Source organism: Eptatretus burgeri, chromosome 13 (assembly GCF_056783735.1).
Source record: "Eptatretus burgeri isolate ZD-2024b chromosome 13, Ebu_testis_v1, whole genome shotgun sequence".
Lineage (NCBI taxonomy): Eukaryota > Metazoa > Chordata > Myxini > Myxiniformes > Myxinidae > Eptatretus > Eptatretus burgeri.
The window spans coordinates 4643088-4755587 of record NC_140973.1 but is presented as its reverse complement, the minus strand read 5'-3'; the positions used below and the strand labels follow the sequence as shown (position 1 = coordinate 4755587).

Sequence of the window (112500 nt, the reverse complement as noted above, 5' to 3'; positions counted from 1 at the left end):
TGCGTTCGTCTTTGATTGTCGAGGAAAGGGGTTAATACAGCAATTTCTCGCACGTGTTTGTTTTCCCGCCATTTTTTTTTTGACGTGGATATTCGCCAAAGGATGCAGATTGTCAACGACCTGTACAAAGATATCCTCACAGCCGTTTACCTGCATCGAAACGATCACATTTTAGGATGAATGCAGCTGGGGCATCTCCTGAGGTCGTGTCGCCTGGACCTTTTCAGATGTGGGCCTCCACTCCAGCTGATGACATCCTAACACGATTGCTGTCCAGCATCGAAAGACAGTTTCAGCAACAATGTTATAGGTTTGTCCTTATTGGATCAATTAGAATGCTTGGGATGATGCATGCCGCACCATGACGAGAGAGAGAGACAAACACAGAGACAAAGATAAAGGAGAGAAACAGGCCATAGGTATGTGTACTCACCCCCGAGAACTCATGTCTTGATTTGAATATAAACTGCCATCCTGGTGTTTCACATGCAAGGCGATTCATCGAAGTATGTGTGCCGTCCCTCGGATGGACGTTAAACTAGGGGTTTAGCCCACCAGCATTAGTCTGGAGACGTTCAAGATCCCACGGTGTCCTTCGTGAAGAGCATGTCTGAGAGTGGGTGATCTCTCACCAGCATCCCGAAGAAATTACAAATTCCAGCCTGCTAGTGAGTGTTTGGTCTGCTCTTCTTGGAAGTTCCTCAACATGAGGTTACACTCACTGCTTGCAGTTTTATGCAATGTGTGGTTCCTGTCTGGGCAGCGGCTTCTGCACTGCAAGGTAATTCACCAGGTGGTTCACAAGTCCAAAGTCAACGGCCTTCTTCAGATACTAAGGATAACCTATACAGTATGTCCACACCAAACAAAGGCTCCTGTGCCAGGAAACTAACGAGTCAGTGGATCTCTGTACCAATTGGTCCATGCAACGTGACATGGTTAGCATACCTGAAACACGTGTGAGTGATCTTGTTCCGAAAGCAGAAACCGACACCTGGAAGCACGGCCTCAGTGTTCTCCATGCAGGACACCGAGGAGATAGGTAAGAGGAGTATTCAAAAGGTTTTGGGAATGAGGTCCAAGAAGGACACCAACGTTTAATATTTTTCGTTTTCCTGCGCGTTAGTAAGGAAATATCTTCTTACGTACACTTGTACATTGAAAAATAAATATCGTCCACATGTCAGACTCTTGAGAGTATCTCGTTCAGAGGACGTTTGACCACCCCGCGTCATTGTATCGAAACACGCAACTATCGACCAATTCTGAACGAACACGGCCCAAAACCACCGTGCACCTGTTTTGGCCACACACACACCTTGATAAACACCAATATTTACACACACACACACACACACACACACACACACACACACACACACACACACACACACACACACACACACACACACACACACACACACACACACACACACACACACACACACACTCGATCCCATCCCTGTACACCAAATTTCATCAGTTTGGGTTATAGTTCTTTCGCAGCATGACACTTACATTCTAATCAACCGAGCAAGTGCGGGGAGACTAATTATCGTACACGAAGGGATGGGATCTTGTGCGGCCTCACAGCTGCATCAGCGCATACACGACTGCCCGGACAACGTGCCTCCGTGCCACATGGCAAGAGTGTGCCCACTTTCATGCGTTTTGCAGCACATGGCCATTGGTTTACTTCGGAACCTTGCCTGGACAGGCCTGAGCTTTTAAATAGCTTTTCCTGTGCAATAAAATCTTGGTTTCAATCAGAGCCCCTGCGGCCACAAACATGCAATTATTTTGGCTGTAATATAATCATGACACGAGCCCTCGGCGAACTCCCTGATTTTGAGTCACTTTCCGCAATAAGAGCAGACAAGCGAGTGGATAAGAAAGAGTGAATTGACAGGTAAGTCAGGTACCTGGTGTAAAAGTCATGGAGGGAAGATAATTACCCAATAATATCAATTCTAATAATTAAAGACAAATCTTCGAGGACAAATAGAAGACAAAACAAATGTCCTCCTCACCCAAGAAGGTAGAGAAAGTTCTGCGTAACTTTAACTCTGGTTCGGTGATGGGACCTTGAGATGGTATCGACGTCCATGTCCGCAAATCCTGCTTTGCTGCCATTGCTTCTCTTGTGCCTGCACTCTTCAGCCTGTGTTTCTCATTTGAGTGTCTCCCATCTGCCCCGAAGGCAGCAAATATTTATCTCGTCCACAAGATGGGTTGGAAAACAGATCCTATTAACTACAGGCCAGTAAACAGTAAGCTTACTTCCAACTATAAACAACGTCATGGTTTGTCGCTGCTGTTGTCCAGTCAAATCTTTCCTGCTTTCAAACAACTTGATATCTGACACTTGGTTTTGATTGCGTCATTGTTCCTTAATTCTGCAGGGACATCCTGCTGCTCCTCTCTCAGCATGGTTGGAGGATCAATTTCAAACAACTGCTCAGGACCGTCTCCCTGCTCAGACTGTCGATCTCTCTTGTGATGACGTTGAGTCTATGAGCCCATCACTTCGCCATCACTGATAGCTCGGTGGTCTCTGTCTTCTTCTGCTTCATTTCTGGTCTTGCACACTCTGCCCTCTCCATGCTTTGTCCCCTCCCTCTCCCAGGTATCTGCAGGATGCATGCGGTCCACCAGCAACCCCCTCCGAGTGAAACTGCCAAATCCAAAACTACTGCTCACCTCCACTCAATTATCCCTCTTTCCCCCCCCCCCCCCCACTTGTGGAACCACCTTCCACATCTTCTTCAATCTCATTCTTCCCTCCAGGTCTTCAAGACAGATGTTCACCACCATCTCAAGTCATCCCCCATCCAAAACCATGATCTTTTCTACACCCGTTAAACCACCCCAACCCCTCCCAAAATTTTATGTATCCATCTTGTCCACCCCTTGCGTTTACCCCTAACCCTCATTGTTACCAGCATCCCTTGTTTGTCCATTTCTGTCTACCTTCCTCCTCCGCCCTGCTGTTGTCGTTTCCCCTTTTTCATGCCATCTTTGTTATATTGTGTCCTGGTCTGTTCTGCGTTCTTCCACAAGCCTTGAGACCATGACGAAAAAAAATAGAAAAGAAAAGCTCTGTCAAGTACACAAGGCGGGCTACTTTTCTGGATGGATTTCGGCCTTCTTTCACTCACGAGGTCAACCAGCATGTTGCTCTCAAATTAACCTAATCCTCTCCTTTCCCAGTTGAGGCTGGAGTGCCCTAAGACAGTGTATTAGGCCTAGTCTTGTTCCTCATCTACAAAAACATCCTCTATTTTGCTGTGGAGAATCCTCACTTTCTTTTTGCAGATGACTCCACATTGTGTCACGCGGAACGCCGTCCCACTGACAGACAGGCAGCAGCTTCATCACTCTCTGCTGATCTGGAGTTGACGAGATGCTGGTATATTAAATCTAACATGCCCTTCAATCCTGGAAATTTTCACAGCCTTACGCTGTCACTCCGGAAGGATTGTCAAATGAACCCACCAACCTAATTCCATGACAGGCCACTCACTGCAAGAGGTTCCATCGGTTGAAGGCCAAGGCCTCACCATCAGTCATGACCTCTCCTGGGCTGGCGATAGAGCAAAGTATACCTCCAACATCAGCTGCCAATTTGGCATGCGATGTCGTTCCAAGCCTTTCCTTGGAAAATCAGTACTACTCAGCCGACAAGACCTTTGTCCAAAGCTCATGGAGTACAGCCCTTTCTCAGTCCTCCAACTCTCACGAACAATTTGAAGTTATATCCACTCTTCTAGTTACCTTGTCCAGGTTAAACTCCCAAAATCCAGGCTGACTGCACATCTCAACTCTTGTTCCTCACTTCTCCTATATATGAAGCCAGTTACTGACACCATTCTATTAAACTGTTCCCTCAAGGTCTTCCAGAAGGCGGTGCACCCTCAATCACACAAGTCACCCCTTTTCCTTACCCACCGTCACAGAACCCTGAGGTTGTTTCCTCGATTGATCCGTATCAGCAGGCAAATGTTACTAAAACTTTGGGTTGTTCTAAAACCAAAATACAAAACCCAACGTGGCATGGTAAGACATGATGCATAGTAACACAACGTTACTTGGCCTATAATATAAACATAACAATATAATACGATGTATTATGCTTTCTCCCCTTCTCCCTCCATTTTCAGCTTTGTTGATACATTCTTGGAGAGAGATCATTGAAAAAAGTCCTTCACCATAAAAAAACGTTTCTAATTGCTGAATTATTCCAAATCTGGGAGCAACTGTAAATCTCTCGTACAGTGGCGATCTTTTAGTACAAACTAAAGATTAACTTCACTACAGGCAGGGGTGAAGCTACAGAGAGTGCAGGCATGGGTGAAGCTGCAGAGAGTGCAGGCAGGGGTGAAGCTGCAGAGAGTGCAGGCAGGGGTGAAGCTGAAGAGAGTGCAGGCAGGGGTGAAGCTGCAGAGAGTGCAGGCAGGGGTGAAGCTGCAGAGAGTGCAGGCAGGGGTGAAGCTACAGAGAGTGCAGGCAGGGGTGAAGCTGAAGAGAGTGCAGGCAGGGGTGAAGCTGCAGAGAGTGCAGGCAGGGGTGAAGCTACAGAGAGTGCAGGCAGGGGTGAAGCTGAAGAGAGTGCGGGCAGGGGTGAAGCTGCAGAGAGAGTGCAGGCAGGGGTGAATCTGCAGAGAGTGCAGGTAGGGGTGAAGCTGCAGAGAGTGCAGGTAGGGGTGAATCTGCAGAGAGAGTGCAGGCAGGGGTGAAGCTGCAGAGAGTGCAGGAAAGGGTGAATCTGCAGAGAGTGCAGGCAGGGGTGAAGCTGCAGAGAGTGCAGGCAGGGGTGAAGCTGCAGAGAGTGCAGGTAGGGGTGAAGCTGCAGAGAGAGTGCAGGCAGGGGTGAAGCTGCAGAGAGAGTGCAGGCAGGGGTGAAGCTGCAGAGAGTGCAGGCGGGGGTGAAGCTGCAGAGTGCAGGAAAGGGTGAATCTGCAGAGTGCAGGCAGGGGTGAGGCTGTGGAGAGTGTAGGCAGGGGTGAGGCTGGGGAGAGTGCAGGCAGGGGTGAAGCTGCAGAGTGCAGGCAGGGGTGAGGCTGTGGAGAGTGTAGGCAGGGGTGAGGCTGGGGAGAGTGCAGGCAGGGGTGAGGCTGGGGAGAGTGCAGTCAGGGGTGAAGCTGGGGTGAGTGCAGTCAGGGGTGAAGCTGGGGTGAGTGCAGGCAGGGGTGAGGCTAGGGAGAGTGCAGGCAGGGGTGAGGCTGGGGAGAGTGCAGGCAGGGGTGAGGCTGGGGAGAGTGTTGGCAGGGGTGAGGCTGGGGAGAGTGTTGGCAGGGGTGAGGCTGGGGAGAGTGTGGGCAGGGGTGCGGCTGGGGAGAGTGTTGGCAGGGGTGAGGCTGGGGAGAGTGTTGGCAGGGGTGAAGCTGGGGTGAGTGCAGGCAGGGGTGAAGCTGGGGTGAGTGCAGGCAGGGTTGAAGCTGGGGTGAGTGCAGGCAGGGGTGAAGCTGGGGTGAGTGCACGCAGGGGTGAAGCTGGGGTGAGTGAAGCTGGGGGAGTGCAGGCAGGGTTGAAGCTGGGGTGAGTGCAGGCGGTGTGAGGCCAGGGAGAAGGTTTTTATTGGTGATAAATCTCTTAAATATTTATATTCTTTCTTCTGTATGAAGGATCGCAGACAGACTTACATGTTGTTTTGAAGGAGTGGGAGTTCAGGATATTGAAGGAATCTTAAATGATGTAGTTTCAGGTAATGGCAGGAAGACGTTTGAGCTGTGATATATGTGGAAGCAAATGATATAGGGGAAGTTTACTCAGAGGATTTAAAAAAAATATGTACAGGAGATTGGGTGGCCGAGTGAAAGCAAAGGGCTGTGAGGGACTGTTTACCGGTATGCTTCTGAGAATGGGAAAGGGAATATAATTCATAATTACAGTGATAGAAGCGAACCTATGATTGGAAAAATTGTGAAGGGAGCAGGGTTTGGGAAGTCGAAATCAATGGGAATCATTTCAGGGACAAAGGGTATGTTTCCAAAATGATGACTGGAAGGTGAACATAAAGGTGGTTTGGAGTGGGATTTGAAGGGAATGAAGGCTTTTTTTTGGGTGTTGCAAGACTATAAATGAAGGAAGTGCAAATGATAACATTGGAAACACTAGGCAGCAAAATATAATTTCAGGAAGGGAAAAGTAAGAGAAAAGTTCAATGCCAATGCCAGGAGTTTAAATAACAAGATGGAAGAACTTGAGGGTAAAGTAAATAATGAGGAATACAATGACGAGTCAAATTGAAGCAGAGTCAAATTTGAAGGCCACTATATGTATCGGTGTGATAGGGAAGGGAATATAGGAGGAGATGTAGCAATCTGGGCAAATTGCAATATTGTATCAAGAGAAAGGGATGACATTAAGGAGGGAATTGATGGAGAGGATTGTGTATGGATTGAGATTGGAGAGTGTAAGAATGGTAAGACACTGGAAAAGATACTTTTATAAGGGCACCATGTGTGAGGGAAGAGGAAGAAAGCAAAGTTCATGAATAATTCATAATGGCATGTGGTAAGGAAAGTGTAATGGGGCTTCAATTTACCAGAGATAGATTGGGTCCAGGAGCAGGGAAAGAGCAGAGTGGAAGAGGATTTCCTAGATCTAGTCCAGGATTGCTTTTTAACTGTTTGTCGATATATTAAGCCCATGATTGGGAGTGTCGTGTTCGACCTCCTTTTCAGTAATGCTCCCAATAGGGTAGAGGAAGTGGTAGTCAGGAGGCCCAATGCAGAATAGTGTACGACCCTGCTGATTCCGTGTTAGAATAGTGCAACAGGTGTAAATTGACTGTCCAGACACACAGAAACGTGAATCAACTTGTTGCCAACTCTGGATATGGATAGTATGGCCGCCATGACAGTTTACAAAATGGTCGCCATTAAATACACTTTTCGTCATATTTCAGCCGCAAATTGACATGAAATTACAAAATTAGGGTCGATTTCGATGTTTTTGAGCATGCCTGAGCTGATGGGAGTATAGAAAAAAACATTGCTCCATCCATTTTCTAAAAATAATATGACTTGTTTTTCACTATATTATTTTTAAAGAAATGTTCAGGCTCGAATTAGAATGTCTGATTATACAAACCACAATCAATGAATTTTACAACTTTGCTATAAAATGAACCTAAACTACATAACTGTGTGTTTTTCTGTTACCCAGGACTAACTGAAAAATGAAAGCCGCAAGAATTATCACAGGGGTTCAAGGGATCGAGAAGAAGAAGAGCATGTAGACTGGAATAAATGCTTTATTTGCCAGGACAGTTCAAAAACTAGCAAGTCAACGCCACTTCGAAAGACTACAATCGTTGGTGTGAAAACTGTAGCTGAATGTTGCAAAGAAAGAGAGAAATATAATGACGCTAAATATGTTGACTCATTCTCAAGAATCAGAAAATATTCTGTACCGGAGCACGTCGAAAAGATTCAATGGCACAAATTCTGCTATAGTGACTTTACTCACGCACAAAAAATAGACAGACTGAAGTCAAGGATTCAGCCACAATCTGTGACTTACGCAGAAGAGATACCCACAACATCAGGTTCCTCAGAGAAATACCATGTCCCAAAGTCACTAAGATCCGCGCACAGCGCTATGGATTGGTCAAAATGCGCTTTCTGCCAGACTGACATTCCTGGAAAAGCTGGTGTCCTGACAAATGTTGAATTTGATCACACATCATCCAGGATGCTTAGTTTGGCCCAATTTGACCCCACCATGCGTCACAGGTTTGCAGGTGTTTCAGACTTGATGGCAGCTCGACGGTGCAAATGTACACGGAATGGACTGCCTTGCACGAAAGCATGTGGATGCAAAGCCCTTTGTAGGAACCCGTTCAGTGTACAAGCCGATCAATAGCTCTGAAAATTGTACTTGGGTGTTCTCACAACACTTTTCTCTTCTGCAAAGCAACGTAATTTTGTGTTAGAAAGAATCTGACAGCTGTTGAAATAACCTTTGACTGACTGTAAACCCATCTCCATCAATAGTGCTAAACATTTTCTTTTTCACATTTGTTGCTCGTATGTGCATTTTCAATTTCGTCTTTAAGTTGTCAATTATGTGAAAAGTTGTTATCCAGTACAAAAATAAAGCACAAAATAGTGTTCCTCGTGTCAGATTACATAGTATTTCACAATCATGACAAATTTCTGGCTAGTACAATTTGCAGTAAGAAAAAGACTAAATCTGATGGCGGCCATTTTGATTACTGTCATGGCGGCCATAATATTCAGATGCAGACTTGGCAACAAGTGGAACTAGACTTGGTCATGCCTAGACTCTTCAAAAACACCAGTTGCACCATTCTAACATGAAATCAGCAGCGAACCTATTTTCTAGGCTAGCTACAGATTTTGGCTTCTAGACTATGGGGGTAAGAGAGCATTTTGGGACAAATTAAGTTAAACCAACAGTGACCATAACATAGTAGAGTGTGTGCAAGTATATTCCATTAAGAGTTAGGAGTATATTCCAAAATACTACCTTTCTCCTTGCACACTCACAGGTCTCGATTATTCTTATTCTTCTTTTTCATTCTCCTCTTCTTCCTCCTGCCAGCACACCATCTTTATTCCACTGAGCTGACCCTCTCTCGCCATTACCTTCACGATTTCTTCCTACAACCTTCCTTTCCCGAATCTTACCTCTTCTTCAAAAATACATCAAAAAATAATAATCTTCCTTGTCTCCTTTCGATCTCCACACCTCCTGTAACCACCTGTCTCTCTTTCTCTTCCTGGCATTTTTCATCGACCCAGCAGCTTCACACTGTGTTTACCGTCCAAATTCACCACACACTTCCACGATTTCACTTCAACCTTCCCTTTTCCGAATGTTACGCAATCCTTATTTAAAATAAATAATTTCACTTTTGACTATACACCTCCCAAAGCCACGTGATCTGTTTACACCCCCTGTGTTTACCAATCCTATTTCACCATTCACCTCACGATTTTTTCTACAACACTTCCATGACCTAATCTGATAAACTCTCTCAAACAATAATAATAATATTAATAATAATAAAAACGATCTCTTATAATGCTTCATCTTCCTCTTTCACACGTGTGGTACTTTTTACTGTATCATAATTTACTACTCTTCGACTATTTAAACAGACTGCTCTCAATTCGACCTTTCCTTCATACCTTGCCTAAAATATCCAACTGTTACAACGTTTCTTCTCTCCATTCTCTGAATTCGCCTTTATTACATCGATCAACAAACGTGTTTAATCGCATCTCTGACCTAAAACTTTAAAACCCAGTTTGCGATGAATGTTCACTTTCCATCAACCATTCTTTTTTCCCATTTTCAGTACCAACTCACTCCTCACTCTCAAAGCCACCATCACACTCTTCTCCCTCCAAGCCTCCCTCTCACCTTTCTCAAAAACTCCCCCTCACCTTTCTCCCTCCTCACCTTTCTCCCACCATTCACTCCCCTCACTTATCCTTCTCAAAGTTGCTCCCCCTCTCATCCACAAAGCTGCCTCCTTCCACTGCCCTCTCACCTCCATCTCATCACGAGACCTCCTCAAATCCTCAACCGCCTTCTTCCCCCTCTCTTGTCCCCCCTCTCCCCCAGCACCACAGAGCCTTTTCTCCTCCTCATCCGGCCCCTCCCCTAGCTATTCTGCAATCCTCCACACTTTCAACAACCCTCCTTACCCCCCCCCCACGTCCCTTGTCCTACCCTCACCCTACCCTCCCCCTCCCACCCCTGCACCCAGAGCCCCTCCGCTCCTGCTTCATTAACAGTGTGGACCTCAAATATCCGGGGCCTTCGCTCAAACCTTTCAGATCTTTCCATGCAGGTTGCCACTGACAAACCAGACATAATCTGCCTAACAGAAACTTTCCTCCCCCAAGACGTGTCTGACTCCCAAGGATCTCTCCCTGGTTACTCCCTCCTCCGGTATGACAGACCTGAGCCTCGTCCTAGTGGAGGAGTTGCTCTCTTCATCAAAGACTCTATTCCTCACTCTCCATGCACTGCTCTCACTCCCCCACACCCCCAGGAATACCTCTGGCTACGGCTTCCACTCCACTCCCACCTCATGTTTATATGTGTACTGTAGCATCCACCAAACAGTGATGACTCCATCTACACCTCACTATCTGAAAACATGGACCAACTTCTATCTTCTCATCCAAACTCTCTCTTCCTCATATGTAGCGACTTCAATTGTCATCATGCCAGTTGGCTCGGTGTGGGTACCTCTCTCACCTGTCATGGCACTTCAGCAAAAGCTTTCTGCGACTCATTGGGACTGACTCAATCGGTCAACTTCCCGACCCGGATCTCAACCAATGGTACTCCATCTCTTCTGGATCAGATTTTGACAAATTTCCCTGACAATATCTGCTGCTCTTCATTCGCTCCAATCAGTTCTTCTGACCACGTCCTTGTCAAAGTGGACATCTCTCTGGCTGTTATCAGAGAACCACCTCACCGCCGTCGAGTCTGGCATTTCACTCAAGCCTACTGGCAGGGTCTCCAAGCAGACATCAAACTTATAGAGTGGTCTCCTATCACTACTTTCTCCAACATCAACTCATCCTGGGAATTCTTTCCAAGAAACTTGCTCTCCCTCATGCACAGATTTATCCCCTCTCGTCTTCAGTTGTCCTACCCTCCCTCCCGCCCTAGGTTCACTGAAATTTGTGGTGAGGCAATTATCCTGAAACAACTTGCCTTTTGTCTCATGGAAAGCAAACCCAAATGAGGGTAACCTGAGTTCCTTCCATAAAGCTCAGAACAAGTGTGTATCTACCCTCAGGAGAGCAGGAAAACAACATCTTTCTAAGCTCAAGTCTGAACTTTCAAACCTCTCTCCCTCCTCAAAATCCTGGTGGCATCTAATCAAATCTGTTTCTGGTGTATGTTCCCCTCCATCCCCTCCCTTACCTCAAATGGCCACACTGCAGATACGGCACGTGAAAAGGCTGAATGCCTAAAATCGGTGTTTGCAGCTAAATCTTGTGTCCAAAACCCATTACTTACTCTACCCACCTTACCCAGTCGCACCCAACTGTCCCTGGGCTCTGTGTCCTTTTCTCCTAGCAAGGTGGAGAGTTTGCTGTCAAACGTCGACTCAGATTCTGCAACTGGTCCAGCCGGCATCAGCCCACATGTCATAAAAACCTGCTCTTCTGCTCTTGCTCACCCTCTCTCTATTCTATTCACCCTCTCATTTGCCCAAGGTCATCTGCCATCTGCTTGGAAATCAGCAAACATCACTGCCCTGCATAAAAAATGTGCAAAAACAGATCCCTGCAATGACAGACCAATCAGCCTTCTGCCAATCATCAGCAAGGTTATGGAATCCATCATCGCTTCAGACATTAAATCCTTCCTCTTCTCCAATGGCTTGATTTCCGATCATCAATTTGGTTTCAGACCAGGTCACTCTACCATGGATATGTTGCTTCTGCTCTCCCATCAATGGATGGAGGTCCTCAAAGCCAGACATGAAATCAGAGCCGTATCCCTCGACATATCGCGTGCTTTTGATATGGTCTGGCACCCTGCCCTGCTCACCAAACTCTCTTCCTGTGGTATCCAAGGCCATCTCCACTCATGGCTCGCTGACTTCCTCTCCTGTCATAGTCAACGTGTGGCCCTAAATTGAGTTCCTTCATCCCCTCTTCCAGTCCAGGCAGGAGTTCATCAAGGTAGCGTTCTGGGCCGTTCTTTTTCTGGTTTTCATCAATGATCTCTCCGACTCTCTGGAAAATCCTCTATATCTCTTTGCTGATGACATGGAAAACAATGCCATTCAAAACGCTAAACTTCAATTACAAATTGAACACACTCACCCCTCACAGGTCAAACACTAATTGCCTTCATTTTTCAATCAGCAATCAGAGCTTTAGCACAAATAAAATGGCTACAGGTGAGCTCTCCAGTGCTGGAGAACAATGACTGAACATTGTAGCAAGAGGGAGAGGAAGGGTAAGAACGAGAGGAGGAGGAAGACGAGTACAAGTACGAGGCATAGCAAGGAGGGCAAACATCTGAGTTGAGATCCGGGTGGCTTTGGTTGACCATGTGATCAACCATGGTTTGACCCTGAGGGAGGTCTGGCAGAGAGTTAAGCCGAATCTGAGCCGCTTCACTGTTGCCTCTGTCATCCGGACATTCAGAAATGAGAATAGGTTATTCAAAAATAGGACCACTGGAGCTGTAGCTTATCTGGGCTCTGGCCTAATGCTGTAACCAAAATTTGGTAGAATTCTCACAGGTGGGTCTGGAGAAGATTTTGAAAGAAATTAATGCGATTTTTCCCAAAAGTTGACTAAGTTGGCCATGTGACACACTTCCGGTCACATGATCCGCATGACTGCCACAAGATATTTCACATCCCTACCCTACCATAATGTGACAACCCAAATTTGTTAGCATTCTGACAGGTGGGTCCGAGAGAAGAAGATTTTGGAACTAATTTTCACGACTGCCATTTTGACACACTTCCGGTCACTTGATCACCATGGCCTCCACAATTTAAAACTAGGACCGTGTCCTAATGTTGTGACCCAAATTTGGGAAGTTGTGACCCAAATCCCAAATTTGGGATTCTGACTGGTGGGTCTGGAGAAGAAAATTTTGAAGGAATTTATACGATTTTCACAAAGATCGAATAAGTCGGCCATTTTGACACACTTCCGGTCGTGTGATCAGCATGGCCTCCACAACTTAACATCAGGACCCTATCCTAATTTGGGAACCCAAGTTTGGTAGCAGTCTGACCGGTGAGTCTGGAGAAGAAGATTTTTGAAGGAATTCACGCGATTTTCCCGAAAAGTGATTGTCGGCCATTTTGACACACTTTTGGTCACGTGATCAGATTAACTGGCAATTTAACATCACCACCCTAGCCTAATGGTGGAACCCAAATTTGGAAGCATTCTGACTTGTGGATCAGGAGAAGAAGATTTTGGACGGAATTTGCAGGACCGCCATTTTGACACACTTCCGTTCATGTGATCAGCATGGCCTGCAATTTAAGATCAGGACCCTATCCTGATGTGGCAACCCAAATTTGGGTGCATTCTGACTCGTTGCGTCTGGAGAAAAAGATTTTTTAATAAATTTACTGTCGGCCATTTTGACATACTTAAGTCATGTGACCGGAACGAGCTTTGCAATTCCTGTTACCAGACAGGAGAGGAACGTTGCTGCCAAATTTCAGCCGGATGGGCCCGGCGGTTTCGCCAAAGTCGAAAAAGGAGATGGACGGACGGACGGACGGTGCACGGTGACAAGACCGTATCTGGAACGTAAATTCCAGATAAGCTAAAAATTGGAGTAATCTATTGTACACTCTGCTGTTATTTACTGTAACATATCAATACGACTCAGTGATGACTGTCTTGCAGAATACCTCGTGTGTACTACTGCAAGCGGACCATAGTGCCAATGTTTCATGTATCGTGTAAAAAATTAGAAGTTGTGTCTATACCATGTCAACAGTGTATTTATTTATTTATTTTGCAGAATTGAAAGACAACAAGCTGGTGGTGGTAGACGACGACTATTCACTCCAGAGGACCAAACTGCTATTGTCAAGATGGTTCGGGCAAACGACGCAATTCGACTGCGTGAGATCCATCGTCGCATGATTGATGACAATGCCGTGTTTCCAGGCATTGACAGAGTGGGCCTGACAACAATTGACCACATCCTGAAAGAAAACCGAGTTCGGATGGAGCAACTGCACCGCCTACATTCGAACAGGAACTCAGAAAGAGTGAAAGAACTGTGCTGACAATATGTGTAAGTAAGTACTCTAACTGTAATTTACTACATTATTTTGAGCACCATATGCCGTAATTCTCACCAATGTATGGTGGAAAAGGAAAGGACCTGCAAACCCATAAATCTTGCAAGGCTTATTGGAGCAATGGTTTGTGCAGTTGCTTATAGAATAGGACTTGGAGGGTGTAACCCTCATCAAAGACATATCCTTTGCGGTCATTTTCAAATGTAACTGTTCTTCACTATATTGACTGCTGGAGATCTATTTCTGATACTGTTATGTCGTTTTCGTTTTCAGAGAATATTTGAACTCGATGCAAGCACCATGACACTTGAGTATATTTTTGTTGATGAGGCTGGGTTCGATTGGACAAAGCGGAGGAGGCGCAGAAGGAACATCATTGGCCACCGTGCAGCCATCAGCAACTCATGGGGTCCTCCATCGCCACGTCACACTTGGTCCATACATTATCGCACATCTCCTCACTTTCCTTGACTCTCTCCACAATGTCCTCATCCCACCTGATCAGAAAGATCAAGACCGGTCAGAGCAGCACATGTACCTTATCATTTGGGACAACCTCAGCAGATTTCAGTGGAGGTAGATCATAGTAGAATCCCGCAGCAGATTTCAGTCAAAAAAGCGACTATGACACGAAAATCGAAATCTCGTGCTCTGCAGCGAGTGGGGCCCCTGGTCCATCAGGACAAATTGCGGCGGGCAAAAGGCAGCGGGTAGTTGATTTTGGTTAACTGTGCACATTTTGAATATTAGATAAGGATAGATAGTCAAAAAGATGGGAGAAGAGATAGAAGAAGAGAAGGAAGAAAACAGCCCTCACACCTCCTCCTCCCAAACATTATCAATCTTTGATACCATTGGTCCCCAACCTGCGGCCCGCGGAGCCCTATACTGCGGCCCGTGAGGACTTTCCAATGAAAACACATTTCCATGCAGCAATTTTAAAGCGGTTTACACAATGCCGCTGCCGGCCACTGCCGCTTACCGCCGGGAGGAATCAAATCAATTTGATTTTACCTTCCGGCATCTTGCGACAGTATTTAAAATTAATTACACCCCGAACGGAAATTTGTTCAGAATTACAGTGCGTGAACAATCGATCGATCGAATACATATAAAATTTATTAATTAAAAAAACAATATTCCAATAATCCCCAAACGTTGTATCGATTTCTCAATACAAACGTTGTGTGACAGTATCAAGATTCTCAATAAAATGCATCAATTTTTTTTCTGGCTCCCAACATCCTTGGGAGTAGTGAATGCGGCCCATGGGATCAAAAGGTTGGGGACCACTGTTCTATACCATTGGTTCTTAACCTGGGGGGCGCGAGTAATTACCAGAGGGGGCGCGAGCCCGGAGTAAAAAGTTGGAATTTCTCCAATTATTTTTTGAATTATCTTAACAAGTGTTTGTATAATATGGTGATGAACAGAAAAAACAAACAAAAGTATCGCCTTTAATAATTTTCGTTTTCTATTCTCGACTATGCCGACCATTTTCTGGATTAAAATTAATTTTAAAATTTAAAATTTAATATTAAAGTTTATATTTTATCTTAATTTTAATATAAATTTTTTTTTTCACGGGTTTGCAGTAATCATTTCAAACTAAATCATTCGCAATGAGTACAAAAAAGCGGAAGTATCTTGACGAATATATTCGATTTGGATTTGTGTCCCTCCAAAAGGGTGACACACAGGTACCCCAGTGCGTTAGGGTTATGCTACAAGACTCTGAGCAATGATGGCATGTGGCCCACATGATTGGAACGCCACTTGAAGACGGTGCATCCTGCTCTAGCTGCCAAACCAAAGGCATTCTTCGCAACAAAAAGGCAGTCCTTGAAGCAAGCTAAGATGGACAGCAGTGGAGCATTTCAGCAACAGACTTCAAAGGTTGTTGAGGCTTCCTATGAGATCGCCATGTTGATTGCAAAGAGCAAAAAGAGCCGTAACATCAGAGAAACTCTCATCAAACCAAGTGTACTGCGTGCAGCAGAGCTCGTTCTGGGGAAGGATAGTGAAAACAAGCTTTCACAAATCTCTATCAAACGATACCGTCAAGGGAAGGATCGATGAAATGTCTCAAGACATCAAAGATCAAGTTCTCGACCAAGTAAGAGCTTTTCCTGTATTTGCTATCCAGTTGGACGAAATGTTGCTCAGTGTTCTCAGCTACTGATGTATTGCTCATTTCGTGTCAAGCAATAGTGTAAAAGAGGAAATGCTCTTCTGCCATCCCTATACTGTTGTGGTGCCGGGTATCGGTGGCGAGCACAACCGCAAGAGGGAGCAGTAGAGTCGGCTCCACCGAACGCCCGGAATTTATAGGTTGTCACCCCGGATAACTCCGAAGCCGACGGGTCACTTAAAGGACCGTGGTCGCCAAAACTTCGACGGCGTGGAGTAGGGTTAATTGCCAATTTCAATATACCTAATAGTTAGGGAATTTTAGCAAATTGTATTGACCATCTGTGAAAAAATTGCTTACCAAAAAATTTCTTCACCAACGTATTCTTCTTGGTGTCGACAAACACCCATCAATTAGTGCAAACCCAAATCCTTGTGGAAAATTCTGGGGAACCAATCAAAGTTTGGGTGCTCAGAAGGCCTGCGCGAAAAAAAAATCGGAAAAATTAACTTTTGCCAATATCTAACTTGGGGGTTTTTGGGGTGCTGAATTGATTCCAACCATTAGATTTGAGAAAAAAAAACACTCCTTGATCATATAAAATATATTTCATTGACTTTTTTTAACAGAACTGTGCTCAATGGAAATGTTGCTTCGTCAGTTTTTACAACCTTATTCATCAAACTCCCCAGTATCTTCCTCACTCCTCTTGTCATCCAGCTGGTTTATGTTCAGGCAAGAGTTACCATGACAGATGCCGCAAGCAGAAGTACACTTGACTCCTTGCTTTTCACAGCAGCACCTGAGTGAGCTGCAGCCCCCGCACAGTTGCAGCTGGCAAACGTCAGGAGGTAGTCTGGTGCAATGGGGTCTGTAGAAGGGACTGTTGCATATCCTTGCTTAGTGAGTTGCCATCCATAGTCCCAGGCATCCAACGATGGACTTTGCAGCATCAGCCAGTCTTTAGTCTGGGGGTAAGCTCGAATAGGGTCCTGCACCGAAGATGAAAAAGCGCCTCTTCTGCTACCAAGTCTATGATCCCAGACAGACGACCGGCAACCTCACGTCCCCAGGCATCTCCTCGTTTCACAGCTGTCTCCATCAAATTCCTTTTCAGTCGGTCCTGGTAGCGATTGTCAGGCGCACAATACAACTTCCGGGCTCTGCCTGGATGATGCCACATATATGCATGATTAAAGTATTTGACTTTGAGTGGTAGAGTGAAGAGAAAAAAATTGAAAAATATACATTTGAACTTGTGCAGGGCTCAGTAAACGCGCAACTTACCAGGGTTTCGTTCCAATGTTCCAACGTTGATGCCTTCATCACAGAGTATGCAGATATCATGGTAGATAAGATGCGCTGATGGTGTTTGGGAAGTAGAGCTGGAGCCAGGTGAGGTACTTTGCCCAGATGACATCCAGCGTTTTTTCGTCCTGTCTGAGCATCGGCCCTCCTCATCTTGTTCTATGGAAATAAAATTATTGTTTAGAAAGCAAATTTGACATTATTATTGTCGTTTTTATTTGCAATGCTACTTCCTTTGAATGATGAATCAAAAAAAAACTTACAATTAGCCGTTTCAGTTGCAGTGGATATACTTCTCGCACGACTGTACAACTCTGTTTTACAATCCACATGGTATCTCGACTTGCTGTCTTCTCCGTTGTTCCAGTCCTCATTTAGTCTCCCGATCAACGCCGCATCGCCCACAAGCTCAGAATGTGATAAGATCCGTGGGTGCCCTTTATTGGAGACTTTTGAGAGCGTATGCTTTTCAATCCCGGAACCACCACAGATGAAACACCTCAAGTCAGGTTCAGTCACATCCTTGTCCATACTGTCCTAAAAAAATAAGACATTTTTTTTTGTAAACAACAGACAGGACATGAAAGTTTGACACAAAACAGACAGAACACACATACAGTGATGCGTTTTAACATTAATAGGTCCACTCTATGTTGAATATATTCAACTTCTATAGAGTCCGGTACACAATAATTTTTATAGCTAAAAGCTCTTAGCTAACACAGAGAATTCTACTGAGCATGAGCACAAGTATAACCACCAATATAGCAGTGGTTTCAAAAATGTTGTATGGTTTCAGCACAATTTGAACAATCTGAATCAATTGAGCCAAATTACCGCAAAACACAGTCTGAGATATCTAAAAATGTATCATATCAATATTTTACGGCCAGGGATTCATTTTTCCTTAAATCTAATGGTTGGAATCAATTCAGCACCGCAAAAAACCCCTAGTTAAACATCCCACAAGTCAATATTGGCAAAAGTTAATTTTTCCGATTTTTTCGCGCAGGCCCTCTGAGCACCCGAACTTTGATTGGCTCCCCAGAATTTTCCACAAGGATTTGGGTTTGCACTAATTGATAGGTGTTCGTAGACACCGAGATGAATACGTTAGTGAAGAAATTTTTTGGTAAGCAATTTTTTTCACAGATGGTCAATACAATTTGCTAAAATTCCCTAACTATAAATACCCACGCAGTCTAACTACCAGGGAACCACACCCTCGGCCGACTCTGTCCGATCCAAGTCGCAGGTAACGACTCGGATCTGGCATGACCGAGCCACGCCGGACCAAATGAACAATTTACCCTCACTATCTCTCAATACACAGCGTGCTAAGCCAATGAAAGAAACACAGAAACGAGCTGGTACATTCAACAAGAGGGATATTTATTTATAACAATAATCAGGAAGGGGAACACAGAGCAGAGTTATCATGAATAAAAGCAATGCAACCAATGTACAGCAAAAAAGCACTTAACAATTCTACTTATCAGATGGAGCCCACAGACACACACACACACACACAAATACCCAGAAGAAATGATGGCTGCGGCCTTTATTGATACCCCCAGGTTGGAAGGAAGGTGAGCTGGAGGTAAGGAGAACGTGCTGGCTACCTGGCCGCATTCACGTGGCTCAATGTCCGCACCTTCCTGGAGCACCAGTCGCCAAAGGACGGACCAGAGCAGCCGAATCCAGAGGAGGCGAGACGAGGTGATCTCCTGTGATGGGATGGTCGACCGCTCGTCGTAATGCGCCAGACGAGACCCTTGGATGCAGTCCGCCGCAGACCCAGACAGAAGCGCGCGATGCAGTCAGTACAGACCAGACAGAAGCACTTCGAGCTGACAGGAAGCAATCATTCATTCCTTCTTCCGTCCTTCGGGGCGCAGTCTGCTCGTCCGTGGCCTGCTCTCATTGGGTGGACCGCGTGTCGCGGCTCTGGTCTGCTCGTCGCCCATTGGCCGGAAAATGACGCATACCCTTATTTGGCGCGCAGCCAAAGCGAGATGCTTCGTGACCATATTTGGAATGGAATTCCGCACACGCCTACATACCAGCGAGCGCGCGGAGAATGCCGAGAGCAGTGTTGTTGGGAAAACGAAGATGGGCATTGTTGTTGGTGAAATGTAAAAGAAAACCCTGACTATCAAAATAACTCTGCAGCACACATACAATTAATTCCCATTAGACTAGGGATGGGACCCTAACTAGAAACACGCACTTACCGATATAACAGATCTATAAGGACTCTGGCTGTTGTGTGCTCATGGCTGCCAGATTTGTAACAACACAACAGCAACAGATATTTTTCAAGTGGTATCAAACTTCTTCCAGGAAAATCAACTTTCGTGGGACTCGCTGGTAGGGGTGTGTACTGATGGAGCTCCGGCCATGGTCAGTTTGCAATCTGGTTTCATAACAAGAGTGAAAGAAAAAAGTCCATCTGCTATAGGTACGCACTGCATCCTTCATCGTGAAGCCTTAGCATCCAGAACTCTTCCTGCTGAAATGAGGGATGTCATGAACCTGGCTATCAAGGTCGTCAACTTCATCAAAGCTGGAGCCTTAAACAGTCGTCTCTTCAAACAGCTGTGTGTGGATATGGATTCTGAACCTCAAGCCTTGCTTTTCCACACAAACGTACGATGGCTTTCGAAGGGAAACATGCTTGGACGGCTTTATGAAGTACGACAAGAAGTGGCAACATTTCTAGATTCGCAGCAGAAAGCAGATCTCCATGACAAGTTCCAGTCTGAAGGAGTTTTGCTATCTCTAGCTTACTTGGTGGAAATCTTTGAAGTGCTGAATGCCATCAACATCAAACTCCAAGGGAAAAACATCAACATAATCATGTACCATGACGGGGGGGGGGGGGGGGGGTGGAGACAGACCAATGTTTGGGTTAATTAAAAGAGCCCTTTTAAAGAAAATTAACGGCCTTATTTAATATCCTTCATCAAGCGATCTTCGGCCACCTCGCTCTCTGGAGTCTTAAAGCGTTTCCTGGGTAACCTCGCTGGGGTCTGAAGCCGCCATGTGCTTTTTTTTGGCCTGCTCAACCATGCCTTGACTTGGAACAGGCCGCACGGATTTCTTTACGATAAAGTTTTTTTTTTTCCACTTTCCTCACTCATATCGAATGCCTATCATCATAGCTATGAATCGTTGTGTACATCGCTTTTGTAAGTACGACAAGTTTTCAAATTAGGAGCTTGGAGCGATTTCATGCATCGTTTGATACGATTTTCCATGATGTACTCTCACGGACTAATTAAAGCACATCATCGAAATATTATTTCGGTTTGGACAATCGGATATCGTCCGGACGAAATAAGTGTCAAAATCTGTTTGGAAATATGATGATTTAAAGAAATAAGGAGTCTTATAGCTAAGTCAATATACCTATTTACTTTAAGCAAGCAAGGCTATGTTCCCTGCTTCTCCACACATACACAAGAAAATGTGAAATTTCCAAACCATTAAACTTATCTTTTTCTCCTGTTTGAAGAATTATATTGCGTGAACAAAAAATTTAGGAACGTAACAAAATTAACCAGCTTCATTGAGCTCTCCGATTTAATGGATTCACTGCAAGACCTCTCGCCCTGTCCCCGAGACTGCCTATCCACAGCATCTGTGTCTATATTTTCGGAGGTTTTGCGGTGGTCTACGGGGAATCAAGAAAATCTGGTGAAAAACGGGTGTTTAAAAAAGAAAGAAAAGTCATCACGTTTGTGTGGACCTCAAACTGATGTACCACGCAACACGTGTACATATGAGCAGGCAAAATGGGGGATTTTCTGCAACATTTATTTCAGGGAACCAACTTCTTTGAGCTATATGATTTAATGCATTCACTGCAATTCCTCACACCCTGTCCCCCAGATGGACCGCCTATCCATCGCGTATGCCATATCCGTGTATATTTTCTGAGGTTTCGCGATGTGCTCTACAGGGAATCAAAGCAAATCTGGTTTAAAAACAAAAAAAAAACGGACGTTTTAAAATAAAGCTATAATGTTTGCGCAGACCCCGAACCGATGTACCACGTGACACGCACAGACGAGCAGGCAAAATGGTGGATTTTCTGCAATGTTTATTTCACGGGTGATAGAACTTTGTTCTGTATAAAGCTGTAACTCTTTTGTGGATGAAGTCATTTTATTTCATTAACCGCTGCACGTGTGGTGAAGACAGGCTTTAAAGTTAAAGGGATAATTTATGGAATGCAGTGACAGCCTGGCCAACCGTTCCTTATCAACGATTTAATTAGAGTGCTTAAGCCACTTGCCGAGCGCCTATTCCCAACAGCAATACCACGCTACGTCGTTACTCTTTGCGGACGCTTTTGCCATGCTACGTCACCCTGAGCGAGTGGTTGTGAACTACCACCCGATTTCAGAGCAGTTTTCCGTATTAACGTGTTTTCTAAATTACCAAGCCTATTTTTTTCCCCATCACATGCACTTGTTTATAAGAAAAATGTTTGTGATCATCTCCCTGCAACGTCGATGTAAATGTAACGTTGTTTTTCAGTGAAAGCTCCTCAAGGTTTCTGGATTGCATACAGTACATACGGGAGTTGGGAATCATACGGACTCCAACCTACCAATTCCCAAAATTGGCCAAGCACGTGTGTGTGTGTGTGTGTGGGTGTGTGTGTGTGTGTGTGTGTGTGGTTCATAAAGCATAACATATTCTTTCTGCTAACTCCACTACCACCACCCCTCTCTCTTTGCCCCATACTTGCTCTACCCCCTCCCAATACAGTGCAGTACTCTCCTCCTGCATCTCTTCTCTCACTCTCCCCTCTCTGTCTGTCTCTGGACATATTCGGACGGTGATTATGTCTGGATGGTGTTTGTCTCCGGGCCATGTATATTGTGACAGGCAGAAAATGTATTTCAGACATCATTTTTTTTTTCAATCTTTATTGTTATTCTCTGCAGAATCATTATGATGAGACGATCTGAATCGTAGTTAAAGCTCCACCGCACCTCTGTCTTCCCTTCCTCTCACATCACAGTCTTCCCTTCCCCCATCTCTCCCCCCTCCAACCTTTAGTATTACCGTCAGCGAAGTGACGGGTGGTATTTGCTCGGAGTAAATAATCATATGAAAACTTACTCTTTGCCATGACAAGTCCCAAATATGACCTTCCTACCCATGTTAAGAAGCAACTGAACCCGATATGGTGTCTCCCTCTGAGAAGTCTGCCTAAATGTTGGTAATAACATCAGCTTTTCAATTAAAGACGTCCATTAACTAAATGACCAAGCCTTCCATGTACACACAAGGTAATCCTGCAAGTCAAAGTCCACTCACTGGCACAATGGTCCAAGGTTTGGGTGCAACGCCTTCGGTCTACAAACCTTCAGGCCTTGCACCAATCCATGTCCTTGGGAGTTTGCACTAGAAGAAGCTTTCAGCTTTTTGGGCAAGTTCAGAAAGTTCTCCAACTTTTTTGTTGTGCCGAGGCAACACCCTTTCTTATAGGTGTGTTTCCAAGTATTTTCGGCTTCTTGTAAAAGTTGTGTATGCGATTTTAGGGAACAATCCCTATCCAGCATACATCCATCCTTCTATTGGGACCATAGTCTGTGCAGAGCGTCGATGCTGCAAAGCAGTCTCCTGGGCTATTGGGCACAATCCTGGACAGGTCGCCACTCTGGCGCGAACAGCTCGATCATCCCAGCATGGTACTCATTTTGCCGACCTCAGACGGATGACAGGCCGAGTCAACCCCGCCAGGTATTAATTCAATGGGCCAGCAGAATTTGAACTCAGGACCCAAGGATCCCAAGCCCAGCACCTTAACCATTAAGCCAATACATTATGACCACTGACAGGTGAAGTGAATAACATTGATTAATTAATAACATTGAATGGCACCCACCTGTCAAGGGGTGGGATATATTTGGCAACAAGTGAACAGTCAGTTCTTGAAGTTGATGTGTTGGATACAGGAGAAATGGGCAGGAGTAAAGCCCTGAGTGACTTTGACAAGAGCCAAATTATGACCAGACAACTGGGTCAGAGAATCTCTGAAACGGCGAGGCTTGTGGGGTGCTCCCGGTCAGCAGTGGTGAGTACCTCCCGACAGTGGTCCGAAGAGGGACAAACCACAAACCGGCGACAGGGTGTTGGGCACACAAGGCTCATCGATGCACGAGGGCAACGAAGGCCATCCCGTCTGGTCCGAACCGACAAAAGGCTTACTGTGGCACGTCACAGAAAATTTTAGTGGTGGTCACGGGAGGAATGCGTCACAATCCAGTGCATCGCACCCTGCTGCATCGCCACAGACCGGTCAGAGTGCCCATGATGACCCCTGTCCACCATCGAAAGTGCCTACAATAGGCACACGAGCGTCGGAACTGGACCTTGGAGCAGTGGAAGAAGGTCGCCTGGTCTGATGAGTCCAGGTTTCTTTTACATCATGTGGATGGCCGTGTACCTGAGGAAGTGATGGCACCAGGATGCACTGTGGGAAGACGACAAGCCAGTGGAGGGAGTATGATGCTCTGGGCAATGTTCTGCTGGGAAATCCTGGGTCCGGCCATTCATGTGGATGCCAATTTGACACGTGTCACCGACCTAAACATCGTTGCAGACCAGGTACACCCCTTCATGGCAATGGTATTCCCTGATGGCAGTGGCCTCTTTCAGCAGGATAATGCATCCTGCCACACTGCACACATTGTTCAGGAACGGTTTGAGGAACATGATGAAGTGTTCACGGTGTTGCCCTGGGCTCCAGATCTCAATCCGATTGAGCATCTGTGGGATGTGCTGGACCGACAAGTCCGATCCATGCCGGCTCCACCTCGCAACTTACATTACTTGAAGGATCTGCTGCTAATGTTTTGGTGCCAGATACCACAGGACACCTTCAGAGGTCTTGTAGAGTCCATGCCTCGGCGGGTTGGCACTGTTTTGATGGCACACGGAGGACCAATAGCATATTAAGCAGGTGGTCATAATGTTTTGGCTCATCAGTGTATATTTACTCGCAACTCAAAGCATGAGCATGATTGAAGCAAAGCCTATTTGGTTCCATCTTTATTTATTTATTGCATGCCTGCTATAGTTACAAAGCGACAAATAAAGCAAGCAGAGCAGATGTAATAAATTGACTGCCTTGCCAGCAAACATTAATAAGCAATACAATGCAGATAAAGTCATTCAAACCCTCCCCCCCCCCCCACAACTACCATCACCCAAAACCCCAGGGCTGTCACGTGCGACCTCCTCGGGACGTCACAACATAACACACCCACCTTCATATACACAAATAGCATTACAAAGTTCTACAACGGCATTTTGTGTTCCAAGACTAAAGTCGGTGTTCACCCAACAAAACAAAAAACAAACAAACAAAAAAAAAATCCACCAAATCATGCAACAGTCAACAAATGAAACATTCATTACATGTTATTGCTGAAAATGCTTTAATACACCTATATATAAATATGCCGGTGGTTCCATTGGTAAAGACTGATGGAAAAACAAACAAACTGATTTTACAATCAATATTGCAATGAAACGTCACGTGGAAGTCCAGTCGAGTTAAAAATATAAAACTGAACGTGTTCAAAATGCAGGTAAATGTAAGATTTCTTTTTTGTTTGTTTCTATCATCTTCAGAATCTTTTGTTCTTCATTCATGTACAAATCACAGCAGAACAAATAAAGCACCCCGACCCACCCGTCCCCCAAAAAGAAGGATTAAAAATAAAAATAAAATAAAAACCAACAAAAAAAATTCCATTTGCACAACTGGGAAAAATAAATTTGTAAACCGGTTCCACAAGTAACACCCTTCGGAAAAGTTATAAGAAACACCCTTTCCAACCACCCACCTTCCCAAACGTCCCCCTTACTGAGTCAGATGGATTGGGGGTTAATGATTCTGACACGGTACTTGGTTTTGAATGAGATGCAGTTCACACTTTACGGAAAATAGACTGGGAAAATTTACGTTAAGCTTCAATCTGGCGAGAGAGGGGGGCCCGTGGGGGGGCGCGGTGACCATATTTGAAGCAACTGTCAGAGCAAGCCTAAAAGTTATACGAATAAACTAAAATACAGTGAAAGTTGATGATAAATAGACACCGGAGAACCACGAGTGCAGTGCAAGGCTTCCTCGTGGCAAATCAAAAACAGGAACACAAATCTCACATGCTTGCCCTTCACTGCAATCCGAGAAATCCTGGTGCTTCGGTATTTTATACAACGAGTTCGGGTGATGGACGAGATCTGAGAGGACAATTCGACTTCAAGACCCAAACCAGTAGCCTTCAAGGGCATATTTTCACTGCGTCCTCCACTGCATATTGCCTTCAAGGGTATGGAACCACCTTCATCCACACGTATTCAGTGGAGAGTACCCTGTAGCATCCTTTCAATGGAAAACCAGGATGTTGAAAATCTGCATGGCCACCATTAACCGCTGCCCTCTCCGTTGGACGAATGACGTAAAAGAAGTAGGGAGTGGGGTAGATAAAGGAAGCGATGCTGTACTCAATGAAACAAATATTAAACAGCACACAAATAGTCTTTGCAGGAAGATGGATCAATCATTATTGCAAAACTTGACAAATATATATTACTGCATTGCAAGCTACAGTAAAGGCAGGTAAATAAAGTAAAATGGAAGGCGAACATGTGCTCTCGTTGGCAAATCGAAAAATCATCAGCCAAAGTGGAAGTAGAAGTTTCCAGGGCCCGAGGCTGCAGCAGAGCAAGGAAGGAGTGTGGGGAGAACGGGGTTTGAACATGTATGAAGTGAAGAAATACATAAAGAAAGTAAATAATGAAAATGCAGACAAATCTGCTCGAGAATCAGACTTGGTGGCGTAATGGTTAGAGCGTCCGATCCAAGCCTGGTCGACGGTGGCTCAAACCTTGGCCGAGTCACACCGAATACTTTAAAACTAGGATGTGCTGCTTCCTTGCTCGATGGATAGCATTTAAAGGATAGAGAGATCATGGAGAAACAAGAAGAGGTTAGCATCCATGGGGAAGAGGAAATTCATCAATTGCCACGCTGAGTGCGGCGAGAAAAGACAGCCATAAAAGACCCATACCCAGAATGCCCTGGGAAATGAAGTCCCTTCCCCCAAGTTTGATGGCTGCTGTGTTTGTCTCATGCATGTATTTGTCTGTGTGTACGTCTTTGTGTGTGCAGTTCCGACGTGCCGAAGACCCAATAAAAATAAATAAATAAAATCAAGTCAATGTATTGCTTTAGTCGTATGTCATGCGCTATGTATGGCCTATGTGATGCAATTTGACCGACTATACACGTGATGGAATTTTTCAGAGAAAAACAATCGATTTCAAAGATGAGAGTTATAGACATGAACAATGATAAGGGGGTGATAAAACGAAAAGGAGAAGGGGCAAGGAAGGAGATGGGCAGATAACACAAGATGCTGGAGAAGAATAATGAGCTTGTTAAAGAATAATAATTTTTTTTTTCTCTTTTGGTTGGTGTATGCCCAAAATAAATCATAGAAAACCATCAGGTTTTAAAATCCCATAATGCTCTCCATCACATTGCTATGACTGGAAGCACTCGCTCCCTACGGGAGCCGTCAATGGGGTCATGTTATTATATTTATGCTGATTTTACTGCAAGGGGTCCCAGGATGACACACCCCAAAAATGGTTGCGATCGGTTCAGCCGTTTTTTGCGGTACCTGGGAACGGACAGACGGACAGGCGGTGAATTATAGAAAGATACTGCCATGGCCAAAAATATTGGCACCCTTGCACTTTTTCAAAATAACTCAATTTTCTCTAAAAATAAAACTTGAAATTGACAAAAGTATTTGGTCTCCACAATTATTTATTTCACTGTTAATATTACAGAACCTTTGTTTTTCATTCAGAACTTAATATATCCTTTTAAATCATAAAATAAAAAGAAATGGCATTGACAAAATTATTGACACCCTTGACTTAATATTTGGTATCACAGCCTTAGGACAAAATAACTGCAGTCAAGCACTTCCTGTATCCATGAATAAGCTTCGTACATCTCTCGACTGGTCGTTTGTCCCACTCTTCTTGTGCAAACTGCTCCAGTTCTCCCAGATTTGAAGGGTGTCTTCTCTCAACTGCTATTTTTAGATCTCCCCACAGGTGTTCAATTGGATTTAGACCGATTCATTGCTGGCTACTTCAGAACAGTCCAGCATTTTGTTTTGAACCATTCCTGGGTGCTTTTTAAAGTGTGTTTGGGGTCATCGTCCTGCTGCAAGACCCATGACCTTCGACTGAAAACCAGCTTTCTGACACTGGGTTGAACATTGTGCTCCAAAATGCCTCTTTGGTAATCTGATTTCATGATGCAGTGCACACATTCAAGGCAGCCAGTGGCAGAGGCAGCACAGCAACCCCAAAACATCACTGAACCTCCTCCATGTTTGACTGTAGGGTAGGTGTTCTTTTCTTTAAAGGCTTCATTTTGTTTTTTGTAAACATAGAGATGATGTGCTTTATCAAAAAGCTCTAATTTGGTCTCATCTGTCCAAAGGACATTTTCCCAGAAGGATTTTGGCTTGTTCAGGTGTGTTTTGGCAAACTCCAGTCAGGCTTTCTTATGTCTCTCTCTCAGCAGTGGGGTCCTCCTGGTCTCTTACCATAGAACCCCTTTTCATTGAGTTGGCGACGGATGGTGCGAGTTGAAACTGCCGTACCTTGTGTTTGAAGGTCAGCTTGAAACTGTTTGGCAGTTGATCGAGGTGCTTTCTCCACCATTCGAACAATCCTTTGTGACAATCTTCGATCAAGTTTTCTCTTGCAGCCACGTCCAGGGAGGTTGGCTACAGTGCCATGGGCCTTAAACTTCCTGATAACATTGCGTACGGTGGACACAGGAACACCAAGGTCTCTGGAGATGAGCTTGTAGTGTTGAGATTGTCCATGCTTGGCTACAATGTTATGTCTTACCTCCTCAGACAATTCTCTGGTTTTCTTTCTTTTCTCCAAGGTCATTATGGTACACACAGTGACACAAAACAGCAGAATGACTCCTTTTCTCCATTCAAACTGGTTAAATGAGTGATTTTTATATTGTAGGCACCTACAACTCACCATAGGTGAGTTCAATTCCAAAGTAAAGGAGAATCGCCTGCTTGAAATCTAATTATTTCTAACAACTTCTAAAAAAGGTGCCAATAATATTGTCCGGGCCATTTTCGGAATTTCTGTGTGGAATAAGCGAAGATCTCGTAATTTTTTTTCCAGCTTTTTGTTTTGTTCCACTGCAAACCAAAGAAATACATATGTGGATACCAAAGGATTATTTAATTTCAACAATTTCCTCGAAGAAATGGTGTATTATTTGAAAAAAGTGCAAAGGTGCCAATATTTTTGGCCACGACAGTAAATGCCCGCAGTCTTTGGATGACTCAATCGCTCATCTCCTGGCATGCACAGAGCCGTAGTTACAGTAGTTACAGTTGTAACTCGTATGGCATTCGGTGGAACACATACCTCTGCCAGGCTGAACAGTTTACATTTTGTATCCCAACGATCGGCCGGATCTGCATCCGGACCTTAACCAGAATCGAATAGACTTGTTCTTGTCACCTCCCCAACTCATCCACAAAGTTTCGTCCAAATCAATCCCCCAACCTTTTGAGATATCTTGCTATATATCGTTTTTGGCCCCATCTCTCAACTGTGAAGAATCACTTAAAAACATTCCAGTATCCAGATCCGGATCTTCCCCAAAATGTAATTGATCCTCGTCTCACACCCAACCTGTCCACCAAGTTTCATCCGAATCCGTCCATAACTTTTTGAGATATCCTGCTCACAGACAAATAAACAAACAGGGATGAAAACAACCTCCATCCACCTTCAGTGGTGGAGATGATAACTAGAAAAGTGTCCATATGGAGGGCTGCTTACTTTCAAAACTGAAGTTGCCACCAGAAGCTGAAGGCCCAAAGAACGTGCGAAAGATGGTGTTTGCATCAAAGTCTGCAAAAGAAGCATTCCGTAAAACTGGCACATAAACAACACGTTCAGTGGATATTTATCGTCACATCGGCAGCGACCATTTTGTTTGATTCTTATTCACAACCGCGCGGATCAATTCAGTAGCATTTTGCAAATTACAGACAAGTGTTTGTGTGTGCGCGCACGCGCGCGAGTGCTCATGTTCCATTCAAAACCAATTGCAATATTTATTTTGTCGTGATCCTAAATAAACATCCCTTGTGATGCCATCACAAGGCATGTCATTGTGCAAGGAGTTGTTTTCCCACAAAAGCACACTCTTGTTACATCGAATATCTTATTGTGAATGTGTTTTTGATTATACAAGCAGAGTACAGTAATTCAAAGTTTAAGCATTTGTGGACTGGAATGGCTTGGGTGTAAAGAGGGAGGGGGGTGAGGATAAGGGGAAGGGGGGGGGGGTAATGAATAAAGTTATGTTTATACAGGAAATGTATGCAGTGCGTATTACAATTCGTGTTCACACTTGTATTTTGAAAAAACAACAATCACTTCAAACAATAAAGTGAATTTTTAGAATAGGAGAGTTGTTTGGAGGCTGGGGTAAAACGACGGAGTGATAAGCTGCTCACGAGATCATTTATGATTGTTTTTGGACAGTCCATTGAGTCTTCGTCGTCTCCTTCAATTTGGTTTTTATTTTGCCATTTGTACCTCGTTATTATGCATTTGCACACAAAGATGTTAAATTATATTTATTGCTCAACAAAAAGCTTGCTTTAATTCACTTTAACTTTTATGTATATATATATATATATATATATATATATATATATATATATATATATATATATATATATATATATATATATATATATATATATATATATATATACATATACACATATACATATATATACACACACATGTTCCAGTGCAGAGAGTGCAACTGGAATCATCAGGCCACATAACGACGAGATATTATACATGTACGTAAGCAGTATGCATATTTTTGCTTCAACGTATATACATAACCCAGGTAATTTTTTTTGATTTGAGAGTGATTGAGGCAGCAGTCTGTTGCCTATACACCGCCCAAAAGGGATGTGTCAGAATAACACGTTGCACGTTGGGCAGGTACTCTGCGAGTCAGCTGAATTGTGCCATCCATGATGGAGAAATAAACAAAACCATAAGGCTGGCTGCAGAACTTCCATTTATGATCTTGACCATTATTTGTGCATCAACAATAAAAACAGCAAAGTAAAACCATAGAATGAAACATTATACATCAAAGCACTTTCAAGTCATCAATATACCACAGGGATGAAGAGGAATTAGGGGTGGGAAGAAGAAGTGCTCTTGCAACAATAAGGTCTGATGTCAACACTACCTTTAAGGCCGACCTCATCATCGAGATCCTGCCCGTTGTCGAAGCGCTCCCGCTTTTTGGGGTCGGCGAGAACACTGAACGCTTCACCCACCTCCTTGAATTTCTTCTCCTCTGCTTTTTGAAACTCTGGAGACGCACTGCTGTGCCTGTCTGCACATGACACACACACACAGAAATGTGGAAACAAACTCGAACAAGGTCACACAATCAAACCTGAAAAAGGTCGATTATAAATTTGGTCGAAATGCGCGGTTTTGAATTCATTCTTCACATTCACACGAGTGCTCAATTTACCCATGCTAATGGTATGCAAACAATGTGAAGCATTAATCCATCCTGGTCTTTCTTATTTTGTTGATCTATCTTGAACTCTTGTCAATTATATTTCAACTTACATCTTTGCACTTACCAGCAAATAATACATATACAGGCAGCCCAGCCCCCGACTTCCGAACGGGTGACATTCCTGAACTTCGTTTGGAAGTCGAATTGTTCGCAACTCGAAAATTGCCTTTTTCACGAGAACATAGCATTTAATCATCTCCACCCATGCTGAATGGACGAATCTTGACGACTTTTCACCGTGCCGAGATCACAGCTTTTGGCCATTCTTCCTGCGTGCTGTGCTGGACACAGGGTCCTGCAACTTTCTTCGCCGCATGAGACCGTGAGTGGATGTTCAAGACATGAAAGCAGATATCGAACTGCTGTTCCACTTCACCAGTAGGTACTCCGTCTCATCTTCCCCTGTGGTGTTTTTATGTGAAATGAATGGGCTTAAACCTTAAATAATTTGATTCCCCACTGATCTTTCCTGTTCGTTTTTTTTTTCTTCCCTTCTTCGTTATCATGGTATATCCAATGGGTGCTGATCCTTTCATATACTCGAGAATTTGCTGCTTATCCTTCACCATGGTCTCAATCGTTGATCGACTGAGGTCTAAATATCAACGACACCCTGAGTTATTGGAAATTTAAAAGACCTCTGACTGCATTTATTTTAAAGGCATTTCATTCATAAGTACGGGTGTTCGTAAGTAAAGGGCTGCCTGTATATACAGGTAGTGGACAAAAAAAGTGGAAACACCTGGGTAAATGAGGGACAGCAAGCAAAAGCTTCCATACAGGTGTGGACTGCAAGATAATTAAGCAAATAACATCCCAGCATGCTTCGGGTCATGAATAAATATGCTGCATAGGCCTGGTTGCCCATAACTATGGTCGCATGGCTGCAAGATGAGACCCCAATGCCCCCATCCACAGAGCATGTGTGGTTGCCCAATGGTTTGATGAGCATGACACTGATCTTATCTACATGTCACGGCCTTCTCAATCAACAGACCTGAACCCAATTGTGCATTTATGTGGTATTCTGGAACGACACCGGAGACAGCGTTTTCCACCTCTATCAAACAGGTGTGAGTCAATCGACTTTCTCATGGAAGGATGGTGCCGAACCCTCCTGTAGAATTCCAGACGCTGGTGGATTCTTTGCCATTGCGCATACAGACCGAACTGGCAGCATTTGGTGGCCCAATGCTCAATGTAGTGACTTTATATTGACACTTCTATTTTTCTGTTCACAACCTGTGTAGGTGTCAATATATACATATATGTGCAGTGCCTGCACTGTCACTGAACAACTGACTCCCACAAACTTTTGTTAAATCATACCAAACTTCCAGGCTGCACCAAGGGTTTTAATTTAATTCTATTTTTTATTCTAACTTAAATCTTCAACTTCAATTGCTTATGAAAATGTAATTAATCATTAATATTACAATTTCATTTGCAAAATAAATGTTTGAATTATGCTTCATACAAATCATGACAACACGGCAACTCGCTTACTTATCCTCAGTTAAAACAAGCCTGTCTCTCTCGTGATGTGTGTTGAATTGTGTGGAGGTGCGGTGTTCTATAAAGCATGGCGGTTACATTTTAAAAACGTGGAGAGGCGTTTTGAATTACATGGTGGTGTTTGTTCCAATGCAGAGATGTGTGGTGAGGCAAGCGTAGCGAGCTGATCCACGCTTATACCGTGCCTATAGAAAGTATACACCCCCTTTCAAAATCTTCACCTTTTGTTGGCCAAAAGCCTTGAATTAAATTGCATCAAATCAAACTATTTCCACCTATATTTACACATCATAACCCACGACTTCTAAGTGAAAAACAAATTCTAAAAATTTCAGAAAATAAATTAAAAATACCAAACTAGAATATCTTGATTGGCTAAGTGTTCATCCCCCTTATAATAGCAACTGTAAATTAGCTCAGGTGTAACCAATCACCTTAAAAATCACACACCAGTGTTAAATTGTCATGATTCTGATTATTTCAGAATAAAATCAGCTGTTCCTGTAAGTTTCCTCTGCTGGGTTGTGCATTTCACAGCAAAGACTCAACCATGAGCACCAAGGAGCTTTCAAAAGACCTCTGGGATAAAGTTGTGGAAAGGCACAGATCAGAGGATGGGTATAAAATATTTCAAAGGCCTTAAATATCCCTTGGAGCACAGTCAAGACAATAATTAAGAAGTGGAAGACATATGGTACCACCAAGACCCTGCCTAGATCAGGCCATCCATCTAAACTGGGTGACAAAGCAAGGAGACTGATCAGAGAAGCCACCAAGAGGCCAATGGCAACGTTGAAAGAACTACATGTCTTTATGGCAAAGACTGGTCACTGTGTGCATGTGACAACAATATCCCAAACACTCCACAAGTCTGGCCTCCATGGTAGAGAAGGAAGCCATTAATCAGAAAAGCCCACCTTGAGTCCCGTTTGAGGATGGAAAAAACCACTCCAGAGATAATGAAGCAATGTGGCAAAAAGTTTTGTGGTCTGACAAAATCAAGATGGAACTTTTTGGCGTAAATTCAAAACGTTACGTTTGGTGCAAACCCAACAGAGCACACAGAGCATATGTGGAAACCAAAAGATTGTTTAATTTCAACAATTTTCTGGAAGAAATGGTCCATCATTTGAAAAAGGTGCAAGGATGCCAATATATTAGCAAAGTAACCCAGCGCTGCCAAGCAATGCCGGGTCCCTTCTCTAACCCCTCCCCCCTCATCCCCCCCTTCTGCTGACTTGAACCACACCCCTTCTCCCACGCCTTCTGCTGACCTACACCTTTCCCTCTGGGTCCCACCCCGCTCCCTTTCTCCACGATGGAATTTTTGCAGGGTGTATATTTGGAGAAGTTAGCTCAGGTAGTAATCGTTTTTCTGCAAACTTTACTTTAACCCTTGAGTTATGTCATGAGATGAGCAGTACAATTATCTTTAAATCTTTGTATAGATTGTGTTTGCACTATTTTCAGTTTTTGAGTAATTAGCAATTAACACATTTGATAGGTCAAGTGACTCCTTCGCCAAACTTACTGATTGGTCTCATGTCTTAAGTTATTTTTCACAGCTGATACCATATTTGTGTCACCGACAGTGACAAAATAAAATCCGCTTTCGAATCCTACCAACCTCTAACTTTGAGCAATACGTGGATGGTTCCGAATGGGAGAAATCATTGCAGATTTACCAACGTCTGCACGAAGCAGCCGAAGGCTCCAGTTCAACTATGGCTACCCACATGTTCCATGGCAGCATGAGCTCGTTTGAGAAATTCAAAAGGGGATTCAGCCTCCATAATGTAAAATTAGTCGGGGAAGTAACATCGACCGACCATGATGCTGTGAAAAAATTACACACCGCAGCTCATGGCACCAATTGAGGTGAAGGGATTTATGCCGCAGCAGGTTTTTAATGCCGAGACGGGATTATTCTGGAAGAGGATACCATCTCGTACCTACCTCTCCAAGCGGAAAAGATCTCCTCCGGGGTTAACGGATCGTCTTACCCTTCTTCGATGTGGTATTGCTGCAGGAGACATCGTGGTAAAGCTAATGCTGCTCTTCCGATTGCTGAATCCCTCTCCTCCTTCTCCCCCCCATCCAACAACATCATCATCCCGAGCTAAATCTTGTGTTTTCTATTTACGGCAGAGTACAGTACGAGTACAAACTGTAATGTTCTTACCCTCACCCATCTCGCTCGTTTTGTAAAAATCACCTCGCTGTATTGGAATAAATTTAAAATCTAAAAGTCTTGTTTTATTAATCCGCCCATGCTGGACTTAGTCCGAAACAGGGGCTTATGGATTTGGTCTCGATTTTCGTGTGCATGCGTGCATCCACATTATCTCAGACAAGTATGGACTGATTTTATTTGTATTGGCACAAGGACAACACATGATGGCATACATATGCACATCATTTTGTTTTGGGATGTGATCAAAGATGACCGACTGGTGGCCATTTTAGTTGAAAAAATAAATGAAAAATAAATAAATAAATAATAATAAAAAAAAAACTTGTGTCAAACTCGTCCTCAACCATTTCTCAGACATGCATGCACCGATGTGGTTCAAACTTGGCACACAGACAATGAATGATGGCTTACATGTGCACGTCATTTTATTTTTTGGTGGCAATTTTAGTTGCACACAAGTCTGGAGACGGCAATGGTTCATGAGCGGTATTTGACGTTGTAGATTGTTGCAGAAGTCAAGGATGAGACAATGTGATAATGCTTGACCAAATTATAAAAATGATCAACATGATGTGGTACGGGTGATGGGTTATTAGCTGCAAAATGTCGAAAACCCGGTTTTGTTCAACAACTTAAAAAATTTTACCTTTGCATAACCTTTAAAGGTCACAAAACAATGTTGTGGACATTAAAATAAGGAAACAGGATACGTGCTATAGCTTAATGGAGTTAGTTCGTCGAAGGTCAAAAACCCGGTTCGATTCCCACAACTTTGAAAATTTGACCTTTGTGAACTTTAAAGGTCAAAGGTCAAGGATTATGACCTTTGGTGCAAAACTTTCTCTGGAAGATTCCAGGAACAATATAACGTCATATAGGCTATATAGCATTTCACACTCCTTAGATTACACTGAACAACAAATTTAAAAATTTTTTTTTTACTGGAGATGTGTAAAGTGATTAAGACTAATTTGGGTACGCTGATTTCAAAAATCATAACCGTTTTGCTGTATCACGTCAGGATTTTCAGGAACAGAAATATTCCCATTGCCTAGAAGTCAGGATTTCAATGAAATTTACATATGTCTTTAACATGTCTATTTCGTACAATTGTTGTTAACTTGTGTTATATTTCTTTCTTTCAGATAAAGATGAGTAGGCGTTCCTGTACCAATCATCCTGACAACTTCTGTTATGTCTGTGGTCGGTATACCAAAAAAGATCAACAGCGAAGTATATCTACAGCAGTGAAAATGAAGGCCACCTACTTTCACTACCTCGGGTGTAAGGTGGGGGACCAAGAACAGAGCTGGGCACCACACATCTGCTGCACAAGCTGTCACACAACCTTGACTCAGTGGTTGGTGGGCAAGCGCGCGAGCATGCCATTTGCGGTGCCCATGATATGGCGTGAGCCGCAGAATCATCATGATGATTGTTATTTCTGCTGCACAAGCATCGCCGGCTTCAACAAGAAGAATAAAGGTCACATCAAGTACGCTGACTGCGTCTCTGCTCGTAAACCTGTGCCTCATGATGACGAGAACCCCGTTCCAACACCTCCAGCTGATCAGAACATAGCTGTAAGCAGTGGTGAAGAGGATGGTGATGATGAACCTTTTGAACCCGACACTCAAGAATCACACCTTCTGAACCAGGGAGACTTAAATGATCTTGTAAGAGATCTCTCGCTGTCAAAGGCGAAGGCAGAGCTGCTTGGATCAAGGCTGCAGCAGTGGAATCTACTTGAACCTAACACCAAGATATCCTTGTTCAGAGCACGTCACAGAGACATGGCTGAGTTCTTTGAGATGGAAGACACGATGACATTCTGCAGTGACATCAACGGTCTGTTGAAAGAACTTGGGTGTGATCACGATCCTGCAGACTGGCGCCTCTTCATCGACTCGGGAAGAACAGCTTGAAGGCTGTTTTGCTCCACAATGGCAACGAGAAACCATCAGTCCCACTGGCTCACGCGTTCGGCATGACAGAGACCTATGAGACTATGCGGCAGCTGCTTGATTCCATCAAGTACAATGACTTCAACTGGCACATCTGCGGAGACTTGAAAGTGGTGGCGCTGTTGTTAGGGCTGCAGTCAGGCTACACGAAATACATGTGCTTCCTTTGTCTCTGGGATAGCAGAGACGACAAGAATCACTGGACGAAGAAAGATTGGGAAGAGCGAAAAGAGCATGTACCTGGTCGACACAACGTGAAACATGTCGCCCTTGTCGACCCAGCCAAGGTTTTCCTTCCACCACACCACATAAAGCTCGGCTTGATGAAAAGTTTTGTACGGGCAATGGATCTGAATGTGCGTGGGTTTTTATACCTCAAGGAAAAGTTTGGCAACACCTTGTCGGAGGCCAAGATCAAGGCTGGTGTCTTTGTTGGACCGCAAATCCGACAGATTATGAAGGACGAAACTTTTCCGACAACTCTAAACCCCAAAGAGCTGGCAGCGTGGAGGAGCTTCAAAGCTGTGACGGACAACTTCTTGGGGAACGAGCGCGCGGACAACTATGAAGAAATAGTGCAGCAGCTTCTGGAGTCCTTCAGGAAACTTGGCTCCAGGATGTCCCTGAAAATCCATTTCCTACACCAGCACCTGAACTTCTTCCCTGACAACTTGGGAGCAGTCTCGGACGAGCACGGCGAGCGATTCCACCAAGAGATTTCACTCATGGAGACGCGTTACCAAGGGCGGCACAACCCGAACATGATGGGCGATTTCTGCTGGTTCCTGCATCGTGAAACTGACACAGAGCAGCACAAACGCAAAGCCAAATGCCTAAAGCATTTTTAATTACATTCTAGTGGAGTTTTTCTGTAATTTCTATAATTTTGAAGCATTCATGATGAAATAAATGAATTTTTGTAAATTTCATTGAAATCCTGACTTCTAAGCAATGGGAATATTTCTGTTACTGAAAATCCTGACGTGATACAGCAAAACGGTTATGATTTTTGAAATCAGCGTACCCAAATTAGTCTAAATCACTTTACACATCTCCAGTAAAAAAATTTTGTTGTTCAGTGTTATCCATACTTTGATGAAATCAGCGTAAAAACAAACTTGAAGGGGGCGCCACGGGCAAGGTGTTCGAGATAGAGCAAAATGGTTTCAAGACTTGAGGTGGGGAATGACCAAGATTGTGCATAAAAAATATTGTCATCCGAGCTCTCAATACAAAGTTTGGGTGGTCATATGATTTTTATGTCAAAATTCGCAATTTTCTAAGTTTGTGACCTTGTGACCTTGACCTTGGGACGAAAATGAAAATAAATAAATAAATAAATAAATAAATAAAATCAAGCTCCGTGGGGCTATGCAGGTGCCATTGGGCTGACCAAATACCGAAACCCCTGCCAGATTCGACAAACCCCTCGGAGAAGATGCAAATTGAAATAGGCTACCCCCTAAAAACATGTTTTTTGGGCGTGGCTCCACCCATAATGGGTGCACCACGCCCATTCTCAGGAAAACAACTAAATCATGATATAAACCTCCCACCAAAACTTTATCAGGATTGAATCAAAACCCACGGAGCTATGCTCGGGACTGACAGACAGAGACAGACAGAGACAGACACACACCAATAACGAATATAGTGGTCACTTACTTTTTCGTGAACCAATAAACATTGGCTCGCCCTTTAATTCCAGACATCAAAATTACTAAAACAATGGGGGCTATGACATTTTAAGTCTTTTTTAAACTTATAATGTTATTTTCCTGTTCATATACAATTGCATTCCTTCATCCCCAAGGTGATTAATAGTGGACATGAGGGGATGGAATTGTCCCCAATTATAGTCCTCATGGGGGTCGGGATTGTCCCCGCATTGGGGGGTGGGGAGACCCCCTCGTGGACAGGCCCTCGTTGCTCCTATGGTTGGCAGTGAGTGTCCCGGAAGCAGCGGGGGAAAGAGAGTGGTATCTTTATACGAGGGTATCTACGACCGGTAGGTCACCCAGATGGGCAGAGCATTGGTATGGTTCCGAGGACATGGGTTTGATTACCGGTCTGGGCGTTTTTCCACATATACTTATGCATCTCGTTGTGCTTTTTCCACATATACTTATGTTTTTCCACATATACTTATGTTTGTTTCCTGTTAATTTATAATTGAATTACGAGTAGATAAAGAAATAAATAAATAAATAAATAAATAAACCAGAGTGACAAGAAGGCAGAAACCATCAAATACATTCACATTTCAATTAATACAAATAAAAATATAATAAATTTTAAAATATAAATAAATGCAAGAAAATGAATGATAATGTAAAGATGAGAATTAATTAGGGCAAGTGGTGTTGTCATTACCGGGATGGTGCATGAGAGCACGTTTGCGGTATGCCTTCTTGATGTCTTCCTCCGAAGCAGTGCGCCCAACACCCAGGATCTTGTAATAATCCTTGCGTTTGCTCTTCTTCAGCTGCAATTTAGCATCCTGCAACAACCGCCTGTTCTCTGCAGGAAAATGCACACATCAACGTGATTCTCAAAATTTCAAGGGTCAACGGAAACTAAACGAGATGCAAATAAAATTGTGACAAATATGATCGATCGATATGCTTGTCAACCCACGATTCCACGGAGCCTGCCAGGATGGTCTAGAGATACGCACACTCGCCTCTAAGCTATCTAGCCTGGGTTTGAATCGCGACCCAATTATAAACTGTCATCCTGGTGTTACACAGGCAGGGTGAATCATCCATGTGTGCGCCGTCCTTCGGATCGACGTTAAACTTGGCTTCCCATCTGCCGGCATTAGTTGCGGATGTTAAAGATCCCATGGTGTCCTTCGTGAAGAGTCGGCGAGTCATCGCTGGTTACACATTCAAATTACAAATTCCTGCCCTAACCAGCAGGGGGGATCTGAATCAGCGGAGCAGCCATGCCCCCAGACAATTATGCCACCCCGCAGCCTTGTGCTGCGTACATACGAAGAACCGTTACACTTTATCTCAAGTATAGGTCACATGAGAGAGAAGAGAAATAGAAAAGAGACGTCAGATGCTTCTAACTTATTATGGTTTGAAAAATGATTTTCAAAGGGCATGTAACCTTTGACCTGTTGAACCCCATTGAATCTGTTCCCATACTTGTAAACCATTGAATGGATTTCAACCAAACTTGGCACAAGTTATTGCGGTGCCAAAATGATTTTCAATTAAATGGCACACAACCTTCGACCTTATGAACTAAAAATCGAATCAGTTTGTCTTTATATTACAGTCCATATCATACTTGGGCCAAGTTTGGTTGAAATCCCTTCGATAGATCACAAGTTATCGTGGGAACAAAAACAAAAACAGATAATGGACCGACGGACAACCCAAAAACAAAAAACGCCTCATGCCTTCAGCTGCCTATAAAAGCATGGTTTCGATGCAAAAATTGTGCAAGGACAAGATGCAACGTTTAGCTTGCTCTTCTGAATGAAGGAGCTTCAAGATAAGTTATGGAAACCTCTGGTGCAAAGCTATTTGTATATTATTTGTACTTTGTATGTATTTGTTCCCAAGTTATATTATTTGTACAAACAAATATAATTTCGATGCAATTTGTGGATGGTTCCGAAAGACAGTTTTCCTTTTCCCACGATAATCTGCACGTACTGTATACAGATTCGCCAAGGCACAAACTGGTCCATTTTCAATCATGAAAAATTCACACATCTGATCCTTCAAACGCACCAATAAGACTGGGAAAGGAAATCACGACCCCGACAAGCAAGGGTGAGTTTTTGGCACCATGTCAAACAGAAAGCACCGCAGTATCCCCACCGAGATCCCACAGATGCATTTGCTTGCAAAATAATTCAAACAGAATCCTGCCACCTTTTAAAGTGCAGAATAATTGACTTGATGCTTCAAACACAAATTGCATGATACAGTCTTGTTTACCACTTGTGGAATGAGAACGTTATTATTCTTTTTTTGGTATGCAGGAAAGCTAACCTTGTTCCGAGCAGGGAGAGAATAAAACCAGAGTTGGTGTCAAAGCCACCCAATCCGGTGGCATTTATACATTGTAGCAATGTATAATCCGCCTGTGGCAATCCCCGTTTATACATTTATAGTTTTTAAAAGACGAGTCTAATAATTAATATTTTTTATAAAGCATTGCAGTGAAGTCTGATCCAAATAATTTTAAAGCAATATATGTATTTGTATATCGTAATCAGTAACGAGCGCAAGCGAGCACAATATACGCCCAAACAAGAAGGTATACACAGAATTGTGCTACTACATGGAAAACAGCAACCACTTTAGATGACGAACGTATGTCGCGACACACCGTCTCCACAGTCTGTACCTATGCACCAAATATGAAACGTGAAAGTTGAAAACTTTGGGAGTTAGAGTGCGGACAGGAACGGACGGACAGACAGACACAGACGGACGGACGACACATACATATATATATATATATATATATATATATATATATATATATATATATATATATATATATATATATATATATATATATATATATATATATATATATATATATATATATATATATATATAGGGCGTATAAAAAAATAGTGTGGTAGATAAAAACATTAGAAAGGAAAAAAAGAACTTGCACCAAAAATTTAAACATTTTTCAGGCTCACGCCGGGGGTATCGCTATAGCTCTCTGTTCTTCGAACAGGCGAGCTAACAAGTGTGTATGCACTTTTTAAAATTAAAGGTAACACAAGAAGCTGTTACCTTGTGAGCCCTCCATGGTACAAATTTTCTCATAATCTTTAACTGCATCTTCATAGTTCTCAATCCTCATATAGCTGAAAGGAAAGAGGTGAAAAACTTTATGATGCAAGGCTGGACAAGCAAATGCACAAAGCAAAGTAGAGTAGTCCTCAAAGCTGAAAGGTCATGCCCACCACTGTGCTCGACGGTGATAAGCCTTAATGTAAGACTCATCAAGTTGGATTGCAGAGCTGCAATCTTGTGCTGCCTGATCGATGGACTTCAACTGCAACACACGATGACCTCCAAGATCCAAAAACTTGTACACAGGTCCTCTAAACTTCACAAACAATATTTGTACTTATATACAGGCCGAAGACCCCGGGTCAATGACAGCAAGGGCTGGTTCGAGAACTTCAAAAGCAGATTCGGCCTCCATAATGTAAAATTTGTTGGGTAAGCAGCATTGGCAGACCATGATTTCGGAGAATTACCCCCCACAGCTCATGGAACTAATTGAGGCGAAGAGATTTATTCTAGAGCAGGTCTTTAATGCCGACGAGACGGGATTATGCTAGAAGAGGATGCCATCTCATACCTTCCTGTCCAAGCAGAAAAGATCTGCACTGGGGTTAAAGGTGGCTAAAGATCAGCTTACCATTCTAATGCAATGCAGCAACGTGGCAATGTGCAGGGCAATGTAGCAACACAGGAGGCGACTTCATTATAAAGCCAATGCTGCTCTTCTGATCGCTGAATCCCCCTCCCCGCTCTAGCAGCATCATCATCATCATCCCGAGTAAAGTCTTGTGATTTATATTTACAGCAGAGCGCGTAATATTTTGACCCTCACTTACCTCAATGTTTTGTAATAAATTAAATAGGTAAAAGGCTTGCATTTTTTGTATATTTTAATGTCAACATGATTATATTATATATATATATATATATATATATATATATATATATATATATATATATATATATATATATATATATATATATATATATATATATATGCATGTATGTATGTATGTTGAGCCTGGTGTGGCTTAGTGGATATGGTGGTGGCTTGGGATCCTCAGGGTCCTGAGTTCGAGCCCCGCTGGCCGCTGAGTTAGCATCAGGGGGGTTGACTCAGCCTGTCATCCTTCCGAAGGTCGGCGAAATGAGCACCAGTACACTGGTAATTATCCCTGCAGGGTCGAAGGTGACTAAAGGGTTGGCGTCAGGAAGGGCATCCGGCTGTAAAAACATTGCCACAAGAAAGGGTACCATGAGTGGAGCCCGCAAAAAGGCTTTCAAATGGTATGATGCATATATATATATATATATATATATATATATATATATATATATATATATATATATACATATATATATATATATACATATATATATACATATACATATATATATATATATATATATATATATATATATATATATATATACATATATATATATATATATATATACATACATATATATATATATATACATACATATATATATATATATATATACATATATATATATACATATATGCATGCCGAGTGTTGGCTTAATGGTTAGGTTGGTGGGATTGGGATCGCATAATCCTGAATTCAAACCCTTCTCGGCTGTTTAATTAATACCAGGTGGAGTTGACTCTGCCTGCCATTGTTCAGAGGTCGGCAAAAATGAGTGCCAGCATGCTGGTATAGTGTCAGAGTGGCGACCCGTCCAGGATTGTGCCCAATAGCCAAGGCGACTGCTGAGGCAGCACCAATGCTCTGCACAGAGTATGGTACCAATGGATGCTATATATTTACTTTGCATGTTTATTTCAATTGTGATGTGTTTATTTTTAGCTGCCACCCACTTTCCTGGATATTTCCGAAGCCCAGGAACCTAACTCCCCTTTTCCCTTGGTTGGTTTCAACAGGCCCTTGGTTTCAACTATCGTGGCATTTTCCAGGAACATATCCGTATCGTATCCAGATTTGAATCTTCACCAAAATATAACCTATTCATCCTTGTCACACACCCAAAGCGTCCATAATGTTTCGTCTGAAGACCGACAGACAGACAGACAGACAGACAAACATGGGTGAAAACATAACCTCTGCCCATCTTCGGTGGTGGAGTTAATAATATTGTGACAGTTCTGAGAACTGAAACCCCCAAAGCAATGGCACACAACATAGTGGTTTCCGAGTTAGTTATTTCGTTATTACTTGCTTTAGATAGGGTCCTCCCTTATGCCTGATGGGTTGCAAAGGGAATATGCGTTGAGGGATTAGGGAGGTTTTTTCCCCATTTTCTTCTCTCCACATGAACTTCTCCACACACTACTGAGCACATGCTGCTAGCAGCCAAATTTGCATGGACGTGCCAAACCTTGTTTGAATCTGCGCATCACAATCAAACTGCCATCCCAAACACTATGGCTTTCTTCACCGCAATTTTCCCAAAATGCGAGCGATAACCACCCTGCCCACTTCAAATAAACACCGGACTTTATCGTCATTCAAACAGCACCATTCAAGTTCACCTTTCCAGCCTTCCACGACAATCTGCATCGCCTCACCAGACGATGTTTAAACTCCATAACCACATCAACCTCCTTCAGCTCACCACTACCCACTGCCTTTCTGCATCTCAGAACCATCATCTCTCCACACCCACAGACACATTTCGCTCACGATCGGGCTCAAGCCCAGCTCCGTTACAAGTGGAACCTTTTGCATCCAGGCGCAAGTGTGCGCTTGCTGTTCTTTCACGTTCTTATAACAGAGGGGATCGCTCTGCTATCCAGCAAGCCATCTGCACCCTTTCCAGGCAATCGAAAGACAGATGGGGATCACTGCACATCAGCCCACTGCTAAGTTTGGAGCCGACCTGCGTGGCGCAGATGGAGGACGACCGAAGCGGATCCAGCACAGCAACTTCGCAGGGAAAATGACGTCCTCAGAACTCATTTAGACCAATGCGCACGCCGTGCTTGGAGGAAAGAGGCCAGCATGTGACCAATGCTCCCAGAGACCACTCCCACAAGGGGTGGGGATTCACCCTTGATCCCCTCCCAAAACTCCACACTACCCCCTACCCCCCACATCCTTAAGTATCAGCATTGGTCTCAGGGGCAAGTCAGTTCTGAGTTCTGCTTAAAGTGCACAATATTCAGCTCCAAGTTCGAGTCCTCTGGAGTGTGCTTGCTGGTGGTGGTTGGAACAGAATTGGACGGAACGGAATGGAGCACTGGGAAAGCGGACCAAGCACCAATAAGGATGGGCACATCATCACATGAATACTGTAAGTCTGTCGCACCACACGAATGATGTACATCCCTGCTGTACAAATATCCCTGTGAATAAACCCGAGTCTTCACTGTGCCAGGTGCTTTTCCTCATGCTCTTTGATGAATAAACTCAATGTCAATACAATTCAACCTGCTCGGAGCATCCTTTTCCTCCATTGGTCCAGCACAGTCTGCATGTTTATTAGCCGGGAAGTTTCACCCCACGTGATTTGCTCTCGTTCGGCAGCGTACTCACTTATCACTCTGTAGTAATCCGAGTGTGTGCTGAGTGCATGAAACCCAGTTAATCTAGTCCGCTCGCAGGTAAACGGTGTTAAACGTATAACCCTGCTGGAGTTAACAAAGTTAATTGACGTTTGTGGTTGCTTTGCAACCCGCCAGGCCACATTTTTCACGGCATGTCAGCCTACAGGGCCGGGAGTTAGGGAAGAACCCAAATGCTTCCCCTCGTGGCTCACCTCAAAACCCACGTCCGTAACAATATTGTAATGAACATGCGATTCGGGGTTGATCAAAATTAAAGTTTAGACCAGGGTTAGTATGGAATATGTGTCCATAGCGTATGAGCCATGTTACCTCACAATAGGGAAGGCGAGAACCAAGTTGAGTTTAAAACCCTATCCTTTTTTTAACCCTCCCTTTGTATACTTTGAAAGGTGCCATCATTTCTCCATTTCAGTTTCATTTTTTTTTTTGCAATTGCATCTCCTATTTTATGTTGTTCGGACAGCACTGTGGGCTGACAGGCAGATTCTTTGGCACAGTGCATATGGTCAGGAACCGAGTGTTCATAAACCACATGTCTATGCCAGGCTTGCGGCCAATGGAAGACAGCCGATAGGGCCAATGAAAGGAGGAATGCGGCCAAAAAGAAGCCTTGGACATCTGCAAAGGGCTTAATTTCCATTTTATTTTATTTTCTTTCCCTCTCCTTGTGCCATCTGCAATCCCTTATGTCAAATTAATGAACATGAATATGAATATGAATATGAATAAGCATGCACATTATATACAAGAAAAAAAGCACCCCCCCAAAAAAAAGAAAAAAGTAAAAACTGATGAAATCTCAAAAACAACCAACCAACCAAACAAGGGAGGGATGACAATACGACATCACGATCCTCATGGATTACCATCACGACATCTTACTTTTGTTGTGGGATTGTGATGGAATAACATCAAAAGATATTGTTACGGTTGTGGAAATTTGCAATACACCAGAAAGGTCCTCAGGTTAGATATATCGATAAGTTCATGTGTAGTTAGTCCACACCCGTTGTTTAGAGGGAATATGTGTGATTCATCCAGGCTGCGACGCTTTGAGTTAGCACTTTTTCTTTATCTATCATTATTTTGGACCAATCACCCACCAACAACCAAATCGCCACCAACAACGCCCCCGAACAACTACACCAAACCGGCACGACCTTCACCTCCACAACCCTACCCCGCAAGCATCGCCTAACCCCCATTCTCAAACGACGCCCGCCAACAACCAAACCATCACAGCAAACCCCCCACCACCTTCGCCTTTCTCCTTCCACAACCATCAACCACACCACCTGTCAACACCGAACGTCGTGCTGACCAGGACCCGTTCGGTGATTGTTGCCGAACGCGTCGAGCCGCGAGTACAAATGGATGCCTTTACAGGAGAGGAAATCGGATCAGGGGAGGTTCACGCCCCCTTTTCCTCCGTCCAATGGGCGAGCGTCGGGCAGTGTGGCCCCGCCCCCAAGCGCGATGCATGTGGATTCCTTTAAGGAGGAAATTCGGATCAAGAGAGGCTCACGCCCCTTTTTGCCTGACCAATGGCTGAACATCGGGTGGCGTGGCCCCGCCTCCAAGCGCATTTTGATCCGCGAATTTACATACACGCTCCTCCCCCGGTCTATAAAGACGCGAGCACAAGGCGACTCGCGGCTGGCTGGTCGAGTGAAGACAGAGGTCGTCGTCGAGGTTGTTGTTGTTGGGTCGTGGTCGAAGTCGTGGAGTCTGAGTCGTGTGTTTGTGGGGATCGGACGGCAAAGGGGACGGAGCTCAGAGTTGAGGTCGAGGGATGAGTCGCGGAGTGAAGCAGGGACGCGGAAGAGGGCTCAGGGGCGAGAGTTCACCGGAGTCGGTGCGGTCCCAAGGCCCCGCTAGCGGGATGGAGCATCCGCCATTCCACTCTCTCCACCCCGAGCATCAACAATTCCCCCCATCCGCGCCGAGATAGCGCTGGTAACCCCGTCCGTTCCCCACCCCAACCGTGGTGTCGACCGACCAACATGTGCCTGCGCAATGCACGCCTAAAGGAGCTCACCGACCACGCCAGGGGCACGGAGTCAGGCACGTTACGCTGACATTGCGGCAAGCCCGCCATCGCGCCACGAGGGCGCGGGTAAGAACCCTTCGGTCTCGTGGACCTGGCCGCTCACCCAGGTCCCACGTACATTTGGTCCACGGACCTGTCTGCCCCCTTGGATATGAGGGTGGCTTTTATTTGCTTTTTGTGTAAATGTGTGTGTGGCGCCAGTCTTTTAAGTAAACCTGAATAAGTGCTTGTACATTGCTTTATTCGGTTGTAGCTCTGCGTTGCTTTCATTGCTTTGACTGTTATATGTGCATTCTTACTGTATGGCTGTGAATACGTGCTTGCCTTGTGTGTGTGAAATAAAAGTGCTTGTTAAATTGTGACCCATTTCGTTGCATCCTTTCCTTCGTTTGAAAGTGCCATCTTGCATCACGGAAGGGATTGGTAGTGGGTTTCGACACCCAGTAAGTAATCTGAACTGTCGAGGTCGGCGATAACTCCGCTCGGTTATCTCCTTAGCACGGAACGAGCCGCTGAAGCGGTTCGTGTCCGGAGCCGACCTGCGTCGTGGTAAAACTCCTCGGTACTTAGGTATATCGACATTCGGCAATTCACCTTATTTCGCGCGGGTAGAATGCAGACTGGGTTGTGGTAAGGTTAAACCCCCACCCGTGACTGGTTCCTGGTGGTAGTTCCAGGAGGGTCACGACTGAATTGTCCGTCCGGTGGGCGACGCAGTTGCAATTGAAGTTACGTGACCGATCGCACGCCGGCGGGCGAGAATTTGCAACAATATTGTGATGCTAAACCATAAAAGGATTGTGGCATCGTAATATGGGGTCATTCTTCGTTGTTATTCTTCTTCTTCAATCACAATCTCAACAAAATAAAAATGTCAAAAGATGTCGTGACGGTAATCCAGCAGAGGATTGTGGTGTTGTATCGTGGCATCATAATGTGGTGTTATTTCTACCTTGTTTGGACGTTTTTGAGATTTCATCCCTCGATATTTTCACCTATTTTTTTTAATGTTTTTTTTTTTTCTCGTCTCTGCAATTTTTTTAAAGTAATAAAATGCTGTATTTTGTTATGGATTAAATCCATCTATGTTATTAAATTTGGCTTGTGGTACATTCTCCCACTGCCCCTCAATTCCTGGCTTTTGTTTCAGTCCACTGTGTGGATTACCACATACCGTGTGTGGAAATGTCAATGCAAAGACCATTTCATAAATTTTGCTATTTTGGTGTGGATTAAATCCGTCGATGTTATTAAATTGTTTTAATACTTGCTTCAGTTGATTGGGGGATGGTTTGAATATGTATTGCTTTTGGAATGGAACTGTGCATCTTGCCCGCCCCTCCCACGATCCTGGCCTGGTTTGGTTGAGTCCACGTTTATGTTCCATTTCTTTTCCTAATAAAACGATGAATGTTTTATTTATTTTTAAATTTTGTGTTGCATGCACGAGCCCAGAGACAAAGTAACTTCCTCACGTTAGAATCACCATCATGGCTTCATCAGTAATTGAGGTCAGTTGGGCTATAGTTTTACATCGTTTTGAGAGAGGAACAACGAGAAGGAGTATAAATTGGCGTTTTAGCGATCTCCCGTTGTGGTACTTTATCGATGTATTCTGGTATCTTTTTAAGTCTTGGTAATTCATAAAATTCTCCAGAATAAAAGGTATGGCTTTAAAATGCTTGTGACTTCACTCTTTAGTAGTTTATAAGCCTATCATTGTGCACACATTTGAATGGGTGGCCATTTTTTCCCATATCATTCCCTCTGTATGGCATACTACTTACTCCATGACATATACATTTTTTTTTTTATGGTTTAAGCTTGTGGAAGAGCTAGTAAACTGAACAGATCAGGATGTAATGGGATTAAAAAGCACAACAGCAGAGTTGAAAGGCAAGATAGAAGAGGGAGAGAGATTTGGACAAACAATGGGTATGGAGAGGAAACAATGGGTGTGTGGATAAATGGGGAAGGGGGAGGGTAGGAAAGGGTGTATGGGGTGGACAAGATGGATACAGAAGGAAACTCTTAGGAGGGAAAACTGGAAATTTGAAAGGAGGCTGGTTGGGTAGGGGTCAACGAGGGTAGAAAAGATCATGGTTTTGGATTGGGGATGATCTGATATGGTGAACAGCTGTGTTGAAGACCTGGAGGGAGGAATGAGATTGAAGAGGATGTGGAAGTTGGTTCCACAGGTGGGGGAAAAAGAAAGGAACGAATGAGTGGAGGTGAGCAGTGATTCTGGATTTAGGCAGTTTCACCAGAATGGGGTTGATGGTGGACCATGTGTGACCTGCAAAAACATGAGGGTGGGGGGACGGCAACAAAGCACAGAAAGAGCAGAGGGTGCAAGACCAGAAAGAACGTGGAAGAAGACTGAGAGACCACCGACCTGTCTGTCACATGACCCATACGCTATGTGCACATATTTGCACATTGTGTACTAATGTGTGGGGTTAGCGCTGAGGTTATGCATAGTTTTGCAAATTTTTCTTCTCTCTCTTTTTTATTAAATACTAAGGTTTGAGTTTATTAGCAGCTCCCACCCTATTCCATTAGTGGCACACTTTAGTGCCTAAATTAGAATCATAAAGCATGAACCAGTTTTTGTTTTTGTGTACATGATTGATGCTCTTGGAAGACCTGGAGCAGAATGAAAAGGGGAAACCCAAACAGCAGAGTGGAAGTGAGTGAGATGAAGGGGCGGGGAGGGGGGGGAGATGCCAGATGCCCTTGACCAATAAAAGAGATGTCCTTGATAGGCAGTAATCTCCAAAACTTTGCAGCCAATCACCTGTGTGTTTGAACAGGCTCGACGTCATTGACAATAAATTAAATTAATTAATTTTTGCTGTTGCACACACACTGTCATCTCGCCTCGATTTCATCATGTGCATTAAAAGGCAGGAAGGACATACACAGATGGACGTACCTTCATACTGACAGCAGCACGGTTGCAGTAAATCTTCGCATTGGTTATCCTGTTATTGGGATCTATTTGCAGCGCGCTGGAATACATATCATATGCCTCTTGCAGCTGCCCATCCTTGAAAGCCTGATTTCCTTCTTCCTTTTTTGCTTTCAGCAGCTTTGCATTCTACCAAACGCACAAACATAGGGGGAGCTTCAATGCTCGGAAAACTTAACATTTGTTTTGGTACTTTACGGTCAATTCTTCAATTATGGTATCGGAACTTAAAATAACTTTGTACACCATTAAATACGAAGATCATTGTGCAAACAGCTTTGGCTACAGATGACATGATCACCGACAAATGCAATTTGAATGTTTCGAAGCTTCTTGTTCGGGGGTCAAACTATTAATATCCAGAAAGTTGTAATTGATGGTCCTTCCTCAACACCTTGCATGCGAGTCTGGCCTTCTCATGGTCGGGAGCCATGCGTAGTGCTTGTACAAAGTATTGCACTGCCTTGTCGATAAGGTCTTCATAATATAGGCACAAGCCCCGCACGTAGAGAGCATCCGCATTTGTCGAATCGAGTCGTAGAATGTCACTGTGGAATACATCAAATAAAGGACACGGGTACAGGGAGCGTTTCAAACTTCACATCCACATCCAGAAATTACATAAATTTGTACACCCAATCTTCATTCATATCAGCCAAATTAATGTGAAATACCATTATTACCAAATTATGCATGTATGAAACATGGGCACGCACAAAGGCCACCTCTCCAAGCACAAACAATGATAAATAATGAACTGCCTTTGCAGAGAATTTGTTTAATTCCAGATGAATGCAGCAATGTTAAGTGTTATGCTCAGCTCCTGGAAATAGAGTTGGTGATGTATTTAACCCATAAGTAACGAACAAGTTAAACTATAACGGCACTCGTAGAGCGCATAGTCCAACCTTGTGCATCCATTCTGAACAAAAGTACCATCGTTTACTCAACACACGACCATTATGACCCACATACCCACATCATCCATGCACCATATTATGTCACACAGTTTCTTGGCATGGGTTATTAATGTTATAAATTTAATTATTCACTCACATCCGGTCATAGATCAGATATAAGAAGTTTCAGATTTTTTGGATAAAGATTTCAAATCAGCAATGGCTGGAATACCACTTCACTGATGACATCATCATTATCACACGACAGTATATACCTCATGGGGAGTTGATGACGTGCAAAGTTTCAATTTTTTTCATTGAGCAGTTTCAGAGAAAATGACATCCAATTTTTTTTTTCCTTTAATCCAATATGGCTGCCATACCATGTGACCGACGACATCAGTTACCAATAACATTCACCATGGGGAGGTCCTCCTATGTTTAAAATTTTGCATCGATCGGACAATTGGTTGCAGAGAAAAACTTTAAAAGTGAAAATATATAGACACGGAAAGACAGACAAAGACACAGACACACACAGGCATTGCAAGTCTCGCATCCCCTTCGGGGCGAGACTAAAAATGCAAAAAGATGTTAGGACGTTACTCAAAAAAGGATGCAAACAAGGTAGGGATGGTCACAAGAAATTATCATGTGAAACCATCCCTACATCTTTCTTTGAATAATGGTTGTCTCACACATTGTATATATATATATATATATATATATATATATATATATATATATATATATATATATATATATATATATATATATATATATATATATATATATATATATATATAAATATAATAGCCGAAGCAATCTTTTAGAGAAGATAGTCCAAGTAAATTTTTGTACGTCGGGGGTAGACCGACATTTTTTTTTTTCCCCCTCGCGCCATCTTGACACATGAAGTGCAAGTGTACTCTGATAGCTGCACGGGAATTCTTCGGAGACTAACTCAGACATTAGGAGATGATGGACAGATCAACACAGGATAATCATCATGTACCACACTCTGTGCAGAACACAGAGGTGCTGCCAAAGCAGTTTCAAACCAACAATCCTGGTTGGGTGGCCACTCCGACTCAGGAAGTCAGGGCAGGAATTTGTAATTTGTTCATGGTACTGGAGATAGCTCACCGACTCTTCGCGAATGACATCGCAAGATGTTTAACATCCACCAACTTATGCCGGCAGACAGGGATGGGACACCCAGATTAACATACACATACATCCGAACTGGACAAATGATCACTTACTGTTGTGACAATAGACAAATGCATTGGTGTGGAATAAACGTTTTAATTGCCATCACTGTTCAGAAACTGATGGCGGATGGAGTGCCTCTGAAAAACAAAAAGGGCCTCCTCTATTTATATTGTGGTCTAGGCATGTGAAATTAAATTACGCTTGGGTAAACACAATGGAACATTTGACATCGTCATGCGTTGAAACTCATCATGGGTATATTTCATTCAACATTTGCAGGTTGAGGATATATTTAATAAACCCAACGGCGAAGTGAAATTTCATCATGTTTTTGATACAAATCAACCAAGGAGAACATCTACAATCCCTCCGGTTGATACACAATGGAAAATTACATACCTGCCTACTCTTCGCCTAATCTAAAGATAAAAATACCCAAAATCCTCGATACATTAATTTTGGTCAGACTGATCCGATGCAGCAAGTCTGGAGGTAATCAGCCCAGAACTATAGGAGGAGCAGCGGAACAAACAAAAAACAAACAAACACACACCTGTTCGTGAATTATAGTGAGGATGATCAATTTAACTGCAAATGAAGGAACATTTCAGCCATGATGGGAAATGAGCTTGCAATTGCAATTCAAAATCAACGGCATTTACCAAATTACGAGTATCCGGCAGAGCGCCATCATTGTTGTTGTGTGAGAGTAGTGTGCCAAGCCGAGGATTGACTCAAGAAAACCTCATTTGGGGAAAAGAAAAGAAAACACCGTGGTGCACCATGCAATGCAGTGTACGGCAAACCAAGGGTTAAAGGAAACTTATGAATTGGTCTGTACGGTACTCACCTCGCCACGGACTGGGCCTCTGCATAGCGACCGAGCATAGCAAGACATTCTGCTTTCTTTACCTTCAGCTTTGTGCATGCTGCTGCAAAGTCCAATGCACGATCCATGCAAAATACCACCTGCAGCAGGTACGAGCTGTTGTCATGCACGAGTCACTTCCTCATCGAATCGCTATCAACGTCACAAGTCCATTGTCCACCAGTTTTCAACCTCAATTCCAAATGAGATAACTGATGCTCCATACACTTCCTTAATGTCCTTTTTTCCAAGTAATGGAAATTCCATGAATCTTCATGTACAATCCATCATCTTGCTACCACATCAGCTTTTCTTGGGAACCAGATAATACAAATCCCATGTTTTAGGTTGTGGGGTGGGTTATGCCACCATTACCACTCACCACCTGAAACACCTCCAATCCTATGTTCTCAACTGAAGGCAAACAACAAAGGATAGAAAGAGTTTAGCACTCACTTTTCTGAAATCTTGTTTTGCAAAATCCTTTTCCGCCATATTTTCGTATTCCAGCAGGGCCTTCGCATTTAGCAACTGCAGAATGAGCAAAGAAAAAGTAATTTGCTGATTTCCCCAACTTGAATGTCCCAAACCTTTTGAAAAAAAATGTCTTAGGAGGACAAGGGAATTATGTCTTTTGTTGTTTGAAATGCCACCTCATTCTCTGCGGGCTTGCTGTTCGGCTCCAGCTCCAACACCCTCTGGAAACTGCGGATGGCTGCATATGCGGAACCCAGCGCAAGGTGGCATTTCCCTTCACGCAGATGACCCTGATGGATAGGTTCTGTTAATAATCTCAAAACCGTACGGCTTACAATCACAGTGCAGCTGCACAAGAGATCGAGCAATGCATCTTACGCTGGAAGGAGTGATGGAAATACAAAAATAAATAAATTGGGAAAAAAACAGCAAGTGTGTGTGTGTGTGAAGAACAATGGTGACAAAGCTGTTGAAAGACTTCAGGGGGTGGAAGATACTAACTTTCACAAAAGAATCATCGATCCTGACTGCCTGCTGAGCATCCTCCAGAGCTTGCTGGTATCTCGAAAGCATCATGAGTGTGGCAGCGCGGTTGCTGTAGTAGTTCAAGTTCACGGGGCACGTCTCTGCTCACAAGCAAAGAGTCATGATCACCATTATCGTAACCATCATATTCATAACACTCATTACTACGAAAAGATAGAAAACACAACTTGCAAATCTCACAGATGAAGTGAACTTCTGGCTCCAAACATCAGGACGATAAGACAGACCTTTCAAAATGTATTGTTGCGGTTTTCGGAGCCACATGCATAAAACAGATACAGTGGGGAGAACAAGTATTTGATACACTGCCGATTTTGCAGGTTTTGCCACTTACAAAGCACGTAGAGGTCTGTAATTTTTATCATAGGTACACTTCAACTGTGAAAGACGGAATCTAAAACAAAAATCCTGAAAATCACATTGTATGATTTTTAAATAATTAATTTGCCTTTTATTGCATGAAATAAGTATTTGATCACCTACCAACCAGTAAGAATTCCGGCTCTCACAGACATGTTAGTTTTGTCTTTAAGAAGCCCTCCCATTCTCCACTCATTACCTGTATTAACTGCACCTGTTTGAACTAGTTATCTGCATAAAAGACAGCTGTCTACACTCAATCAATCAGACTCCAACCTCACCAAAATGGGCAAGACCAGAGAGCTGTCTAAGGAAATCAGGGACAAAATTGTGGACTTGCACAAGGCTGGGATGGGCTACAGGACAATAGGCAAGCAGCTTGGTGAGAAGGTAACAACTGTTGGCGCAATTATTAGAAAATGGAAGAAGTTCAAGATAAGTCAATCTCCCTCGGTCTGGGGCTCCATGCAAGATCTCACCTCGTGGAGCCTCAATGATCATGAGAAAAGTGAGGGATCAGCCCAGAACAACACGGCAGGACCTGGGCAATGACCTGAAGAGAGCTGGGACCACAGTCTCAAAGAAAACCATAAGTAACACACTACGCAGTCATGGATTAAAATCCTGCAGCGCACGCAAGGTCCCTCTGCTCAAGCCAGCACATGTCCAGGCCCATCTGAAGTTTGCCAATGACCATCTGGATGATCCAGAGGAGGAATGGGAGAAGGTCATGTGGTCTGATGAGACCAAAATAGAGCTTTTTGGTTTAAACTCCACTCGCCGTGTTTGGAGGAAGAAGAAGGATGAGTACAACCCCAAGAACACCATCCCAACCGTGAAGCAGGAGGTGGAAACATCATTCTTTGGGGATGCTTTTCTGCAAAGGGGACAGGAGGACTGCACCGTATTGAGGGGAGGATGGATGGGGTCATGTATGTCGAGATCTTGGCCAACAACCTCCTTCCCTCAACAAGAGCATTGAAGATGGGGCGTGGCTGGGTCTTCCAACATGACAACGACCCGAAACACAAAGCCAGGGCAACTAAGAAGTGGCTCCGTAAGAAGCATCTCAAGGTCCTGGAGTGGCCTCGCCAGTCCCCAGACCTGAACCCAATAGAAAATCTTTGGAGGGAGCTGAAAGTCTGTGTTGCCCAGCGACAGCCCCGAAACCTGAAGGATCTGGACAAGATCTGTATGGAGGAGTGGGCCAAAATCCCTGCTGCAGTCTGTGCAAACCTGGTTAAGAACTACAGGAAACGTCTGATCTCTGTAATTGCAAACAAAGGTTTCTGTACCAAATATTAAGTTATGTTGTTCTGATGTATCAAATACTTAGTTCATGCAATAAAATGCAAATTAATTATTTTAAAATCATACACTGTGATTTTCAGGATTTTTGTTTTTGATTCCATCTTTCACAGTTGAAGTGTACCGATGATAAAAATTACAGACCTCTACGTGCTTTGTAAGTGGGAAAACCTGCAAAATCGGCAGTGTGTCAAATACTTGTTCTCCCCACTGTAGGTGTCCCAAGACAGTTATTCCATTATTATACGTGTAGATAGTCCCTTTCCTTTTGTCTAGCGGGACAACTGGGACGTGCATTGCGATGATCTCAGAGCTTGGTTTGCTTACATCATTTTCTTCGTCATTTCGTCCTTACTCTTTTCTGATTATTCCTGAGGTAAATCTGAGCCACGTGTGCCCGGCACTGTGAGATGGGTCCTCAGCAAAGGCCAAGCAGACACTGCACCCACAACCCTCCGTACAAAACACAACCTGCCAAACGCACTCGCAGTGGTAATTTCCACCCAATGGTGTTTTCCACAACACAGGAAACACAGCCAGCACGACGCCCACGCTGCATAAAACGCATACGGAGGCCGATAAAGGCGACTCCACGCCACGTTGGGCAGGATACGAGTGTGCGAAGTAGAAGCGGAGCGTTCCTTTTCAACCTCAATATCCGACACATATCGGTGTTCGCCCCGCGCACACACGAGCAGAGTCGTGCGAACACGAGCGCTGGCCACGTGCGTAATGGCCGAACCACGCGCACTGTATAGAATGTGCTTGAAGGCGGATCCGTGGCGCTCACTAAACATGCATGGATTTATGCATAACAATGTAACTTCGGCCCTCGCTGGCAGTAGCGGATTCCCACGGATGGTGAACGTCTTCTCGTCTCTGAGGCTAGCGAAGCTGCGATCGGGCTGAGGAGTGTTGTGCAGTGCGGGCCGCGTTGATCGGCACTGGTCAGACGCCCAAGTGGGCATGCGGGACCCTCGGCCGGTCGCCGGGGTGCAGCCTGGGGGTTTTTGCGGGACGATTCGCGTGCCAATTTCGGTGTGGGCAATTCATGTCATGTCGTGGGGTCGGAGCAGAATATTGCCGCTGTCTGAGATGACCTTGCTGGAAACGAAGTGAGGCGGTTTCCGGCCAAAGTTAGCGGGCCACGTGAAGGGTCGGGGCCAATCGGAGTGCGCGATTCAGGTGATAACGTTTTACTTCGGGGTGGCCCCTCCCCCCGCGCTGCAAGTCCTATAAAGGTCGGAGCGGTCCCTCCACCTTTCTCTCGATCTGGCCTCGCCCTCGTCCCTCGGCACGATACGCCTCATCATCTCCGCCCAAACGACGTCAACCCCACCCGCCTACCACTGCGTCCATGCACCCTGGACTCCGCCCCTTCTCCACACGCTCTGCTGAAGCCAGAGACAACACGCCAGCTGTCGGGTGCCGCACTACAGAGCATCCCCCCCCCACCCGGGAAACGTATTGGTGGCACGTCATGCTACCAAGCACAAAGGTACCAAGATCATAGCCGCAACTCCTTTCCCTTCTCGTTTCAAAACTTTCTCTTCATCGGGTTTTCTGTGACGTGTGTGTGTGTGTGTGTGTGTGTGTGTGTGTGTGTGTGTGTGTGTGTGTGTGTGTGTGTGTGTGTGTGTGTGTGTGTGTGTGTGTGTGTGTGTGTGTGTGTGTGTGTGTGTGTGTGTGTTGTCGCCTGTCTGCTTCAGTAAGACTGCAGAAGATCGTTATTGTTATTAATATTATTCTTGGGTTAAGTCTGCTCTGTGTCTGCTTTTGAAAGTTGCTTGTTTATTTGCTGCACCACACCTCTCTCCCCTCTCTCTGCACAACACCCCAATAAATCTTTATCGAACCACATACCTTTCCTCACCCATTGTAATAAATCATTATGAGGAATGTTCCCTGCTCGTTTTTGTCTTTTCTTCCATTGATCCAGCATGGTCAGATTCCTCGCTTAGCCGGGACTTTATTCCCAACAATCCGTTCCTTTTAGCCGCTATGTCCTTGGCAGTGTTGCTCGGCTGCATCCGATCCGGAAAAGTGATCCGATCCGGTAGAGTGATCCGGTTCGGACAAGGCGCACTGAGGGCATGTTCCCCGGTAATTAAACCACGTGATTAATTAGGTAACCTGATTAACCCATAGAAGGGAGGACTCTCTGTCACGCGGTTGAGTTATTGGCGTCCACGGTCGGTTAAGCGACCCGCCACGTCACGGAATTATCCGTGTGCAATGGCCTACAATTCCGGGGAGTCTGGTGGGAGCCGAGATAGCTTCCCCCACCTAGTGGTCTTCTCACCCGACCCCCAACAGTATTTACAGTACACCAAATACCGGAAACTAAACTTAGCATACAATTATTCGCCTAACACGAAGGAGACCGACTATCGTAATCGGTCTGTGCATCAATGTGTGTGAGCAAGTCCACACGAATATCGACTTCAATATAGATCGTTCATTCTCAGATTGAATGTACCAATCGATATACACACTGGACAAAATTGAATACAAAGTTATTCGACTCGTCAACTCCACCAATCTGACCTCAAAACTCGACCAGCTCAAATTACACCGCAAAGTAGGCTCTCTTTCTCTTTTCGACAGATACCCATCCACGACGGGTATGGGGGACAGGACAGATCACAATACTCGTTTACGGTAGTTTCTTTGGATGTTTTGTGCCGCATTCAACAGCTCAGTTCATAATGGTGGCGTGTCTGGGTGCCCGTGGTCACGTTTGAGACCGGTCGCTTTAGATCCAATATGGCTGCCAGACCATGTGACCTATGAAATTATTCGTGAATACTTTGGTATCTCCAAGGCTTGTGGAACGCGTGGGTGAAGTTTACCCTCGATCTGTCAAGCTGTTCTGAAGATTTTTAAAGGTTTATTCTTCCAAAAACAAACAAAACTAGAGGGGCAGCACTCGGTAGAGTGCAAAACCTCCGCCGCCAATAGTGCTGGGTGACTTAAGTGAACCTGATATCCTATTCATTGTAGGTCAAAATGGATCAGACTCTACTGGACCACGATTGAATAAACTAAACTAGATCGACGCGCATGTAGAAATGGCAAAAAAAGAAAATCGAAATTTTTTTGAAAAAAAAAAAGTTGCAAAATTTCTGGGTTTTTTTCTCCAACAAATTTTTTTTTTGGGGGGGGTGGAAATCACTTAAAACATGTAGAAATGCAAAAAAAAAATTCAAATATTTTTCAAATAAAATCGAAATTTTTTTTTGGACCAGGTCCAAAATCTAATGGCATGATCCTTGGATCATACCTAATCCCCCCACCAAGTTTCGTCGAAATCCGTCCAGGAGTTTTTCCGTTATACTGTTCACAAACAGACAGGGGTGAAAACAGTAACCTCCGTCCACCTTTGATGGCAGAGGTTAAAAATAATTGCTGCCAAACCATGTGACCGATGACATCATAGGTGGAGAACTTTTTATTCCCCATGGATAGACGATCATACCTGTTAAATTTTGCCTCGATCTGTTGAGCCGTTGAGGAGAAGCAGATTTTTGAAGGATTTTGATGTTAAAAAACTAGAGTAATTCGGCTGCGCGGTCGACGGGTATGCCTACGCTCTCCCGCACAAACACTTGAGTATTGACATATTTGACCCTTCATCATATCTGGCCCAAAATCTAATCAGTTAATTGCCCTGTCTAACTTTAACTTTGTACCAAGTTTGATGAAATTCTGTCCAATATTTCTTGAGTTAAGGCATAAACAGTAAAATTTCAGCGTTTGACCTTGACCTTTGACTCTTGACCTTCATCACAACTGGCCCAAAATCTAATCACTTAATTGTCCTGTCTTTATATTTTTACCAAGTATGATGAAATTCTACAATTTGCACGAGTTATCGTGTAAACGAAAATCCGGACGGACAAACAGATGGATGGACGAACGAACGGACGGACAACCCAGAAACACAATGCCTCCGGCACCCTTGATGCGGAGGCATAAAAAAATTAAAACAAAAACCACACTTGCTTCCCTTTTTTCCATGGAGCGGTTTCAGAGGTACAAAGGTCCAAAGGTTTCCTTTTTTTTTTCTTTCCAATATGGCTGCCACACCACGTGACCTACGACACCATAATTATCATTAAAACATTATGCATGAGTAGTGACAGTGGTGACACCTATGGTGAAAATTGTGTCAATCGGGTAAGCGGTTACAGAGAAAACCGAGAAAACTAGAAGGGCACTCGGTAGAGCGCATACCTCCGCCACGCAATGCCTGATCCATAAGAACATATCGGGCCCAACACATTTTAAAAATATGCTATATATAATTTTTGTCTCCATCTCTCAAAAGTGAAGAATCACTGAAAAAAAATTAAATAATTCTCGTATCCGGATCCAGATCTTCACCAAAATCAAATCCATTCGTCCTTGTCACACACCTGTGTCCACCAAGTTTCATCCGAATCCGGCCACAACTTTTTGAGATATCGTGATATACATCAGTTTAGCCCAATCTCTCAACGGTGAAGAATCAGTTCAACAATTCTAGTAGCCGGATCCGGATCTTCACCAAAATCTAATCAGTTCGTCCTTGTCACACACCCAACCTGCCCACCAAATTTCATCTGGATCCATCCACAACTTTGAGATATCCTGCACACAGACAGACAGACAGAGAGGGGTGTAAACATAACCTCCTTCCACCTACATTGGCGGAGATAATTAGCATGGAAAGACAACCTGAAAACAATGCCCCAAACCATTCCTCCGTGGCACCCACTGGCATTTATTCAAATCATTTGATTTATCAGGAAACTCGTGTTGAAAATGGAAACAAATGCTAAAAAGTTAATGGTATACGTTAAAACATACCTATAGCTTTGGTGTAAAGCTCATATGCTTCTTGGTAACGCTTGGCCACGTAGCACTCGTTCCCCTTCACCTTGTAATGCTCAGCAAGACTGCAAGGCAAACATCGTACAGCAAGTTTCCGATTTACGTCGAGTGCATTTGTGTCGCTTCACGAGAATGTCGTTAACACATTGTGGGACAATAGTTCACTCAAGTCACGCTAATCGGATAAAACGTTCGAAATTTAAAAATACTGTACAGTACTGCAGTGTGCCTTGCGAATATTAAAAATAAAGGATCACGGTGTTTGCCAATGTAGAACTGACCACATCACGTCACCCACTCAGTGGTTGTCGCGTCGCTTTATCTGCCAGTGTCACGAGTTTCACCCTGTGGTGCAGTGTACTCGAGTGTACTCAAGCGAAGCGCAAGTTACATTGGGGTGACCAATTTAATTATTTATTTTTCCCTCTGGCAACGCAATAACCCATTATAACACGATGTACAGTATATGGTAAAAAATCGTATCCCAATAACGTCGTTTCACATAAGCGACGGTTTTTAGGAACGCATCCACGATATAAGTCAACGGCTTGCTGTATTTACAATCGAGGGAAGTCGCGAGCATCATCACTATGCGGGAGATGTATAACGGTAAAAAGAACTGAAGGGGAGTTCAAAAATACAGGAAGTTAAATAAAAACAAAATAAAAGACAGGGTGGAACTGAAAAGCAGAAAAGATAACATTTTATTGCAAACGAACACCACCAATAAACTTCGATGATATTTTTAAACGAGGAACCTTGTGATTGAGTAAAATAGCTGAAGATGGAAAGCTGCACCATTGTTGAGAATGAACTGTTTTGTTACAAGTTGTGGTGTTACATATCTTGATATTTCAAGCTTCACCATGCACCATTGGTCAATGGCGTGTGCGATGGTCAGGTCAGGTCAGGTATGGGAGCATGTGCCAGAACAGCGCGTCGCTGCGTCCACTTTCCACAGGTACTCCAGGGGCCTTCGTCTGCCCATCCCCATCTCCTTGAGATGCTGATTAACCTGCAGCAACCACGAGGCACGTGGTCGGCCCATTGGCCTCCTCCACTCACAAGACTCCCTCGCTGAGAGAATCTGGTGAGCAGGATCAGCGTCAAGAAAACGAGCCAAATGTCCAGACAGCCACAACTGACGCTCACGGACCATGCAGGTAACAAATCTCATCCAAGTCTCTCTCAGCAACCACTCGTTGGACACAAAGTCTGACCAGCGATAGCCAAGGATTCTCCGAAGAGACCTGGTACCAAAGGAATTAAGTCTCCATCTCAGATCCTTGGTCAGAGTCCAAGTCTCGCATCCATAGAGCAAGACTGGAAGCACCAAGGACCCGAAGACTCGGACTTTCGTCCTCCCGCACAGGTACCGGCAGCGCCACACCCCATGATCCAGTGAATCCATGACTCCCCAGGCCTGACCCAGACGTCTATTGACCTCTGACTCACAGCCAGCAGAGACATGAATATCACTGCCAAAGTAAGTCAATCTCTCCACGACCTCAACATCCTCACCACAAACAGGTACAGAAAGGACAGCAGCATCCAAGATGTCATTGAAAGCCTGGATCTTAGTTTTGACCCAGGAAACTCGTAATCCCAACGGCCCAGACTCCTCATTCAGCACCTCGAGGGCCCCCAAAAGGATATCTAAAGTCTCTGCAAAGATGACTGCATCATCTGTGAAATCAAGGTCCGAGATTGACATTCCCAAAAGATGCACAGCAGCTTGATCTCTCAGACATCCTCCCTAGTATCCAGCCCATACAAGTGCTGAAAAGTGTGGGGGCCAGTACACACCCCTGACGAACTCCAGTAACAACTGGAAATGTCATAGATGGTACCACCACAGTTCACAGCACTCTCAGTACCAAAGTAGAGTTCAGACATCAGATCGATCAGTTTTGGTGGCACCCCACAAAGACCAAGAATCCTCCAGAGGGCATCCCGATTCACTGAATCAAACGCTTTACAGAGATCAACATAGGCTGGAAGCAGCCCCTGCCAAAACTCTCGCTCTTCGGGTCCTGACTGAACACAGAAAAGGATATGGTCAATCGTTGACCTCTTTGGTGTAAAGCCTGACTGCTCTGGATGCTGGTGCTCAAGCAGATGGTGGCGAACCCTATCAAGAATTATCAGAGCGAAGACATTGCCCGGCACTGAGAGCAGCGTCACCCCTCAGTAGTTGTTGCAGTCTTGGCGATCACCCTTCCCTTTCCAGAGAGGGGCAACAAGGCCCCTCTTCCAATCAGTTGGGATGATGCCTGTGTTCCAGGCAGAGGACAAAACTGCATGCAACGACACGAGTGCAGCATTTCCACCAGCCTTGAGAAGATCAGCATGGATGCCACAGATCCCAGGAGCTTTACCCCGTTTCAACCAGTTCACCACAGTCTGTGTTTCCACAAGCGAAGGTGGACAACAGTTGATTGGAGGGTGAGCAACAGGGAGTGGAACACCCTTGACATCCAACTCGAGAGCTGGGGGATCAGCCTGGTACAACCCCTCAAAGTAACCGGCCCATTGGGCCTTCACTTCAGACTCCTCTGTCAAGAGCCTACCACTCTCTGCTCTAACTGCAGTGCTCCGAGGGATGGGCTTGGATGAACGCAATGCGTGAATTCCACTGTAAGCAGGACGAGAATCACCTGTCCACAGGTGATGCTCCACCCCCTCACAGATTACTCGCACATAGGCCTCCTTGTCCACCCTTAGCGCACATACAGTTTTACGCCTCAACTCCCTGAACAGCTCAGCTCTGCCATTCAGCCTGGTCCTGCGACTCTGGTCAATGGTATCCAGTGTCCCTTGAAAGACAAAATTCTTCTTTGCCCTGCGGTGAGTTCCAAGACATCCACCGGCAACATCAAGGACAGTGGTCTTGAAGGCACTCCACAACTCTTCAGGACCCCCCCAAAGCACCCAGACCCCCCAAATGTCCACTCAGCCTGTTCGCATTTCCTCAGCTCCCCTCTCATCCTTGAGCTTGCCAACATCCAGCCAAGGCTGGGATGGTACCATTCTCCTGGATTTAAGGTGCAGCTTAAGAGTTGCTACAACAAGCCGGTGGTCAGTATTGAGGAACTGAGCACTCTGGTAGACCCTGCGCCTGCAGTTCTGGATCATCCTCCAGCGACCATCAACGAGGACATGGTCAATCTCCTTTGCCACACCGTCAGCATTGGAATACCAAGTCCAGCGATGAGCTTGAGGGCATTGAAATCATGAACCAGCCACCGTAAGTCCATGACTTCTTGAAAATTCAAGGAACTTAGTGCTATTCTGGTTCATAGTTCCTGGCCCATGGGGACCAACACATGTCTCATAACCATCCCTCTCAGTTCCAGTCAATGCATTGTAATCCCCCAAGACTAGAAGTGTATCTCGTGTGGGGCACTGATGAACCACAGACTCAAGCGTGGCGTGGAATGCATCCGGAGTGCAAATCGGTGAGATCAATCGCCTCAGTCGGAGCATAGACAGAGACCAGAGAAATGGCACCGAAGGAGTGACGAATCCTTAGTCTCATAATACGCTCGTTGACCGGTGTTACTTCAATTATCATTGGGGTCAGCTGATTGGACACAGCTACAGCAACTCCTTGAGTCGGGTAACAATCAGAGCGACCAGACCAATAGTAGGTCTAACCACCCACCATTACCTCGCCACAATCCGTTCTCCGAACCTCAGAGAGTGCTGGAATACCGATGTCCAAACGCTTGAGCTCAGATGATAAGAGACAGGTGATCATCCTCTCTTAGGGACTGGACATTCCAGGCACCCACCCGAAGGGACCGCCTCAGGTTAACCCAAGGAGACCGCCGTCTGGTGGATGACACCTCAGCACCACTCTGACACTCTCCCGCAATCTGACCCAGAAATGTTACCCCGTGGTTTCCCTCCTATCAAAGATTGGGGGTCCCGAAGGCTTTGCCCCAATCCCGTCATCCGATGAGCTGCCCTGTGAAGGGAAGCTGCACAGGAGGTACTCCCACGGAGTGGGTTTTCAGATTTTTTTGCGTTTTGCGGAATGAAGGGTTTTACGGTGGCCGGAGTGCAAATCCTGCCACTAACCTCCTAATAAAAAGTAACCCAACTGCAGGACGTTGTCCGCAGACACAGTTGGGCACTAGATATGGATGGCCGTTGGCTCACAAGGAGCTCCTCCGCCCTTTGACAGGTTTTGTTTTTAATCCTGCTGGGTGTCCATATCCAAACACCCTCCTCACCAAAAAACCTGGTGGGGGAGACTGTTTAGTCGCCGACAACCCGACCATGGAACAGGCAAGTACAGGTTTACATGGTACCTGTAAGCAGGTCACAGATCTAACCTGACCTGACATATATGTGTGCAATGGAGTGGCAGATTTCCAGGTTAACAGAGCAAATAACGATGCTATGCTTATGAAGCACCAGTTCGACAGTTCACAGTGAGCTCGAGATAGCTTAAAGTTACAAACCTGTGAACTATCATGTCACGTAGATCGTCGTGGAAAGATGCTTGCCGGAGCACTTCTGGTGTGTTCACTCATACCAATAGAGATAGCTCTGGAAAGGACCATTTAAGGGTGCGTTGCCCCTCGGGATCAATTATAACATGACAGTGCTCATGCCCCCCCCACCCCCCACCTGCAATCCTCAGAGTCTGTTGCGTGGAAATTACATGAGCTCAACTCCTGACACTAGTTATTCAATTTATATTTATTTATTATATTTTGCATTCCAGGGCATGAATATGAACTTTGCATGCTGGTGATCTACCTCTCGGCTGACAAGATATTTTCGATTCTGACAGTCAACTTACAAAGGAACTCCCAAGGGAACATTTGCTTCCCTGATGGGTAGATGCCAAGAGAATGGCAGTCTACAGATCGCTTGAGACTCAAGAACATGGGCTCGGGTTGAGGATCAACGTGCAAGACAAGCAGCCTCCACGGCAGCATGTTGGGCACCCTTAGAAGGTGTAAAATTTTGATGCAAGACCAAGCGCATTTTGCAACGCCCAAGATTGGCAATTCATACGAAATCACAAGGCCAACGTTCCCCCATTTATCATGCAGGAAATATTTAACTACATAATTCATTCAGTTTCCCCGGGGGCAACGCCAGGTACTTCCGCGAGTTGGAAATAATGACGAAAAGAGGAAAAACATATTGGGTACGTAATGCAAATAACCACATACGTGATGCAATCACATCTCGTATACAAAAACACAATGCTCGATAGCACGATCACACGTTGATATTGTAACAGTCCATCGCTCGGTCTGGTTACCCGGTTCGAATCCGGTGAGTTGCGTCGTGACAAAGTCAAGCAACCACTGCAAAGATTCCCAGTCGGGTCTCAAACCCGACGTCATGTAACCGTGCCAATTGGAATCTTTGTGCTGGGCGAGTGACACACTGAGGCAAACACAGGACAGATGTTATCGTCTGGCTGAGCAACCAGAGTCCATGCGATGCCGAATCCTTGATGGTTCACGACCGTGGTCAATCTCTATCTCAAACAGATTCCCTGCTTAGCCGCAAGATAGCACAGTCGTGAACAAGCAGGACGAGCCAAGATCAAGTCGATTCGACAAATGCATTTCTGTGTAATCAAGAAGCACGTACAAGTGAGAAAAAAAATTCGTGAACCCTTACAAATTCACTGTTTGTCTGCATAAATTTGATCAAAAATGTCATCAGATCTTCATCTAAGTCCTATGAATAGGACTGCATGTTCTGGAAGCTCACCCGGATCAAGAGCAACAGTCACTCTAACCCCCAAGGACCCCCTTCGACCCACATTTTATAATGCCGTGAACAAACTTTGGTACATCATGGGTGATGAAGGTTTGTCAAACTTGTGACGGGGCAGCAATATTCTTCTTGGAGAGCAGTGGTTTCCTTCTCACCATCCTCTCATGCACACCATTCTTATTCAGTGTTTTCCTGATGGTGGACTCATGAACACTGACAGCCAATGCAAGAGGCCTGCAGATCCTTAGACGTTACCCTGGGGTTCTTTGTGACCTCCTGGATTAGTGTACTCTCTGCTCTTGGAGTCATTTTCATAGGACGACCGCTCTTGGAAAGAGTAACAATGGTGTTGAATTTTCTCCATTTGCACACCATCTGTCTGACAGTGGTTACAAACCCATTTCTGAAGATGTTGGGCTCCACCAATGAGTGGAGCCCAACATCTTCAGAAACGGGTTTGTAACCCTTTCCAGATCGATGAGCATCGACAATTTTTTTTTTTTGAGGTCCTCTGAAATCTCTTTTGATCGGGGCATGACACGCTTCCGCAAACCTGTGTGGTGAACACCAGACTCTGATGGTGAAAAACGAAGTTTAAGTTTTTCATGTAGGGCAGGGCCACCCAAACTCACTCCTGATTGTCATCCCATCGATTGAAACACCTGACTGTAATTACCCTCTTCACACTTTGAACCCTTGTGGCCGTTTTACCAGCCGCTATTCAAATCTGCATATACCGAAGCAGCCGGATTATTTTTGAGGGAGCCGAATGTCCTGGGAGCTCAGGGTTCAAAGGGTTAATTGAGCTGATTAACCTGGAGGTTGACATACTTTTTCTGACAAAGAAATTGAATGTTGGATCATTTTGCTTAAGAAATAAATGAAAAAGTAGTTATTTTTTCATGTGCCATTTCTTTAATAAGGTTCTATTTATTTATTATTCAGACTTTAATGAAGATCTGATGACATTCTGGGTTAAATTTATGTCGAAATGCAGGAAATTCTAAATGGTTCACAAACGTTTTCTCACCACTGTATGTGCATAAACAGCGATCGCAATGATCAAAATCAACATCCAAATAATTAGTCCCTCAACAGATACGTGCCCAGGAACAGACCATTGACGAAATGAGTCCGAAGATAAAGCATGCCTTAAAGCCTCAGACACACACGACAAAAGACTTGGGTTTCACAAGGACAGCAGGGTTCGCTAAGCCCAAACCCAAACCCGAGTGGAGCATGATGGCAGGCGTGTTTCTTGTTATGGCATCGCCCAGCGGCTGTATTTGTTCAGCATGCACTCCTCGTATTGATCTCCGGCATCTAATGGGCAACTCCTCACTTCCACCCGCTGCACAAGCTCTGACCCCCAGCTCAGGCCATGATGCACTTCACCACTCCCCGCTCGTTCACTATTGGCTGACGGCCCAGCCCGAAGGCAGGCAGAGCCGCACATGACGCCTGTCCTCGCAGAGTCGATAACATCAGAGGGCCTGGCTTTTCCCGCCTAATATATGGTCTGAGGGACGAGGAAACAGCTCGAAAGCACATTTAACAGCAAAACCAAAGGTAAGAATACGAAACAGGTCAAATGGGATTTAATCTAATTTTAGACATACTGAGGTGGATTTCACATTTCTCAATATGGGAAATGCTTATTCAAGACACTCAATATGGGAATAACTGCAGTACGCTATTGTCGCGGGTCTTGGGGGTGACATTAATCTCCCACACCAAATTGTGGTGGACGGACGGTTGACACCGACCAGCCCTGGATCGCCGAGCGGTTTTCCTAAGGAGGCGGGCACGTGATCCTCAGAGATTATGTAGCGCGTGAGGGAAATTGGTAGCACTGGCGGAGCGACGGAGGCACATGGAAGCACAGCACAAGGGTTATATACTCGAACCCCACGACAATACACGGACACAGCAACTTAAAATGAATGGGGATTTAATGAAAGTAGAAATATTTACAAGGGTACAAGTCAGAATGTAATAATAATAATTATACGTGAAGTAAATTAAGATCCAAGTCAAGGAGCCTTGAACACAGACAAGGGGAAAACGAAATGAAAGAAAATCCTCCCTTACTCTGGCACTTAGCTTGGTACAGAGATGGTTGGTACTTCATTGAACTTTGGGCTCAAGGTGCTTCGTCTTGCACGGGAGGACACGCCCCAAAAATGGTGCCGAGCCCCTCTCGATGCTGTGGCACTCTGCAGAATGGCACCACTCCTCTCGGTGTTATACGTGAGGCTTCGTGGCCCACCTCATACGACCCAACCCAGAGTCAATGACCAGCGTCTTGCTCAGCCACGCGAGCCAATTCACCTCACCACGAATACGAGAATCGTGGTCTTCTTCATGCGTCGAAGAAAAGCCAGCCGTAATGCCCTCAGAATCTTTCACACCATCTCCTAGCTCTCTCAGCTTCAGACCGTGTGCGTCCCTTCTACATACCAAACTGTACCAAACTGAACCAACCTCTCTCCTCTCTCTCACGCATCACGCCCCTCATCTCCCTTGGACGTCACACCTATCAATCACCCCCCCTCCCCCGCATAGCTTGCTGGCACAAAAACCAGGAAGGTGGGGGCTTCTGCCTGCTCGGTTGTTGTTATGGTTGTTATCAAAAATGCAACTCCTTCATGGCTGCCTTGTAAATGCAAAAACGTAGGGAAAGGTCACAGGGGGGCAATCACATACTGAGGGGAATTATCCTTAATCCCCATCTAATTACAACCCCCCCCCCCATCCCCATGGTGACAACACTTAAGCTCACAGTTTCCCTACTTAATTTACATTGAGATGTCTCCTTCACGTCCACAGACCAAACAACTCTATTCAACTTCACGAAGTACCTCGAGCCCAAAGTTCAATGAAGACCATCTCTGGACCAAGCTAAGTTTCCTATTCCATCTGAAATTCCTCCATTTACCCACACAACCGCAACACTATATTACACTTTGATGAACCAAAAGGAGCCACATCCGCAACACTATAATCCACTGTGATTGGTCGTCTTGGAAGCAACAGGCATGGTGTCTGCTTAACGGTTAATGTGGCTGGTTTAAGACCCTCAGGCCTCGAGTTTAAGCTCTGTCCTTCCGTTGAATTAATACCAGGTAGGGTTGACAACCCATCATCCGCCCGAGGCCGGCAAAATGGAGTACCAGTGTGCTGGTAACATGTGCATTGCATCAACGGCAGAGCCACACCCCTAGACAATGATGCAGCCAAGTAGCCACATATTGCATACAAATAATTTTTTTTTAATGGAAGAAATCAGAACTACAAAAGTATAGGTGGTAACATCATTGTAGTCATGCGGTTAATGATAGCTCCTGGGAAAGAAATGTCACATGACAAGTGCATAGAAATCAAAGTGTTCGCTCATGAAGGCAACACCGTGGTGACAGATTTCAGGTCGACCTCAAGATCAGCAGGGGTTGTATTTAAGAGACTCTGAGGAGGATACAGGAAACTGAATGTTGAACTGTGATGGAATAAAGTGTATATTCTGCTGTGATGCTCCTCTAACCTTGCTGCACTTGTTCATATAACAAGATCCCCAGCTGGCACACACGTGCACAGGACCTTTTATTTCCAGTTACTGCAATCCAGCTCAAAATAGAAAGCCACAGGGTAGAGTCATGCTCCGTTCCAGGAGACAAGACTCGAGATTGCAGGGGGTAAAATGAAACACAAGAGCTCCAACGCAGTCTTGATCTTCGAAGAAAGAAGCAAACCAATGAACAGCTAAAGCTGTCGTGCCAGGGATGGCTGGGAGAGGGATTGAAGATTTTAAGTGTCAGAAGCAGGGTGAAGGGTGAGGTAAAAAAAAACAAAAAAAAAACACCCTGACATTTTGAAATTGACAGCCCCTCTGGGCACGGCTTTATCAAACACAATTGGAAGAACAATTGGAAGTTGGAAGAACAAACAATTATCACCTTTACTCGATTTTGTTGAATCAAACCAAAATTTTGTTCCTTATCAACAAACTACATTACAATTTTACTAACAGTACATTGAAGGTGATTTTGAGAAAGTTTGATTTTGTTGAATGGTGAATCAATTCATTGAAGTTCAAAATCTCCGTCAGCAGGTCGACAAGTTCACGCCTGGTTCTTCCAGTAATAAAAAAAAAAAACTGCACAGATTCAAATAAAATAAAATAAAAACTCGAGAACATAGCGAATAACTTCCCAGATTTTCTACAATTACAAATCAAGTTTCTGGAGCACAATGTCAAATCGCAAGTTGGTTCACTTGGAAAGTCAGCAGGTTGGAGGAGGAGTTTGTGGAGCAGGCTTAACAAACATGGATGATGAACAATACATTGGCTGCCAAAAGATTGGAGTCATGGGTGAAGCTTTTTCCAGTGCTTCTGGTGGATAGAATCAAAATAAACCGAGAGGAGCTGCTAAGAGGTCTCGAAATGGCTGATCACAACACCGTAGACAATGGTCTGCTTGTGAAAAGTACTGTAATGGAAAAGCACAGGGAACCTGAGGTCCTACCAAGTCCCGACACAAATTACAATAGGACGGGGACCCTGGATTGTATCCGGTCCGCCTGGGGTGAGCCCCGCAAAACTATTCGAGTGATACGAAGCAAGCTTGTACAATCACGAAGACGAGTGAACCAGGTCCGATTCATCGTGGAGCCTGCAAGGAAGTCAAACAAAAGGGGAAAGAAAACTCTCTAGCAAATAAAACCAGAACAGCACTCGGTGGAGGTATGCGCTCCACCAAGTTGACTGGTTTATGTTTTGTATCGCACAGATAGGCCAATCTGGATCCGGACCTGAACCAGAATCTAAATCGGCTTGTTCATGTCACCTAACCAGCTCATCCACTAAGTTTTGTCGTAATCAGTCTATAACTTTTTGAGATGTCCTTTTCAAAGGCAGACAGACAGACAAACAGGAGTAAAAAACCAAACCTCTGTCCAACTTCGGTGGAAGAGGTCATTATTGTGACAAGCATAGAACTCGTCTTTACAGACAGGTAACGCCCCCCCTCTCCCCCACCACCAGATTGTGCAATATGATATTATATATATATATATATATATATATATATATATATATATATATATATACATATATATATATATATATATATATATATATATATGGCATTGGGGTGTACCCCCATCCTGAACCCCTGGGACTTTTTTTTTTTAACTGCCTAAAATGCTCCTGTGAACCTCTCCCACCACCCTAACCAAGCTTCATAAGGGTTGAGACTCCTGAAAACAATTACCATGGACTGCAATTCTCCAAACATTTGACCGGCCACCTTCGGAGTCTGACAGACATGCCACCAGCAAACTATACCGTCTGCCCAATGCTGCTACCACCACCACACATAACTAACACCACCTGCTGCACCCTACACCAGCAACCACCAACTCCAAATCATACCATCACTGTTGCCACGAATACCATGAATCAAATATGTCCAAGATGGGCCGGGTAGCTAAGTTAACGGAGCAGTTCCTAACTACAAATGGTTAAATCATAATCCAGGAACCTTTGGGTAAACACTGACCCCTAAACGAGCTCCCGAGGTCGTAGTTAGTCATGGAATAGAAACTCAACAACGTAGTGATGAACCATCACCACGAGACTCGAATAGCTCGCAATTAAATGGGTCTCCATTTCAATGTGGGCCGTCAGCAGCGAGGACCTGCTGGGTATTACAAGTAACCCGAAATCCCATCAACACGTGACCCTGGTGTTGGCTCAGTGGTTCGGGCGGCGGCTTGGGATCCTAGGGTCCTGAGTTCAAGCTCCGTCGGCCGCTGAATGAATACACCAGGGGGTTGACTTAGCCTGTCATCCTTCCGAGGTCGGCAAAATGAGTACCAGTTCCAGTGTGTGTACTGCAAGAGGGGCACTGCATCAGCGATATAGTCGCGCTTAAAGAAATGATAGCTACCCCGGCAGCGAGGCTGCCAAACGACCACCACCAACACGTAACCAAAGTAGCCAGCAAGGCTTGCATGCTACTCGTGTTATCAAAAGGACGCGCAACTAACCGGACAGGAGGACTGTGTACACCACGACTGAAGACCTTGGTGAGGCTTCACCTACAATATGGCAATGCCTAATGGAACCTCTGCTGCAAAGAGGACGATGAGTGTGCAGAAGGTTGGGAGCGGGGGAGGAGGAGAAGGAGGGGGGGAAGGAGAAGGAGGGGGGGAAGGAGAAGGAGGGGGGAAGGAGAAGGAGGGGGAAGGAGAAGGAGGGGGGAAGGAGAAGGAGGGGGGAAGGAGAAGGAGGGGGAAGGAGAAGGAGGGGGGAAGGAGAAGGAGGGGGAAGGAGAAGGAGGGGGGAAGGAGAAGGAGGGGGAAGGAGAAGGAGGGGGGAAGGAGAAGGAGGGGGAAGGAGAAGGAGGGGGAAGGAGAAGGAGGGGGGAAGGAGAAGGAGGCGGGGAAGGAGAAGGAGGGGGAAGGAGAAGGAGGGGGAAGGAGAAGGAGGGGGAAGGAGAAGGAGGGGGAAGGAGGAGGGGGAGAAGGAGGAGGGGGAAGGAGAAGGAGGAGGGGAAGGAGGAGGAGGAGGAGGGGGAAGGAGGGGAGGAGGAGGGGGGAAGGAGGGGAGGAGGAGGGGGAAGGAGGGGAGGAGGAGGGGGAAGGAGGGGAGGAGGAGGGGGAAGGAGGGGAGGAGGAGGGGGAAGGAGGGGAGGAGGGGGGAAGGAGGGGAGGAGGAGAGCAAAGGGGGGGGGGATCAGAAGGCTGATCTCAACGTCAGTGATGTCCCATATTAACAAGGACCATCAATCCTCAACATATACTCCCCATTGTGCAGAAGAAGAGGAAGAATCAGAGCCACCACTCTCCAGCAAAACAACCACGAACCAGAGGGAACTCCCGGAAACTCGTCAATTCGGGAAGAAGTCGCCTGAACCGAGAGTGGTCGAGATTTGGAACATTCTCGATTCGGTCAAAATTTAAATAATAATAATTGGCGGGAGGGAAGGCTTCACACTCCGAAACCTTCACACGTGCGCGTCACAAAGTATGAACTACAGAACAGGTGACCGGGTACCGCAGGTAGCCACCTTTCCGCCCCGAATAACGACGCCGACGATAAAACAACTACAAGTATAATGGTACAACAGCACATTATAAACATACATCATGATAACGGATCGTTTAAAGGTCGAAACAAGGGCCGTCGGTACAGTCCTCGTATTGAGGCCTAGCTCCTGGTCCTCCTTTTCCTCAATGCCGCCTCCGCATTTCAAGACCACGAGCGTCGGACCGACCTCTCGGAATCATCGACCGCCATGTCGTCCTGTTTCGGATCGAGCAGGTCCCTGAAGCACGAGTTCCGACGCTGGCTTAGACTCTCATCGGAGCGGTCAGCTTGTTCCATGGCGCCACCCCGGCAGGCACGATCATAGGATCGTTTCATTCATTCTGCTTTCATTCTTATTCATTCGTGTTGGTGAAATCCTCAAATTTTTCCCTTCTTCAGTCTGGTATTTTCATACGATGTCAGGATGGTTTCACAAGTAGCTTCCTTCACGATTATCAACAAGCGTTTAATATTTCCTTTACATTTTAACTTTACTTTACACACGATTTGACGTTCGCAAATTTTCGAATGCGAGAAGGAGAATTTACTGATTGAACTAAACGGTACACCCACATACAGCTCTGGTGGTACGTCATACTTAAACTATGTTTACCGGGAATATAAGGCCAAGGCGGACTACAAAAAACAAAAAACATACGAAGGAAGAAAAATAGATGATAAATAAAGATGAAAACGCAGAATATAACTGTCGACGAATTCACAAGGTGTCACAGGTAAACGGGTGAAGGTCATTCGGCCAAATCCACGGTCCGACACTTCCAAACAAGCTGTTTTATGGAGAAAAAAAAATAATAATAATTAGTCAAAATTTTAAAATCCCAGTCGGTCTTCTCATACAATTCGTGCGAAGCCATTTTCGATCCAAATCAGAACTCGTTTGACGAGGTCACGTGGTCCTTTGATAATGATCGCGCGCTCTTGAGCGCAAGATGGTCGGTTGGCTGTTCTGTAAATCGTGTTCATGGTGTTCCCATCGAGGTGAAGAAGGTGACAATTACTTGTTCCATAAAATAGTGTTCGCCACGACCTCAGGTGACCCCCATCCAGGATTCCAGGGTTTCATTTGACGGGAGGATGGCGGCATTTCCCGACCTTTTGTTGTTTTTTCTCCACCTCTTCCCTCCCTCTATTGAGGACAAATGTTAACGTGTCACATTTAAACATGATAAATGGACGCTGCATCCTTTTTGAGCACGACCTGATTTTAAAAAGCTTGTTCGAACCACACAAACAGGACAAGATGAGCATGAAGGACATCGTGGGAAAGATGATTAAAAAAAAAAATGTAATGGAGTTTGGTTTCACTGGATCCGGATCGTGCTCTTCGGGTCTTTCAAGGATCCCATATAAATCACCAGATCCCATATAAATCACCAGATCCGAGATAAATCACCAGATCCCATATAAATCACCAGATCCGAGATAAATCACCAGATCCCATATAAATCACCAGATCCCATATAAATCACCAGATCCCATATAAATCACCAGATCCGAGATAAATCACCAGATGCGAGAGAAATCACCAGATCCGAGAGAAATCACCAGATCTGATATAAATCACCAGATCCCATATAAATCGCCAGATCCGAGATAAATCACCAGATACCCTATAAATCAGCAGATCCGACATAAATCACCAGATCCAAGAGAAATCACCAGATCCCATATAAATCACCAGATCCCATATAAATCACCAGATCCGAGATAAATCACCAGATACCATATAAATCACCAGATACCATATAAATCACCAGATCCCATTTAAATCACCAGATCCGAGATAAGTCAGCAGATCCGATATAAATCACCAGATCCGAGATAAATCACCATATCCCATATAAATCATCAGATACGAGATAAATCACCAGATCCCATATAAATCACCAGATCCCATATAAATCACCAGATCCGAGATAAATCACCAGATCCCATATAAATCACCAGATCCCATATAAATCACCAGATCCGAGATAAATCACCAGATCCCATATAAATCACCAGATCCGAGATAAATCACCAGATCCCATATAAATCACCAGATCCGAGATAAATCACCAGATCCCATATAAAACACCAGATCCGAGATAAATCACCAGATACCCTATAAATCAGCAGATCCGACATAGATCACCAGATCCAAGAGAAATCACCAGATCCCATATAAATCACCAGATCCCATATAAATCACCAGATCCGAGATAAATCACCAGATACCATATAAATCACCAGATACCATATAAATCACCAGATCCCATTTAAATCACCAGATCCGAGATAAGTCAGCAGATCCGATATAAATCACCAGATCCGAGATAAATCACCATATCCCATATAAATCATCAGATACGAGATAAATCACCAGATCCCATATAAATCACCAGATCCCATATAAATCACCAGATCCGAGATAAATCACCAGATCCCATATAAATCACCAGATCCCATATAAATCACCAGATCCGAGATAAATCACCAGATCCCATATAAATCACCAGATCCCATATAAATCACCAGATCCGAGATAAATCACCAGATCCCATATAAATCACCAGATCCGAGATAAATCATCAGATCCGAGAGAAATCACCACATACCATATAAATCACCAGATCCGACATATTTCACCAGATCCCATATAAATCACCAGATCCGACATAAATCACCAGATCCGACATAAATCATCTTTATCTCTTTGCTGATGACCCCACCCTCTGCTGTACCATCGGTCATCCCTCAGACTGGCAAGCAGCAGCTTCTTCGCTCACTGCAGATCTGGATAAAATCACAAACTGGTCCAACACGTGGAACATGTCTTTCAATCCGGATAAATATCACACTCTCACTATGTCTCTCTGAAAGAACCGTTTAGAAACCCCTCCCCCCCCCCCTCTACTTTCTCAACAATCCTCTGGAAGAAGTCCTTTCTTTCAAACTTCTGGGTCTCACTATCTGCCATGACCTTTCCTGGGAAAGTCACATTTCCAACCTCGCCTCCAAAGCCGGTTACCGACTGCGAATCCTCCGTCGTCTGAAGTCATTCCTTGGCACACATAAGCTCCTGACCACATAAATATCTTTCGGCTACAGCCTGATGGAGTACTGCTCTCCCCTCTAGGCTGGTGCTCCTGCCTCCCACCTTTCTCGGCTTCACACTGTGGAAACAAAGGCATTTCGGATCATTGGCATCTCCCGCAATGAGGCTGAATCTTTGGACCTTTCACTCTCTCACGGCAAGCTGGTCGGTGGTCTTTCTGTCTTCCACCGTCTCCTCTCCGGTCTCACTCCCCCCTCCACCTGCTCTGTCTGCTAGCTCTCCCCCCCCCCACCCCATATTTCCACAAGGCGCTCAAGGTCAGCCAGCAACGCCCTTCTGGTAAAACTACCAAAATCAAGAATCACTGCTCACCTTCACTCTTTCTTTCCTCTGTTTTTTCTCGCCTTTGGAACAAACGCCCACACTCTCTTCAATACCATCTCCCTCCAGCTGTTCACCACCACCTCTTATCTTTCCCCATCCAAAACCACGATCTTTTCGACCCCCGCAAATCCACCCCAAGCTCACCTCTTTCAAATTCCCTGCCTTTCTTCCTGAAAGTCCCTGTCGTGGAAGCACCTGAAAGTCCCTGTCGTGGAAGCACCTGAAAGTCCCTGTCGTGGAAGCACCTGAAAGTCCCTGTCGTGGAAGCACCTGAAAGTCCCTGTCGTGGAAGCACCTGAAAGTCCCTGTCGTGGAAGCACCTGAAAGTCCCTGTGGTGTCCATCTTATTTACCCCATGTACCCTGCCCCTTCCCTCTACCTTACACAGATCACCCCATGTGTCTATTCCCCCACTGTTTTGTGTTTCCCTCTCCTGCCCTTCTTGTCTCTTGCTCCCCTTGTTATATGTTCTTTGTGTTATATGCTCCCGGTGGCCGGCCGTCTGTATGTATGTACATATTTAAAAATCTCAGAAACCGACGGCCAGATGCAGAGCAAACTCTTTATGAAACATGAGGACCATGCTGTTAATTTAAGTTGTGCTTCCCATGACCGTACCTCTTCAGGAAATGTGGGGTGGGGGGCATCCCACTTCAGGAAGGGGGGGGCCTTCCCCCTAATCCCACATTTTCACCCTGCCTGTTGGGGAAATAACCGTCAGCCCTCCACTGGGCTATATTTTAATTGTAATGTGATTTATCAGCTTTATGTCACTCTTGTTATGTATAGTTTGTAAGTTGTAAAAGTCAGAAATAATTAAAAAAAAAAATCTTATGCCATCTGTAAATGTAGAGGGAAACTTGGACAGATATAATGGGTGTGGGGAGGAAAGGTGGTTTGTATAGGGGAGGAGACAAAACATGGAAAGAGCAGAGGGTGCAAGAGCAGAAAGGAGGTGGTAGAAGACAGAAAGACCACCGACATGTCTGCAACGGCGGAGTGACAGAACCATTAACTCGGCTTCATCATGAGAGGTTCCAATGATCCTGAAGGCCTTGGTTTCCGATTCTTCAAACTGAGCGAGACGTGAAGCAGGAGAGCCAGCCCAGAAGCAAGAGCACCGCTGCCTCAAGCTGCAGATGAAAAGTCTTGTAGGTGGATAGGAGCTCAGGTGTGCTAAGGAAGGACTTCGTACGATGGAGGATGCCCATTCGACGACTGGCTTTGGAGGCCAACTTTGAAATGTGGTTTGCCCAAGAAAGATTATATGGCTGATAGTGAGACCTCTGGGTTTGAATGACTGGTCTTCCTCAAAAGGATTGTTATAAGAAAGCAAATTGGGGGTGTGGAGAGCTTTGCCAAACCGTCCTTTCCGAGAGAAATAGTGAGAATGTGAGCTTGAAGAAATAGTGAGAGCGTGAAGCCAACACTGAGCTTCCTTCTCCCTCCCTCCCCCCCCTAAGATATGATAAAATCCCTGATGGGTTAACAATGAATGAACACTAATTGTGAATGAAATGATGGTTAATCATTGGTTTTGAGTGAAATCTGCCACTCTTCTCCATCAAGTCCTTTCAACGATACAATAACAGAGTTGAATGGAAGCTTCATTCGACCATTGAGACGTGAATTATATTAATGTGTCCCTTTACATTTGCACTGACCCATTTTAAGGTGATCAGGAATGTGAATGTATGCATCAAATGACTTCAAATGAGTTTCTTTTGTCCCAATGTTTGAAGATAACAATAGCCATTGTTTTGCTTCTGGGTAACAATTTTCTAACCGCACAATCCTCTACCCAGTCACCACTACATTTTGTACTCCATATGTGATGCTTTAAGTGTGAACTTATCACACATTTCACGGTCGAGAGCTCTGAACATTATTAAAAAAGCAATTCCGGAAATTAAGCTTTGCCTTCAAATTCAAGATTATCTCTTGGGATGCACGAGACTTGCATTTACAATCGAACCGACAATTGGAATTCATGCCAATTGATTGATCAGTGTCCCCAAACTAATAAATATATAAATAATAATCAATGTAATTATGGTTGTGGCTTAATTCATCATCATCATCATCATCATCATCATCATCATCATCATCATCATCATCATCATCATCATGTACCATGCCCTATGAAGAGTGTTGGTGATGCCGAAGCAGTTACAAGGTGACAATCCTGGTCAGGTGGACATTCTGACGCAGGAAGTCAGGACAGGAACTTGTAATGTGTTTCAGGGTGCCGGCGATAGCTCATCTATACTCTTCCCAAAGGACACCGTGGGATCTTTCACGTCCATTCAAAAGCCAACACACACACACATTGATGAATCTCTCTGCCTGTGAAACACCAGAATGGTAGTTTACAGCTGGGCACAAATTCCAACCAAGGCGAGATAGCTTGGAGGAGTATCTCTATCCTCTAAGTCTAAGCCATCCTGCTAGCTCATTGAAGGAATATCAAGCATCAAAACACGAGTGTCAGACAGATGATTAGGTGAAAAGTACGCAGGTAAGACGAACAGTCATCCACACGGTGTGAGGGTGTAGGTCATGGTGGTGGCCCCAGATTCGAGCGAGCTTGGAGTTCGTGGCCTGGCGAGCTCAGACAGCTACGGACATGCGTCGGCACAATTCCTGCCCTTGGCGATGCGTGGGTGGATCTGGTTGTGCATGTTCGCACAAATCTGCCACCCGGTGAGTCAACCTTCAAAATGGCTCCATCGTGGAAGTCCTTGAAACGTATCACAAGTTACTGCAATTCTCTCCGATGTCAGCAATTCTGGGATATGGCATGGTCACAACCTGAATGACCATTTTCTGCACCTGGTAATAGCTCACCTGGTGGCAGCAATATAGCTCAGTTGTTGGCGTGCTCACGTTTATAGTCGGGTCTACATTCGATCCCAAACAAGATGAAGCATCTAAAAATGGTCATTCTGATGCTTTGCTGGTAAGAAGGGATTGCACTTTGGATGGGAACAAAAAAAATCTTACTGCAATAATACTTGTGAGTTATTTCAAGGTACCTTTCATCAAATGCTGCCCCTTTGACGACCAAAAATTGTCTCAAACTAGTGGGGTTGGTCGGGAAATGTGTTTGACCCTGGACAGGCCTGAACTTCGACTCAAGCTGATTTAGGCAGGGACTTATCATTTGTTCAGGGTGCCGGTGATTACTCGTTTACCCTTCGTGAATGAAAGACAGCGTTGGTCTCTCATCCATCCATCCATCCATCCATTGGGACCGTACTCTGTGCAGAGCGTTGGTGCTGCCGAACCAGTCTCCTTGGCTATTAGGCACAATCCTGGACGGGTCGCCACTCCGACACAGGATACCAGCAAGCTAGCACTCATTTTGCCGACCTCGGAAGGATGACGGGCAGAGTCAACCCCACCTGGTATTAATTAAACAGCCAAGTGGGATTTGAACTCAGGATCCCAGGATCCCAAGTCCACGATTCTCGCCATTAAGCCAACACCAGGCATCGATCTCTAATGTCCAGCAGCTAATGCCAGCAGACCATAAAACCAGCTTATCGTCCATCCGAGGGATGGTGTAGTTCACGATGCAACGACCTGCCTGCGAAGAACGAAAAACACCGTTTATAGTCGGGGTCGGGAATTTAACCCATGCTTGACACCTCAGAGTCACGTGTGCCTCGCAGTCATCCTGTCAGGCTAAAAGGACACTGATGTGTTGTTTGTTTTGTTTGTGTCCACTCTCAGAAGAGCCAGAAAACAACATCTGTCCAACCTCAAGAATGAACTTTCAAACTTGTCTCCCTCCCCTAAAACCTGGTGGTACCTTGTCAAGTCAGTCTCCGGTATATGCTCTCCCTCCATCTCTTCCCTCTCTTCAAGCTGTTAGGGTTGAACATCTCCTCCATCTCCAACATCTCCTCCATCTCCAACATCTCCTCCATCTCCAACATCTCCTCCATCTCCAACATCTCCTCCATCTCCAACATCTCCTCCATCTCCAACATCTCCTCCATCTCCAACAGAGAAGGTTGAATGGCTCAATTCTGTGTTTGCTTCCAAATGTTGTGTCCCCAACCCCTCACTCTCGGTATTCACCCAACTACTCCTGAATTCTGTGTCTTTTGTACCTGAGAAGGTGGAGAAGGTTCTGTCAACCCTAATTACCTAATTATGTCAACCCTATGTTACGTCCTAATTACCTCCGCCACCAAAGGTGGACCGATGTTATGTTTTCACCCATTTGTCTGCTTGTTTGTCTGTGAACAGGATATCTCAAAAAGTTGTGGACGGATTCGGACGAAATTTTGTGGACACTTTGGGTGTGTGACAAGGACAAGGACACTTTCTGCTGCAGATTAGTACCACGCAGCGTTCTGCTCCGGCTTAGTACCACGCAGCGTTCTGCTCCGGCTTAGTACCGCGCAGCGTTCTGCTCCAGCTTAGTACCACGCAGCGTTCTGCTCCGGCTTAGTATCACGCAGCGTTCTGCTCCGGCTTAGTATCACGCAGCGTTCTGCTCCGGCTTAGTACCACGCAGCGTTCTGCTCCGGCTTTGTACTACGCAGCGTTCTGCTCCGGCTTAGTATCACGCAGCGTTCTGCTCCGGCTTAGTACCACGCAGCGTTCTGCTCCGGCTTTGTACTACGCAGCGTTCTGCTCCGGCTTAGTACCACGCAGCGTTCTGCTCCGGCTTAGTACCACGCAGCGTTCTGCTCCAGCTTAGTACCACGCAGCGTTCTGCTCCAGCTTAGTACCACGCAGCGTTCTGCTCCAGCTTAGTACCACGCAGCGTTCTGCTCCAGCTTAGTACCACGCAGCGTTCTGCTCCAGCTTAGTACCACGCAGCGTTCTACTGCAGCTTAGTACCACGCAGCGTTCTGCTCCAGCTTAGTACCACGCAGCATTCTGCTCCAGCTTAGTACCACGCAGCGTTCTGCTCCAGCTTTATACCACGCAGCGTTCTGCTCCGGCTTAGTACCACGCAGCGTTCTGCTCCGGCTTAGTACCACGCAGCGTTCTGCTCCGGCTTAGTACCGCGCAGCGTTCTGCTCCGGCTTAGTACCGCGCAGCGTTCTGCTCCGGCTTAGTACCGCGCAGCGTTCTGCTCCAGCTTAGTACCACGCAGCGTTCTGCTCCGGCTTAGTATCACGCAGCGTTCTGCTCCGGCTTAGTACCACGCAGCGTTCTGCTCCGGCTTTGTACTACGCAGCGTTCTGCTCCGGCTTAGTACCACGCAGCGTTCTGCTCCGCTTAGTACCGCGCAGCGTTCTGCTCCGGCTTAGTACCACGCAGCGTTCTGCTCCAGCTTAGTACCACGCAGCGTTCTGCTCCGGCTTAGTACCGCGCAGCGTTCTGCTCTGGCTTAGTACCACGCAGCGTTCTGCTCCAGCTTAGTACCACGCAGCGTTCTGCTCCAGCTTAGTACCACGCAGCGTTCTGCTCCAGCTTAGTACCACGCAGCGTTCTACTGCAGCTTAGTACCACGCAGCGTTCTGCTCCAGCTTAGTACCACGCAGCGTTCTGCTCCAGCTTAGTACCACGCAGCGTTCTGCTCCAGCTTTATACCACGCAGCGTTCTGCTCCGGCTTAGTACCACGCAGCGTTCTGCTCCGGCTTAGTACCACGCAGCGTTCTGCTCCGGCTTAGTACCACGCAGCGTTCTGCTCCGGCTTAGTAACACGCAGCGTTCTGCTCCGGCTTAGTACCACGCAGCGTTCTGCTCCGGCTTTGTACTACGCAGCGTTCTGCTCCGGCTTCGTACCACGCAGCGTTCTGCTCCGGCTTAGTACCACGCAGCGTTCTGCTCCGGCTTAGTACCACGCAGCGTTCTGCTCCGGCTTAGTACCGCGCAGCGTTCTGCTCCAGCTTTGTACCACGCAGCGTTCTGCTCCGGCTTAGTACCACGCAGCGTTCTGCTGCAGCTTAGTACCACGCAGCGTTCTACTGCAGCTTAGTACCACGCAGCGTTCTGCTCCAGCTTAGTACCACGCAGCGTTCTGCTCCAGCTTAGTACCACGCAGCGTTCTGCTCCGGCTTAGTACCGCGCAGCGTTCTGCTCCGGCTTAGTACCGCGCAGCGTTCTGCTCCGGCTTAGTACTACGCAGCGTTCTGCTCCGGCTTAGTACCACGCAGCGTTCTGCTCCTGCTTAGTACCACGCAGCGTTCTGCTCCGGCTTAGTATCACGCAGCGTTCTGCTCCGGCTTAGTACCACGCAGCGTTCTGCTCCGGCTTAGTACCACGCAGCGTTCTGCTCCGGCTTAGTACCACGCAGCGTTCTGCTCCGCTTTGTACTACGCAGCGTTCTGCTCCGGCTTAGTACCGCGCAGCGTTCTGCTCCGGCTTAGTACCGCGCAGCCTTCTGCTCCAGCTTAGTACCGCGCAGCGTTCTGCTCCAGCTTAGTACCACGCAGCGTTCTGCTCCGGCTTAGTACCGCGCAGCGTTCTGCTCCGGCTTAGTACCGCGCAGCGTTCTGCTCCAGCTTAGTACCGCGCAGCGTTCTGCTCCGGCTTAGTACCACGCAGCGTTCTGCTCCAGCTTAGTACCACGCAGCGTTCTGCTCCGGCTTAGTACCGCGCAGCGTTCTGCTCTGGCTTAGTACCACGCAGCGTTCTGCTCCAGCTTAGTACCACGCAGCGTTCTGCTCCAGCTTAGTACCACGCAGCGTTCTGCTCCAGCTTAGTACCACGCAGCGTTCTACTGCAGCTTAGTACCACGCAGCGTTCTGCTCCAGCTTAGTACCACGCAGCGTTCTGCTCCAGCTTAGTACCACGCAGCGTTCTGCTCCAGCTTTGTACCACGCAGCGTTCTGCTCCGGCTTAGTACCACGCAGCGTTCTGCTCCGGCTTAGTACCACGCAGCGTTCTGCTCCGGCTTAGTACCACGCAGCGTTCTGCTCCGGCTTAGTACCACGCAGCGTTCTGCTCCGGCTTAGTACCACGCAGCGTTCTGCTCCGGCTTAGTACCACGCAGCGTTCTGCTCCGGCTTAGTACCACGCAGCGTTCTGCTCCAGCTTAGTACCACGCAGCATTCTGCTGCAGCTTAGTACCACGCAGCATTCTGCTGCAGCTTAGTACCACGCAGCGTTCTGCTCCAGCTTAGTACCACGCAGCGTTCTGCTCCAGCTTAGTACCACGCAGCGTTCTGCTCCAGCTTTGGACCACGCAGCGTTCTGCTCCAGCTTTGTACCACGCAGCGTTCTGCTCCGGCTTAGTACCACGCAGCGTTCTGCTCCGGCTTAGTATCACGCAGCGTTCTGCTCCGGCTTAGTACCACGCAGCGTTCTGCTCCGGCTTAGTACCACGCAGCGTTCTGCTCCGGCTTCGTACCACGCAGCGTTCTGCTCCGGCTTAGTACCACGCAGCGTTCTGCTCCGGCTTCGTACCACGCAGCGTTCTGCTCCAGCTTAGTACCACGCAGCGTTCTGCTCCGGCTTAGTACCACGCAGCGTTCTGCTCCGGCTTAGTACCACGCAGCGTTCTGCTCCGGCTTTGTACTACGCAGCGTTCTGCTCCGGCTTAGTACCGCGCAGCGTTTTGCTCCGGCTTAGTACCGCGCAGCCTTCTGCTCCGGCTTAGTACCGCGCAGCGTTCTGCTCCAGCTTAGTACCACGCAGCGTTCTGCTCCAGCTTAGTACCACGCAGCGTTCTGCTCCGGCTTAGTACCGCGCAGCGTTCTGCTCCGGCTTAGTACCGCGCAGCGTTCTGCTCCAGCTTAGTACCGCGCAGCGTTCTGCTCCGGCTTAGTACCACGCAGCGTTCTGCTCCAGCTTAGTACCACACAGCGTTCTGCTCCGGCTTAGTACCACGCAGCGTTCTGCTCTGGCTTAGTACCACGCAGCGTTCTGCTCCAGCTTAGTACCACGCAGCGTTCTGCTCCGGCTTAGTACCGCGCAGCGTTCTGCTCCGGCTTAGTACCACGCAGCGTTCTGCTCCGGCTTAGTACCACGCAGCGTTCTGCTCCAGCTTAGTACCACGCAGCGTTCTGCTCCGGCTTAGTACCACGCAGCGTTCTGCTCTGGCTTAGTACCACGCAGCGTTCTGCTCCAGCTTAGTACCACGCAGCGTTCTGCTCCAGCTTAGTACCACGCAGCGTTCTGCTCCAGCTGAGTACCACGCAGCGTTCTACTGCAGCTTAGTACCACGCAGCGTTCTGCTCCAGCTTAGTACCACGCAGCGTTCTGCTCCAGCTTAGTACCACGCAGCGTTCTGCTCCAGCTTTGTACCACGCAGCGTTCTGCTCCGGCTTAGTACCACGCAGCGTTCTGCTCCGGCTTAGTACCACGCAGCGTTCTGCTCCAGCTTTGTACCACGCAGCGTTCTGCTCCGGCTTAGTACCACGCAGCGTTCTGCTCCGGCTTAGTACCACGCAGCGTTCTGCTCCGGCTTAGTACCACGCAGCGTTCTGCTCCGGCTTAGTACCACGCAGCGTTCTGCTCCGGCTTAGTACCACGCAGCGTTCTGCTGCAGCTTAGTACCACGCAGCGTTCTGCTGCAGCTTAGTACCACGCAGCGTTCTGCTCCAGCTTAGTACCACGCAGCATTCTGCTGCAGCTTAGTACCACGCAGCGTTCTGCTCCAGCTTAGTACCACGCAGCGTTCTGCTCCAGCTTAGTACCACGCAGCGTTCTGCTCCAGCTTTGGACCACGCAGCGTTCTGCTCCAGCTTTGTACCACGCAGCGTTCTGCTCCAGCTTAGTACCACGCAGCGTTCTGCTCCGGCTTAGTACCACGCAGCGTTCTGCTCCGGCTTAGTACCACGCAGCGTTCTGCTCCGGCTTCGTACCACGCAGCGTTCTGCTCCGGCTTAGTACCACGCAGCGTTCTGCTCCGGCTTCGTACCACGCAGCGTTCTGCTCCGGCTTAGTACCACGCAGCGTTCTGCTCCGGCTTCGTACCACGCAGCGTTCTGCTCCAGCTTAGTACCACGCAGCGTTCTGCTCCGGCATAGTACCACGCAGCGTTCTGCTCCGGCTTCGTACCACGCAGCGTTCTGCTCCGGCTTAGTACCACGCAGCGTTCTGCTCCGGCTTCGTACTACGCAGCGTTCTGCTCCGGCTTCGTACCACGCAGCGTTCTGCTCCGGCTTAGTACCGCGCAGCGTTCTGCTCCGGCTTAGTACCGCGCAGCGTTCTGCTCCGGCTTAGTACCACGCAGCGTTCTGCTCCGGCTTAGTACCGCGCAGCGTTCTGCTCCAGCTTTGGACCACGCAGCGTTCTGCTCCAGCTTTGTACCACGCAGCGTTCTGCTCCAGCTTAGTACCACGCAGCGTTCTGCTCCAGCTTAGTACTACGCAGCGTTCTGCTCCGGCTTAGTACCACGCAGCGTTCTGCTCCAGCTTAGTACCACGCAGCGTTCTGCTCCGGCTTAGTACCACGCAGCGTTCTGCTCCAGCTTAGTACCACGCAGCGTTCTGCTCCAGCTTTGGACCACGCAGCGTTCTGCTCCAGCTTTGTACCACGCAGCGTTCTGCTCCAGCTTAGTACCACGCAGCGTTCTGCTCCAGCTTAGTACCACGCAGCGTTCTGCTCCGGCTTAGTACCACGCAGCGTTCTGCTCCAGCTTAGTACCGCGCAGCGTTCTGCTCCAGCTTAGTACCACGCAGCGTTCTGCTCCAGCTTAGTACCACGCAGCGTTCTGCTCCGGCTTAGTACCACGCAGCGTTCTGCTCCGGCTTAGTACCACGCAGCGTTCTGCTCCGGCTTAGTACCACGCAGCGTTCTGCTCCGGCTTAGTACCACGCAGCGTTCTGCTCCGGCTTAGTACCACGCAGCGTTCTGCTCCGGCTTAGTACCACGCAGCGTTCTGCTCCGGCTTCGTACCACGCAGCGTTCTGCTCCAGCTTAGTACCACGCAGCGTTCTGCTCCGGCTTAGTACCACGCAGCGTTCTGCTCCGGCTTAGTACCACGCAGCGTTCTGCTCCGGCTTAGTACCACGCAGCGTTCTGCTCCGGCTTTGTACCACGCAGCGTTCTGCTCCGGCTTAGTACCGCGCAGCGTTCTGCTCCGGCTTAGTACCGCGCAGCCTTCTGCTCCAGCTTAGTACCGCGCAGCGTTCTGCTCCAGCTTAGTACCACGCAGCGTTCTGCTCCGGCTTAGTACCGCGCAGCGTTCTGCTCCAGCTTAGTACCGCGCAGCGTTCTGCTCCAGCTTAGTACCACGCAGCGTTCTGCTCCGGCTTAGTACCGTGCAGCGTTCTGCTCCAGCTTAGTACCGCGCAGCGTTCTGCTCCAGCTTAGTACCACGCAGCGTTCTGCTCCGGCTTAGTACCACGCAGCGTTCTGCTCTGGCATAGTACCACGCAGCGTTCTGCTCCAGCTTAGTACCACGCAGCGTTCTGCTCCGGCTTAGTACCGCGCAGCGTTCTGCTCCGGCTTAGTACCGCGCAGCGTTCTGCTCCGGCTTAGTACCGCGCAGCGTTCTGCTCCGGCTTAGTACCACGCAGCGTTCTGCTCCGGCTTAGTACCACGCAGCGTTCTGCTCCGGCTTAGTACCACGCAGCGTTCTGCTCTGGCTTAGTACCACGCAGCGTTCTGCTCCGGCTTAGTACCACGCAGCGTTCTGCTCCAGCTTAGTACCACGCAGCGTTCTGCTCCAGCTGAGTACCACGCAGCGTTCTACTGCAGCTTAGTACCACGCAGCGTTCTGCTCCAGCTTAGTACCACGCAGCGTTCTGCTCCAGCTTAGTACCACGCAGCGTTCTGCTCCAGCTTTGTACCACGCAGCGTTCTGCTCCGGCTTAGTACCACGCAGCGTTCTGCTCCGGCTTAGTACCACGCAGCGTTCTGCTCCGGCTTAGTACCACGCAGCGTTCTGCTCCGGCTAAGGAACACGCAGCGTTCTGCTCCGGCTTAGTACCACGCAGCGTTCTGCTCCGGCTTAGTACCACGCAGCGTTCTGCTCCGGCTTCGTACTACGCAGCGTTCTGCTCCGGCTTAGTACCACGCAGCGTTCTGCTCCGGCTTCGTACTACGCAGCGTTCTGCTCCGGCTTAGTACCACGCAGCGTTCTGCTCCGGCTTAGTACCACGCAGCGTTCTGCTCCGGCTTAGTACCACGCAGCGTTCTGCTCCGGCTTAGTACCACGCAGCGTTCTGCTGCAGCTTAGTACCACGCAGCGTTCTGCTCCAGCTTAGTACCACGCAGCGTTCTGCTCCAGCTTTGGACCACGCAGCGTTCTGCTCCAGCTTTGTACCACGCAGCGTTCTGCTCCGGCTTAGTACCACGCAGCGTTCTGCTCCGGCTTAGTACCACGCAGCGTTCTGCTCCGGCTTAGTACCACGCAGCGTTCTGCTCCGGCTTAGTACCACGCAGCGTTCTGCTCCGGCTTCGTACCACGCAGCGTTCTGCTCCGGCTTAGTACCACGCAGCGTTCTGCTCCGGCTTCGTACCACGCAGCGTTCTGCTCCAGCTTAGTACCACGCAGCGTTCTGCTCCGGCATAGTACCACGCAGCGTTCTGCTCCGGCTTCGTACCACGCAGCGTTCTGCTCCGGCTTAGTACCACGCAGCGTTCTGCTCCGGCTTCGTACTACGCAGCGTTCTGCTCCGGCTTCGTACCACGCAGCGTTCTGCTCCGGCTTAGTACCGCGCAGCGTTCTGCTCCGGCTTAGTACCACGCAGCGTTCTGCTCCGGCTTAGTACCGCGCAGCGTTCTGCTCCAGCTTAGTACCGCGCAGCGTTCTGCTCCAGCTTAGTACCGCGCAGCGTTCTGCTCCAGCTTAGTACAACGCAGCGTTCTGCTCCGGCTTAGTACCGCGCAGCGTTCTGCTCCGGCTTAGTACCGCGCAGCGTTCTGCTCCAGCTTAGTACCGCGCAGCGTTCTGCTCCGGCTTAGTACCACGCAGCGTTCTGCTCCAGCTTAGTACCACGCAGCGTTCTGCTCCGGCTTAGTACCGCGCAGCGTTCTGCTCCGGCTTAGTACCACGCAGCGTTCTGCTCCAGCTTAGTACCACGCAGCGTTCTGCTCCAGCTTAGTACCACGCAGCGTTCTGCTGCAGCTTAGTACCACGCAGCGTTCTACTGCAGCTTAGTACCACGCAGCGTTCTGCTCCAGCTTAGTACCACGCAGCGTTCTGCTCCGGCTTAGTACCACGCAGCGTTCTGCTCCAGCTTAGTACCACGCAGCGTTCTGCTGCAGCTTAGTACCACGCAGCGTTCTGCTCCAGCTTAGTACCACGCAGCGTTCTGCTCCAGCTTAGTACCACGCAGCGTTCTGCTCCAGCTTTGTACCACGCAGCGTTCTGCTCCGGCTTAGTACCACGCAGCGTTCTGCTCCGGCTTAGTACCACGCAGCGTTCTGCTCCGGCTTAGTACCACGCAGCGTTCTGCTCCGGCTTAGTACCACGCAGCGTTCTGCTCCGGCTTAGTAACACGCAGCGTTCTGCTCCGGCTTAGTACCACGCAGCGTTCTGCTCCGGCTTAGTACCACGCAGCGTTCTGCTCCGGCTTTGTACTACGCAGCGTTCTGCTCCGGCTTCGTACTACGCAGCGTTCTGCTCCGGCTTAGTACCACGCAGCGTTCTGCTCCGGCTTAGTACCACGCAGCGTTCTGCTCCGGCTTAGTACCACGCAGCGTTCTGCTCCGGCTTAGTACCACGCAGCGTTCTGCTCCAGCTTAGTACCACGCAGCATTCTGCTGCAGCTTAGTACCACGCAGCATTCTGCTGCAGCTTAGTACCACGCAGCGTTCTGCTCCAGCTTAGTACCACGCAGCGTTCTGCTCCAGCTTAGTACCACGCAGCGTTCTGCTCCAGCTTTGGACCACGCAGCGTTCTGCTCCAGCTTTGTACCACGCAGCGTTCTGCTCCAGCTTAGTACCACGCAGCGTTCTGCTCCAGCTTAGTACCACGCAGCGTTCTGCTCCGGCTTAGTACCACGCAGCGTTCTGCTCCGGCTTAGTATCACGCAGCGTTCTGCTCCGGCTTAGTACCACGCAGCGTTCTGCTCCGGCTTAGTACCACGCAGCGTTCTGCTCCGGCTTAGTACCACGCAGCGTTCTGCTCCGGCTTAGTACCACGCAGCGTTCTGCTCCGGCTTCGTACCACGCAGCGTTCTGCTCCAGCTTAGTACCACGCAGCGTTCTGCTCCGGCTTAGTACCACGCAGCGTTCTGCTCCGGCTTAGTACCACGCAGCGTTCTGCTCCGGCTTAGTACCACGCAGCGTTCTGCTCCGGCTTTGTACTACGCAGCGTTCTGCTCCGGCTTAGTACCGCGCAGCGTTCTGCTCCGGCTTAGTACCACGCAGCGTTCTGCTCCAGCTTAGTACCACGCAGCGTTCTGCTCCGGCTTAGTACCGCGCAGCGTTCTGCTCCGGCTTAGTACCGCGCAGCGTTCTGCTCCAGCTTAGTACCGCGCAGCGTTCTGCTCCGGCTTAGTACCGCGCAGCGTTCTGCTCCGGCTTAGTACCGCGCAGCGTTCTGCTCTGGCTTAGTACCACGCAGCGTTCTGCTCCGGCTTAGTACCACGCAGCGTTCTGCTCCGGCTTAGTACCACGCAGCGTTCTGCTCCGGCTTAGTACCACGCAGCGTTCTGCTCCGGCTTAGTACCACGCAGCGTTCTGCTCCGGCTTAGTACCGCGCAGCGTTCTGCTCCAGCTTAGTACCGCGCAGCGTTCTGCTCCAGCTTAGTACCGCGCAGCGTTCTGCTCCAGCTTAGTACCACGCAGCGTTCTGCTCCGGCTTAGTACCGCGCAGCGTTCTGCTCTGGCTTAGTACCACGCAGCGTTCTGCTCCAGCTTAGTACCACGCAGCGTTCTGCTCCAGCTTAGTACCACGCAGCGTTCTGCTCCAGCTTAGTACCACGCAGCGTTCTGCTGCAGCTTAGTACCACGCAGCGTTCTGCTCCAGCTTAGTACCACGCAGCGTTCTGCTCCAGCTTAGTACCACGCAGCGTTCTGCTCCAGCTTTGTACCACGCAGCGTTCTGCTCCGGCTTAGTACCACGCAGCGTTCTGCTCCGGCTTAGTACCACGCAGCGTTCTGCTCCGGCTTAGTACCACGCAGCGTTCTGCTCCGGCTTAGTACCACGCAGCGTTCTGCTCCGGCTTAGTACCACGCAGCGTTCTGCTCCGGCTTAGTACCACGCAGCGTTCTGCTCCGGCTTAGTACCACGCAGCGTTCTGCTCCGGCTTTGTACTACGCAGCGTTCTGCTCCGGCTTCGTACTACGCAGCGTTCTGCTCCGGCTTAGTACCACGCAGCGTTCTGCTCCGGCTTAGTACCACGCAGCGTTCTGCTCCGGCTTAGTACCACGCAGCGTTCTGCTCCGGCTTAGTACCACGCAGCGTTCTGCTCCGGCTTAGTATCACGCAGCGTTCTGCTCCAGCTTAGTACCACGCAGCATTCTGCTGCAGCTTAGTACCACGCAGCATTCTGCTCCGGCTTAGTACCACGCAGCGTTCTGCTCCAGCTTAGTACCACGCAGCGTTCTGCTCCAGCTTAGTACCACGCAGCGTTCTGCTCCAGCTTTGGACCACGCAGCGTTCTGCTCCAGCTTTGTACCACGCAGCGTTCTGCTCCAGCTTAGTACCACGCAGCGTTCTGCTCCAGCTTAGTACCACGCAGCGTTCTGCTCCGGCTTAGTACCACGCAGCGTTCTGCTCCGGCTTAGTATCACGCAGCGTTCTGCTCCGGCTTAGTACCACGCAGCGTTCTGCTCCGGCTTAGTACCACGCAGCGTTCTGCTCCGGCTTAGTACCACGCAGCGTTCTGCTCCGGCTTAGTACCGCGCAGCGTTCTGCTCCGGCTTAGTACCGCGCAGCGTTCTGCTCCGGCTTAGTACCGCGCAGCGTTCTGCTCCGGCTTAGTACCGCGCAGCGTTCTGCTCCGGCTTAGTACCGCGCAGCGTTCTGCTCCGGCTTAGTACCACGCAGCGTTCTGCTCCAGCTTAGTACCACGCAGCGTTCTGCTCCGGCTTAGTACCGCGCAGCGTTCTGCTCCGGCTTAGTACCGCGCAGCGTTCTGCTCCGGCTTAGTACCGCGCAGCGTTCTGCTCCGGCTTAGTACCACGCAGCGTTCTGCTCCAGCTTAGTACCACGCAGCGTTCTGCTCCGGCTTAGTACCGCGCAGCGTTCTGCTCCGGCTTAGTACCACGCAGCGTTCTGCTCCGGCTTAGTACCACGCAGCGTTCTGCTCCGGCTTAGTACCACGCAGCGTTCTGCTGCAGCTTAGTACCACGCAGCGTTCTACTGCAGCTTAGTACCACGCAGCGTTCTGCTCCAGCTTAGTACCACGCAGCGTTCTGCTCCAGCTTAGTACCACGCAGCGTTCTGCTCCGGCTTTGTACTCCGCAGCGTTCTGCTCCAGCTTAGTACCACGCAGCGTTCTGCTGCAGCTTAGTACCACGCAGCATTCTGCTCCGGCTTAGTACCACGCAGCGTTCTGCTCCGGCTTTGTACTACGCAGCGTTCTGCTCCAGCTTAGTACCACGCAGCGTTCTGCTCCAGCTTAGTACCACGCAGCGTTCTGCTCCAGCTTGGTACCACGCAGCGTTCTGCTCCAGCTTAGTACCACGCAGCGTTCTGCTCCGGCTTAGTACCACGCAGCGTTCTGCTCCGGCTTAGTACCACGCAGCGTTCTGCTCCAGCTTAGTACCACGCAGCGTTCTGCTCCAGCTTAGTACCACGCAGCGTTCTGCTCCAGCTTTGTACCACGCAGCGTTCTGCTCCAGCTTTGTACCACGCAGCGTTCTGCTCCGGCTTCGTACCACGCAGCGTTCTGCTCCGGCTTAGTACCACGCAGCGTTCTGCTCCGGCTTCGTACTACGCAGCGTTCTGCTCCGGCTTCGTACCAGGCAGCGTTCTGCTCCGGCTTAGTACCGCGCAGCGTTCTGCTCCGGCTTAGTACCACGCAGCGTTCTGCTCCGGCTTAGTACCACGCAGCGTTCTGCTCCGGCTTAGTACCACGCAGCGTTCTGCTCCGGCTTAGTACCACGCAGCGTTCTGCTCCGGCTTAGTATCACGCAGCGTTCTGCTCCGGCTTAGTACCACGCAGCGTTCTGCTCCGGCTTAGTACCACGCAGCGTTCTGCTCCGGCTTAGTACCGCGCAGCGTTCTGCTCCGGCTTAGTACCGCGCAGCGTTCTGCTCCGGCTTAGTACCGCGCAGCGTTCTGCTCCAGCTTAGTACCGCGCAGCGTTCTGCTCCGGCTTAGTACCACGCAGCGTTCTGCTCCAGCTTAGTACCACGCAGCGTTCTGCTCCGGCTTAGTACCGCGCAGCGTTCTGCTCCGGCTTAGTACCACGCAGCGTTCTGCTCCAGCTTAGTACCACGCAGCGTTCTGCTCCAGCTTAGTACCACGCAGCGTTCTGCTGCAGCTTAGTACCACGCAGCGTTCTACTGCAGCTTAGTACCACGCAGCGTTCTGCTCCAGCTTAGTACCACGCAGCGTTCTGCTCCAGCTTAGTACCACGCAGCGTTCTGCTCCAGCTTTGTACCACGCAGCGTTCTGCTCCGGCTTAGTACCACGCAGCGTTCTGCTCCGGCTTAGTACCACGCAGCGTTCTGCTCCGGCTTAGTACCACGCAGCGTTCTGCTCCGGCTTAGTATCACGCAGCGTTCTGCTCCGGCTTAGTATCACGCAGCGTTCTGCTCCAGCTTAGTACCACGCAGCGTTCTGCTCCAGCTTTGTACCACGCAGCGTTCTGCTCCGGCTTAGTACCACGCAGCGTTCTGCTCCAGCTTAGTACCACGCAGCGTTCTGCTGCAGCTTAGTACCACGCAGCGTTCTGCTCCGGCTTAGTACCACGCAGCGTTCTGCTCCAGCTTAGTACCACGCAGCGTTCTGCTGCAGCTTAGTACCACGCAGCGTTCTACTGCAGCTTAGTACCACGCAGCGTTCTGCTCCAGCTTAGTACCACGCAGCGTTCTGCTCCAGCTTTGTACCACGCAGCGTTCTGCTCCGGCTTAGTACCACGCAGCGTTCTGCTCCGGCTTAGTACCACGCAGCGTTCTGCTCCGGCTTAGTACCACGCAGCGTTCTGCTCCGGCTTAGTACCACGCAGCGTTCTGCTCCGGCTTAGTAACACGCAGCGTTCTGCTCCGGCTTAGTACCACGCAGCGTTCTGCTCCGGCTTAGTACCACGCAGCGTTCTGCTCCGGCTTTGTACTACGCAGCGTTCTGCTCCGGCTTCGTACCACGCAGCGTTCTGCTCCGGCTTTGTACTACGCAGCGTTCTGCTCCGGCTTAGTACCACGCAGCGTTCTGCTCCAGCTTAGTACCACGCAGCATTCTGCTCCAGCTTAGTACCACGCAGCGTTCTGCTGCAGCTTAGTACCACGCAGCGTTCTACTGCAGCTTAGTACCACGCAGCGTTCTGCTGCAGCTTAGTACCATGCAGCGTTCTGCTCCAGCTTAGTACCACGCAGCGTTCTGCTCCAGCTTAGTACCACGCAGCGTTCTGCTCCAGCTTTGTACCACGCAGCGTTCTGCTCCAGCTTAGTACCACGCAGCGTTCTGCTCCAGCTTAGTACCACGCAGCGTTCTGCTCCAGCTTAGTACCACGCAGCGTTCTGCTCCAGCTTAGTACCACGCAGCGTTCTGCTCCGGCTTTGTACCACGCAGCGTTCTGCTCCGGCTTAGTACCACGCAGCGTTCTGCTCCAGCTTTGTACCACGCAGCGTTCTGCTCCGGCTTAGTACCACGCAGCGTTCTGCTCCGGCTTAGTACCACGCAGCGTTCTGCTCCGGCTTTGTACCACGCAGCGTTCTGCTCCGGCTTCGTACCACGCAGCGTTCTGCTCCGGCTTCGTACCACGCAGCGTTCTGCTCCGGCTTAGTACCGCGCAGCGTTCTGCTCCAGCTTAGTACCACGCAGCGTTCTGCTCCGGCTTAGTACCACGCAGCGTTCTGCTCCGGCTTTGTACTACGCAGCGTTCTGCTCCGGCTTCGTACCACGCAGCGTTCTGCTCCGGCTTAGTACCGCGCAGCGTTCTGCTCCAGCTTAGTACCACGCAGCGTTCTGCTCCAGCTTAGTACCACGCAGCGTTCTGCTCCAGCTTTGTACCACGCAGCGTTCTGCTCCAGCTTAGTACCACGCAGCGTTCTGCTCCAGCTTAGTACCACGTAGCGTTCTGCTCCGGCTTAGTACCACGCAGCCTTCTGCTCCTGCTTAGTACCACGCAGCGTTCTGCTCCGGCTTTGTACTACGCAGCGTTCTGCTCCGGCTTAGTACCACGCAGCGTTCTGCTCCAGCTTAGTACCACGCAGCGTTCTGCTCCAGCTTAGTACCACGCAGCGTTCTGCTCCAGCTTAGTACCACGCAGCATTCTGCTGCAGCTTAGTACCATGCAGCGTTCTGCTCCAGCTTAGTACCACGCAGCATTCTGCTGCAGCTTAGTACCATGCAGCGTTCTGCTCCAGCTTAGTACCACGCAGCGTTCTGCTCCAGCTTAGTACCACGCAGCGTTCTGCTCCAGCTTTGTACCACGCAGCGTTCTGCTCCAGCTTAGTACCACGCAGCGTTCTGCTCCAGCTTAGTACCACGCAGCGTTCTGCTCCAGCTTAGTACCACGCAGCGTTCTGCTCCGGCTTCGTACCACGCAGCGTTCTGCTCCGGCTTAGTACCGCGCAGCGTTCTGCTCCAGCTTAGAACCACGCAGCGTTCTGCTCCGGCTTAGTACCACGCAGCGTTCTGCTCCGGCTTTGTACTACGCAGCGTTCTGCTCCGGCTTCGTACCACGCAGCGTTCTGCTCCGGCTTAGTACCGCGCAGCGTTCTGCTCCAGCTTAGTACCACACAGCGTTCTGCTCCAGCTTTGGACCACGCAGCGTTCTGCTCCAGCTTTGTACCACGCAGCGTTCTGCTCCAGCTTAGTACCACGCAGCGTTCTGCTCCAGCTTAGTACCACGTAGCGTTCTGCTCCGGCTTAGTACCACGCAGCCTTCTGCTCCTGCTTAGTACCACGCAGCGTTCTGCTCCGGCTTTGTACTACGCAGCGTTCTGCTCCGGCTTAGTACCACGCAGCGTTCTGCTCCAGCTTAGTACCACGCAGCGTTCTGCTCCAGCTTAGTACCACGCAGCGTTCTGCTCCAGCTTAGTACCACGCAGCATTCTGCTGCAGCTTAGTACCACGCAGCATTCTGCTGCAGCTTAGTACCATGCAGCGTTCTGCTCCAGCTTAGTACCACGCAGCGTTCTGCTCCAGCTTAGTACCACGCAGCGTTCTGCTCCAGCTTTGTACCACGCAGCGTTCTGCTCCAGCTTAGTACCACGCAGCGTTCTGCTCCAGCTTAGTACCACGCAGCGTTCTGCTCCAGCTTAGTACCACGCAGCGTTCTGCTCCAGCTTAGTACCACGCAGCGTTCTGCTCCGGCTTTGTACCACGCAGCGTTCTGCTCCGGCTTAGTACCACGCAGCGTTCTGCTCCAGCTTTGTACCACGCAGCGTTCTGCTCCGGCTTAGTACCACACAGCGTTCTGCTCCGGCTTAGTACCACGCAGCGTTCTGCTCCGGCTTTGTACCACGCAGCGTTCTGCTCCGGCTTCGTACCACGCAGCGTTCTGCTCCGGCTTCGTACCACGCAGCGTTCTGCTCCGGCTTAGTACCGCGCAGCGTTCTGCTCCAGCTTAGAACCACGCAGCGTTCTGCTCCGGCTTAGTACCACGCAGCGTTCTGCTCCGGCTTTGTACTACGCAGCGTTCTGCTCCGGCTTCGTACCACGCAGCGTTCTGCTCCGGCTTAGTACCACACAGCGTTCTGCTCCGGCTTAGTACCACGCAGCGTTCTGCTCCGGCTTTGTACCACGCAGCGTTCTGCTCCAGCTTAGTACCACGCAGCGTTCTGCTCCAGCTTAGTACCACGCAGCGTTCTGCTCCAGCTTAGTACCACGCAGCGTTCTGCTCCGGCTTTGTACCACGCAGCGTTCTGCTCCGGCTTAGTACCACGCAGCGTTCTGCTCCAGCTTTGTACCACGCAGCGTTCTGCTCCGGCTTAGTACCACACAGCGTTCTGCTCCGGCTTAGTACCACGCAGCGTTCTGCTCCGGCTTTGTACCACGCAGCGTTCTGCTCCGGCTTCGTACCACGCAGCGTTCTGCTCCGGCTTCGTACCACGCAGCGTTCTGCTCCGGCTTAGTACCGCGCAGCGTTCTGCTCCAGCTTAGAACCACGCAGCGTTCTGCTCCGGCTTAGTACCACGCAGCGTTCTGCTCCAGCTTAGTACCACGCAGCGTTCTGCTCCGGCTTTGTACTACGCAGCGTTCTGCTCCGGCTTCGTACCACGCAGCGTTCTGCTCCGGCTTAGTACCGCGCAGCGTTCTGCTCCAGCTTAGTACCACACAGCGTTCTGCTCCAGCTTTGGACCACGCAGCGTTCTGCTCCAGCTTTGTACCACGCAGCGTTCTGCTCCAGCTTAGTACCACGCAGCGTTCTGCTCCAGCTTAGTACCACGTAGCGTTCTGCTCCGGCTTAGTACCACGCAGCCTTCTGCTCCTGCTTAGTACCACGCAGCGTTCTGCTCCGGCTTAGTACCACGCAGCGTTCTGCTCCGGCTTAGTACCACGCAGCGTTCTGCTCCAGCTTAGTACCACGCAGCGTTCTGCTGCAGCTTTGTACCACGCAGCGTTCTGCTCCAGCTTAGTACCACGCAGCGTTCTGCTCCAGCTTAGTATCACGCAGCGTTCTGCTCTGGCTTAGCACTTTGTGGGGTATGAATAAAGCAAAGATGTGATTGGGTGGCCAAGTACCTCTTCCTGTGTTCAAATTCCTTGTTTTAAGCCAAAATTGTTTGTTACGCCATGCACCTGAAGCAAAGAGTAGGGTTAAGCAATTGGTTCATGTCCGTGTGTCCAGAAACATTAGTTGATGATTGAGGAACAACTTATTTAAATTGAATGTTATATTTTGAACACGAATAGGAAGCCAAGTTTGCCGTACCTTGGCTATGAATTCCTTCCGATCACGCATGCACAGAGAGTGAGATTTTCTTTGTTTTTGTTTTTTTAAACTCTGTCTGCCTGCCTCATAATCAAATAAAATTGAAGATCATTCCAAACAGGAAACTTCCTGTTTTTAATGATGTCATAAAGTACAGAAACAACAGGCAGGAAGAACTAATGTAACTTGTTAGGGTGATGTAATGGACACTGGGGAAAATGGTGGTAAATTCCGGAATTAATTTATTTTTACGACTTTTACAATCTTTATTTTATTTAAAATGAATTATATATTGGAACACTGTGGAACACAAATCACCTTGTTTGCACTTTCAAAACCCCAACATTTAGTAGTACTTGAATATGTTAAATAGGGTGGTGTATAAAAGGTTTAATATTGTTACGGATTTCAGAATCCAGTCTGATGAATGCATCCACACATCCAGGTCCTCCAGACAGTTATTTCCTTAAATGCATGTTCAGATTAGTGCCATCCGCATGTCGAATGGGGTATTAAATGTGATGCGTTGAGAAGGGTAAATGATCGATCCCCTCTCTTAAGGCGCTGTCACACCTTGACGATTTAGCCAGCAATGGCAACGTATAAAAATGTATGTAAAACGTTGGTGTACGCTGAAATTTTTTTTTTTTTTTTTAAAGTTTTGGTCGTATTCATAACGAGTTGGCCGTATGCATAACATATTAGTAACGGGCACAGAACGTTTCGTTGTCTTATAGATAACTTATACCAACAAATGCGTAGCCTGTTGTCGGCATTCACAACCTATGCCCAACGATAGTTTACAACCTATGCCCATAGCGCGCTGCACGTATCGCGACGATCACGTGGCGTAGCCTGTTAAAAACCTGCCGCACGCCGATTTAAATCATAACCGCCTGTATAATGAAAGTGTCAACCACACAGTCACACCTTGACGATTTAGCCAGCGTATGCCGACCTATTAAAAATTTGCCGAACCAAGCTGGCACACATCGAATACGTTATGGGTAAGTTGTGTATACGTTAAGAGCACGCTGAAAAACGATGAATTATGCTGTCATATTTCGTAATACGTCTCCCTACGTCGTGAAATTAAGCATGTTGAAAATTTTACGACATACTCGCCGTATGGCTCACACGTTCCGCTACGCTGGGAACAAGTTGTAGGCACGATATGCGATCTTGACACACGTCGACACAAGTTCCTTGTAAGTTACTCATAAGTCGAAACACGTCGAGGTAATGTTTAGCATACCCAAAACTTGTTTTCTCCGTCAAGGCACATTTTGTTTTCCTCCTTGGCTCCATGAAGGCATGTGACAAAATATCTGAAGTTGTTGTTTTTTAAAAATTTTTTTATTGTTTTTTAGTCTATCACAAATTTTAAAATATATTCGGACATTTGCTTTTAAGTTTCGACGTCGACGTGACAATATCCTCAAACAGAAAATATTCACAGAGGAGGAACTAAGAATAAGACATGAGCAAACTGAAGAGGCAATCGGACGTGACGTAACGGCACGTGACGAAATATCGGAAGTTATTGTTGTTGTTTTTTTTTTTAAACGCTGCCAATACGCCATTATACGGTAGCTGTAAATTAGAAACACGTTCAGTAAGTTCTGTGGTCGTCCGGAACACGTCAATCAAATACATCTACATACGTCAATATGCGTTGGAGGTACGTTACACATAGGTTCAAAGCACGTTACTCATAGGTTAGAAATAAGTTTTGGGTACGCTAAGCATTACCTCGACGTGTTTCGACTTATGAGTAACTTACAAGTAACGTGCCTCGACGTGTGTCAACGATCGCGTAACGTGCCTCAACGTGTGTCAACAATCGCATAACGTGCCTCGACGTGTGTGCAACGATTGTGTAACGTGCCTACAACACATTACTCATAGGTTAGAAATAAGTTTCGGGTACCCTAATCATTACCTCAACGTGTTTCGACTTATGAGTAACTTACAAGTAACGTGTGTCGACGTGTGTCAACGATCGTATAACGTGCCTACAACTTATGGCCAGCGTAGCGGAACGTGTGAGTCATACGCCGGCATACGTCGTAAAATTTCAAGCATGCTAAAATTTGAGGACAACCGCAAAGTACAATGATGAAAGCCAGCGTACTACGACGTATGGAAGTTTTTTCAGTGTGCTCTTAACGTATACAAAACTTACCCATAACGTATTCGACGTGTGCCAGCGTTTTAGACAAATTTTTCACAAGTCGGCATATGCTGGCTAAATCATCAAGGTGTGACAGCGCCTTTATGGGAAGCTTTTTTCTTTACGACAGACACATTCACACACATTTCTTTCATGAGCTCTGAAGCCCACCCCCCCCCCCAAATTCTTCCTCAGAAACAATCTTTCGCGAGCTCCGACGCCCGCCTTTTTTGAGAGCGCACGTGTCGTCATGGTAACCGTGCGCAAGTGGAGCGGGGAGAGCTTGGGGCGGACTGTATCCATGAAGACGGCCCGGAGATTTAAAACGAACGGGAGGTACGTTCTGTGAGGAGAAAAAGCGTGAGGAGAAAAAGCGGGAGAGAGAAAAGTGGAGAGGAAAGCGGAGGCGAAAGAAAGCCAGGGAGGGAGAAGAGAACGAGAAGCAAGCAAGAAGCGGGTGTCTGACCAGCGCTAACAATAAGACAATTCGTCCTTCCCAGTGCTTGGGCAAGCGAGCATGTGGTGCGCGTGTGGGTGTGAGCAGCGCCGTCAACAAGTGAGGCACGGGTCGGTCACCAACAACACCAGGGTCTAAACCCGCGACAGATGATCTCGGTGCCCTCCAGACATCGACTGGCGTTGAAGACTGTCGCGAGAGGGTGCACGGCAAGGCTGGGTGCTGGTAAACTGGCTGCTCGGGTATATGGAGGTTTGAATAGTGGTCGGTAAACTGGTTGCTCGGGTATATGGAGGTTTGATTAGTGGTGGGTAAACTGGCTGCTCGGGTATTTGAAGGTTTGAATAGTGGTCGGTAAACTGGCTGCTCGGGTATATGAAGGTTTGAATAGTGGTCGGTAAACTGGCTGCTCGGGTATATGAAGGTTTGATTAGTGGCAGATAAACTGGCTGCTCGGGTAAATGAAGGTTTGATTAGTGGTGGGTAAACTGGCTGCTCGGGTAAATGAAGGTTTGATTAGTGGCAGGTAAACTGGCTGCTCGGGTATATGAAGGTTTGAATAGTGGTCGGTAAACTGGCTGCTCGGGTATATGAAGGTTTGATTAGTGGTGGGTAAACTGGCTGCTCGGGTATATGGAGGTTTGATTAGTGGCCGGTAAACTGGCTGCTCGGGTATATGAAGGTTTGATTAGTGGTGGGTAAACTGGCTGCTCGGGTAAATGAAGGTTTGATTAGTGGCAGGTAAACTGGCTGCTCGGGTATATGAAGGTTTGAATAGTGGTCGGTAAACTGGCTGCTCGGGTATATGAAGGTTTGATTAGTGGTGGGTAAACTGGCTGCTCGGGTATATGGAGGTTTGATTAGTGGCCGGTAAACTGGCTGCTCGGGTATATGGAGGTTTGAATAGTGGCTGGTAAACTGGCTGCTCGGGTATATGGAGGTTTGATTAGTGGTGGGTAAACTGGCTGCTCGGGTAAATGAAGGTTTGATTAGTGGCAGATAAACTGGCTGCTCGGGTATATGAAGGTTTGAATAGTGGTCGGTAAACTGGCTGCTCGGGTATATGAAGGTTTGATTAGTGGTGGGTAAACTGACTGCTCGGGTATATGAAGGTTTGAATAGTGGTCGGTAAACTGGCTGCTCGGGTATATGAAGGTTTGAATAGTGGTCGGTAAACTGGCTGCTCAGGTATATGGAGGTTTGAATAGTGGCCGGTAAACTGGCTGCTCGGGTATATGGAGGTTTGATTAGTGGTGGGTAAACTGGCTGCTCGGGTAAATGAAGGTTTGATTAGTGGCAGGTAAACTGGCTGCTCGGGTATATGAAGGTTTGATTAGTGGTCGGTAAACTGGCTGCTCGGGTATATGGAGGTTTGAATAGTGGTCGGTAAACTGGCTGCTCGGGTATATGAAGGTTTGATTAGTGGCCGGTAAACTGGCTGCTCGGGTATATGGAGGTTTGATTAGTGGTGGGTAAACTGGCTGCTCGGGTATATGGAGGTTTGAATAGTGGCAGGTAAACTGGCTGCTCGGGTATATGAAGGTTTGAATAGTGGTCGGTAAACTGGCTACTTGGGTATATGAAGGTTTGATTAGTGGTCGGTAAACTGGCTGCTCGGGTATATGGAGGTTTGAATAGTGGTCGGTAAACTGGCTGCTCGGGTATATGAAGGTTTGATTAGTGGCCGGTAAACTGGCTGCTCGGGTATATGGAGGTTTGATTAGTGGTGGGTAAACTGGCTACTCGGGTAAATGAAGGTTTGATCAGTGGCAGGTAAACTGGCTGCTCGGGTATATGAAGGTTTGAATAGTGGTCGGTAAACTGGCTGCTCGGGTATATGAAGGTTTGAATAGTGGTCGGTAAACTGGCTGCTCGGGTATATGAAGGTTTGATTAGTGGTGGGTAAACTGGCTGCTCGGGTATATGGAGGTTTGATTAGTGGCCGGTAAACTGGCTGCTCGGGTATATGGAGGTTTGATTAGTGGTGGGTAAACTGGCTGCTCGGGTAAATGAAGGTTTGATTAGTGGCAGATAAACTGGCTGCTCGGGTATATGAAGGTTTGAATAGTGGTCGGTAAACTGGCTGCTCGGGTATATGAAGGTTTGATTAGTGGTGGGTAAACTGACTGCTCGGGTATATGAAGGTTTGAATAGTGGTCGGTAAACTGGCTGCTCGGGTATATGAAGGTTTGAATAGTGGTCGGTAAACTGGCTGCTCAGGTATATGGAGGTTTGAAAAGTGGCCGGTAAACTGGCTGCTCGGGTATATGGAGGTTTGATTAGTGGTGGGTAAACTGGCTGCTCGGGTAAATGAAGGTTTGATTAGTGGCAGGTAAACTGGCTGCTCGGGTATATGAAGGTTTGAATAGTGGTCGGTAAACTGGCTGCTCGGGTATATGAAGGTTTGATTAGTGGCCGGTAAACTGGCTGCTCGGGTATATGGAGGTTTGATTAGTGGTGGGTAAACTGGCTGCTCGGGTATATGGAGGTTTGAATAGTGGCAGGTAAACTGGCTACTTGGGTATATGAAGGTTTGATTAGTGGTCGGTAAACTGGCTGCTCGGGTATATGGAGGTTTGAATAGTGGTCGGTAAACTGGCTGCTCGGGTATATGGAGGTTTGATTAGTGGTGGGTAAACTGGCTACTCGGGTAAATGAAGGTTTGATCAGTGGCAGGTAAACTGGCTGCTCGGGTATATGAAGGTTTGATTAGTGGTCGGTAAACTGGCTGCTCGGGTATATGAAGGTTTGAATAGTGGTCGGTAAACTGGCTGCTCGGGTATATGAAGGTTTGAATAGTGGTCGGTAAACTGGCTGCTCGGGTATATGAAGGTTTGAATAGTGGTCGGTAAACTGGCTACTTGGGTATATGAAGGTTTGAATAGTGGTCGGTAAACTGGCTGCTCGGGTATATGAAGGTTTGATTAGTGGTCGGTAAACTGGCTGCTCGGGTATATGGAGGTTTGAATAGTGGTCGGTAAACTGGTTGCTCGGGTATATGGAGGTTTGATTAGTGGTGGGTAAACTGGCTGCTGGGGTATATGGAGGTTTGAATAGTGGTCGGTAAACTGGCTGCTCGGGTATATGAAGGTTTGAATCGTGGTCGGTAAACTGGCTGCTCGGGTATATGAAGGTTTGATTAGTGGTGGGTAAACTGGCTGCTCGGGTATATGGAGGTTTGAATAGTGGTCGGTAAACTGGTTGCTCGGGTATATGGAGGTTTGATTAGTGGTGGGTAAACTGGCTGCTCGGGTATATGGAGGTTTGAATAGTGGTGGGTAAACTGGCTGCTCGGGTATATGAAGGTTTGAATAGTGGCCGGTAAACTGGCTGCTCGGGTATATGGAGGTTTGAATAGTGGCCGGTAAACTGGCTGCTCGGGTATATGGAGGTTTGAATAGTGGTCGGTAAACTGGCTGCTCGGGTATATGAAGGTTTGAATAGTGGTCGGTAAACTGGCTGCTCGGGTATATGAAGGTTTGATTAGTGGTGGGTAAACTGGCTGCTCGGGTATATGGAGGTTTGATTAGTGGTGGGTAAACTGGCTGCTCGGGTATATGAAGGTTTGAATAGTGGTCGGTAAACTGGCTGCTCGGGTATATGAAGGTTTGAATAGTGGTCGGTAAACTGGCTGCTCGGGTATATGAAGGTTTGAATAGTGGTCGGTAAACTGGCTGCTCGGGTATATGAAGGTTTGAATAGTGGCTGGTAAACTGGCTGCTCGGGTATATGGAGGTTTGATTAGTGGTGGGTAAACTGGCTGCTCGGGTAAATGAAGGTTTGATTAGTGGCAGGTAAACTGGCTGCTCGGGTATATGAAGGTTTGAATAGTGGTCGGTAAACTGGCTGCTCGGGTATATGAAGGTTTGATTAGTGGCCGGTAAACTGGCTGCTCGGGTATATGGAGGTTTGATTAGTGGTGGGTAAACTGGCTGCTCGGGTATATGGAGGTTTGAATAGTGGCAGGTAAACTGGCTGCTCGGGTATATGAAGGTTTGAATAGTGGTCGGTAAACTGGCTACTTGGGTATATGAAGGTTTGAATAGTGGTCGGTAAACTGGCTGCTCGGGTATATGGAGGTTTGAATAGTGGTCGGTAAACTGGCTGCTCGGGTATATGGAGGTTTGATTAGTGGCCGGTAAACTGGCTGCTCAGGTATATGGAGGTTTGAATAGTGGCCGGTAAACTGGCTGCTCGGGTATATGGAGGTTTGAATAGTGGTGGGTAAACTGGCTGCTCGGGTAAATGAAGGTTTGATCAGTGGCAGGTAAACTGGCTGCTCGGGTATATGAAGGTTTGAATAGTGGTCGGTAAACTGGCTGCTCGGGTATATGAAGGTTTGAATAGTGGTCGGTAAACTGGCTGCTCGGGTATATGAAGGTTTGATTAGTGGTCGGTAAACTGGCTGCTCGGGTATATGGAGGTTTGATTAGTGGTGGGTAAACTGGCTGCTCGGGTAAATGAAGGTTTGATTAGTGGCAGGTAAACTGGCTGCTCGGGTATATGAAGGTTTGAATAGTGGTCGGTAAACTGGCTGCTCGGGTATATGAAGGTTTGATTAGTGGTGGGTAAACTGGCTGCTCGGGTATATGAAGGTTTGAATAGTGGTCGGTAAACTGGCTACTTGGGTATATGAAGGTTTGAATAGTGGTCGGTAAACTGGCTGCTCGGGTATATGAAGGTTTGATTAGTGGTCGGTAAACTGGCTGCTCGGGTATATGGAGGTTTGAATAGTGGTCGGTAAACTGGTTGCTCGGGTATATGGAGGTTTGATTAGTGGTGGGTAAACTGGCTGCTGGGGTATATGGAGGTTTGAATAGTGGTCGGTAAACTGGCTGCTCGGGTATATGAAGGTTTGAATCGTGGTCGGTAAACTGGCTGCTCGGGTATATGAAGGTTTGATTAGTGGTGGGTAAACTGGCTGCTCGGGTATATGAAGGTTTGAATAGTGGTCGGTAAACTGGCTGCTCGGGTATATGAAGGTTTGAATAGTGGCCGGTAAACTGGCTGCTCGGGTATATGGAGGTTTGAATAGTGGCCGGTAAACTGGCTGCTCGGGTATATGGAGGTTTGAATAGTGGTGGGTAAACTGGCTGCTCGGGTATATGAAGGTTTGAATAGTGGTCGGTAAACTGGCTGCTCGGGTATATGAAGGTTTGAATAGTGGTCGGTAAACTGGCTGCTCGGGTATATGAAGGTTTGATTAGTGGTGGGTAAACTGGCTGCTCGGGTATATGGAGGTTTGATTAGTGGTGGGTAAACTGGCTGCTCGGGTATATGAAGGTTTGAATAGTGGTCGGTAAACTGGCTGCTCGGGTATATGAAGGTTTGAATAGTGGCCGGTAAACTGGCTGCTCGGGTATATGGAGGTTTGATTAGTGGTGGGTAAACTGGCTGCTCGGGTATATGGAGGTTTGATTAGTGGTGGGTAAACTGGCTGCTCGGGTATATGAAGGTTTGAATAGTGGTCGGTAAACTGGCTGCTCGGGTATATGAAGGTTTGAATAGTGGTCGGTAAACTGGCTGCTCGGGTATATGAAGGTTTGATTAGTGGTGGGTAAACTGGCTGCTCGGGTATATGGAGGTTTGATTAGTGGTGGGTAAACTGGCTGCTCGGGTATATGAAGGTTTGAATAGTGGTCGGTAAACTGGCTGCTCGGGTATATGGAGGTTTGATTAGTGGCCGGTAAACTGGCTGCTCAGGTATATGGAGGTTTGAATAGTGGCCGGTAAACTGGCTGCTCGGGTATATGGAGGTTTGATTAGTGGTGGGTAAACTGGCTGCTCGGGTAAATGAAGGTTTGATTAGTGGCAGGTAAACTGGCTGCTCGGGTATATGAAGGTTTGAATAGTGGTCGGTAAACTGGCTGCTCGGGTATATGAAGGTTTGAATAGTGGTCGGTAAACTGGCTGCTCGGGTATATGAAGGTTTGATTAGTGGTGGGTAAACTGGCTGCTCGGGTATATGGAGGTTTGAATAGTGGTCGGTAAACTGGTTGCTCGGGTATATGGAGGTTTGAATAGTGGCCGGTAAACTGGCTGCTCGGGTATATGGAGGTTTGATTAGTGGTGGGTAAACTGGTTGCTCGGGTATATGGAGGTTTGATTAGTGGTGGGTAAACTGGCTGCTCGGGTATATGGAGGTTTGAATAGTGGTGGGTAAACTGGCTGCTCGGGTATATGGAGGTTTGATTAGTGGTGGGTAAACTGGCTGCTCGGGTATATGAAGGTTTGAATAGTGGTCGGTAAACTGGCTGCTCGGGTATATGGAGGTTTGATTAGTGGCCGGTAAACTGGCTGCTCAGGTATATGGAGGTTTGAATAGTGGCCGGTAAACTGGCTGCTCGGGTATATGGAGGTTTGATTAGTGGTGGGTAAACTGGCTGCTCGGGTATATGAAGGTTTGAATAGTGGCCGGTAAACTGGCTGCTCGGGTAAATGAAGGTTTGATTAGTGGCAGGTAAACTGGCTGCTCGGGTATATGAAGGTTTGAATAGTGGTCGGTAAACTGGCTGCTCGGGTATATGAAGGTTTGAATAGTGGCTGGTAAACTGGCTGCTCGGGTATATGGAGGTTTGATTAGTGGTGGGTAAACTGGCTGCTCGGGTATATGAAGGTTTGAATAGTGGCCGGTAAACTGGCTGCTCAGGTATATGGAGGTTTGAATAGTGGCTGGTAAACTGGCTGCTCGGGTATATGGAGGTTTGATTAGTGGTGGGTAAACTGGCTGCTCGGGCACATGGAGGTTTGAATAGTGGTCGGTAAACTGGCTGCTCGGGTATATGGAGGTTTGAACAGTGGTCGGTAAACTGGCTGCTCGGGTATATGGAGGTTTGAATAGTGGTGGGTAAACGGGCTACTTGGGTATATGGAGGTTTGAATAGTGGTGGGTAAACTGGCTGCTTGGGTATATGAAGGTTTGATTAGTGGTGGGTAAACTGGCTGCTCGGGTTCAAAGGGTGAGACCAGCAAAAAAAGACAAGCTGTCCTGGTAAAGATGGAAAGACACAAAGGAGATGGAAAAAGACCTGCAATGACAAATGTCATTTTCATCTCCTGCACATCATGTTTTATAACTATTGGACATGGAAAACAACAAACATGTGATTGATGGTGGGAAGAAATCAAAACTGCTGTGGGGGATGAAAGGACAATAGGATAAGATTTGAAAAAAATCGTCATGTTTCCCCAAAACTATTTCTTTTAATCAAGTACAGCACAAATTGGGGGTACACTTTTGAGGTCAGGTCAGGTTCGATCTGTGACCTGCTACAGGTACCATGTAAACCTGTACTAACCTGTTCCATGGTCGGGTTGTCGGCGACTAAACCGTCTCCCCCACCAGGTTTTCTGGTGAGGAGGGTGTTTGGATATGGACACCCAGCAGGATTAAAAACAAAACCTGTCAAAGGGCGGAGGAGCTCCTTGTGAGCCAACGGCCATCCATATCTAGTGCCCAACTGTGTCTGCGGACGTCCTCCTGCAGTTGGGTTACTTCTTATTAGGAGGTTGGTGGCAGGATTTGCACTCCAGCCACCGTAAAACGCTTCATTCCGCAAAACGCAAAAACGCAAACAAATCTGAAAACCCACTCCGTGGGAGTACCTCCTGTGCAGCTTCCCTTCGCAGGGCAGCTCACCGGATGATGGATTGGGGCAAAGCCTTCGGGACCCCCAATCTTTGATAGGAGGAAACCACGGGGTAACATCCCTGGGTCAGATTGCGGGAGAGTGTGTCGGAGTGGTGCTGAGGTGTCGTCCACCAGACGGCGGTCTCCTTGGGTTAACCTGGGCGGTCCCTTCGGGTGGGTGCCTGGAATGTCCTATCCCTAAGAGAGGATGATCACCTGTCTCTGTTATCATCTGAGCTCAAGCGTTTGGACAACGGGATTGCAGCTCTCTCTGAGGTTCGGAGACCCGGATTGCGGCGAGATAATGGTGGGTGGTTACACCTACTATTTCTATTGGTCTGGTCGCTCTGATGGTTACCATACCCAAGGAGTTGCTGTAGCTGTGTCCAATAAGCTGACCCCAATGATAATTGAGGTAACACCGGTCAACGGCGTATTATGAGATTAAGGATTCGTCACTCCTTAGGTGTCATTTCCCTGGTCTCTATTTATGCTCCGACTGAGGCGAGTGATCTTACCGTGAAGGATGCATTCTACGCCACACTCGAGTCTGTGGTTGATCAGTGCCCCAGACGAGATACACTTCTAGTCTTGGGGGATTTCAATGCATCGACTGGAACTGATAGGGATGGTTATGAGGTGTGTGTTGGTCCCCATGGGTCAGGAACTATGAACCAGAATAGCACTAAGTTCCTTGACTTTGCAAGAAGTCATGGACTTAGGGTGGCTAGTTCATGGTTTCAGCGCCATAAGCTCATCGCTGGACTTGGTATTCCAACGCTGGCGGTGTGGCAAAGGAGATTGACCATGTCCTCATTGACGGTCGTTGGAGGATGATCCAGAACTGCAGGGTCTACCGGAGTGCTCAGTTCCTCAATACTGACCACAGGCTTGTTGTAGCAACTCTAAAGCTGCACCTTAAATCCTGGAGAATGGTACCATCCCAGCCTAGGCTGGATGTTGCCAAGCTCAGGGATGAGAGAGTAGCTGAGGAGTTTGCGAACAGGCTGAGTGGACACTTGGGGGTCTGGGTGCTTTGGGGGTCCTGAAGAGTTGTGGAGCACCTTCAAGACCACCGTCCTTGATGTTGCCGGTGGATGCCTTGGAGTTCACCGCAGGGCAAAGAAGAATTTTGTCTCTCAAGGGACACTGGATACCATTGACCAGAGTCGCAGGGCCAGGCTGAATGGCAGAGCTGAGCTGTTCAGGGAGCTGAGGCGTAAAACTGTACGTGCACTGAGGGTGGACAAGGAGGCCTATGTGCGAGGAATCTGTGAGGGTAGAGCATCACCGGTGGACAGGTGATTCTCGTCCCGCTTACAGGGGAATCGCGCATTACGTTCATCAAGCCCATCCCTCGGAGCACTGCAGTTCGAGCAGAGAGTGGTAGGCTCTTGACAGAGGAGTCTGAAGTGAAGGCCCGCTGGGCCGGTTACTTTGAGCGGTTGTACCAGGCTGATCCCCAGCTGTCGAGTTGGACGTCAAGGGTGTTACAATCCCTGTTGCTGACCCTCGAATCAACTGTGGTCCACCATCGCTTGTGGAAACACGGGCTGCGGTGAACCAGTTGAAACGGGGCAAAGCTCCAGGGATCTGTGGCATCCATGCTGAACTTCTCAAGGCTGGTGGAAATGCTGCACTCGCGTCGTTGCATGCAGTTTTGTGCTCTGCCTGGAACACAGGCATCATCCCAACTGACTGGAAGAGGGGCCTTGTTGTCCCTCTCTGGAAAGCGAAGGGTGATCGCCAAGACTGCAACAACTACCGAGGGGTGGCGCTGCTCTCAGTGCCGGGCAAGGTCTTTGCTCGGATAATTCTTGATAGGGTTCGCCACCATCTGCTTGAGCACCAGCGTCCAGAGCAGTCAGGCTTTACACCAAAGAGGTCAACGATTGGCCGTATCCTTGCTCTTCGTGTCCTCACTGAACGCAGACGAGAGTTTCGGCAGGGGCTGCTTGCAGCCTATGTTGATCTCTGTAAAGCGTTCGATTCAGTGAATCGGGATGTCCTCTGGAGGATTCTTGGTCTTCGTGGGGTGCCACCAAAACTGATCGATCTGATGTCTGAACTCTACTCTGGTACTGAGAGTGCTGTGAAGTGTGGTGGTACCATCTCTGACTTATTTCCAGTTGTTACTGGAGTTCGTCAGGGATGTGTACTTGCCCCCACACTTTTCAGCACTTGTATGGACTGGATTTTTGGGAGGATGTCGGAGAGATCAAGTTGCGGTGCATCGTTTGGCAATGTCAAGATCTCGGACCTTGATTTTGCAGATGATGCAGTCATCTTTGCGGAGACTTTAGACATCCTCTTGGGGGCCCTCGAGGTGCTGAATGAGGAGTCGGAGCCGTTGGGATTACAGGATTTCTTGGGTCAAAACAAAGATCCAGGCTTTCGGTGACATCTTGGATGCTGCTGTCCTGTCTGTGTCTGTTTGTGGTGAGGATGTTGAGGTCGTGGATAGATTCACTTACCTTGGCAGTGATATTCATGTCTCCGCAGGTTGTGAGCCGGAGGTCAATAGGCGTCTGGGTCGGGCCTGGGGAGTCATGGATTCACTGGATCATGGGGTGTGGCGCTGCCGGTACCTGTGCGGGAGGACGAAAGTCCGAGTCTTCAGGTCCTTGGTACTTCCAGTCTTGCTCTATGGGTGCGAGACTTGGACTTTGACCAAGGATCTGAGACGGAGACTTAATTCCTTTGGTACCAGGTCTCTTCGGAGAATCCTTGGCTATCGCTGGTCGGATTTTGTGTCCAACGAGCGGTTGCTGAGAGAGACTCGGATGAGATTTGTTACCTGCATAGTCCGTGAGCGTCAGCTGCGGCTGTATGGACATGTGGCTCGTTTTCCTGACGCTGATCCTGCTCACCAGATTCTCTCAGCGAGGGAGTCTCATGAGTGGAGGAGGCCAGTGGGCCGACCACGTGCCTCATGGTTGCAGCAGGTTGACCATCATCTCAAGGAGATGGGGATGGGCCTGGCATCTGCCTGGGGGATGGCCAGACGGAGGCCCCTGGAGTACCGGCGGAAAGTGGACGCAGCGACGCGCTGTTCTGGCACATGCTCCCATACCTGACCTGACTTTTGAGGATGCAAGGTTTAAAGTTTTTTTTAAATTTTTTTGTTTTATGGACTTGGAAAACAAAATGAGGCATTATTTGCTATAATTAATCAGTCATATACAACAAACTGGTGTCATTATTTATCAAACAGGCTTCAAACGAGTGCAGATATGTGTGGCAACTTATATTTCGATTTTGTGTGACATATTCCTCAACTAGCTTGGCATCGATTCCCCACCAAGCCTATCACGTGATGCCATGCAAGCTGGTGCAAGCCTTGAGCCTTTAAGCGCAAATTAATCATTATTCTCTACACAGGATCAGAAAAGACATGCTGACAAATTGAGGATAATCAAAATGTCACCGATTCGATTTTGGCCTCTTACTAACCCAAAGCAGTTTGCCAGGAAGATTGATTGGCAGAGAAACGGAGCCAAGAAACCCGTGGACTGAAATGATGGTTTCACGTTAAAGAATGGTTATGCACGTTTATTACTAGAAATGAAGACTGGATTGTTGAATTGCAAGTTAATTTTGTATTTTTATTTATTTGTAGGAGAGAGGTAGAACTGAGAGTGGGATAAACAGCAAGGGAATGAACGAACAGGAAAAGAGGAGAGGGTGGAGGGGAGGGAACTGAAACTTCCAAGGATGGTTGGAATAGGAAGGATTAATTGGGGGTAATAAAGATCATGGGTCACAATTGGGGATGACAAGAGGTGGCGGTGCACTGCTTGCTTGAAGTCCTGGAGGGAAGAGTGCGAGACAACTGCCTCAGGAAGGTGGTTCCATAGATGGGAGACGCGAGGAATAAGAGTTGAGGTGTGCAATCAGCTTGGATTTTGGAACTTTACCCTCTCATACGAGCCTCGACAAGGTATACAAAAAAATAAATAATAAATAAAAAAACCTGAAGGGGGTTATTTAAAGAACATGTGCATCCTGGAGTTGCGGATGAGGGTTGGAGGACTGAGAGCAGAGGCAGCAATATCGGAGAATAGACGGTAGAAAACAGAGAGACCACCGACCTGCCTGTGATGTGTGAGCAACAGACCTTGTGCTTCAGCCTCATCACGGGACATCCAATAATTTTGAGACCTTTCGAGTCCCCGAAATCCAGGAGAGGCAGAGTTGAAACTGGTGCATCAGCCCATAGTGGAGACCAATCCTCCATTGAGCAATGGACAAAGGTCTTGTCGACTGTGAGTGGCTCTAATTTTCCAAGGAAAGGCTTTGATCGACAACGTATGCCCAGTCTGCAGCTCTCTTTGGAAGCCAGCTTTGCTCTATGGTCTGCCCAGGTAGGGACATGGCTGATGGTGAGACCTATATGGTCAAGAGACTGATCCTCTTCCAGTGGATGACCAGGGAAATAGACAAGTAGGTTTGTTTGATGGTCCTTCTGGAGTGATGGTGTGAGAATTTTTTTTTCCAGGATTGAAGGACATGTTTGTTGTTCCCATTTCCTTGAATTAATTGCAATTCTGAGATGCTTGTTCCAGTTTTCCAGT

At 47.1% G+C, this 112500-nt stretch overlaps 1 protein-coding gene and 1 pseudogene across 2 annotated transcripts; both read right to left on the bottom strand.

Annotated features, from left to right (window-relative positions):
* Positions 1-16455: 16455 nt before the first annotated feature.
* On the bottom strand, positions 16456-19952 carry LOC147013693 (uncharacterized; annotated as a pseudogene). The gene is made up of 3 exons (XR_015050481.1): positions 17501-19952; positions 17217-17396; positions 16456-17096 (listed from the first exon to the last, which is right to left on the bottom strand). The product of XR_015050481.1 is annotated as an uncharacterized LOC147013693 (transcript).
* Positions 19953-24291: 4339 nt separating this feature from the next.
* On the bottom strand, positions 24292-73749 carry DNAJC7 (DnaJ heat shock protein family (Hsp40) member C7). The gene is made up of 14 exons (XM_085850837.1): positions 73556-73749; positions 60504-60592; positions 53940-54064; positions 53615-53728; positions 53418-53492; positions 52944-53062; positions 50374-50527; positions 49944-50108; positions 41582-41673; positions 41409-41482; positions 39007-39153; positions 30616-30765; positions 29172-29243; positions 24292-25979 (listed from the first exon to the last, which is right to left on the bottom strand). The coding sequence occupies exons 1-14, from the start codon at positions 73702-73704 to the stop codon at positions 25942-25944; spliced, it is 1563 nt and encodes a 520-aa protein (XP_085706963.1). The 5' UTR covers positions 73705-73749; the 3' UTR covers positions 24292-25941.
* Between the last annotated feature and the right edge of the window lie 38751 nt (positions 73750-112500).

What these genes read in the sequence shown, in the direction of transcription:
- DNAJC7 (XM_085850837.1), bottom strand. Translation starts at nt 73,704, where the DNA reads ATGAAACGATCCTATGATCGTGCCTGCCGGGGTGGCGCCATGGAACAA. An exon ending in TGCTCTCATGCACCATCCCG is followed by an intron (nt 30,766 to 39,006) that starts GTAATGACAACA and finishes TGTCATGTGCAG; the next exon opens with ACAGGCACAGCAGTGCGTCT. An exon ending in TGGCAACTTCAGTTTTGAAA is followed by an intron (nt 25,980 to 29,171) that starts GTAAGCAGCCCT and finishes GCTCTGCTGCAG; the next exon opens with CCTCGGGCCCTGGAAACTTC.